The 141,096-nt window shown below is 46.7% G+C and overlaps 5 protein-coding genes across 6 annotated transcripts; 2 read left to right on the top strand and 3 right to left on the bottom strand.

The window, feature by feature from the left end:
* Positions 1–8,186: 8,186 nt before the first annotated feature.
* UCK2 (uridine-cytidine kinase 2) lies at positions 8,187–35,740 on the bottom strand. The gene is made up of 7 exons (XM_090046731.1): positions 35,382–35,740; positions 21,136–21,295; positions 19,849–19,945; positions 18,853–18,995; positions 12,654–12,751; positions 11,179–11,227; positions 8,187–10,827 (listed from the first exon to the last, which is right to left on the bottom strand). Exons 1-7 carry the CDS (start codon positions 35,478–35,480, stop codon positions 10,688–10,690), a joined length of 786 nt encoding a protein of 261 aa, XP_089902857.1. The 5' UTR covers positions 35,481–35,740; the 3' UTR covers positions 8,187–10,687.
* Positions 35,741–47,211: 11,471 nt separating this feature from the next.
* On the top strand, positions 47,212–74,274 carry TMCO1 (transmembrane and coiled-coil domains 1). The gene is made up of 7 exons (XM_090046732.1): positions 47,212–47,367; positions 50,995–51,072; positions 55,701–55,760; positions 58,303–58,349; positions 59,320–59,387; positions 63,818–63,962; positions 73,757–74,274. The coding sequence occupies exons 1-7, from the start codon at positions 47,298–47,300 to the stop codon at positions 73,853–73,855; spliced, it is 567 nt and encodes a 188-aa protein (XP_089902858.1). The 5' UTR covers positions 47,212–47,297; the 3' UTR covers positions 73,856–74,274.
* A 9,619-nt stretch (positions 74,275–83,893) lies between these two features.
* On the top strand, positions 83,894–102,951 carry ALDH9A1 (aldehyde dehydrogenase 9 family member A1). Its single transcript, XM_090046844.1, has 11 exons — positions 83,894–84,151; positions 85,334–85,479; positions 90,446–90,575; positions 93,814–93,948; positions 94,544–94,740; positions 96,132–96,272; positions 97,526–97,714; positions 99,273–99,360; positions 101,165–101,306; positions 102,165–102,277; positions 102,766–102,951. Exons 1-11 carry the CDS (start codon positions 83,977–83,979, stop codon positions 102,858–102,860), a joined length of 1,551 nt encoding a protein of 516 aa, XP_089902970.1. The 5' UTR covers positions 83,894–83,976; the 3' UTR covers positions 102,861–102,951.
* Positions 102,952–105,584: 2,633 nt separating this feature from the next.
* On the bottom strand, positions 105,585–123,555 carry MGST3 (microsomal glutathione S-transferase 3). 2 transcript variants are annotated; one of them, XM_090046846.1, is made up of 7 exons: positions 123,476–123,529; positions 121,686–121,763; positions 111,397–111,520; positions 108,167–108,240; positions 107,286–107,343; positions 106,699–106,771; positions 105,585–105,800 (listed from the first exon to the last, which is right to left on the bottom strand). In XM_090046846.1, exons 3-7 carry the CDS (start codon positions 111,511–111,513, stop codon positions 105,691–105,693), a joined length of 432 nt encoding a protein of 143 aa, XP_089902972.1. In that variant the 5' UTR covers positions 111,514–111,520; positions 121,686–121,763; positions 123,476–123,529; the 3' UTR covers positions 105,585–105,690. The 2 variants fall into 2 exon arrangements, with proteins under 2 accessions (XP_089902972.1, XP_089902971.1); XM_090046845.1 differs by lacking the exon at positions 121,686–121,763 and having other exon boundaries at positions 123,476–123,555.
* A 3,829-nt stretch (positions 123,556–127,384) lies between these two features.
* On the bottom strand, positions 127,385–134,582 carry LRRC52 (leucine rich repeat containing 52). The gene is made up of 2 exons (XM_090048931.1): positions 133,958–134,582; positions 127,385–127,653 (listed from the first exon to the last, which is right to left on the bottom strand). Exons 1-2 carry the CDS (start codon positions 134,580–134,582, stop codon positions 127,385–127,387), a joined length of 894 nt encoding a protein of 297 aa, XP_089905057.1.
* Between the last annotated feature and the right edge of the window lie 6,514 nt (positions 134,583–141,096).

Here is a 141,096-nt window from a genome sequence, read left to right as displayed (position 1 = left end):
TGAGCCTCTGGTTGCTTCCCAGCACAGTCTGGGACTGTGCCCTGCCCCACTTTTTTCCTCAGGGTTTTATTTTGGTACCTGGATATCCAGGTACCAGATTTTGCCCCTGCATTGCAAATATGTAGCATGAGGAGCGTTTTTTTGTTCCTGCACATGCATCTTGCAGCTTCTCAAAAGGGTTTGAGATGCTGCAAGAGGCACACTTGTGCTCATCTGGACACACCCACTATGGCTGTTTCTCTCCTCTCTCTCCCTCCTCACTCCAGGTCCATGTCTCAGGGGGATGTTCCCTACAGCCAGTTCTGACTGCTGTTCACTTAGTTGCCAGGAGTTCAACTGCCCTCACCCCCAAACAAAAGATGAGTTGCATTGTATTTCACTCCAGTCTTTCTGTTTCCAGGTGTCTTGTCCCAAGTGCAGCTGGTCCAGTCTGGCCCAGGAGTGGTGAACCTGGAGAGACCCTCACCCTGACCTGTGCTGTCTGGAGAACACATACTGGCACTGGATCTGGCAGTCTCAAGTGACAGGGCTGCAGTGAATGGGGCATATTTACTACAATGACAACACCAGGTACAACTCAGCTCTGCAAAACTGAGTATCAGACTCCCTGCAGCTACACTTCCTGATGCCCACAGGCATGGACATATGGAAGCCTGTTGCAGATAGACGCCATGTCCTCATGGTGTCCTGGAGAAGCTTCACGGAGCATATTTCAGGAAGCAAGGACCTGTTAACAAATAGGCATGAAGTGTTCATTGATGTCACAGCAGTGATACTCGGAGAACAGAGAGTCATTCTGCATCTAAAAGCCTTGAAGCTTCTGGAAAAGGCTGTACCTGTTGATTATACTAATCTCTGTTTGCGACATTGTGAAAGGCTATATTGGGATGTTAACGTTAAATTCTGGTAATCAGTAGCAACTTAAATCAGAAGAAGCAACAGAAAATAGAAATGAGACTATAGCACATGCCCAGGCAGCAATGAAGCTTATGAGCAGAGGTGATGAGTGGCTTGTAAAATCTTCTGCATCAGCATGACATTGATTCATGAACTTCCTCTAATGAGCACCAGTGCTTGAAGTGCTCCTTGAGAACAAGAGACCATAATCAAATTAGGTGAAACTCCAGCAAAACCATATCAGGTACCTACTGTGTGAATCTAAACCCAGAGTCACAGTTCTACCATCAGGCTGCAGCGTCCACTGAGAGTCATGCTCCAGAACGATGACTAAATCCAGCCTTGGGATTTTTGAGATACATTCTCCTTTGCTGCTCCTACTCAGTGCATGAGTGAAGATTCCCCAACTGCATGTGGGTGGAGGGAGCTATCTGAAAAACCCACATGTCAGACTATGCATGTTAGTGCCGTGCACAACTAAGCAGTGGGCTGTGGTTTGATTTCCAGTCACACTCACTAGGCCTCAGTGCTGCAGCAGGCTTTGGGGAACAGACAAATTAATTACAATAGCATTGTCCCAGAGGGAGAAGCTTAACAACTTGGATACTGGGATATTCTCAGTATTAACCTATTTATCTTAAATAGTGCAGTACATACAATACCTTGGACATATTCAGTCTAGTCATTATATGATTTTACATGAGAAAACTTATCTTTCTAGGTATAGCATCACTTGGGTTTCCATTGCTGTTGTGCTTATGGGTCAGTTTTAACACTTCTGTAGCACCATGAAACCAGTAGTCTCAAAACACTGATTTAAATCTTAACACTCCACAAACAGGTAAGTCTTATTCCAAGTTTACAAAGGGGATATGAAAATAAAGAAAAGTGGCCTGCCCCAGTTGCATAAAGTTTGTGGCAAAACCAGATACAGAAATCAGATATCCTAACCTATCTTCATAGGAAAAACCTGAATTCCAGTTTGGAAGTGTAGTATAAAAAGGTTGTCACCTGCTGACTTCTGTTGAGGCATCTCTCTGAGTTAGTTCTGATTTGCACGTGTTCTTCAACAGGCCATCTGCGGAGGCTGTGTTACAGTTGGCTCTAGTGGTAATAACAATCTTTATAAAGGTGGGCCAGAATGGAGAGAATGGCTCTAGGACTTTGGGGAGTTTTGCCACCTCTGGTGGCAAAAATCAGTGTTTCAGGTAGTTTCTAATGCTAACTTTATGACTTTCCCAGCAGAGACAGCAAGCAAAACATTGACTGTTGTCACAGCCCACATTATAACAGCTTATATGCCTGAGAGAAGCCTTTCAACGTGGTGTGACATCTAGGGTCCCTCTCCATTTTTTGACCCCGCGGGAAGAAAGAGACAGGCAGACAGACAGATGGTGTGTGAGAGAGAGAGCGTGTGAGCATGCTTTGCTCAGAAATGCCCTTCCATAAGAAAAAAGTAGTGTCCTGCCAGTTGGCTTGTAAATGCAGAAGTCTGACTCAGGCTTTGGATAAAGGGGAATGTAGGTTCAGTGCCTGATGAAAACCTGTATTGGTTATAAAAATAGAGCTGACTACATTCATGCTGATGTAATTCCTGCCTCATGAATGACTTACGCATTCACTGAAGGCAAACACACATGAAATTACACCCAATGGGGAATACTGGTCACAAGGTGCAGATCTAGAGAAGTTGAGTGTATGGTCTCCTGGTTTCAGTGTTGATGACTACTCAATTATGAGAAAAAAGATGACTTTGAACTCTGACAATAGTTTGTGGGTGATTCATGAGTTTCTGTCAATGAGAGAAACAAGCCACGTGCATTTTGCTTTGAGGGAATGATTCTTTTGTGTGAGGCCCACCAGAATATGGGCAGGGTTGTGACAGCTCTGGTGATGTTCAAATGGGGAAGTAACTTGTCATTCTTAGGGCACATTCAGACATGTGTGAATGTTTCATTTCCCTTGCACTGCTGCTACTTGTCCCCAGGGAATGCCTGTGCCACGCATGCTTTGGCACATGGCATGTTGCCCTAAGTGGGGTAGGGGAGGCTGAGGCCAACACTGTGCTGGCCCCAGCAGCCTTACCTGGGGCTGCAGCTGTGGTAATTCTGCTGCGTGAAGCCTGGCTGGCACTCAGTGTGGCTCTGGGTGGCCCACGTGTAACCACTAGAAATCTTTCAGTCTTATTTGTATGCTGGTCAAAAAATGGTGACCTTTGTTTCTTGTGGTGTCTGGCACAGGTGTGTATGGAGTAAAGTTCAAGAATGGCTGTGAAAACCAAGGTGCCTTCCATCTCTAAAATGACACTTAGCGTGCACTTCACAAACCCTTTGTAAATAGCAGCCTGCTTTTCCAGTCTAAGACCTCTGGTTCTGAGGTGCAGAAGTCTCTAAAAAACTGCTTCAGTGGTGGTTATTATTGTCTCATTCCATTTGCAAATTAATTTCTTATCCCCACACAAGGGATCTACCTTCTCACATAGGAAGTGCCCTTTCCCTTCCACTCCCTTTCTTCAGGGAGCAGCTCCAAACATAGCTTGCCTCCTACTTCAGGCAGCAGCGGGTGCTGTGCTCGGATATAGAGGTGCAGAGCTCTGTCTTTGTAGGTGATCCACCTACAGTCCTAACAAAACAGATGAAGATTTGATTTACATCTTTCCTACTACTTTGCTGTTCAGGGAAATGCTAACCTGGAGAGCAAGATGTACCGTTTGCCTCTATAAACTTATACCTTTCATCTCCATTACCGAGCCTCTGACACTATAGCCATGTCAGCAGAGCTCCCTAGGGAAGATATGGCATATGCTTCTCAAATGACAAACTAAATTAGCAGAACCTTTTTCTGTGAGCAGAGGTGCATCTACAAGGGGTTTTGCTAGTACACTACATTGACTAGGTGATCTTTTTTCTGGTAAAGCTAACAAAACTTTGCAACATAGGCTGGACCTCATCCCTAACTTAGACTTCATATATAATCTCTAACTGCTCTAACCTTTTGGCTCCATACAGTGGAGAAAAACTGGGTTGTTCACAAATGGTGTTCCCCAACAGATGTGAGGGTGCCATCGTGGCCAATACAAGGGTTGAACAAGAACTCTGCTTAATTAAACGTACAACCTGATACAGTTTGAGCTGCAGAGTCAGGCTGTCTCTAGCAGATGTGAATTACAGATTCATAGCCCTATAGAGGCTCTGGCATACACCTGGACACAAGGGCTATACAGGAACATGTTACAGGGGTATTTGTAGCCGTGTTGGTTTATAGACATAGGCAGGCAAGGTTCTTTGGTTAAATCTGATATGTACCTGAAAGCTTTCAAAGAAGAATTTTTTCAGCTAGTTGAGTTGGTCTAATAACATATATCAGATTTAACCAAAGTGCCTTGTTTGCCATACACGAACATGTGAATGCAAAGTCAATATCCTCTCCCACTGTTTGCAAGTATTGCCATTTGCTTCTGGACAGACTCTGACTTTGAATTTTGGGAAAGTCTTTTCCCCTGGTACTGCATGGATGGTGCTTAAAACCATTGCTGAAGGAAAGCAGATCAGGATAATCAGAGAAAACAAATCACAGCTTTTTTTTCTTTCTTTACTTAGCCCTTGGGGTCAGGGCCTGTCACCTTATTTGAATTTATGCAGTTGCTGAGAGTGGGGCCCTGGTTCTAGGTACTGTGCAGAATACACAGTACATAGCAGTCCAGCTCTCCTGCTTTTGGAGGCACCCCATGCAGTCTTGGGTCTCACAGGGCAAGGATGCCTTCCAAGGCACCCAAATCTATGCAGGGCCAGATCTCCAGTTGGTGTGATGCAGCTAAAGCTTCCTGAAGTCAAAGCTATGTGGACTTGCTTCCATTGATGATCTGGCCCACAATAAACCTTTATTTTAAAGGGATGAGACCCTGTTGTGAGCCATCTAAAGAAGCAGCTATGCTTTAGGAATGTGCCCATCAATCCAACAAAGGGCCTATGCTTAACTGTACAGTTAAACATGGCCTGTGCCCTTGTTCAACTACAAATACCAGAGCAGTCCCGCAGAAGTCAAAAGACCTAACTTCTGTGATTAATTAAGCATGTTTTAAGGGCTTTGCCACATCCGGGCTTTAGATTATAAGCTCTTTGGGTCAGGGATCATTTTTTTTGTTGTTTTGCTTGTACAAACGCTTAATACAATAGGGTCCTGCCTGGTGACAGGGGCTACTAGTAGACCACAATACAAATGATAAACAGTAACTGTCCTGGCTACAAGCTGGTGTGGATCACTCTCCTTTAACTCATAAGCTAGAGGCATGAAATAAATGCTTTAAAAATAGTCATTTAGAAGAAGGAAAACTTTGTTTAGTCTACATATAGTCATGGATAAAGAGGGTAATCCTAAAATAAAAGCCTTTCTGGCCATAACTAATGCTTACAATTACATAATTGATGCCTGCCTTTACAATGTGTGTAGTGAGTCTGATTTTGTTTTTCTCCTTCTCCCCTAAACAGGTTTCTATTCTGGTACACGTGTTAGGTTCATGGAGATCTCTCTAAAAGGCAAATATTGAATCTACAAAGGCAGAACCAAAGGTTTTCTGACCCTGAGCGTAGGGATCAAAAATAAATATTATCTAACTAGCAAACCAGAAGGAACTCAGAACTTAGGGCTGATCTTTTAGCAATGTAAAGGCCAAGCAGCAAACAAAGTAAAAGCCACAAGGAGCTATGTAAGAAAGGAGGGTCTCTGAAATAGCTCTCAACTAAGAAAAGGAATATTGTAGAAATGATGATTTAGGAATCAGCATATTAGCATACAAAAAATTTTCCAGAGCCTGAGAAAGGGACTTTGATCCCAAAAGCTTGCAGAAAAGGACAATTTTCTTGCCAGTTTCCAGTTGGTCTAACAAAAGGTATCATTTTGGAACCAAGTGTTCTAGCTTTTTGTATGTATTTTTGTTTCAGACCAACATGGCTACCAAGTACACCCCTGAATCAGTATATTTATTTTCTAGCTATAGATTAAGCAGCATCTGTGGTGCACAGACACCATCTACTGGATGCTTCAAGGAGCGCATATTAGAAACCTGCAGAAGTGTCATTCTGATAACCAGATATTACTGCCATCAATTGGAGAAGCCCCAGGGAAGATACTTGATGCTGTCTCTCCTGCCCAGTTCCATTGCTTTCGGATACTTCTGTGCTGGGAGGTAAGATACTTGGTTTAATTTCCACTGTGAGCTCGGTTCAGCTACCCACATTTAGGTCAGGAGTGGAGCAGAGGGCACATCCTTAGGCCTTTTTTTGCAGAATGAATTTTCCTTCATTCCTTCCCCCTGGATCTGGCAAAGAAAGGTCTCCAGTTGAACCAAAGGGAGCCAATCTCTCTAGTCCCCCCCATCATACCTGTATCAGCTCTGACTACAGGCACCCTGGAAGTATCACTGCTTCAAAAGCAGGACAGGGACCAACAGCAGGTCAGGGGCATGCATAGGGTAAGAGTCTGGTTGTGGTGGAGGAGGGCAGTGTGCACTGGCAGCACAAAATGGAATGCAAAGCTACTATAAGAGGAGGGCTGACAATATCCCTGCTGTGAGCGTCTCCGGGCTAACACAGCTGGCTCTTCATTTCCCAGCCTGAGCGTGCTAGTGGGGAGGGAGGTGGAGCAGGCCTGAACATGCTGGCCTTCAGCTATTGCTGTGGCTCAGCAGCTGTCAGGGTGCCATCAAGAAGGTGGAGCTTACAGCAGGCCTGGGCCAAGCACCTAGTTTTCAGGGGAAAAGAAATATGAGAGAGAGTTTACAAATAACAGATAGAGGCCTCAGACATTTCTCATAAGTGATTTTGACATCACTAGAGAAAATGCCTCTTTTATATAATATTTAATAAAAAGGTTTTCACCAGCTTGACTAACAGGGTTGTACAGTGAGAGAGCAAGCTAGAATTTCAAAAGCATCCCGTACCACACAGATCCTGGCTGAGAATTTCTGAGCTCAATATAAAGTGATTAAAATGCCATTCAACAATCTCTCACCAGCCCAATTTCTGGACAGGGCTGAATCTGTAGGCTGTAGACCCCAGACTCTCTAGAGCAGTGGTCAGCAATCTACAGCCCACATGCCTCTGAAGCCATTTGATCTCATCTGTGGGCATAGGGCTTTGCACCTTTTGGTGGTGGGGTACAACAGGTGCTTGCCCTATGCTGCATGCCTGCCTTTCATCTGTACTGGACCTTTTTGCCCTGCAGCCTGAAAAGGCTGCCAGCCACTAACCTAGAGAAAGTCTAGTGTAGTGGGTTTCAAACTTCCTAAGGTCACAAACCGCTTTCATATCACTTCTGCCACCGAACCTCCACCCCTATCCTACAGACTTATGCAGAGCCAGGCAACCTGGCCAGGTAATGGAAGCTCAGTTTCCCAGCCCACCCTGCCATTATTCCCAGTCTCTGTGTGTGGAACCCCTAATGACCTATTGCAGAACCCCAATTGGAAACCACTGAGTCTAGCAATATACTAGAGGAAGGGTCTTAAGCTTATCCACCTTGCTTTAGGCACCTGTGGGTAGACAAGGCTTTCCCCACAAGTATGTTGTCTGGAGATGAAAGACACTCAAGTCAAATTCACCATGGAAAATGCCAAAGTTCATTTAGGTTCAGGCTGGGGTGACAGACTTCGAGTCATGCCTTACTCACTATCCTTACAGCAAAGAGCTGGGGCAAACTGTGGCCTGACAGCTCAATAGCTAGGTAGTGAAGCCTCATGCAATGAGAAGTGTTATTGAAAAGGACACTTAGGATTGTTGCTCCCAAGCTGTAACTGAGTGCAAATCAGATCACAACTGCACCCTAGAAACGCTTGAGAAATCTACTTTTTAAAATCCCCACTAGGTAAAAAGGTAACATCCTAATAGGAAAAAAAGCTGAGTCCAGCCTCAGCTCCTTGACACTGCCTTGGGCTAGGACCAACAGCATTTGGTTCTTTTCATGAAATCTAGAGTTGCTTTAAATGAAAACTTTGGAATGGAAATTTTCTGCTGGTTCTGAAGAACCAGTCTAAACTAGGGTATCCAATACCCAGCCTGGAATATGCCAGGAGGGAAATGCTACCTACTTAGCCAGCTGGAAATCTAAAGCTGTGATTTCCAACAAGATTTGGCCAAAACAGCATGTGCACATGGGGCCTTTGGTCCAGCAATGCTGGGACAAAAACCTGTCCCCTGCAAAGCTGGAACTGCCTTCCTTATTCTAGACCTGTAAGTAGAAAGACTGTAATCCAGCCAGCATGCACCACACACAGAGGAGACAAAGCACCAGGATCCATTTGTTCCATCTTTATTTACAGGGGAGGGGAGAACAGTACTTAACCTTAAATCACCCCCACCCAGCAGTGTGCCTCTGGAAGCTGTCTCGCATCTTTGCAGGGCTGCAACCTGCTCTTACCCAAGGGAAAGTATCTGTCTTAACTGGAATGACCTAGTGATCACTACCTACCTCCCTGTAGTGGCCAAGATCATGTACTCCCAAACCATTTGCCAAGGGAAAAAGGTGTTGCTATGCCCCAAGCACAGGAAAGCAAGAGAATGTTTGTCCTTGACAGTGTTGACTTGGGCACCTGTTATCTTCACTGCCTTCTTAAGTAAAAGCAAGTCCTTGACCTCGGCCAATGGAGTTAGTCCTTACTGCTTTAACTCTTAAGTGCCAGAGCTGATGGGTAGGAGCCTTAAAGGATCCTACAACTCCTAGCCAACTGGTAGCTCTTGAAGACCAACTGCAAGCATTAGATTTGAAGCATAGGATGCCAAGCACAACTCCAAGCAGAGATAGCTCCCATGGAAACCACCATGTCCCATGCCAGGCACCTCATAAAGAGGGCAAAGCATCTTCTTGGTGATCACTGGGCAAAGCTCAAAGCCTCTAACCACTCCCGTCTTTGGAGCCTTTGAGGACCTCTGAGGCCAGTGTTGGGGTACTCACTCCTCCTGTACACCAAGGCCTCACAGCTAACTTAGCACAGGGCAGCAGCACTGTCACATCAGTCCTATGCTAAATCCTCTGGCGAACAAGGGCACTCGAACCCTGACCCTGTTCTACTGTGGATGGAGCCAACAGTTACTTTCAGCAAGCCCTGGGGAAGAAGCTGTAATCACACTGGTTTCGAGATCCAGCGTTGTGGGGACCCTGGCAGGTTACAAGCAACAGGTATGTACAAGTTCAGCATTTTTATGGGGCTAAGAAAAGAGAAAGCAGACAAGTCACTCCAATTCACACCTCAACCAAACCAGTTCTGAAGCTATCTATCAATGTCCCCAGCTCAGCGACTCCCTTAGGCTTAAATTGGGCCTTTTCTTGTCCCTTTACTCTCTTGTACTGGGTGAAAAGCAAACACAGCCAAACTGCTGGGCCGATGCCAATTCTGCCACCAAGTTTTGCCCACACTTAGCAGGGAGAACAGGTATTGGCTACTGAAGAAGGCAGGCAGTAGGGGAGAGCTTGGAAGAAGTCTGACCACCTGGCAAGAATCCCAGCCAAGATACTCAATGGTTTGCTCTAGCAGCCTTAGGTAGAAGCTGTACAGGATTTCAAGGGCTGGAATTACATCAACGTTCCCATCTTAGAAGCATGCTCCTGAGTCTCACCAAAAAACACTGGCACAGCTAATCATTTCAGACCCAGGAACTTTGGCACATAGCACCATGGACTGGCAGGGCCCAGGCATAGTGTTACTTGTACGGAACTTACTGGGAGGGGCTGCTCTGCAGCTTCTAATCCAACTGTTCTCCTCCCAGGCAGGCTGGGATCCTTCCTCACCTATGATATAAGTAGGCTTCACCTCAGCCATTGTAAGCCAAAAGGTAAGCCCCCTTCTATACAGTATGGCAAAACCTGCCGCTTCTTTAGTGGGGCTCTCTTGCCCTTTCTGCTCAGATGGCACAGATACCTCAGAGCTTGCTGATACTCTCATTACTCCAGCAGTGCTCACAGGTGTAGATGAGGTAGGTTCAATTCTTACTGGGACAAGTCATGTCAAACCCCAGAACTGCTGCCATGGGGGCGTGTCTGAGGCTGGGTAGCAACACCATGAAGAGATAAAGACAGGGACATCCTGAGGCTGTGGATCACTTGTAAGGAAGAGTTACAGGGAGGGGAAGCCCCTCAGGTTTCAGCCAAGGGTTCCCCCCCCGTCTTTGGCCCTGTCCCCAATTCTTTCTGTCAGTCACAACCCAGCCCTTCTCCTGGTCAGGAAGAGCATTTGGGGGCTGTCTGCAAACCACACACAGAACATCAAAAGCACAGCAGCACACTGCAGGACAAACCTTACTCCCACCCCCAAGCAGTAGAGTGGCTGCTCCTAGACTCTTAAACCCCTTGGTTGCTAGATTTGAAACCTTTGGCAATTCCCTCCATATCTGCACATAGTTAGTAAGCTGCAGTTCACCACCTCAGCACCTCCCCATTACCCATCCCCACCACCCTCAGCAATACTAAGTTTGGCAAATCCCTTATGGCAAGTAGTTTTACATTATTCTACATTTACACAAAAATAGAGCAATTCTATATGTATAGATATTTATAGCTGATTCCGTACTGGAGTGGTTATTGAGCAAAGCCAGCACGAGTCCCACTGCGTGCAGGCTCCTGGATGTTCTGATGCTCCTCTCGCGGCTTTTCCAAACATACAAAATTCAAGGCATTTGTCTCCGTTTGGTTTCTTAAATACATGGTAAGGGGGAATGAATAGGACACAGTATGTAGAAAAGCAGAGTACTGCGCAACTGCTGTCTACTCCAGCCTGGTCCCGAGGCAGCTGGCAGGGGTGTCAGTGAGGCCGGCTACTCGACTCCGAAGGCTGCCTCTGACGTGGAGGGGTGTAGCCATTCAGGCAGCCGTTGGTTTGACGTTTGCTGAGTCCTCCATTTAGAATATCCTGGATGTGCTGTACGATCAGGTTGATGGCCACTGTGAGGAAGAAGCAGAGGGAGATGTCAGCTGTTAGCCTGGTGGGAGGGAGTGACCCGAGTGCTTCCCATATGCATGCACCCCATCCTCTTCCCCAGAAAGCATGAGTCATTCAAGCCAGCAGGGTCATGCTGATTCACAGCAGTTGAGGACCTATTCCCCAAAGAGTATATGTTCTTCTTCAGTAAATTTCAATGTAGAAGCACTTCATTTTGCAGCACTACATGAGATAGGCCCCCTACTAGCTTTAGTGCCCATATAGTCCAGACCATGCCTCAAAAATCAGCAACTTTCCTAGTGACAGGACACATCTAGGATTAATCCAGAGGAGTCCCATCAGTAAGCACTCACCTTCATTATCTGCTCCCCTGGGAATGATCACATCAGCATACTTCTTGGTCTGCAAAGAAGATGACCATGTTACAGGAGGAAGCAGAGGCTAGAAGACCCCCAGCTCTGAGGCACTGTCATAACTTCTGCTCCTTGCCTAGGAGGCTCCAGGACTCTGCCTACTGGAGTTCAGAAAGCTGGGCAGGGCAGGGCAGGGCTAAAAGATACCCAGGGTTCTCATCAAATACCACATTTTGGAATCTTTGATAGCCTAAAGCCCTGCATTAGGAGGCAGAGACTCTGGTCATACTGGCAAGAGCTAGAAAAAGCCATACATAAACAAAATTAAAAATTAATTTGATCACATGACTCCTGGAGCTGGTGCTTTAAGGAACACTGCTGGTGTTTTAAGGGACCCGTCACTGAATACTCCTCAATGGCCTGCCTCAGGCCGGAAAAGAATTGAAGTTGAGATGCAATTTCAGTGCATCTGCACGGCCTGAAGCAGTCAAAGGAAAACTGCGTAGGACCCCAGTCTTTGCCTGGTTTCACCTTCCTTCTCTGGGAAGCCAATGGCAACTTCATGCCCAGACACTGGCCTTGCACCAACAACAATCAAACCTGAGCAGTTGGCCAAGTGTTTGACAGCATCACTGGCACTGCTGGGCCTACCCAGAAAACAGGCCTGGAAGCAGTAAAAACAAAGACGACCCTTTCACCCAGTGAAAATATTTCATGCTTTAAATGAAAAGGCTAGCAGTGAGCTCTATGACTGGCATGCTCCTATCATGCTCCCAGTACACCATAATAGCTTAGGTGATAAGGCAGAAATAAAATCAGGAGACTGACAGGCAAGGTGGGTTCCTTAAGTTGAGTGTTCCCCTAGGTCCATCAAATTTGCTAGTTTTGTGGCTGCAGAAAGGATTAGCGCCATTTCCATTACTAGTGCCCGAAATCACTCCATTTCCAATTACAGGAATTCAGAGCTGGCACCCAAGCTTTCCTTCTGCTCGGAAGCCTGGTGCCTTGCCAGCCAGGAAGGGGAAAATGCAGTTTCGCTGCACATGACAGAAAGAACTCACAGCCTCTCCTTCAGCCCTGGCCTTGGGGCTGCGCAAGCAGATGATACGAGCAGGCATCGATTATAGGTGGAGGTGGGAATAGCATTCCATACGTCCCAACACAGCATGCCTGAAAATCCAGGACAGGCTGTATGCCATTAGGATAGCACATACTTGCTGGCAGAGAGCTCCCTTACTGTTGCAGCATGTAGCTGGGACTGGAAATCCCAGTCAGAATGCACTGATCACTGCAACTGATATACTGCCTGCTCCAGCTGGCTCTGGCCCACCATGAAGCCAACTGAGTCGATGCCTGGAGTCCAGCCTGGCACATCAGGGTGTGTTGGGCTTCAGTGGGAATAGAGCTCCTCCAACAAAGAGTGGTGAAGGATGAGTTCTCATCATGCTAGTGGAATTATTATTTCTCTTACTTACTGGTAAGCAGAATTCCTCAAAGGCTGGTTTGACGAAGGTAATGTACTGAGACAAGATCTGCTCAAGGTCTCTGCCTCGCTCACTGATGTCCCGTAGCACTAAAGAAAAAGCAAACACAAAAACATGCAGTCAGGAGCCAGATTACATAGATCAACACATCCCTGCCCCCCACACCCCTTTCCCCAGAGGCCCACACAGGCCAATGAGCTGGGTGCTGGCTGCATTCACTTCCCCTGGCAGTGGCCTCTTAAGGCCACACCCCAGCCCAGTAAATTGCTGTTTAATGGGTTGTTCTTAAGCGTGCCTGAAAGCCAAGGGCTGTCTGATATTGCAGGCAGTTTGGGTGCAGCAGGGTGGGCCTGGTTACATCCCCCCCCCACAGCATCAGCCAGCATGTTTCAGCTATATCCATGCCATACACCCATGCTACTTCAGTCCTGCTCCCTGCCGCTTGGGGTTTCAGTGCATCTCTGGGCCAAGCTGCAGCCATCCCTGCACTACTCTACTCTGAGGATTCTCACATGCAACTGTTGATACCTCTCAGCCCTGGCCCTGGGCAGAGACTCCAGAAAGCAGGGGCTGGCACTTAAACACTGCCTTTTGCAAAGCAGGCAAGAGAGTCTGACCAAAGGTAGGTTGCATAAAGCAGATGCATCTTAATCCAGAAGTGATCTGCATGCATTCTAACCCAGGTCTTCACACTGAAGGGTTGTAAATTACACTACCCCCTCCCTAGTGGGATGGATTTTGTCACTGTTCTGAACCTATGCCTCTTTTGGGATGTGGCTGGTCAGCATTTCATTTGGGAACCACTTGCTCACTCCTCATGGTTTCCTGTTGGGTTTCAGCACAGCCTCCTTCTCACCCTCAACTTGCCCCTCCTAGTGCCGATAAAGTTTGCACCAGTCCCTGTCAGGGGACCAGTAGAGCCTGTCCCCTCCTCCCAAGCAGCAGTTAGACTCCAGCACGCAGATGGACAAAGCCATTATTTGGGAGCTGGCGTTGGTGCAGCCCCTGAGGCACAGTGCAGACAACACCCTACCCTTCCCAGCAGGGCTGAAGGAATTTCTGCCCTGGAGTTGTATGAAACAGAACTTGCATTGCCAGTGATTTAGCAACTTTCTCCAAATGCCAGAAGTCAAGCCGAGCCAGGTCACTGTGGGCTCCCCATGAGGCTGGCTAGTGGCCCAGCAAACATCCAGAGTCTTCTGTGCTAGCAGGAGACAGAGCCAGAACAGAACTGGTCTCCGACTGCTCCACTGGAGCTGACCCAGCAGCTCCAATGATCTCCTGCTTTTCCTGTTCGCCCTTGGCTATGGGCTCCAAAGCACGCCCTTATGCAGGACAATCCACAGGATTACAGGGAGGAGGGGCTGGCAAACTCAGCTGCAAATCCCTGCCTGGCCACGGAATGTCCCAGCCCCATCCCAGGCTGCTCTTACCACCTCTCCCCCATGCCTAGAAAAAGGGGTAAAGCCCCAGCGGGGATTTTCTAGCAGCAAACAAGTGGGCAAGAAAAGAGGGCAAGTTTGGCTCCCTGGTTCCACATGACACTTGCCAGCCACCCAATGGGAAGAAAGCACATACTGAATTTAGTCTACATCGCAGGGTTCCCTGGCTCCTTTCAAACACAGCACAGTTTAGGAACTACTGCAAGAGCCCAGGACAAGCAAATTCCCCAAGGATGCAAATCTTCATGTTTCATGGCACAAGCAAGCTTGGCCTATAAAGGAACAGAAGGAAAGTTTTTCAGGGGGACAATCACCATCCCAAACCCAATATAAACACTATGGGAGGCTTGTGCCTTTTCTCTCTAGCAGCTGGTGCTGGAGTGGCTGGAGAGCAGGATACTGACAATCCTGCAGCACTAAACAAGGGCACCAGCATGTAGACTAGGGTGGCAAGAAGTACAATGCCCTTGGGCCACCATGGTTTCAGTCCTACTGTTGTGCGGAGATGCACTGCCTCAGTAACAGGTAGGGAGATTCTGATCCCGCTTTCATGAAGTTAATCCACCCTACACAGGAATGGGGCTTTAAATAGTACTACACTGATGCTTACAGTGGCCTATATTATACTGAAGTACAATTCACAGGTATGCTGCAGGAAGTGGTAGGTGTGTAAAAGGAGCCCTGGCAAAGGTCAGATCCAGAAGCTGGAATAGGCCCCTGGAAATAGACAGAAAGCCTCCCAATTGACTCCAGTGGGAAGTAATCAGTCCCACAGAGAAGGAAATTTCCTAAAGGGGCTGGCCAGCAACCTGGCAGCAGACCCAGAATGTCAAACCCCAGATTTTACCTGAAGAAAAAGAAAACTCGTGGGTCTAACCAACAACAAACCAAGTCCCAAATCTAGTGATAGGTACAGCTGTTGGTGTTGCATTCTGGGAGCTGTGGCTTCCAATTCCCTTCCAAGACCACAACTCCTTTCTGCTTATAAAAATCACAGACAGCTGTTCTTGGGCCTCAAGTGCATGGTGCAATCCAGCATTCCAGCCTGACACCACCATCCACCTGGTTTCTGCAGTTCATCAATTTAGTGGTGCCTTATGACCTTATCATTTGGTTCTACACAGCCACGCTTCTCCTTTCCCTGTAGTGACAGAGGCAGGCCTAGATAGTGGACAGGGGAAAAGCTCTGCAAGGGCTGACTGTCAGTTTCCATAACGCCCACTAAAGATTGGTGGGGGAAGAAAATCAGTTCTTCTTTAGAAGGTACAAGCTGGTCAGGGATGGGGGAGAGAAGAATTTTGAGTGACCGATCTTATCTATGGTAAGGATGAAAAGCAATCATTTCACCCCATGGGCCTGACTGGTATTGCAGGGCTCCTTGCAGGCCACACTGGGACTGCCAGGCTCCTGCCCATAGTTACAAGTGTTAGTGTGCCGGCATTAGCAGCTAGGGAGTTAACACCATCACTGTTCAACTCCCAAAGCAGGGGTTACAGAATTACAGCATCAAGGTAGCCAACAGCCAGGGGATGAACGCTGCCAATTTTAGTCACCAGTGGCAACCTAAACCACCAAATTCTGGGGCTGCAGTCGCCCCACCCCCCCAGGGTGCTGGCCATGCTGCAGCTCCAGGAGGGGCAAGTGGGTAGAGCGGCAGCAACATTAACTCCTTGCCTGCTGGCATCCATGGCAAAAAGCTTTGTGGGCCATATGACCTGTCAATGTGGGTCACACCTGGCCTGTGGGCTATGTCTGATACCTCTGATCTATGAAAAAGCCAAGCCTGAGTAGAGAGAGCTTCAGTGGGCAGTGATAAGACACATGTACCTTGCTTTAAGTGCTCTGTCTGCAAAACCCCCTTTCAGATAGCAAGTGACAAGTCCTGTTCCAATCAGCTCATTCAGTTTCCTCACTGGGATGAGAGAATGTTATCTTTAGTTGTTACATCAGAAAGAAACTGTTGCTGGTTCTTAAAGTCATCCACTCCCTTCCAGGGCTGTTGATCTCACTGTTATGCAGTAATGGTAAGTAACTGACTTGCATGCTTCAGAGTACCAGATGTGTCTCAGAGCAGGCAGGCAAATAGTTAAAAACTCTACAAAGCTCTCTGTTGTTGGCCAAGTGCCTGTAACTTTCACTTTTTCTTGGACCTTCCAGTAGGGGCCTCGCTAAATTGGGCTACCCAGCTGGATGGACAAAAAATCCTGAATTCCTAATATCATGAACAAGGGAGACTTGTTCTTCCAGAGGATATTCATGCAGTGTTTGTGACCTGCTAATTCTTCCTCAGGCAGTGACTGTACTGTGACCTCCCTCAATGACTCATGCAGAAGTAGCAGGCTGGGCAGAGAAGAGAGGGGTGTGTTGAAAGCTGCTTTCATCAGCAATGATGACATTATAATAGCTGAAAAAGACTGTAACGTTTTCTTGAGGACAGCAGTGCTCCTGCAAATTTTTCAGTAGCAGTAAGAATTACGTGTCAGATGCAGAATGCTCCGTCTTGCACCTCTCTGGGATACGAGTCCTTAAAATGCCAACTCACATAGCAAGTGCCACTCGTGAACGTCATTAAGGGAGGTCTAATCTGGGATCTTATCACCTGTCCTCTCTATACCCAGGCACCTTAGCTGAGATTTTTGATATCCATCTGATTTAGATGCTTTCCCCCAGAAGTGGTCTCTAAGATTTTTTTCAAAGCAGCCTAAGAATTTAGACTGCAGTTACTAGCAAACTGGATCTTATGTCGTCTCAGTGATCCTGGAATGCCCAAGGTCCTTCCCACATAAGGTGAAGCGGTGTCTCCGCAAAGGGTCCAATACAGTGCCTACAGTGGTCAACTCAGGCATTTTTACTAGAGTTGGTTGCAATGGATGACATCAGCTCAGGTCCTGGCTGCAACACTAGTATAGACAGTGAAGTAATGGCTGCAGCAGTTTATTGTTACTTCCTGTTGCTGACACGAAATGCAACTTGCATTCTGTAATTAATGCTAAGCCAGGGTGCTCTGCCATCCTGCATTAGCCAGGTAGAAAGCTGAAACCAAGACAAGGATCTAGAGGCCCAATGCAAGACAAGAGGATGAACTGTATTTTTAGAGAAGTTAGAGTAGTTTGCCCTGCATCTCTACCCTGGCAAACAAGCCAGCCTGAGTCAGCCTAAATTGTTGATGATGGCTTGCCTGGCCAACTAGCCTAAGGACCAAGTGAAGGGTAGCTGGCCACAGGGGATGACAGCCTCTGCATGATGAGCTGCTCCTATCAAAAGTACTGAATTCATCTAATATGCTGTGCTGTACACGCCTGGAACCAGGATACTCAGAGATACTGTATAAGCCAAACTAGGGTGGAATCAGCAGCCCCAAAGACTGGCAAGTCTGACCTGCCCACTTATTTCCAACAACAAAAGTACATTAGACCAACTGCCTCAGTCTCAGCTCTTACCTTGCAACCAGCTGCTACCATTAGCATTACTGTCAGAGTGGACAGAAGGTTCTGTATGCCTTAGCAGAGGACAAGCAATGGGACAAAAGTAGCAACAGAACTCCAAGGAAACATGTTATCAAAAGGGAAATCTATTATTCTCTCAGTTTGATAGCAGTCAAGAAATACAACTCAATGTCATAAGCCCTTTTCCTTTCACATTCTCCATGTTACTATTCCCAGTAGCTTTGCAGTACTCCTGAACACTCTGTCTCTGGCAAGTTAGAGCCAGTGAACAGCAGCAAAGCCATCTGAACACGGGGAATCCACCAGCTTCTACAAGGCTCCTTAACCAAGTGAAGCAGTTTTGGATCTAACCCCAACCTGCTGATTTCTAGTGGTTTGAAGTACAATAGAGTAGGTGCTTGTGGAGTTCTGGGACATAGCTGGGGGCTCCCCAGTGCTTGGCAGCAGACCCAGAAGTGGACCAGTTGGGGATGGCAGCAGCAGCACCTGGGGTCCACTGAGCCAGGGGGGAACTGGGGGGGGCGGGGGTGCCCAAGCACATTCCTTGGCAGACCCAGAAGTGGACCAAACGCGATTCCAGTTTACTTCCGGATTCATTGCCAAGCATGCAGGGCCCCCCTCACCCTGTGCTACTGTGGGATGCTCCATCTGCTCCAGTATCGCAGTGTTCATGAGCTGCACCTGGTACCTTGAGGTATGTAGAAAGAACATTTACAGCTGTGTTTATAGCTGAATCACTGATTCTCTGAATCAATACTGAATCTTCAAATTTGGATTCAGCCAGATCGAATTGAGGACAGTGATCTGAATCAATGAATCGAATCACTGTCCCCAGTTTGGGCTGAATCCTAATCTGAATTGAATACAGCCCATTTCGCACACCCCTAGTTCTCAGTACAATCAGGCCTTGGAAAAAAGTAAACTCCCCTCTGTGAGGAAGCAGCACCTTTTGTAATGAGGAGCTGCCACAGCAGAACAGCACAGCTAGTCAGGCATCCTGTGACAGGATACTTGAGGCAGCACAAGTCCTGCACAGTCCAGTACTACTGAGGAGGTGGGGATTTTCCCCAGTTGTGCTAGCTGATCAGTTTGATGCCCCGAATCATAAAGGCTGAACGTCCTGGCTGTTTCTAATGAGGGGTCAGTCCAGATACCCTTTTGTTGACCCCAGGAAGTCCACTTCTTGTTCGGAACCTATTTGCTTTTCACATCTCCTAGTGATGAGTTTCCAGATCAGTTGCACGCTAAATTAAGCAGCACTTCCCCCACCAGCATGGTGATGTAGGCTCCCATGGGCCTTACCTCTGCGGGAGAGACGGGTGTCTGCATCCGTGTCCACAAACAGCTTCATCCGGAAGAGATCCCGGACCTCTTGGCAGTAGAAGGCCAGGATGCCCTCAAAGAGAACCACGTCAGCCGGGTACACGGTCACCGTCTCCTCCTTCCTGTTGTACAGGAGAGCCCCCAGTCAGAACAACAAGTGGACAGGAAGAGCTGTGCTGGTGGAGGATACAGAATGCAAAGACTTCTAGGCTCTGTTCCCCACCAGTAGAAACCCTGGGAGAAACATAACCTCCCTACCCCCCATCTTGACTAGGCAGGCTTTATCCCAGTATGGCAAGGCTTTTCTCAAGGAATTCTAAGAGAACATACTCTTTCCTAGAACATGGTGAAAGCAGGTAGCAAGAGACCTTCCCCTACCTGCTATCACTACACACACCCAGGCAGCTGTTGCTTTCAACTGCAACTGCCATAAAGCTAATCCAGGAGGCCTATGAAGTATATAACCTAGGATCCACCCATTCAGCATTTTACAAAGTTTGCCCTGCTCTGGAGAAGGCAGGGGTCCTCCTTGGACCAGCCCCATTCACAGTACAACCTTTTTATGATATGATCACTGGGCCTCTCACAGGACTGCCAGAAACTGAGGTCCTGTAAGAAACTGGCTAGCGATCATCCGTCTCACCACCATATCTCTCACACACACACACACACACACACGGTTGAAGATGAATGGGCAACATATATGCTGGAACTTCTTAGCTTTGGAGTGTCTGACTTTGCCAACTGAGCAAGATTTTCTAAAACCTTGCTCTTTTGGGGTAATAAAGCCTATGCCAGAGCTGGTAAAATAAAACTGCCTTTTGTAGAAATACAGCCTCTTCTGAAGACATATAAGTTTGGGATATTGTGGGGGATGAGAGTTGTAAATGCAGATCAGGACTGGCATGGCTGTATCCCATGCTCCAGATCTCAGGAAACACCATGCTGATAGTGAGGCAAGTTCAGCCACCTGACCTGGAATGGGAGACAAAGTCATAGACAGGAATCTGGACAGTCTTCCCCTGCGTGATCTCCTTGAGTGTTTTGATGATCAGCTCGTTGTCAAAGGCATCTGGGGGTTGGGGGGGGGGGAAGAAAGAGAGAGACAGACAGAGAGAGAAAATGGGGAGATGTTAGAAGCAGCTTCCCAAACCATATCCCCAATTAGCACTCTGTGCTTCTGTTTAGACAAAGCCCCTGCAAAGTCAGGTCAGAAAGCCCACCCCTGTGCAGTCATACTGCCCAAAGGAAGTATTACACCAGCTAGACAGATCTGGTTTAACAGAACTGTTGGAGTCAATGGGACTACGTTGTTTTACACCAGCTGCAGATCTGGCCCTAGAAGATCAATATGATCCTTGTACTAGTTGTTTTGAAAGCTAAGACTAAAAAAATTGAGTCTCCTCCCAACACCCAGCCCCTAGACTGGAGCTGTCTTTTATTCCTGGTTCTCCCTCCCTCAGCCTCACAGAAAGGGCTCTGTTTGCAAGGCGGCCTGCTGCCTCAGGCTATTGTTCTTTTGGGTGAAGCGGTTCTGGAATTTCCCCACCAGCCCATTAGGCTGTTCAAAGAGTCCCTACTGTAGGGACAGGGCACGGGCTCTCTTTGTGTTTAGTCAGAGTTTGGTCTGTAGAGAGAAGCTGCAACTCCTAGTGCATGATATGGTACCTTCCTAGAGAAGAAGAATTAAGCACTAGGTTGAGCTGCCCCAACTTCCTGCAACATTGTAGTGGTGCTGACTAAGCCCTCTGTCCTTTCCATGTGCATTCACCTACTTACATGTAGCGGTGCAGTGGAGGGGGCAGGTCTTTAATACCGAGTCTTTAAAAGAAAGAGGAGGTCTTAACACCAGTCTCCTTCAATGAACCTTTTTTTTCTGTTCTATAGCTGTGCACTTTGCCGAGCACCTGGATCCAGAGATGGCTCCTTTTGTGGGAAGCTGTCTGCACAGTGTGCAGGGCAATCTGGGACCTTTCAAAATGAAGCATTCTATTGAAATGTAAGTATTATAGGATAGAGGCAGCCAGAAAATTGGAACAAGATAACACAGGGACCAACCCCAAATATTTGGGCCTTGTGGTTGCATGCTAGAGCCCTGCATGACTGCATCATTCAGCCCAGGTCACGAGTCCCTGGCACTACCAACAGGTTCTCTGCTGGCAAAGTCTGAGGAGTGGTTCTGCTTAGCAGAGTGATCATTCCAGATCCACCAGTCCCAGCACTGCCTCCCAACACAGTTTTTTAGGGTCAGCTTCCATTCACCTGGGTGGTCAAAGTTGAACTGGCCCTTGAGTGCTTTAGCCTTCTGCTCCGAGGTGAGGACCCGATAGAAGCTGTCTTGGCTCAATATCACCACTTGCTTCTGGCGATGGTCCACCTCGTTCTGGCCCAGCAGTTGGACGATCCTGGAGCAGACTGAAGACTAAGAGAGAAGCGGCAAGAGGAAGGAAGTCAGGAGAGCATTCCCTTCCCTGTGCCCCAGGCCTGTTCTTCCAGCCAGGTCAGAACTTCCTTACTACTGAGGGTTTACACCACTCCACTGGCCTCTCTCACCCTCTGTCTCTGGCAAGTAGCTCTAACAGCTGCACCTGGCTACTGCTCAGTCCTCCCCCTACCTAAGCAGTAGCATAAGACAATACAACTTTTAGTCACTTTTGCCACTATCCTCTAGCGGAAGCAACTGACTAGGCTCTAGATCTGCCTCCTTTTGATGCAGCTTTGAAGCTTGTAAGCAGCAGCAGAGTTTTGCAGTTGCACTCAGACCATCTTCTAATGTATGCTTGTATCCCACAAACCAGATCCTCTCTTCACTCATGGAGATAACACCGCTGGCTTAAGCTACTGCAGCAAGGACTGACAAAAGCAGCAATCTGGCTCTCCTTGGAAAAGGTGGAGGGGGAAATCTGTGGGGAAGAGATTGATTAAAGTCTGATACAAAGCAACTGAATCTGCCATAAATGGGGCTTCATTAGCCAGACAGCACTAAGCCTCTCAGAGACCTCGGCCATAGTACAGAGCTGGGAAGGCATATCCTGGTGCCTGTTGACACAGACAAACTAAGGAGCTGTTGAATGAGCAACCTGGTTTCTACTGACAAAGGCTAGGTGGCTCTGGCTGATGCTGCATGACATTCTGCAAAGTTAGTTTAGCAGAGGCAGCCAGCCCCTTTGACTGGCCTAAGCAAAAAGCCACGCAACAAGTTGCAGCAAGGGAAGTTTAGGTTAGATATTAGGAAGAACTCTCATAGAAGGAGGGTAGTAAAGCACAGACCAGGTTACCCAGAGAGGTTGTGAAATTTCCATTCTTGGAGGTTAAGACCCGGCTAGAAAAAGCCTTGGCTGGGATGATCTAATTGAAGCTGGGCCTGCTTTGAGCAGGGGGCTGAACCAGATCAGCATTTCTCAACACACCCAGAAGTGGGTTGCAAGAATACATGAAAGGGTCACAAACAAATTTTAAAAATGGATCAACAAATTTTAAAAAGTGGATTCTCTTTTAAAATAGAGGAACATGGAAAACCATGGTTTCTCTCTTGCAAGCTGGCAGAGTTCCAGCTGCAAGAGGGTGTTTGCCTCTCTCCTCCCACCCCACACATTAGGAGGCTGGAGCCTGGGGGTGGGAAACAGCAGGTCAGGAGAGAGAGGCATTGGGTCAGGACTGGCTATCAATGTTTACAAATGGGTCCTGGTACAAAAAAGGTTGAGAACCACTGGACTAGATGACCTCCTGAGGTCCCTTTCACCCCTAATTTTCATAGACATTAGGGGCTGGAAGGGACCTTGTGAGACCAGCAGCCAGAGGCAGGAAGTCTCCAAGGATCAAATAATCCCAGCAAGATAAACATCCAAATGCCTTCTGAATGAGTTAAGAATAGGTGCTTGCACCACTGGGGGGGGGGGGGGGGGAAGAAAGAGTTTGTTCCAGACCTGGGACACTTGGACTGTAAAGATTTTCCTTATACAGAGTCTGAAAATCAGCCTTGTAGAAGTTTATGGCCATTAGACCTAGTTATTCCTTGGGGAGCCCTGGTGAACAAGTGCTCTCCCAGACCCTGATGCATGCCCCTTATGTACTTCTAGGCTGCCACCAAGTCCCCCCTGAGTCTTGTCTTTGCCAGGCTGAAGAGTTCCATGTTCCTCAGCCTCTCCTCATGAAGCTTACTCTTTTGGCCTTTGATCATACAGGTTGCTCTCCTCTGGACTTTCTCAAGCTCATCCATTTTCTATGATTCTATATGGGCACAAGCTGGGGATGAGTTTCAGGGTATAGGAAGACATTTAGAATAGCTGCCTGAGCTCAGGTGGGTCAGATGGTAGAGGAAGATAGTCTGGAGAGGGCCCCAACAGCAGGAAGAGCAGGTGCACAGCTGGGGAAACCCTCTCCAACCACATCTTTGTGACTGCTACCACCTCCCAGCCTACCATGCTAGGCAACAAGGAGGCGAGTTGTGCTGTGGACAAGTAGTACAGTTGAAATCTGCTCTGGGCCCTCCCATGCATGCCATGAAGCAATCCAATCATGGAGCAAGTGGTAGAAATGCCACTAGGAGCAGAAACAGTATCTACCTCTCAAAAGGCCTCTAAGCCACAAAGGAGAGGTTTCAGTAGAGCCTTCAGCCCCATAACTGTTTCCCATGGCTGTGTTGTGGTTCCTTGCATCCCCATTCCTGGGGAAGGCAGATGTTCACAGCCAGTGCCCCACAGCTGGATTGCTGGGTTAGGAGTGGAGTTGGAGCCAGGGGGTTATCAGGGGTTGATGGGAGGCACGGCCAGAGAGTTCAGGCCAACAGCCATAGGAGCCTCCAGCAGGAGAACTAGCTAGGAAGTTTGCCAAAGGAGTAATCTGTCTATGGAGTAGATCTGACAGCTCCCAGCCTTTTCCACTATTCAAGCCCTCTTCCGTAATTAAGGCACTATAAGCCAGTGCTGGGAGGGCTCTCCAGTCACATCAGCACCAGAACAGTTCAGGCTGAATTGCTCAAAGCTTCCCCAGAGGCAAGCTGTTTTCCCCACTTCTGTGGGCCTGTGAGCAGTTCAAAGCCTGGAAGAGCATCCTTCCTCACCAGCCCCTGATCCAAGCACCAGAGTATGGGTCACAGCTCCAAATTTACAGGCACAGCTTTTCTTTGAATGAGGTCTCACTTCTGGGTTTCCACAGAGCTCAGCCAGAATGGCAGCATCTGGTAAAACCTTGGAGTCTGGGGTCTAATGGAAGCTCAGTTCCAGGCAAACCCCCCTGAATGAGAGAGAAGCTAATGAATAGCAGTGGGTGACAGTGGTAGGTTCATACATGTGCAGCACCTGTAACTTGTGACACAGTAGAGGGGGCTGGGATCCTTTTTCGACCCCTGAAGTGATCGACCAACTCCCAAAAGCATATTTGATTTCTGCAAGTCTTATAGTTGCTTATTCACTTAGTGTGACCATTGCTCCTCCTCCCCCCAACTACAGTCTCTGAAACTGTGTGCCCCAAATGCAAGACAAAGCACTTTACTGATTCAGCTGCTTCCAAGTCTACTTTCAACTCTGTTTTTACCCACTCTTTGTGCCCTTACCCAGCACTCTACGTTGCACTCTTGCTTATCAAGCCATGTCCCACTGATTTCATAAACACTCACCACATATCACAGCACTCCTCCACCTTTTCTTCCTGTTCTCACTCTCTCCTACATAGATAGCTGCCTATCAATATTAACATTCCAGCTATGAGAAGAGGCCTCAGGGCTTGGCCACGTTCCTACAGACCTAAGCATCAGTCAGCCTCTCCATCTGGTTAGGACTATGAGATTCCCAATCTCATTTGCGAGTTAGTTATCCTCCATCACATGCACAGGGTTAGACACTCAGCTAGCCCAAATCAGTGAAACTCCACTGAAATCAGAGATTTCTTACACCAGCCGAGAAGGAATGCTGATCAGGAATGCAAACAGGAAAAAAGTGCCCTGCAGAGTTATAGTGAAGTTCCCTCTGCACCCCGATCTCAACTCCATGAAGTGAGAGACCATGAATGCTACAGCCAGACAGGCCCCACAGCTAGATAAAGTAATATCTGCCTCATTTCTACTCTACATACCCTATTCAGCAAACACCAAGCCCATTAGCTTTGGAAAAGAGAATAATGAACAAGAGAGGATGGGCAGGGAGTGAAGTCTTTGATGATCAGCCTCGATGATCATCAGGCTGGAGTCTTTGATGATCAGCCAGACCATGACCCTGGTCTAGGATCAGAGGAACTGTGGGACATGTTGCTAGAGAAAAAGATGGAGACCTTCTAGAATAAAAGGAAAAAAGACTCTCCACTGGCTCCTATAGCCACCTGGTAATTTAACAGGCCCAAACAAACCCTTGCGGTTAGGTCTTACCTGTAAACCTTAGGGAAACAGGTAGCCAAGACCGCCTCTCCATTACCATTAGGAAAGCTGGGAGTGGCATGGAAGGTCCCATTTCACTCAGACTCTATTATAGTTTGATCCTCCTCTCTAAATGATCAGAGCACATGCCCGATCCATCTTCTTTCTAGCAGGCTGCTTCTAAATCAGCTGCCAGAACAGCTGGCTGTTAATACCCACAGGAGAAGCTGCATTGTGGCTTGAGGAGTCAGTTTAAATATTGTTTAATACATTTTAAGAGTTGTCAAGACTGATGGAAGGAAGGAGATAGTCATAAGGACTCCCTGCTCCCCAGGAGATGGTCTCTCCAAAATCCTCAGCTGTGCAGTGATTTCATCCAATCCTAAAATCACAGGGTCTCATGGACCCTAGCATAACACATTGCCAAGGCAAAAAATGGTACTTGAAGGGGAAGGTGGTAGTAAGGGGTGGAACTGGAAGATAATCATTACATGCACAGTTGGATCTCTGAGTGAGTACCAGTGGGAAGGGTGGGCAGGAAACAGCCAAGCTTTACACAGCTTTGGGTTTACATTCCAGAAGTCAGTGCAAGTGGGACAGCAGTTTTGGGGAAAGGAGTCCTATGACTTCCCCCCCCCCGCCATGTAGCTCACTAAAAATCATTCACAATTGGCAACCAAGTAGAGCTTGATTTCTCCTCACTAATGAAAATGCTTTGAACTTTCACTCAACTTGAACAGTAAATGAAACCAGTCACTAACGTCTACACCAGAATAAGATTTTTTTACATTTGAGCTTACACAGCAGGAAGTTTTAAACCTTCCCAGTGCTACCTATTCCCTCCAATAGAGCTAGGTATTGTACCTTCCTGGAAGAAGATACAACATAGCCCCATAGATTTTACTAACCACCCCTATATTTGTTCACTCTTGTATATCACTACCCCACTTCTCTGAATCTGGAAGCAGGGAAAAGTCTGGCTGATATTCATTAAGGGACTTCTCTAGTTGTAGTCTGAATATCTGGTGCAGAGAGGAACAAACTTTTCTCCCTTTCTTCAGGCTAGCACTGTATGTTGAAGAGGGAAAACCCTCAGGAAGTGTCTGGTAGAAAGCTGAAATGGCTCTCTGTCATGCCTTCTCTGCAAAGCAATTTCTGCCAACCACAAACAGATGGTGGCCTAGTGGGAAAACTTCAGTTACTGGTTTGAAAGGAAGGCAGATCAGAAATACACAGGTCAAATTCCCCACCACAATGGGAACAGAAACTCCTAACTTTGGAATGCATCTCCTCCAAAACAGATGATGAAAATCCCCAGTACCACACACTGAGGGCTGAGTATTACTCTTAAGAACAAGAGACATGAAAAATCCATTAATGATATGGAACAGGTAGTCGAGTGGAAAAGCCTGTCATTAGCAATCACATTGGTCAGTCAAAAGCAGAAGAAACTAACAAACTTCAACGGATCTAACCAAAGTAGGTGAAGGGGCAGCACAACGGAGAAGGAAAATCAATGTTAATAGATGCACCATACTGCATATTAGAGCTACCCACATGGGCTACTTAGAGACATGCAGCTGGGTTCTGGATTAACTGTAATCACTACAAAAAGAAGACAGGTGTCATTTTAGACAAAGTGAAGCAACTGTCCAAAGTAGAATATTAGACTCAGTAAAGCCTGAGATACAGGACTGCCATTAAGGATGGAACGTGGGTCCAGAGCAGTGTTTCATATATTCTTGCGACCCATAGGTTGAGAAAGGGTAGCAAACAAACTTTTAAAATGAATCAAACTTTAAAGATCAATTCTCTTTTAAAGGAGTAAAACATGAGAAACTGCCTTGTTCCTTGCAGGCTAGCAGAGTTCCAGTCAGTGAGGGGTTGCTTGGGGCCCCCCATGCCTCACATACCCCTCCTGCCCCACACTCTGGAGGGCTGGCGCTTGGGGGCAGCAGGTTGGGAGTGACGGGCACTGGGTCGGGGAACTGGCCATTGATGTTTACAAATGGGTCCTAGTACGAAAGGGTTGAGAACCACTGGTTTAGAGTAATGGTTCTCAACTTTTTTCATACCAGGACTCATTTGCAAGATGAATGGCTTATCCCGACCCACACCTCCCTGGCCCTGCTGTGCCCAACCCATAGCCCCCTGCCCCCCCCCCGGGGCCCCTCACTCCCAACTCACAGCCCCCTGCCCCCAGCCCTGCCAAAGGGGACTCCCAGCTGCCCCCATCCTGCTTGGGTTGGAGAGCGGTGACTCTGGCTCATGCAGGTGGCAGTGAAGCAAGTCTGGCCAGGCATAGGCTGGGGCTCCTGCGCCCCACCAGACAGCCTGGCCACAGCCTGGCCCTCCCCACCAATCCCCAGCAGCAGCATCTGGCTACCCTGCCCCCACGAGCATGGGCACCAGCTCTAGTGTCACCAGCCTGGCCACACAGCTCCCCCCACCCCTTTGAAATATAATTGTGACCCACTTTTGGGTCATAACCCACATATTGAGAAACACTGGTCTAGAGGTCAGGACCTGGACTGAGATTCAGGAGACCTGGGTTGTATTCCTATCTCTGCCACTGATTTAATTGTACACAAGGGCATATCACTTTCCTTTCCTGTGCGTTTAGACTGCAGTTGCTTGGAGGTGGGGGCAGGGTAGAAAGAGGGTCCCTAGTCTCAGCTGGGGATTCTATACCTCAACACAGTAACTCCTCTGCATAAATTTAAGTCAGTGTTACACCCACGCCTGGTTCAGTTCTTGTCATCTCATCTCAAAAAGAAAACAGCAAAAAAGGAGGAATAGTTCAGGCAAGGCTCAGAAAAAAACCACCCACAAGATGAACTGAAGAGACTAAGCAAGAGCCTTCCCCTCCTCCACAGTCCAGTGTTCACTTAAGTGGCATATACAGGCATACCAGTCTATAGCCCTTCATGGGTACAAAGCAAGCCTCTCTGTAGTATGAACAGAGTGAAACCAATGCAATGGTTTCTTCCTAAGTCTACAAGCAGGCAGTGCCAGCATCTCTCCTACTGCTCAGTACTTCTTCACACTGAAGCAGGCTGAAAACCAACCAGGTTTTGTTGCACTAACCATAAGGTTAACTGGATCCTAGGAAGTTTCATTCTCTAGACTCTGGGAAAACAGCATTCTTAAGTGCTAGAGCTAGTCAGTGAGGAAGCCCTACCCCAATACACGTGCACGGTACACTTCCCTTTAATGGAACACTTCGCTTCCCGCAGGGAAGAGGTATTACTTCTGAGCAGTTCTCACTACATCACTCATACCATTTGATACCCAGTATGCACAAGACGGTACACAGGAGAGAAATGGCAAAAAGAAAGGGATACAAAGCTGAAAGGGAAAAGAGAATGCAGAAACAGGAGACAACTCAGGAAAACTTATCACGTTGTAACTAATCAAGAATGTGAAATAAAGGGCAGGTGGAAAAGTTCTCCTTCCATTAAATTAATCTCCCCCCATAAATTCATCAGACATTCAACTTGTACTTCTAGGATATTTGGTGAGCTCTATAGGTGGTAAGGCATTATTCAGAAGATATTACCAGTCATACTGGTGGAATTAGTCTTGGAAACAGATTTCACAGTTCTCCCCAAAACTAAATCAGCCTTCCTTATAAGCTGTATTTTAAGGCAGGTATTTATTGTCAGTTTTCTATTTAAATGAAATGCCAAGTACACAACTGCTTTGCTGCTTTAAATTGCAGGGACCCAAGGCATTTTCCATCCAGGCTAGTGTATAACAGTAAATTCCCCCAACACCCCCACCCCCGACCCTAAGCTCAGCAACTATTGTCAACTCTAGAATAAGATGCCTCTGGGTGAAATTTTTGTCTAGCCTTGGGAAGCAGGAGGCCATTTATCCTCTCTATTAGCTAGGGCTGAGTATTATCACTAGGTAATGCTGTGTCATAGTATGGGACTTGCAGAGCCAGAGGTAGAAGATGCATAATGTTTGAGACTGCAGGAGTTAAAGACCCATCTCCTCAGGCTCCAATAATCCCAGTTGAGGGAATTATGAAGGGGAAGCTATTAAGATGTCTACCCAATCCAGGTGCAGATAAAGGAGGGCCCTGCTGCATGAATTGATGGAGCAATACTACAGGGGAGATGTAATCTTCTTGGCCTTGAATGACTCAAGTATAGTTAGTGGGTGAAGGCCTCCACTGCTTGCACTACAGGCAGGCTGACCCCTGCAAGAGTCTACAAATGCCTCCAAATGAAGATCTTGGCTACACAATTTATGGGCTTTCCCCCTAGCTTGATCCTTTGGCTTTTTGGCTAGGGGCAAGTAAGACTAGAGGGTATCAACTCCAACACCTCCAGGTTTGTGGCTTGCATGTAGGATGCCTGCCATGGATCTGGGAAGTATCTGAAGTCCCAGACTGATGAGGCTGGGAGGTAGGCTACTTGCTGGTGGTAGTGCCACACAGATGTGAACAACTGAGCTCTGCTCAGCTGAAATTTGGAACTTAATTCAGAACTGATTTGGTCCTGGAAACAATATTTTATTAAAACTTAAAAGCAGAAGAATTAAAACTGCTTATATAGTAGGCAAGTATTCAATCCCAGCTCCTCTTCAAGGGATGTTTTCTGGGGGGTGGGGAGGGGATGGACAACTTTTGTTTGCTTAGGGGCTCTTGTCATTTAGGTCCTTGCTGGGGAAAGCAAAGGGGAGAAATGCATCCTTGCTTTAACTCTCAGAGAGCAGGACCTGCCCCTGTCCTTGCTGCTTCAGTCAGACTGAACAAAGGTGCTTTGTAGATGTGGTTTCATGTGATGGATAGGGACCGGCAGCTTCAGAATACAACATAAAACCCTAATGGGAGAAAGGCAATAGTGACTTCATATGCATTCCATCTCCTACCAACAAACATGAAGAGAGCTGCTGTGGTCACAGTGACAAGTCAACCCCTCCCTCCCTGTCAGTGCTCCTCAGAAAAAGATCCATCAGTCCCTGTTCTGCTGCAGCAAGGCAACAGGCCACACTGCAGACAGGATGGCATTACAGCTGGCCTAGGCCTCCTTCACCTTGTGGGCTTTTGCTGCTTGCTTTTCCAACATGTCCACTCAGAACCTCTCCAATGCACTCTCAGAGCTCCCTTTCTTCCCCATGAGCAATGGGGGCATGCAAGGAAGCCACTCTTCCCTAATTAGGCTAGTTCAGTGTCAGCAGCTAGAACTGTGCAGTTGTGCTTTACACAACAGTTGAGCAGGATTCTGCACTTCAGAAAACAAAAAAAAACTCTTGGGAGTCTTGCCCCAGCTCCCCAAACAGCTAACCACTCTATAGCCTGGGAGCCCACTGTAGCCAGCTGCCTAGCTCCCCAGGGAGCTACATGTACTGGGAACACTAGAACCACATCAGCCACCAGACAAGCTTCTGAAGAGCCTTGGAACCCACTAGGGCTTGTCTGCTGGGCTGCCAAGAAGCCTGGGGTGGGGGGTATGGAGGACCTGGGCCTGGAAGCTTGATGAGCTGAAAGGAAACCATGCAGACCAGGTTCCATTGGATGCCTGCTATGCTCTGTGAGAGTTAGATCAAAACTGATGCTCACAAAACATTTGGCAAATCAGTTGTTCCAATGGAGAGAGAGAGAGAAAAAACAAAAACAAAAATCACTGGTACCTGCCTGACTGCCTGCAGCTTATACATAGGTATTTGGGAATTGTCTGCCATCTCAGACCTCCTAGAACCAACTCCTCAGCCTCTACTAGTCAGGAAAGCAGTCCTGGAGATAGCATAGGGAGAGTCTAAGTGTAACCACTGTGGTTCCTTTTTGTGACTTAGCGCCGATAAGGAGATATCCCTGGTAAGTGAAAGCCCATAGTGAAAGCTTTCCTCATAACACTCAGCCAGCAAACTGTAGTCTAATGAGGGAAACTCCACACAGAATTCAGAAGCCACAAAGCCTCCCCTTGCTGACATTTAAGGAATACAGAAGCATAATATCATCCTGGATAAAAGTACATTGCTGTGCAACAGGGGCTGACATGACAGACCCTCACACAGTGTTTACAACCGTCTGGCCTTGGAGCCTACAGGCTCAGGTCTGTAGATCAGGTCACAGGTAACCTTCTTCTAACGGGGGGGGGCAGATTACAGCAGCTTGGCCCCAAGGCAAACCAATGTTTGTGACCCAGTTGCTGTGGGCCAAATAAAATCTCAGTGGACTTGATCCAGCCCGGGTGCCATAGGTTGCCTACCCCTGCCCTACTGAGCCACTTGACAGAGGTTGAAAACACCACCTATGCCCATGGGTGTTAAAGTCTATCCATATTAAAGTCTAGACACAGGCCACAGCACTAATTTAGGTGTTTGGCAGCTGAAGGTGATTATTTCTTGTTTTAAAGTAGCCCATTTTCTACATTTGAACACTGTAGTTTAAATTTGTGCCTCAGTTTATCCATACGATGGAGGAGATTCTAACCTACCCCTTGGGAATAAGGCATCTGTGACAAACTGTTATCTATAAAGGTATTGCACAAGGTATGCACAACCTGGGGGCAGCTACAGACCAAGATGCCCCTAGAACCACAGTTTATTAGGACAGCTGATATACTTGGCAACAGTGGCACCTTCCCAGTAGTGCTCAGAAAAGGCTGTCAAGATCCAGCTGGGCAAGTTGCAGGTAGAAGACCAAGATGAAGATAAATGACTCATCAGATTTTAGGGTTTCAAACTGAAGGTCTATCCTTAACAACTACTTTACTAACCTTCCCTGAAATCCTCATGCCACCCTATGCCTAGTAGGCTGGTAGAGAGGGAGGTGTGCAGAGGTATCTTTGATTTGGGGAAAAGAACAGGAATCAGCAGAGAGAGCTTTAGTTTGGGAAGGAAATGGAGCTTTTTTGCAAGCCTGGCAAGAACTTCTAGGACCTGTACTGGAAATCCCCTGCATGAGCAAAAAAGAAAAGACCATTCAGTCCTCATCAGCTCCAGTGAAACTGCCAGCAAGGAAGGCAGAGTCCTCATTTCAGGGAAGCCACAAGATGTGTTTTGGTCAGATCTGACAGAGGCTCCTCATGGCTCCATTTAGCAGATTGTGTTGCTTCTTCTGAAGGTACCCTGGAGGTTGGCAGGAGTGGGATCTGCCTGCTGCAGGCAGAAGCCCACACCACTCAGCAGAGGTGCTTTAGCTCTGCCAGTAGAAAAAGCGGGTTCTGCTACTATAGGGGAGCTTTGAACAGGAATGCACTCGAATGGAGTTCTGTTGGCAAAACCCTGAAGCATAGACTAGGCTATAGGTTGGATTCAGACAGACAATGGGAGAGGCTCTGTACCAGTGAGCTCCAACTGACAGGGGGATTTACGAAACACTGATCGACTTAATGAAGGGACTAGTAGGCCACAATACTGTTCACCATATTAGTACGGCTCCCTTGAATCCCTAATTATGGGGATCTGCCTGGGCCCTCCTCCTCACCAATTACCAGTTAGGCTGTGAACAGGTTCAGAATCAGTCCCAGAGGCTTGTAAGTTACTCAACAATCACATTTTCCACAGAATCAGTCCAAGCTATAATCTGCCTAAGATGTTAGCAAAGCACTTCTCCCCCTCAGGCCTGCAGGTGTAATGAGCTGCAAACAGTGCTCTTTGTCCACTATCTACCTCAGCAGGTTTGTCTACAGGAAGAAGGGAACCAACAAGTACATCTCTGCAGCTCAGACTCAACAAAAGGTTGTGGGAAGGATTTCTTATTTTTTATGGGACCTTGGAAGGTAAACATCCCCGTTATCTTCACACTGGTGCCTGGCCAAAGGGGTGTGTTGCAACAACAAATCACAATTAGCACTACAGAAAGTTACATGGATTGGCAGTTTTGGAATGGGGAAAATATCTTGTTTTCCCCTCTAAATTCTCTATCTAACCAGAGACCAGGGCCAGTACACACGTCCCAAGCCACCCAAGAACCAGAATTCTAGTGATCAGGCAGGAGTGAGAGTTTATTTGGACTACAGGGTCCATCTCTCCTTTCCTACCCACCCCATGCATGCAGAAAGTTAAGTGCAGTGCAAACCACTAATGACTTATCTGCATTGGAAAAGCAAAGAATGCAGAAATAGCACAGCAGCCTTCCCTTATAGTAGAGTACCACCAAGAACAGGGATCCTGCCAGGAACAAGGGGAAAATCCCCACTACTGCTCCTGACTACAAACCCTGCCTCAGCTCTGCAACCAACTGTGTTCTGACCACTGCACTGCAATCTAACAAATTATACACCAGCTTTAGATACTAGATGCACTGAGTGCAAAGAGCTTCTTTCTGCCACTTCTAGTGGAGCAAGCTAATTTGGCCAGGATCTTCTACAGTCCTTTCCTACAAAATTCTGCAATAAATCTGATGGGCTCCTCTAATGAGCAGCACTGTACAGTGCGTTTTAGCTGACAACAAATGACTGCAGAGGGAAAATAAGGAAAGCCAGCTACTCTCTCTCCCCATCCATAAAATGCTGTTCCCTATGTTTCCCAAGGCAGCCCACTGCTGCTCAGCATTTTCACTTGGAAGCTGGGATGCTGTGGCATACTGGAGTATAATAATCACTGCCTTCCCCTAGTGGGTCCTAAACAGAGCCTCCAAGACAACAGTTAGCAATGCCAGACGCAGTTTTATGGAAACAGCCATATGGAAAAAGATCCATACATGAAAGCTCAGACAAGCCCAGGATACCCGAGTCCCCTGCAAGCACACTGCAGAAACAGTTCCAGCGATTCCAACATACAGATTTCCACCTGCTCTACCTCCTATTTTTCCCTTGCAGAAAAAGAGAAGGCATCTAAAAGTGAACAGGACAGCTAGCAACCCCCACAAATACTGCAACAGAGGTCTGCAGTGCAAATTTAAGTAATCTTTAAAATGACTGTAAAGCCCCATTCTTCCACCCTTAGTGAGTTAGATATTGGGTGCTCTCTTACTCAAGCACACTTGGTATCCCCAACACACTGTAAATGGATGCCATGTGCTCGTAGGAACACCCCCAGCCTTGCTCTGACCAGAAATGGATGAATTATAGGTTTTTTCCATGGATAACGAAAAGCAGCATGCCCAGGTCTCCTCTCCCAAAGTAAAAACCACCAGCTACCCCAAAGGGAAAAGGCACAAGCCCTGAATGTGATTTGGCTTTACCCCTGCAGTCTGCTGGTAATTTGAACAAGACCCCCATAAACCTCAGCCTAAGGACTCTCTAAGGCTTGACAACCTTGGAGGAGGGAAACTGAGAACAGCCAAGGGCCATTTCTACCATTCCTTATATTCCGGGTGGAGTAAAGTCTGGCACCACCATGAGTCAGCAGCTCACTGCAGAGCTCATCACCTGCTGCTACCCCCTCCAGAGTGCTTCAGTGGAGACCCCTCTCCCAGACCCCAAGACTGGCTGAAACTGCACCTGGCTATGCTCCCGGGGGCCGAATTAGAGACCAGGAACCACGTGTGTGCCTCCCCCGCTCCTCCTCGTGCTTGGGGTTTGGCTCCTTCCCCTGTTAATCCAAGCCTGTCACACCACCGGGGAGAGAGAGCTGCCAGGGATGTGCATCTGGAAGGGACCGCAGCTGCCAAGCGTCTCCAGGGGTCCTGCAGGGCGCGGAGCCATCCCGTCAGCACTGCGTGCGAGGCGGCGGCGGCCCGGGCCCTGCATCAGTCACACACAGGCCGGGCGGCGCGGAGAGCGGCTGCCCACAAACCCGGCTGGCACCCCGCGCCTCGCTGGCGAAGGCCCACGGGAGGGATCCGCAGGCGGGCGGGAGAGCGCTCCCTGCCGCCCGCGCCACAAAGGGCCCCGCGCGGCCCGGCCACATGGCCGCGAGCACGCACTGCGCACGCCCGAGCCGCCCGCCCGGGCACAGGGGCGACAGCCGGGGTTGGGGCGGGCTGTGCCCGGGGCGCCTCAGGAGGGGAGCTGGGGATGCCCCGGCTGCGGGATGCTGAGGGAACGGCACCCGCCCGGCCGCGTCGGCACCTGCCCCGGCCCTTTTGTCTCCCAGCTGCACGCGGCGGGAAGCGGGGCCGGGGTCGGGGCCGCACATGGGCAGCGCGCGCGGACACGCCGCAGCGACATCATTTACCCCCCTCTTCCCTGGCGGCACCGGGACGGGGACGGGGCTCGCCGGCGCAGCCATGTGGCCGGGCACGGCCCGCCCCGCTCACCTTGCCGCTGGCCGTGCCGCCGCTGACGCCGATGAGGAAGGGCTCCCCGCCGCCGGGCTGCCCCTGCTCCTGCAGCCGCTGCTCGCTGTCCCCCGCCATCCCGCCCGCGCGCGCGGCTGCAGCTGCTGGCGCTCTTCGGCTCTCGTGGCGGGGCTGGATTTATCTGATGAGTCAAGGGCCTTCCTGCCCTGCCCTCCCCGCCCCGCCTGTCTCCTCCCCTCCCGGCTCACATCCCCGGCGCGCGGCTGCCTGCCAGGTGCCTGCTGCAGCTGCACATGCTCCGGCCCACCCCGCGCCGGCTTTGCGGAGCGGTTGCGAGCCACATGGGTCGAGCCGGGCCCACCCCGCCTCCAGCTGTCGGTGCGGACAAAGGAGAGGAGGGCGCCCAACGCCCCCCGCCGCACCTGTACCCGCCGGGTCTCCCCTGGGCCTGGACTCTCCCCTAGGAGCTGAGGCAGCTGCCAAGGAGGAACAGACCCTGGGCACCCTACAAGCCCTAAAACAGCTTCCAGTGGGAGCCAGCTTTTATTGAGCCATTAGGAATCAGGCCGCGCGGTTCCCCTCACATAGCACGGCCTGCCCTGGTCCCTTCCACCCTTAACAAAGCACTTGATGGATGAGCTTCCACTGCTGCCTGTGCCCCAAATGGCTTCCCAGGGATCCTGGTTTTCTCCGTTTGCAAATCGCAAGCCCTCTGATTAAACCTCCCAAAGCTCTATTTTTTCACAATTAAAACAAAATGCCACTATGCATGTGTGCAAAAATCTAGAACTCTTGGTTCAGAGATTATGCCTTTCATTGGACCAACTGAGAAATTGCAACAACAACAAAAAAATACATTTTCTGATATTTTTTTCTGCAAGCTTTTGGGCTTACACACCCTTCATCAGGCTTGGAAAAGAAACTATATATGTGTGTAATATATAGGCATCAGTGCTGTGCGTGTATCAGTTGAACACAATTTTTGTTGCTATATTTACAATTTTAAAGCAATTTGGAAGCCTACCAGTGCCTCAATTATAATAAAATAAATTCTAAATACCAATATATTTTGGCATTTGATTTTGTTTTTTTATCGTGGAAAAGAAGAAATCCCCCTACCTGCTTTGCTCACCAAGATGTGGGTCCAGCTGCAGCTGTCCCCGCCCACCCCCGCCTGATTTGTGGCACTGAGCAGCCTGATATGCAGGTGCCCTGCCCCTGTCATTGCCCTTTACTTTCAAGCCACAGCCCCCTCCAGCCCTGCCGGTACCCCGCACTCAAGACATGCTGCCCCCCTACCACAGCGTGTGAGGAAAGGAGATGTGAACACAGGTGATGTGGCAGGGGGAAACATGCCCCTTGAGATTTCTGCACCTACCGCAGGGTGCGCAGCTGCAGCTGGGCTGACCAGCCTCTGTGGCACAACAGGCAGGACCTGGTGCAGGAATGAGCACCGCATTGTCATGGCTGCCAAGATGAGGTGCTCCCTGCCCGCCCAGCAAGGGCACAATTGCACCACCTCCACCACGCCTTACCTTGGCAGTCATGGTGGCGCTACCTCCCATGCCTGGTCCTGCCCCCTGGGCCACAGAGGCAACTCTTGCCTGGAGCTGGTCCAGCTCCACTGCCCTGCTGTGGGTGCAGAAATCTCGGGAGGCAAATCCCCCTCTGTCACGTTGCCTGTAGCCCCCACAACGTGTCACTTGTGCCCCCTGCCCCAAATCCCCATAGACATACTTGGAGGGAGCTGCTCTCCACCGCTGTCTGGCTGTCATGTGCATGTATGTGTGCACACAATCAGAGAATCACAGAAAATTAGGGTTGGAAGGGACCTCAGGAGGTCATCTAGTCCAACCCCCTGCTCAAAGCAGGTCCATCCCCAACTAGATCATCCCAGCCAAAGCTTTGTTTAGCTGTGTCTTAAAAGCTTTCAAGGATAGAGATTCTACCACCTCTCTGGGTAACCTGTTCCAGTGGCTTACTACCTTCCTAGTGAGAAAACTTTTCCTAATATCTAACCTAAACTTCCCCTGCTACAACTTGAGACCATTGCTCTGTGTTCTATCATCTGCCACCACTGTGAACAGTTTGGCTCCATCCTCTTTTGAAACCCCCCTTCAGGTAGTTGAAGGCTGCTATTAAATCGCCCCAGGCTAAATAAGCACAGTTCCTTCAGCCTCCCCTCACAAGTCATGTCCCCTGGTCCCCCATCCTCCCAACAATGGACTCTCCTCAACTTGTCCACAACCTTTTTGTCGTGGGGGACCCAAAACTGAACACAGTACCCCAGACGTGGCCTCACTTCCCTTAATCTGCTTGCAATACTCCTACCAATGCAGCCCACTATTCTGCTAGCCTTCTTGGCAACAAGGGCACACTGTTGGCTCACATTCAGCTTATTGTCCACTGTAGCCCCCAGGTCCTTTTCTGCGGAGTTGCTGCCCAGCCGGTCAGCTCCCAGCCTGTACCAGTGCATAGGATTCTTCTGTCCTAAGTGAAGGATTTTGCACTTGTCCTTGTTGAACCTCATGAGATTTCTTTTGGCCCAATCCTCCAATTTATCTAGGTCACTCTGAAATCTGTCCAGGTCACTCATGCTCATGGTAGCCCCTGCGTCCTGCTCCTCCCAGTCCCAAGCAGCTTGGAACTGCCAGCCTGCAAGGAGAAACTCATGTTTTCCTGCATGTTTCTTTTTTAAAAGAGGAAATCTATGATTTTCTCCTTTAAAAGAGAAAACCTGCATTTTTCTCTGCTAACAGAGAAAATCCATGTTCTTCTGGAAGAAGCAGAAAACCTGGATCCTTGCTGATCAGCCAAGAGTTTGCTCTAGCTACTTGCAGATGGCTTCAGCCTCCAGTACAGGCTAGACTGTTACTTGGGCATCACCCATGAGGGAGGCCTGATTAAATATCACTCACTCCCCATGACTCAGCCCATCCTGCCAAAGCCCTTATGCTGCATGCACTTAGGCACAGGGGCTTTTTTGAGGCAGGCCAGTCAAGTTAAGTAGGTGAGTGAGTGTTTGCAGGACCACTTAGGCTATGAATTCTGAGAGAAGAGGATACCGGGAAGACCTGGACCCCATCTTTTCAGCAGCCTCATCTCTCCACAACTTCAAGTGTCACGCCAGCATACGGCTCAATGCTAGTTTAACTCCTGGTGGGAGCCAGGTAAGCCAGAGGTGTATGTAAAAGCACAAATGAAAGCTTCCCACAACAATAATTTCCAATGGGATTCTCACAGTGTCATGCCAACTTTCAAGCTGCAAACAGGGCCACAGTTTCTGATCACAGCACCAAGCACAAGGAACCATTAAAATGCATGTACAATGTACACACACATGCCAGACCATCCAGTGTACCAGCAGATAGGTGGGTCCATTTGTCTTACCATAGTCATGAACCATACCTAGTACCTTTCACATCATTTGGCTCTCAGTGTACCCCTGCTGACCTGTACCAGTCACCTCGCAGCACTGTTTGGAGAAAGAAGTCAAAAATCTCTGTCATGCCCAGATAAACAGATACCTCTAACCCAAAGCTGACAGTACCTAGTACAAAAATAGAACCTACAAAATATCAGAACGAGGGCTTTCTCCTGGCCTAAAACTGTCTGCCTTTCAGTGTCCTTGTCTGTTGCAGAAGAGTGTATGTGTGTGGGTGGATAAGTATGAAGGAAAGTTCCCTTTTTCCCAGATAACAGATTTATTTTGTTTTTTCCTTAAAGCACAACCCTTTATAATAGAGATGATGGGTAAGGCATTACATCATTTTCAAAAACAGTTCAGAATAGTTAAATTGGAAGCGAATCAAGCCCAAGTACCAGCTTTCATTATATCATGTCTCTAGTTTCAGCCAAACATATTAAGTATTCTTCCCCTGAGCTGCCCAGATCTATCATCTCAAGCTTAATTATTCAATCTTTTTTCAATTTAAAGTGATTATAAGGGACTTGTCTAAACAGGCCTTAGACCTGAGTAGTCTGGTTTAGAAGGTAACCTTAAAAAATATTATTACTATTATATAGCATGGGTTGGTAACTGATGGCCCCTGGAGCAGGTCTGATCTGCCAATTGACTTCATCCAGACTACAAAGTCTGATGGGACAGGTTGGTGGCATTTCATCAGTGAGGGGATTTCTTCAGCATATTGCACAGGCATTGGCAACAAGCAGCAGCAGTGGTTGGGTCAAAAGCACCAGACTGTCTCAGAAAGACCTCCGTTATTTTGACCCATTGTTCCAAAAAAGGCTGCAGACCCCTGAAGTAGGAGATAGCTAGTGTATTCTTTAATCAGATTGGCTTATAACTCCTACATTCAGATAGAGGCCCCTATTTGTCGCATCAATCCTTTCCCTTTCCTTTTATCTGAAATATGTTAGCTCAGATCAGACTGCATCTGAACTCTTCACGTATCCTACCCACCCTGATCAAAGCCCAGAATATTACTTCAAGTTTAAAAAGGAAACATCACCAAAGCCAACCTATACTGAATGAAAAAAAAACAACCAACCAAACAAAAAACCTGAATAGTCTGCTGCTGATAAACCTTTAAACAATCAGGATTAATTGTACAAAGAATCTTCTTCATTGCTAAGTAGCCAATTCAAGAAATAAGAATTAGAAATGAAAAAGGCTTGTGTCATTTAGTACCACCTCTCATTGTGGGTTTTGCTGCAGGATCATTCCTGCAGTATAAATTAGTGTCTTTTCTAGTCCAACTTTAAAGGTTTCAATCAATGTGACACTTTTCCACAGCCTACTTCATGTCATTGCCAGGAAGCTTTTTTTGATGCTCAGCCTACATTTTCCTATTCTTAAATTCATCCTAATACTCCCAATTATACAGTATCAGTCCTCTCCTTCCTCATTTACTCCATTCAGGCAATTCCCCGTTTAGGTCTTTATCTTGCAAGAAGCACCATTTGAATGAAATCAGTGTCTGTGCTGTGTCTGTCTGAAGCCTATGGCATTACCTGGGGGCACAGGGGTTTGGCTTGCAGAGAATTTTTGTGCAGCCTGAGTAGCCACTTAGGCAAATGCAAAAAAACATAGCTTCCAATGTTCTCATTTACAAGTCCTTCTATTTTTAGAACATGTTTGTTGCCAATTTATCTCTACCTTGTGTGCTTAAACCAGGGGTGTCAAATTATTCTGGCCCCATGGGCTGGATGATGGTCGCTGGGCCAGTCTGCAAGCTGGACCAGGACCAATACCCTGCACAGTGCCCATGATGCTGAGTCCTGCCTACATGCCACATGTGGCATTCTCCAGCACCAGGGCTTGCTGTGCACATGGTATGAGGGACTAGCACAGGGTGTGCAAGCAGCCTGAGCCCCAGACCCCTTGTGCCACATACAGTGCTGGGTCCAGCCTGTCTGTCACCAGCAATGCATAGCCCTTGTCAGTTCTGCATGCATAGCAAGCCCTGTGGCTGGCACATGCTGCAGGTTGCATGCAGGGCTGGACTGTCCAGGTGTCCTGTACAGGGGATCAGCAGGGGTGTGCGCACTGTGTGCAACACCCAGCTGGATTAGCTTTGCACACAGGCTTCAGCCCAGCCTGATCCAACCCAGCCCTGTAGCCACTACCTAGGGCTGGTCCAGGGGAGTGCTGCTTGCAACATGTGCCCTGGACTAACATTTTCGCTGTGTGCAAGATGCAGGCCTGTTTGATACGGTACGCAGGCTGTATGTTTGACATCCCTGGCTTATATGGTGCTTGTCACCCTAGTACTTAGGCCTCTGAACTCTTACCAATTTGTCAATATCTTTGGGCAGAGATGTCAGAGATGTTTGTACCAGGGTACTACAGAGAAAGGTCAATTACCTCCATTATCTTTGACATGACACCTCTGTGTACACAGACCCAAACTGCACTGGATTCTGCTGATGCTAAGACTTGTATTACAAACAGAGGCATACTTTGGTTTTTTTCAACTCCCTTATGTCTTTCTCCTTTTACTGTCCCCTAGGTCAGTGGTTCCCAACCTTTTTTATACTGCATGGGAACAGGACGGGGTGCAGGGAGCTGGCTGCTTCCTTCCGGGGTTGCCCCACTTTAACCCCGCATGTGTCTGCCAGCGGTGGAAACTGCTCGCCTGGGCAGACAGATAGGGGTCCAACCAGAGGGCTCGTGCCATGACCGGCAGCCAACCCTACATGGTCCGTACCGGGCCATGGCCCAGTGGCTGGGAACCCTCTGCCCTAGGTCTCTCCATCCCATTATTGTTGAGCTGCAATACTTTCCCCCCCAGGTGTACTGGCTTTCATTTTTCCAAGCTGATTCTCATTCTGTTGTTCAGTACTTACAAATCCAACCTCCCCTTCAGTGAAGTCCAAAGCTCACTGAAGTCAGTCAGTCAGTCTTTTCACTAACTTCAGTTGGCTTTGCATTAGGCCCTACCTTTTCCTTCACTTCTTTGTCCTTGCTGGTGTTCGTCATTCCTTTGAAATTACTCTGATTTGCAAATGTTTACACACACACACACACTTTTTGAGAACTTACAGAGGACAGGGCTCCCTAAGAACTGCACAAGCATTCTTTTAAAAAAGGAGTAGCTCAGATCAGTCAGTCCAACTTTGCTACCTAGAAAGATTCTGGAACAAATTATTGTAAAATGACTTTGTAAATAACTAGAATTCAAAACTGTCTTGGCCAAATGACTGGGTAGAGGGTCTGAAATCAACAAAATAAAATTCAGTAAAAAGAAGTTCAAAGTGCTACACTTGGGAAGAAGAAATCAAATACACAAATAGAAAATGGGGCATATCTGACTACGTGGCAGGATGGCAGAAAAGGGTCAAGGGTTTTAGTGAAGCACAAGCTAAACATCAGGAAACAAAGTGATGCTGATGCTGACACTGCAAGAAAGAAAATCTTATTTTAGTGTGTTTTAACAGCAGCGTTATAGGTAAGACACAGGAGTCCATCACTCCATGCTACATGGTCCTAGCAGGGCCTCAGCAGAAGAACTGCCCAGTTTGGAGCACCAAACTTTAAGAAAGACGTGGACAAAATGGAGAGAATCCAGAGAACAACAATAATAACAACAGGTTTCAAAACCACAACCTAGCAGGAAATGCTGAAATATTGGGTTTGTTTAGTCTAAAAAGAGAAGATGGAGGGAGGGGGAAGGAGGATGGAAACAGACATAATACCAGTGTTCAGTAGACAAAAGGTTGTTATAGCTAGAACGGTGATCATTTGTTCTCTCTGGCCACTGGGAGAAGGCCAAAAAGAAATCACTTCAGCTTGACCCAAAAATATTCAGGTTAGATATTAAGAAAAACTTTCCAACTCTTGAGTTCTACTAGAACAGCCAACTCAGGAAAGTTACAGAGTCCCTTTTATTAGACGTTAAGAACAAGTTAGACAAAGGCCTGTCAGGTTAGTCTATGTAACCTTGATCTTATCTCAGCGAATGGTCTTTTGAGGTCCCCTTCAGACCCTACATTTGTATAACTGTGTGTGGAGTTTATTGCATTATCTCTGATCTCTTGATTCAATAAATATGCTGCTTTTTAACAGTAGCTTAATTTTTGAAGCACAGTCCCTAAAACACTCACATGCAGAGCCATTCCGGGGGGGTGGGTAGTGAATTGGGGGGACTGTCCTGGGCCCCATGCTTTAGAGGGCCCCACAGACAGTGCCATATAGGCCCTGCCACAGCCAGCTCTGGCCGCTCCCTTGCACCCCACCTCCCCAGGCCCTGCACAGGCTGATATCCCGCACACCCCTAGGGACGTCTCTGCTCACATGTGTAGTACTAAGGAGAAGATCCAAGACGGCTGAAGATAAACAGCAGATAAAGGAATGTTTGTAAAGTTTGATCCTATAACACATGCGCATAACAAAAAGGTAAGTTGAGGTCATAAAGCATACACACTGCATGAGAAAAGGAGTCAGTTTTGAATCTACCATGAACCCTGCAGGACCAGGGGAAAGGAGAAATATATCTTGGCCCAGGCCTGCGCTGCTACATCCCCTAATGGGAGCAGAGTGGCACTGCCCATTGCCCTTCTCTTAGTACAGGGCTGGGCAATTAGTTGGGCTGGAGGACCATTTAGGGAGTTCTAGTGAGCTGCTGCAAACTGAAGGCCTGGGCCAGTCTCTATGGAGACCCACCCAATCACTCTGCCCTATGCCCCTGGCAATGGGTGTGGGACAGATGGGCCAGGGTGCAGGCAGTGGGGCTGGCAGCAGCGGTGACACAGACAGTGGCAGTTAGAAGGAGCTGCTGCCACCAGGGCTGCAAGAAAGCTAAGTCTGGCCACTGTGCCACTCCAGCCTTCATGGTCCCTCACCCAGGACTGGCCGCATGCACTACGGCCCAGGCTGCCCCCCAAGCCTGGGTTGGACAGGGCTGAGGGACCCACTGTGAGTGGATAAAATCCCTTGCTGGCTGGATTTGACCCACAGGCCACATTTTGCCCACCCCTGTCTTAATGCCCACATTTTCAGGAAGGAGAACAGATAGTTATGCTTAGGCTGGTCCACGGTCATAAAGGCAACTTATTTTTTGCTCCCTTACTCACCTCTGCAGGTTGCATGTCATCTGGCTTAAATATATGTCCTTGTTATGAGTACAGTATTATTTAGTATTATATTCTATTGCCATTCTTCATAGTGTCTAGCACCTTGTTTGGCAATAGTATACTAGACTTTATTAGGCCTCTTCCATAACAAGAATGAAGGTAGCAGAACCACTAGAATCTAGATCCAAAAAATAGATTATGTCTCCAGATATACCTCTGAGCAAGGACTGGTAGCAGAGTGTCTCAGAAGGCAATCCGATTCAAAGATACCCTCATAGGGTACTTTTCTTGGCTACCCACTTCCCCAGGAGTATTTGTTTGCTGGAAACCTATACCACCAGCATATTGTTTTAATTCCCAGATGGCTCAGCTGCACTGACCAGTGCCTGGAAAGGCAAGCTCAAAGCTCCTCCCGCACCCTGCCCTCGTCTCTCCAGCTGCTACAAGAAAGGAATAATTGGCCTCCAGTATTTGTTTACCTTTGTGTGCACAGACCCAATGTCCAGCTACCTCTTCTAGGATATAATGCAAGCACTTGTTCCCACCCATTGCACCAGCCTGCAAATGCATATTCCAAATCACAATCTAGCCCACAGTTAATGGATGAGGTAGCTATGTTGTATTTGATTTTCATTAAGGCATGTGATACTGCCTTATGAATCTTACTCTTGAAATTAGTTCAAGTTGGCTTGAACAGGAACTGTCATGAGGACTGGAAACTGGGTGAAGGACTGTAAACAACCAGTAATGACAGAGAGTACTGGACTGAGATGGGGGAGGATTTTCATAGGTTGTATTAGGTCTAGTTTTATTTAACTTCCTCATTAATCTGGAAACAGGATAAAGAGCATGCTGGTGAACCTATTATGCAACACTGAACTGGGAAGAACTGTACATACCAGGAAGCACAGAGAAATAATGAAAAAAGATCTGAGGTCTGAAAAAAAGCTCACTGAAGTTACAATGACATAAGCAGACTTTAGATTGGGACCTTAGAGAAATTAGATAAGGGATGTGAAACTCATCTGTGTCTCTAAATGAGTGTCATGGGGAAAGTTCAGAAGCTGGACTGGGCCCACAGACCCCCCTTCCCTCCCATATGCCAGATCCAGCACCTGTGGTGCCTGCTCTGGGACCTGCACTGCATGCATGTAGCACTTGCTTTGGCTGGTCCAGGATTTGCAACATGTGCAAGGCCCTCCCTCAGCCAGTCTAGGATGTGGACTGCATACAGTGCTTGCTCCGGCCAGTCTGGGATGCATGGTACACAAATCAAAATAGGTGTTGTGCAGTATGTGGGTCAACTCAGATCCAGAGGCATCACCAGGGGTCAAATGATGGGGCTCTGCATGATAGATATGTAGGAATAGGACAATAGCATCAGGTCCAGTTTAGAAAAATAAATGTTAGTATACTGAGAGAATAATAATTTATAGCAATATCCAAAGGGAAAGAGAAATCTAAAAAGCAAATAAGAAACTGAGAGCTGATAAGATATGAGTTTGCTTTGTGACTTGGTGTAAAGGCCAGGGAAATTTGGGTCAACATGCACAAAAGAAGCATTTCACAGTAGGGTAATTAACACACAGTTCTTGTGTGACCACACCTGAAGTATGGGGGGGGGAGGGGGCAGGGCACAAATTATCAGAAAGACATCAACAAACTTCAAAGAAATGCAACAAAATTGGAGTTGGCAGAATCAGTTTACGAGGGGAAGTGTAAAATACAAAGCATCTCTGATGCAGCTAACAGAGAACTAATGGCAATACATGTAGAGGTGAGAGGCTTAAACTAGGAAAGTGAAAATTTGAAACAGGAATGCATGCAGAAACAGGAATCATGACTTGTGTTACTTAAAATGAACCAGACAAAACGCTACAAAGTGTAACAGGCAAGGATTTCTTAGGATGATACCTTTTATTGGACCAACAGCATAACTGGGATAAAGTCAGACAAGCTTCTGAAGTCTGATCAATACAAGCCAAGCACAGTATAGTGAAAAAAAGATCGCTTGGCTTGTACTGGTCAGACCTAATGAAAAATGTTTCATTTGAAAGGCTGTCTAACTCTACTGCACAAGTATCAAACAGATTGGTGCACATCCTGGATCCACTGCATGTCCTGGAATGGCCAGAGTGGATGTAGTGTACCGTTGGATCTGGCTCTGGTTGCTCCAGGGCCATGCAGCACATTTCTGGAGCTGTCACCATTGCTACAGGGCTGCACAGCATGGCCTTGGAGCAGCCATCCAGCATGACCTGCATTGCTGCCTATGGGTGACTCCGGGATGCAAGAGCAGCCCCAGAGGCTGGATCTTGACAACCCTGCTCCAATAAAAAATACCACCCTAGGACACCCTTGCCTCTGGCATAGTTTCTGGACCATCATGGCTACATGGTCCCTCCGACATGACCAGAAAATGTAATGCACATAACAACCCCTTCTTGAAGAAATAAGAATATCATAATCAGCGTTGACCGCCTCTTACCTTGATACCGCTGCATCACGAGTGTGGGTAAAGACTCCTGATTTTCATGTTGTCTGAGGACGCAACAAATCGTTCAGCCTTTGAAGCAGCAGCACAGTCTGGTGGTCAGGGTACAGCTCAGGAGGCCCCATTTCTGCCACTGACTTCCTATGAGACCTGAGGCAAGGCTCTTCGCTTCTTAGCCTCAATTTTCTACCTGTAAAACAGGGATATGGCCCCTCTACACCTGAAGGGGACGCTGGACTAACTTCTTTATGCCACCCCAAGGGCGGATGTGCCAACACCCAGAGCCCCACCTCGGCTCGTACCCAAGGGTCGGGGTGGGGTGTGGGGAGCGGGTTTGGATTCGTTTTCATACATGCTTTGGGCCCTGGGGCCCCTAGCACTGCAAGGCAGCAGGGATGCGGCCCGGGAGGCATGTGACGAGCCAGGCCCACAGGCTGCGGTGTCCGGGGGCGCTCAGGGGCCTGGCACTGAGGGTGGACACTCATCATGCAGGGACCGGCCTTGGCTTGCGGCTCAGAAGCCTCCTCCTGCTCCTCTTGGCCACCAGGGCCAAGGCAGGAACAAGGGCCGGGGCCGGGGCCGGCACCGGGACTGACAAAGCGCTGGGGTCGGGCCCAGCCGCGGTGCGAACCCTGATCCGCACCCCCGCTCTGCCCGGGCCGGGGAAAGGGGGCGGAGCTTTAGCCGACAGCTCAGAACCCTCCACGCGTCATTCTGGGTGCGCACCTCGACCAACCAGCACCGCCTGTTCGGCCCTGCACCCTGGAGGGACGCGGGCGTCCGATTGGGCGGCCCTGTTTTGTTGCCGGAAGTGAGCGCCACTGACTTCCGGAGCGCGGAGCCGGCTACTGCACGGCATGTGAGTGCCTGCTTCCGGCCGGGGCGTCTTCCGGGTTTGGGGCACCATGAGCACCATGTTTGCTGACACGCTCCTCATCGTCTTCATCTCCGTGTGCACTGCGCTGCTGGCCGAGGGTGAGCGCGCCGCGCCGGTCCGGCTCCTGGCAGGGGCTGCGGCGCTCGCTGCAGCTCTGTGTCTGGCTCCGCGTTCCCCGACTCTGCCCCATTTCCGGTCCAGCAGGCCGGCGGGGCCGGGCGCCGAGCGAGAGTTAGGGCGCGTGATTAAGGCCTCTGCTACGTGTTACACTTACTGCGCTATTCGTGGGTCAGTTGTGCAGTAAATGCAGGCAGGTCACATATGCAGAGTACTTCTTGCACCACAAAAAGGTCTCAAGCTATCCAAAATGCCAACCAGCTGTAAAGTTAGTGCTTGCAAACGTGTAACAAGTCTAGAGCTGGCTTCTATCCTGGTTTCATTGGAGTATGTAGCAGGTCCCCAGGGTGGAAAGGGCGAGGTCCGAAATGTCACACCTTTTCAGGGACGCACAAGGCAGGAAGCGGGTGTTCCCTAGAGCAGTGGTCTCCAAAGTGGGGTGCACAAGATGATGCATTGGACTGCGGAAAGAAAATATTAGAACTTCTATTTATATTTATTTTTATCTAAATAAGAAAAATTAAGTATTACTAATACTTAATATACAGATTGATGCTGGCACTTCACTCAGTCGGTATGTTAGATGGTCACGTGTCACGTATGGTACCTGAGGTATCCTGAGGAAGGAGTGGGAGTTCCACAACGCAGAGGGGTTGACAGTTCACTCATTCATTTGCTTTCAGCGTATTGCGACACGTATTGGGGGGGTGTGCTCAAAAATTTTTTACTGATAGGGGTGCGCGATCAAAAAAGTTTGGAGACCACTGCTCTAGAGCAGCGTTTCTCAACCTGCAGGTCATGACACAAAAGTGCATCACAAGAATGTATGAAAGGGTGGCAGACAAACTTTTTAAAATGGAGTCTTCTTTAAAGGAGAAATTGCTGGGAAACTGGCTTTTTCCTTGCAGGCTGGCAGAGTTCCAGCCTGTGAGGGGTTGTATAGGGCCCCCTCATGTCCCACACATAGGGGGAGAGGGGCAGCAGGTCAGGAGTGAGGGGCATCAGCAGGGCTGGGGGGCTGTTTTCTACCTAATCTATTTACAGAGTTGGGACTGGTCATCAATGTTTGCAGATTGGTCTTGTTACAAAAAAGGTTGAGAAGTAGTGCCCAAGATGTTCTGAGAGCCAGGGAACCAAGGCAATGGATAGGTCCGTTACGAAATGGGGAAGAAGTGTTCATAATAGCAAAGGCAGAGAAAACTGGAATTCAGTGTTTTCCTTGCTTTGCTCTTCCCACAGAAAAATAAAATTGTGACCTTACAGAATAAAAGTTAGTAAGGAGAAAGCTTGCATCCCAAAACAGGGAAAGAACAACATGAACACATCTAAATTCACTTAAGGAGTGTTTAAGCCTGAAGAAATTCACTGCATTTTGTAAGGAACTATTTGCAGTAAGCTGTGAACAAGTTAGCAGCTGTTTTTGAAAACTCATTAAGGATAGGTGTGTCCCAGAGAACTGGGGAAGAATGAATATAGTATCTTCCTCTTTAAAAAAGAAGGTGGGAGATCTAGATCACTGAGTCCAGTTTAGATTCCTGGAGAGATTCTGGAACACATCATCAGTCAATACATTTACAAATAGAAGATAAGATGACAGTATGCCGTGTCAAGTAGAGGTTGTGTCAAACTAGTTCAGTTTTTTTGTGACTGGGTAACTGGTCTCATGGATAAGTGGGGTGCAGAAAATGTGATGCCTCTTATCTTCAGTAAGGCTTTTAAGACTTTCACGTAACATTCTCATAAGCAAACTAGGGGATTCTGGTATAGATGGAATTGCTGTAGTGTGAGTGCACAGCTGTTTGAAAAGAATCACTATCAGAGTAGTTATCACTGGTTCACTATCAAACTGGGAAGATGTTTGATGTGGGGTCTGACAAGGGTTTGTCCTGTGTCCAGTTTTCAGTATTTTCATGTATGATTTGGAGGATGAATAGGACTACTCCTGTGCAATTTGAAAATGATAGTATGCAGGTGGGGGAATTGCAAGTATCTGGGAGGACAGGATCAGAATTCAAAATAACCCTGGCAAATTGAAAAGATGGTTTAAAAATGGCAGGGTAGAATTAAATAAAAAGACTTTCAAGTGGAGAAAAAAAAATCAAATGTACAAATGCAGAATGAGAAATAACTATCTTGTCTGAAGTATGACAGTAAAAGCTCTGTAAAATAGATTTCAAGATGAAATGAGTCAATAATGTAATGCATTTGCAAAAAAGCGGAATCTCATTTTGGTTTGTATTAACAGGAGAATCATATGTCCACACTTTGTTTTCCTCTGAACTCATTTCCCTATGCTTTTCTTAGAACAATGTCAAGAGGTTTAGAAAGCATAACTTAAGAGGACAGTTTTAAGGAACTGGGTTTCTCTTAATTTGGAGAGAAGAAAGGGTAAAACATAAATCTTCCAAAATTTAAAAGGTCACTATAGAAGAGGACTATGAGCAATTGTTCTACATAGGCTCTAGAGGAAGGAGAAAAGGAAGTTAATTTCATGTTAATATTAAGAAAAAAACCCTTTATAATAGTTTTGGTGGTGAAGGACTGGAGCAGGCTGCCTGTAAGTTGTGGAATCTCCTTTCCAGGAGGTGTTAAGAGCACTTTATACCAGTAGCGCTCAACCCATCTGGCCCTGCATGTTGGATGAATAGTATGGGATCAGACCACAAGCTGGATCCTGTGAATAGAGTTGGTTTGCAGGCTGGATACAGTGCAGGGTTGGTCCGTAGGTGTGACTTGGTGTGCCAGACCAGCCCTATGCACCAGATCCAGCTTCAGAGCTATCCTGCATGCTGGCCCAGACCCTACACAGCAGATCCAGCTGTAAGACACCCCTGCATGCCGGTCATTTGGTCCATGGGGCTCCCCATGACTGTTGAGGATTGCTGGGAGGTCTAGAAATTTGGCATCAGGGGAATAGTGGCATCACCCAAAGCTGTGACAGTTAACACTGCCATCACTTCCCTGCCCCTCACAGACTTCTGGATCTGTAGGGACCTCCACAAGCTAGATCTAGCCCACAGGCTATGCCACCTACTTTAGACAAATACCTGCAAGGTATGGCATAAGTATGATTTATTGTGCCTCAGTGCAAGGGGTAGGCTGGATGATCTTAGATCTCTTCCCTACATATCTCTATTTCTGTGCCCTACAATTTATAATTATTTGTGTTGGTGTATTGTGAAGGAACTCTTAGCCTGTTCCATTGCTCCTTTTTGCAGTGAAAAGTGAAAAGAGGAAATAAAAAGATGCACACAACTCCCTGCTCCAAAAATGTAGAATTGAAAACAGGAAACGGGTGAATATGGAGAGTACAGGGAATATGGATAAATGGGGAGCAGAAAAAAAAGAGAGACTGTCTCAGTCAGCAGGATTGCTGGCAGTTTCAGTGCACCAGCTTAACTTAAGTTTTTGAAGGCATCATAGAAAAGGAAAGCTTAAAGGAGAACAGCTGAGTGGCTCCATGGTGTTTTACAGGGTTCTATTTTACTGTGTTGCAGTGTGCTTTGCATAGACTTCACCAAGTCATTGCAAAAGTAACAGTCATTTGTATTTGTCTTAAGAGCATTTAACCTACCTACTGATTTTGTGTGATTTTTTTTTTTTTTCAGGTATAACATGGGTGCTAGTTTACAGAACAGACAAATACAAAAGACTAAAAGCTGAAGTGGAAAAACAGAGCAAAAAATGTAAGTGCCTTTTAAATCAATAATGTGCTGCTACTTATTTGCTCATCCTGTCCTGCTTCAGGAGCTTTCACATTAGGGTCTTCTTTCTGCAAGATGTTCCTTGTGTCCTTTTTGCTTGTAGGATTCTTCGCTTCACCCTAGAGTTCTTGAGGACCTGACAGCATGGACAGTGTAGTTCTGTTCTGTGGGGAGGTAAACATCTTGATTCAGTTGAGACCAACATACAGAAGTTGCACCAGTGCAAATGAAAAACCTGTTTTTGAAATGGTTTGGAGAAGGCTGGCACCTTACAGATGCTTTGATTCATAGCCTCTGATGAAGTAAACTATTGGTAGTGAAAGCTTACGCCTGTCTGAATTACTTAGTCTAGAAGGTGCCATTCTACCCTGTCTTCTGCCTGTCTCTAGACTAATATTGCTAACTACCTCTGTCTGCAAATGGATTGTAGTTATTCTGGTGCATCTTCTTTATCTAGGGAGGACTCAAAGAGACTAGGAAATGAATGGAGAGGTGACTCCAGTGCAGTAAGAGGGGGAAAGGAAATGAGTGATGGAGATGGAGGGAAGAAGAGAGCAAGAAATCATAAGGCACAAAATAGAAGTTAATGGTGGGGAGCCAAAGCACCAAGTTAAGTGAGCTGAGCTTTCAAGCTTGCCCTATACATACTCTATGCTAGTTCCCTCAGTAAGGGCTTGCTTCCACAGTGGATCTACTGCAGAATTCACACTCTGCCTTGCTTTGCAGAACCTTTCCCATGTAGACAGAATCCTAGAGAAAGCAGAATAGCCATGGATGAAATATGGTTCATGTCTGCCCCATGAGTGTTTTACAGTCATGGAAAGGCAAAATGTGGACACAGATTAATCTAACACAACTGTGTATTTTGCTGGTATTGTTTATTCCAGGCCTCCCCTGTGTGAATCAAGCCTTACTAATAAATGGGCAGGCCTGTTGATGTAGCTGTCAATACCAGGAGCTTTTCTTGGATTTCCATGGGATTGCAGCTCTTTAGACCCCAGCTGATGGAGTTCTGGCAAAAGTCTAGAGGGAAGGAAGGCATAGGCCCAGGACTGTAAGTTAACAAAGTAACTAACATTCCAGCAGAAGATTAATAGTAATGTTTTAGGCAGTGGACAGATGTATAATTAAATTTTATTAAAGATGGGCCAGGGAACAGTGATTTGCTGCTCAGAAGCATGTCTGCTGAACTACTGTAGCCATTTTGTCTGGCTGGTCTTACACTGGTATAAATGGAGTCAAACTGCTGTAATTTATAGCTGTATAGGAACAGACAGATGAAAACATTACACTGAATCAGTGAGGACTTTAGGTAAACAGAATTATTTTGTTTCTCTGTACAGCTGCTGGCTTGGATGCTGTGAGATAGGCAAGAAACTGGTATGAACTAATCTCTGATTACTTGAGAGTCGTAGAAAGACTTGCAGTGTTTCAAGGTTATCTCAAAGCTGTGGTCAACTTGGGACATATATGCAGGTGGTAACTAGTTGCTAATTTTGTAGTTATGATATCTAGAGGGAAATGTGAGAACAAAATGCATGAGGTAAAATTTCAGAGTTGATTAGTGTTTGTTAAAGATTATCTATGCATCCTTTTAAAAAGGAGCACTTGTGTGGTCCTAGTCAGGCAGTAGCAACTCTTGAATAGAGAATCTGTGAAATAGACTGCCCCGCCACCATTAATCTCCATATCCATACCAGGAAAAACCACATTTGAGATTAGTAAGTGCTCCTGCCAGTCTTATCAATCTCTTGTGGCTTGAGAAAACAAATTAGACTTGCAGTATGTCTTAAAGGTAGAAAAGTTGGCTATTATAATGCCTTCCTGAATCTTTCTCCATAAACACACTTGTGCTAAATCACACAAGCCTGCCTCAGAACTGATCATGCAAAGGTTGCAAGGTGTAAGTCTGGTAATGTGGCAGTGGTAAAGTTGCATGATCTTGGAGTGTGGCTGCAATGACAATAACTTCTGAAGAAATTGTATTGTTCAGGGCTTTATATTCTTCCCATGGCCTTGCTGAGCAAACTTGCATAAGCTCCTGGTCTGTTCACCTGAGGAATAGTTGTTTTATTGACTAGTACACCTCACTTGTAACCCCTTCAGTACATTAGGAGCAGATGAATACGTGTGCCTGGGTTGGTACCAGGGGTGTACTAATAGAGATTTTGGGGGCGAATACCAATAGCCGATTTTTAAGGAGGCATATTGGCCGATTCCGATCCAATTTCCAGTACAGCTGCATGCAGCTGGTAAGTTCGTTGTGGTGGATGGGGAATGGGGAATGGGGAGGGAAGGGGTGAATGGGGGCAGATCAAGGTCCCCTGCAGTGAGGGAGGGAGGGGGCAGTGGCAGGTGCTGCTCCACCATGACAGGGCAGCGTGCGGGATGGAGCTTATTGGGGGTGGGGGAGGGCAGCTTCTGGTGCTGTGTACACCCCAGGAGGGCATGGGGGTGTTGCCATCTGGATCTGCTTGGGGTGGGTTGCTGCTGTGGGCTGGAGCCAGGGTTGCGCTGGGCTCTTCTTGGAGGGGGTGGGTCTCAGAACGGGGACCAGCAGCACTAGGAAGGGGGCTGCAGCCACCCTAAATTTTGCTGTCGCCCTGCTCCCAGCACTGCTGCTGCACACCTGACGCAGCCCCAGTTCTTCCTGGTGTGTGGGTGGGGATGGGGTGTTGAGCTGGGGCTGTGCTGGGCACACAGTGGTGGCAGCACTGGGAGCACAGCTATGGCAAAATTTGGGGTGACTGCAGCCCCCTCTGTAGCCCCCGCCCCAAGCCCTGGCCCAACCAAGAAGAGCCTGATGCCGCCCCGGCTGCAGCCCACAGCTGCAGCCCGCACACCTCTTTTCACCCTGTGCTGATCTGGGGGCACATACTGCATGCCCCACTCCCGGGACTCCTGAGGTGCGTGCAGCAGCAGGAGTGCCCCCCCTCCCTCTGATGAGCCACAGCTCCGTCCCCTGCCCTGTCTTGGCTGGGCAGCCCCTGCCAACTCTCTCCTTCACCATGGGGGTCCTTGATCTGCACCCCCCTACATCCCTTCCTTCCCCCCTCCTCTTCCACCACAATGGACTTACCAGCTGCACGCAGCTCTCCATGCTGCAGGACTCTGCTCATAGCTGCCTGGGTGCTGCGCCATGGCTGCATGCATGCACAGGCATTTATTGGCCAAATTATTGGTCCCATCAGGCCAATTTCCAATGCAGCCAATTTTCTTTATCTCAGTACTGATCCAATATCGGACCAATGTATCAGTGTACCTTTAGTTGGTACTTCTTTGCAATACTGTATGATTGGCTTATAGGTTGCAACATTGTTTTCTGTTGCATGCCAACCCACCCTTCCAGCATTACAGATTTTGCTTCGGCTATCACCTGGGTTAATGATTCTGATGCTAAAATGGAGTTGGTGTCTGAGGGGCTGGTGAGATGTAAGTGAAATGTAAGGAAGAAATCTTTGGTGCCTAAGCTTCTAAAGCTGATTCTGTAGAGCCAACCAGGGTCAATAATGGGGTTTATTGGTAAAGTAAAAATGCTAAGATATGCAAGGAACCAGTATGTGATTCAAAGTGGGCCCTTATTGCTCATTAGGCTGCACCCCATGCCTTCATCTACCTATCTTAATATCACAAAGTTGGCTAGATAAGCCTTAAACTAAAACTTGGCTTTTGCTTTCTGAGAATGTCGGGCAAGGGTGCCTTCGTTATAGAGTTTTTCACCAAAGCTTTGGGAAGTCTTTACATATGGATCAAGAGCAATACGTTCCCTAAAATTTGAATAAATACATGTCCAAAACCCATATGCTACAATTACAATTCCATTTGTAGTTTGAAAAGCACAGTTGCGGGTCACAGCATAAACTCATCAGGTCAGCTCTCAGCTTTGTGAACATCTGTTGACTTTGCCTGCAGTAATACTGCATGCTGCTTGCAGATGTCTTTGGAGTCTCCTGTCTAGGCTGGCTTTCTGGTGGCTGTTGTAACTAAATTTAGACTTGCCATTTATTTTGGAGTGGTTGTACTTTAAGATTTTGAAAACGTTTCGGTCCTAAATGGAAGATGAACAAGAATGGAACAGGTTGTGTCAGGCTGCTGGGGCAGCACTTCACCTGGGAATGCCTGCCTACAAAAAGGGGATATAAAAGAACACAGGCCACCTTGTGTTTTACTTCCCACTGTAGATGGCTGGGGTCAGAGCTTTCCTTGTAAAGCTCTTTTCATCACACTTGCTGAATCAAAAGTACAACTCATTATGACAAATCAGCCAAGGCTGTTGGAGCCAAAATGGTACTTGATCACTTGGTTAACAGTGTAATGAGCTTGTCTCTGGTCAGCTTTAAAGTTTGGTGTTTTGAAATTTCCCTGTCCCTCATCTAGGATCAGTGCTTACAATCGCTTCCTGGTCTTCATGGTCCTACTAACCACTTATGATAGTTATGTGATAGGTTAGATACTAACTACTACAGTGTCAGTATCGGATTACTTCCTTTCTCTTCCTGCCTCTATTTTGGAGGTTTTGGTTATATTTCCATCTGGGAAAGGAAAACGGTCAGTAACTTAATTAGGTTGGTTATGTGAAAGTGATTCAATATTTTCCTTGCGCTTTGCAGTGGAGAAGAAGAAGGAAACAATAACTGAATCAGCAGGCCGACAGCAAAAAAAGAAAATAGGTAAGAACTGTAGGAGATATGTGATACTCCAGAAATGAAGATGGAGTATCTTCACTCCCAACTTTTTCCTTTTTCCCTGGGACTATTAAGAGTATATCACAAGGAAACCTAGTTTCTGTGCTGCCTAGACTGAGTTTAGACAAACACAGTAGCACTGGTATTCCGACACATACTATTTGTTGCCCAGAACGTCTTACTTGATTCCCTGATCTGCCCCTATAGCCTCAACTGTTACCAGCCACTATTCCTCAGAGCTTGTGGCTGCAGTGTAGTCACCATGGAATAATGTTATATTGAAGTTTGGGTCCAAGCCTAGTATGAAACCTATTTTTTCGAAGTCAGATTTTAATATTCTTTTCTTTATGACATGGTTAAGGGTATTTGGACTGAATTTGTGCTTCTATGTTTAATTTTATTTTTGCCATTAGTTGGGCTAATAATACCTGTTTTTGGATACTTTTATTTTTTGTTGTTTCTTTTCTTTACCCTTAAGTTACTAATGTACACGTTGGACTTTAACTCCAGCTTCATATAATTTTGATACCTCAAAAAGGCAGCTGTGAAGCCTTCTATGTGCCTTCCTGCAGCCACTCTCAAGATCTGTTTGACATGTTTGAGTATACAAATTGGGGCACCCCAGAGGGGCTTCAGAGCTGCATTCCCAGGTCAGGCACATGCTGGGGGAGGGGGCGGCACGGGGGTGGGGGGCAGCGGCACAAGTAGGACTGGTTATGTTCAGTGGCACCAAGGCTGAGGTGTAGATGTGTACCCACAGTGTTTCTGGATTGGAGTATTGCAGAAACATGGTGTATCGTTAATGATAATGCCTTTCCAGGCCTAGTATGAAAATCTAAGTTCCAATAAGTCCCAAGGAACTAAAAGCAGGATGGGGGGTGGGGGGGGGTGGTTATTGGCAAGACTGTGGTTTTGTTGTTGCAGTTATGCACATCTCAGAAACTGCACTTGGAAAAAACTGAAATCTTGGAAAATTGTATCTAATTTAGTAAATCATTTTATGTAGTTTAATTTGCCCTACCACCCCATGGTACATTCAGATGGGAGACTGCATTGCCTAATAAGGAGTGTAGTTCATCCAGAGGTGTTCTTCTCTAAAAATGTGTCCGGTAACTCCCAAACTATAGCTTATGTGAGGCAACACACCTCTGTAGGAAAATGAACTTGTAGGTTTTGCTTGGTTCTGAGGTTTGGCAGCATACTTAAAACTACATGAATTAGTAACTATTCTGTAGATACTGTTTAGCCCACAGTTCTGCTGTGAAATTCATTAATAGTTATTGTACTAAAATTGTAGCATTATTCATAAGCATTCAATAAAGGTGTTGCTATTATTTCAGTTAACACTTTCCGTTACAGCTCCCTGTATTTAAGAACTTTTAACTTTAGCATTTAAAAGGCTCCCTTGGTGTAGCTACCCCACAAAAGAGCCATGCTATAGAAGTCTTTTGTTCTGATGCTTGAGGGGAAAAATACCCACTGTCCTTCTCCAGCGTCTTTTCTTTCTTGCCCCTTCAATTTTTCTTGGTCTTCCCATCCATATTAAAGCTCCATATTCCCTGCTTGCGTAGACTAGTCTTCTAGATCTATGTGGTATATCTGAGTGGAGCAAAGCTGGTAAGGGGATGTGGTATCAGAAGTAGATATGAAAAAACATCATTGTTCCATTGGGTAATCTTGGCGTAACTTAAGGCAGCTCTTCTGAACAAGGGTAGCAAATAACTCCCTCTAAAATTTTGATGTGGCCCATTTGATTCCAAAGTTTGGAGTTTGTGGTATCTTTTTTGGAAGGGTAAACAATGTTTCAAAAAAATGTTTTTTGTAACAGGTTAATAGTGTTTTACTTAAATATTCCAGAGAAAATTTAGGTGGAAGATAGAGCTGGTGGCACCTTACAGACTGACTAGATCAGAGAGGCATGAGCTTCTGTGGGCAACAAGCTGCTTTGTCACATGCTAGAAATGGGTGAGAGAGAATGTCGTTCTTCTGTGAAGAGTTCTTGAGATGTGCCCAATTCATTAAGCACAAACAGTAGGATTTTAATCATATGTAAGAGCAGCTCTCGGAGTAATTTAAAATTTTAAGTTGCCATTAACACCTTCATGATAAAATCCTTGTTAACTTAGTACATTTTACTGTGGTTGGGACTGTTCCCATAAAAATTCTAATCAGGTTGACACTCCGTCAGATATGCAATACAGAGGTAATATTTTTAGCTATGTTCTTATATTGTGGTACCTTTTGTCTGAATCGGCAGTCTTGAAATTCTGCACATTGCCTTCAGAAGGGCTCAAGGTTTGACTCTAGCCTTCCTATGGTATTTTTTAATGCCTGCTGTGCTGCATGTTGCTCTGATTGCCTGAAGCCAATTGTTCATCAGTCTGTAATGTCTGCGTACATAGGCAGACTGTCTTGGAACTACTGTTGCCTTAAAGAGCAGGAAACCTGAGCTTTCTTGGAAGTGAAACCTCTCTGGGTTTTGGATTGGCGTGGCCTACAATAACCTCTGTTCTTCATTACTTTTCAGAGAGGCAAGAAGAAAAACTGAAAAACAACAATAGGGACTTGTCTATGGTAAGAAAACTGTGAATTAAGGGCAGTTCCCAATTCCAAGAGCTGTAGGATGATCCTTAATTGCCATCCCGTGGAGTACAGATGACTACTGTTCATAATAGCATGTCTGTATGGGTTGTACCTCTAACAACTGTGGGCTTTTGCATGGCCCATAGAATTCTGCACTAATTACCCCACTAAACCTCATGCATTTACTGCTTCCAACCTCTACTTAGTTTCATAGTTTGTAGGGTCGGAAGGGACCTGAGCAGATAATCGAGTCTGGGCCCCTGCCATGGCAGGAAAGAGTACTGGGGTCAAACTATCCCAGCAAAGTGTACATCTAGCCTCCTCTTAAAGACCTCCAGGGTAGAAGCCAGCACCACTTCTCTTGGAAGTTGGTTCCAGATCCTAGCTGCCCTGACCGTGAAGTAGCACCTCCTGATATCTAGCTTAAATCTACCCTCTGCCAGCTTGTTACCATTATTCCTAGTCACTCCTGGTAATGCTTCTTCATGGTGACTCCAGAATAGAATTGGTATTCATGACTTCCATTTGTTTACCCAACTTTTCAGGTAAGCCCCAGGTTTTATTATTTTTATACCACAGTGCTGGCTATGCAGCCTCCTGCTTACCATAGGTTTGATCACCTCTTGGTTAACAGGATAATTCTTTGAGTTCTCCCTTCTTCCTGTAAGCCCTAATGGTGGCTTTTTGCAACCAGATGTCTCTAATGACTGCTCACAATCTTAGGAGATGCCTTTACTTCTCAGAGAAGTTCTGTCTGATCTCCTCACAGATAGACTGAAAGGCTGAGATGAAGGTTTGCTTTTTCTTCAGATCCTGAGGATGCTGCACTAAACCTTTTCTTAAGAAATTAAGCCCGTGTTCCCTAACTGTGGGAATTCTCCTTTTTTTGTTTTAATTTCTAGTCTCATTTTTCCCTCTGTAAACTGTTGATAATGGATAGCTTTAACCTTTCTGGTTGCAGGTTCGAATGAAGTCCATGTTTGCAATTGGCTTTTGCTTTACTGCACTGATGGGAATGTTCAATTCCATGTAAGTATCAACTCTTAGGGGCCTCTTAAAAAAAAGCCTTTAAAGTGAACATGTTATCCTTTTCTTTTTATTTCTGCCCAGCTCCAAGATGGAGCATTGCATGTAATGCTTCTCTCCAGGCCAAATTTGCCAGCAATTTTAGTATGCTTGTTGCTCTAGAAAACATGACCAGGATGAATTTCACTAGTTCAGAGTGGCTCAGTAGACATCAGATGGACTACTGTCACCTTGGGGCCATATTATCTTCTCTGCAGGGTGGATGAAGTGCCCAGGAAGTATTGTACCAGTTGCTGTATGGCTCTCTATGGGGATACAAGATAGGCTTTATTATTTCAAGATTTTTAAAGGAAATTAATTGAAGACCTGCAGAAGGGATGAAATGTTGCTTCATTTTGATTCTATCCTGCTGCAAGCTAAACTGGGTGAGACCTGTGTAGTACTTGATTGCAATAATTGCCCAACTCTCTTGTTTTCTTATTTCTGGGCATCAATGTGCTGTTCAATCCAAATGTCTTAGCACCCCTTAGATATGGGCAGTCTCCCTGGATCCAGGTATTCCCAGGTTGGAAAAGACCTGGAATCAGCATTTATTCAAGGAAAAAAATAGTTCCAGCCCTCATGGTTGCAGAAGAGCCTTGAATGTGAGCTCAGCCTTGAAATGAATAGTATTCCAGAGGCTGCAAACAGCCCGAAACACTAGCTTTGAGATGCAAATAGATCAGTTGACTGATGAATCTGGAGCTTAAAGAATAGAGGGTAATAGATAATTAAAGGAGTCATCAGTAAAAAAAAACAACAACAACAACCAGGGAATAAGTTTATGCTGCATCCCCAACCTGACTTTTGTTCCTTCTTGGGCACCCAAACATCCACCTTACTTATGGACAACCTCTTTGATGCAGAAGCCATTGTTCACATAGTTCTGTCTGAAGCAAAGTAATGAAAATGTGGGGCTAATTTAATAATGCCATTGCTATTGTGTTAATTCCCCGTTCATTCTCTTAGTTACTTTAGTAGAACCTCAGTTTCTAACTGGTCTGAAGCACTATTGGATTTCCACCAGAGTGGTACAGACACAAGGAACCTAATTTGGTTCCAGTTTGTGGGATGCACAGGGCCTTGAGTCATCCCCATTTTAAGTGAAGCTGTAGGAGAGAAGAGATGCATCTTAAATGACTTGTCCAAGGTTGCACAGCAACTTGGTGACAGAATCCTAAGGCCCTGACTTGAATTGTGCTTGAACCCATTACACACATCTTCCTGCTTCTCTATGGTGTTGCAGTACATGGCACTCCATTTTCTGTGACAGTGCTGACCCTAGGGCTCTCACAGTGAGGAGTGTAACTTCAGGGCAGTTCAAAGAACCTCATTGAAAAAAGGTAGGAATGTACATGGGGGATTGGTGCCTCCTGACTGTAGGGCTCCCCCAGTGGCTGATTGCTGACCAGAGGTGGGGGGCTCCCCCCAGTGGCCAATTGCCGACCCCAGAAGTGCTACCGGAGCTTTTCAGGGGGCCACTGGTCAGTGTTCCCCACTCTCCAGGCGGTGAGGGCCAATCTCAGGGGGGGCATGTGCCCCCTCTACACATTGCCTATGGGAATGTGAGTTAATTTAAAACTCTTAAAAAGGAGTTGATGTAGGCTGGTTAGTGTTCAGATAGGCACCTTTTTCATACGTCTAGATAGTGTCAGATTATTTGCTTTGCACATTCTTATTTTTAATAGCTCAATGCTAGAGCTAACTACATTTTTCTTGGTGGGACTACAAAACTACTGCTTCCCCCTTCCATCACCCCAGGGAAGACAGCACTGATTGATTCCATTCCATAATCCTGATGCTACCAGTCATGGGACTGGCTTGCAGTACATTAATTGATCATTAATCATTCTGTCCCTCTCTGCTTGGTTATATGGGGGAGGTGATAAGAGATGTTGCCAGCTACAACTCCTTATTGGTTGTAGTGGTTTTTGCCACTGTTTTCTTTTGTGGTTCTAATAATGCCCTTTGCTCAACAGTCTTTATGATGTGATCCATAAATCCACTTTCCTTACCTGACCATGGCACTTCCTAAGCTGCAAGTCAGCCCAGATGCCTATGCAAAGCTTTAGGAGACACTGTACTTTGGGGAGAGAGGGATGTAACTTCAGGGCAGGAACTCATCCCATAGTTGATAATGCCTGTTATGGTTACTGTGGTACAAATGAGAGGAATTCTTCAAGTTTTCCCTCTCCTAGTGTCCTGCTACAGGTGAAATGTAGCCCAGCTATATGTATGCGAAAGTCTAGGCATAAATTCCAGCATCTAGAAAAGTTCTGCCAAGGACAGTCCTTTGTTTTGAGCTGGTTATAGGGCAATTTCAGCCTTGTTGTGGAGTCAGGGACAGAATCAGGCCTATCATCCACTGACATAAAGGGGTGCATTCTGCCCCTGAAGATTCTGTTGGGTTTTTTTTCTGCTTTTACATCTGCAGGAAGATGACTTCAGATTTCTCTGCCATCAAATTTTAAAATAAGCACCTTTCCTTAAAATGACTGGTTTAAACACAAAGGTACAAACTGACATGGTGGTTTGGGGAGAGCATTGTTAAGTCATTTTATCTAGGAGGACTCTCAAGTCATGAGAGAGGTCACTGTTACTTAGCTTTCTTCACAGGTGTTCTGGATAAAGCAGCAGAAAGCAGAAAAAAAACAGTAATTTGCACTTGGAAATGTCACCCCTTCTTCACTATTCTACTTTTCTCCCCTTTGCTCAGCTTTACAGCTTTATCTATCTTACAGCTTTATGGATGATAGCGATGGGGGTTCACTTGAACAGAATATGGTATTTATACCTTCAGACATGTGCTTCGTAGGCTGGGCTGGGTTCCTATGTGATAATAAATGCATATAAGAAATTCCATGGCCAAGTATTTGACTCCTCCAGAAAGCTCAGCAGGCAGTGTATTCAGAGAGCTGTACTTACTATGGTAACTAGCTGGGCAGCCCCTGCTATTCTATGCTATTGAACATGGGATATGTAACAGTCCAGGGATGGGAGGGATGAGTATCAGGAAAGTTGGATTAAATGCTAAGAGTTGGATTAAATATCACATTGAAGAGCAGTAGCTGAGTGAACAGTCATACGGAATAATCTCTTTGCAGGTTGTTGACTAGGAGTAAGGAGACCTACAGTTGCATATAGACTGGGGATCCTGACAGATGGGATGTGTTGAAGAAATTTGCTGTGCTCCTTGATGCTCTCCTGCTACTAGCATCTCATTCTAGCCACTTCTGAATCCCCCCACCTTTGCACTTTTCACCACTAGCTGATAATGTTCTCATTATAGCCTTTAAAACTTAGGTTATCTGCTTGAAGAGAGAGTGAGTACCTCTGCATACCACCTCTGCGATGCACTTCATTCTCACAGTGGCAATAACACACACGTCTAAAACACTAGGGGCCATTACTGAGAGATAAACATCCTTTCCTAGTCCTTCTGCCAAACTGCTTGTAGGATGTAAGCAAAATTGGCATGTGTTAAGTCCATAGCTGTGTGAATGCATCTCCACAGGAAAGAGGGCTCATTTAGGAATTCTTGAAACCAAAAACACCTGTTAGAAAATCAGTGCACGAGGAGAAAATAACTTCAAATTTAGCACATGCTGATGAAGTATGATGCACACATTTCCTCCTGAGGTAGGCTGATTTGGGAGGGGTGTACAGCAACAGATTCTTGACAGTCTATCCACATTAAACTTTGCCTAGCTTTTTGGAATGTGGAATTGAAAACTTTCCAAAGAACGGAGTTTCAGAGGCATCTAGGAATATAACGTGTCCCCTGCTTCTGTAGGAGCTCTCCAAGACACTCTCACATATTTCTTTTGGTAACTGACACACATAACAACTCTGGTAAAAGTAGAAAGTTGTTTTTTGGTTTGCTTTTGGCTGTGCCTCCATTTTCAAGATGCAAAAGTTCATCAATTTACAGTAACTGCACTACAGTTGGATGGTAGTTGTCCAGCTCTTGAGTTAAATGCTAGCATCTTTCTGGAGACAAATCTGCTTGATTTGGGTTTTAATAGCAGAAGTTGATACTTGAGGATTGTGATTGCTAAATTAATCTATGATTTGCAAAGCTTGGCTGGTTGAGCTGCAATCCAGTCACTTATAAATCTGCCCTGAGGAGGCACTATTTCTTTGTCATTCTAAAGCAACATCTGACAGGCCCGCCTAGTCCATCAGATGGCTGCTGCTGTAATGCCAACCCTGTGGACATTGTGCACGCATTAGTCCTGTCTGTTAGTCTTTTTGGCTTGGTGTATATGGTGGTGGGTTTTGTCTTGGTAACCTTTTCCATTTAAGGTATTCATTCTGGTGTTCCAGTGTGAAGCCCATCCCTAGACTGGGATATGTGATTACCATCTCAAATCAAGTCCTCTGTTCTCTTTCAGATTTGATGGACGAGTGGTTGCAAAACTCCCCTTTATCCCTCTCTCCTACATTCAGGGTTTGTCCCACCGCAACCTGCTGGGGGAGGATTACACTGACTGCTCCTTTATCTTCCTTTATATACTCTGCACTATGTCTATCCGGCAGGTGAGTGTGCTGCATTGCTTCCTGTGAGTGAGGAATGGGTAAAGCTTTTTTCTATCACCTAGTAAGAAGTAGCAAGTGACTACTGATCAGTGTTTATTGTGTCTTTGACCTTGAGTTGTTTGAGAGTTTTCATATTAGCCTCCAATTGCTGTGAACTTAACCTAACAAGAAAATGTGGTTCAGGGAAGGGTAATATCGTATGTGCTCTTATCTCACCCCACGAGAAGCACTTTGGGATACTTGAACCGATTCAGAGAAAATTGCTTCAGCCATAGTATCGCTTCTGTCCTAGGACCTTTGCAGATAGACAGGATCTGCCTTCCGCAGCAGACAGGTTGCTGACTTGACTGACTTCCAGGCCTGGAAAGGAAAATGACTTATTAAAACATACATCTGCAGTAATGTCAGGAAGGAAAAATACTTCCATTTTACATTTACTGTAAGATTACAGGTTACAGGGTTGGGTGGATGAGAATAGGATGGGATTCAATACTGACAAGTGCAAGGTGATGCACCTGGGAAGGAAGAACTAGCACCATACCTACAGGCTGGGGAACTCTCTTCTTGTCAGTGCAGAGGCAGAAAAGGATCTTGGAGTCATCATTGATGCCAAGATGAACATGGGCCGGAAGTGTGGGGATGCAGTCAGGAAGGCCAACTGCACTGTGTCATGCATCCACAGATGCATCTCAGGCAGGTCCAAGGAGGTGATCCTCCCCCTCTATGCGGCACTGGTCAGGCCGGAGCTGGAGTACTGCGTCCAGTTCTGGGCGCCACACTTCAGGAGGGATGTGGCCAGCATGGAGAGGGTCCAGAGGAGGGCCACTCGCCTGATCAGAGGGCAGCAGGGCAGGCCCTACGAGGAGAGGCTGCGGGACCTGAAACTATTCAGCCTCCACAAGAGAAGGCTGAGGGGGGATCTAGTGGCCTGTTACAAACTAGTCAGAGGGGGCTAGCAGGCACTGGGGGAGTCCCTGTTCCCCCAAGCACTACCAGGAGTGACTAGAAATAATGGTCAAAAGCTGGCAAAGGGTAGATTCAGACTAGATATCAGGAGGCGCTACTTCACGGTCAGGGCGGCTAGGATCTGGAACCAACTTCCAAGAGAAGTGGTGCTGGCTGCTACCTTGGGGGTCTATAAGAGGAGGCTAGATGAACACCTTGCTGGGGTTGTTTGACCCCAGTACTCTTTCCTGCCATGGCAGGGGGTCAGACTTGATGATCTGTTCAGATCCCTTCCGACCCTGCTAACTATGAAACTATGTCTGAGTGCCCTAAAAGGCCAATCTGCATCCAGAATACAGCTGAAAATGAAGAGTCTTGGGTCAAAACTTTGATCTCCCGAGGTCCCTTCCAGCCCTAATGTCTATGAAATCTATGAAAACTTCATTTTGCTTGAAGTGTCTTATTCTGTCATTACCCTCTCTCTGGTGAGCTGAAAACATGCCTTTCCCATTAGAGTATAGTCTGTTCCCAGTTGGAGATGGATGGAGCCAATGCTCAAGGATGGTGGCTGATGGGAAAAGTCACGCTAGACAAAGTCAGTAGGACACCATTCTGGACTGCAAATCCTCCACAAGCCCTTGCAGCCCGTTCAGGCACAAGGAGAAACTTCAGTTTTGAAAATGGAAAGCATTTCTTTGTGGTTTGGAAAACCCTGTGCTGCCTAAGCTGTTGATGCCAGCATTTCAGCAGCTGTGAGGCACTGAGGCAGGACTATGGGTGAAAAAGCAGTTAAACTGACAAAGAGCTGCGAGGTGTGACTGTAAGTATGAAGTGTTGGCAAAGACTGGTGGGGCTCAAAATGCTTTTGGAAATATACTCTGCTTGTCAGATTTTCTCTTGGGAGTGAGGAGAGGTTAATAGATGATAGGGGTTGGGTTGATATTGATACACTTAGCTGCGAATAAATGGGCTGCTTCTCTATATTTATCTTTCCTCTTGCTTTGATTCACTTCCTGAATGCTTGCTGCTTATTTTTCCTTGACCTGCAGATCTCTTGCTTTTCCTGTGGAGGTGCCAAGGGACTTAGCCTTAAGCAGGTCAACAAAGGAAATGACTTGTGCCAGCTTCTGACAGAGGGGTCAGGATGGCCTTGGTGATGTGGCTTAATAATAGAAGGACAGTTCCTTTATCCTTGAAACTCCTGTTAATGAATCAGGTTCTTGCTATTCCTTCCATAGCAAGAACCTGCATTGGATCAGATGTGCATCCAGTCCTACCCAGAGAAGCGAGGCAAACAGGTTGGCTAAAGCCAGTACCTCCACAGACTTTTATTGCATGCTGTCAGCCATTGCAGTTCTCATCCAGTGTTTTTTCCCAGCCTGAAACTGGAGCAGCAAGCACTGTGCTGAAAAGATTGAGTGGCTTGTTTAGGTTCTTTTGTAGTTTTTCTTTCATCCCCTGGGAGGCTTTTAGGCTGTTTCTTGCGCTGATGGTCCAGCACCGGTGTTGGCAATATTTTGGGGCCTGGAGAAGTAGGAGTAGAAAATGCTTCAACCTCAACTTGTAAGATGTTGGCTTGCACCTGGGGAGCCGCAAGGAACCCAATCCTTGTTGTGGCAGTGCAGCCTCGGCCCCTTCCCCAAGTCTTGTATGCTAAGCCTTGGCATGCCATGAGCTGGCATGCATGCTGCGGGTTGCCACCCCCTGGTTTAGCAGATAGCACAGTATAGTGGGGGAACTCTCCTTGCCATCAAACTGTTACACTGTGGATCTGTGCCTTTCTGTTTTGAAAGCCATGTATTATTTGCTTTTAGGCCCTGGAGATTGTAAGCTGTCAAAGCAAAACTAAACTGCTCTGACTGTAAGGTTGCTCTGCAGTAATTGGGTAATTTGGGGATTTTAGCTGCTAAACATCCCAAGGCAGCTGGTTTTTGTTGTTTTTTTTTTTTTGTTCCCAAGAAAAATCTTGTGGTTAACTTCAGTCCTGTGCATTTCTGGCTTCTAGATTTGAAACAGTAGCAGAAGAATGAAATGAGTGGCCAAGAACAAAAAAGCTTTTATGAGAGGCGTTGAAGTGGTTGGGCCTGAACAAGCCTTCAGTATAAAATTACAGGAAGGGTCTTCCACACTGCCTTGGAGAGGGTGTTTCAACTCAGTATCTTCTTAGGTTGCAGACTCTGTTAAGCCTATTTCTACCTTTGTAGAGCTGACATGCATGCTGTTCCCAGCACTAAGAGGTACTTGTTCCATTTTATATTCTAACATACATTGCTGAGCTGTATATAACATTGTTGAGTGCATTTGCTTTGTACATCTCAAAATGGGTTGCAGGGCTGTGTAAGTGTTGTTAGCACAACCTTGTAGAGGGGGAAATGAAGCCTTGAAGGTGAAGGGGGTTGCTAGGGATTTGGCATTAGTTTGTGCTAGGAAAAGCAGTAGAATGTGTGAGACCCTGACAAAGCAGCTTGCCTCTTCTTTTAGGGGAGACTGTTAGCGGGGAGACTGTTAGCTTTGAACTAGGCCACCTTTTCAGTTAGTGATGTTTGGAGCTGGCTGCAAGGTGGGGCTGCCCTCATGCCTAAAAGTGGGCTTCTGGGAGCCGCCTACTTTAATCTGCTAGGGTTGCTTTTGGCTTTATCACTATTAAAATAAGCTTCAAATCACTGCAGTACTTGGGAGTACCTATGGGTGGGAGGTGAGAAGGGGCATGGGAATTGGAGGAAGTAGAGAGATGGTTACCAAAGGTACCATGCATATGTTTTTATGTTCAGGATCTTGGTGTTATAGATGAGTTTCATAACCCAAGACTCATTATGTACATTAAAGAATATACTGGCAGGGTCAGGTCTTGAAGATCCTTGCTATCCCAGAGGAACGGAGAAGGGGTGGGGTAGGGAGGGTTTCTGTTGCCACTTCTGTGCAGCAGGTGAGAAGAGCTGCACTGCTCACAGAGAGGACCAGGCAGCAAGTAGAGAATCTGGTGAGTGACTTCTCTGTTAAGGAGCTTCTCAGCTGAAGCTGTGACTACACCCTGAAAGGAAGAAAACTGGGGAGCCCAGGGTAGAAGGATCCTTGAATGTCCAGAATAGCAGTGGCCTTGATAGGGACCTTCCAAAGATGTGGGGTCCCTGGAATTGACTTATGGGAAGAAGTACAGTATCTCCCAGGTTCTTATGGGGGATATGTGGTGAAGAATGCTAGAGTTTGAACTCTGCTGGGTTTAACAGAAACACTGTTTTTGGGGAGTGGGTTGATAAATTGTTGCTAATTCAAACAGACATTACTTCGTGGTGGGGAGGGTGAGTAACAGCATAAGTATTCTTCACTGAAGCCTGTAGGATAATAGTCTTCAGGCACGTGGATGGTGATAAACACTTCAAGCACTGGCTGGAATCCATATTGTCTGTGACCTGGGGCCAACATCTCCTGAAGTATCCAACTTGCCATGAGTAACTTCCTTTGCGCTGTTCCCATCTCCCTTTGGCACGTAAATCCTGTCCGTAGTTCCTTCTGCCTTCCTGTTTGGAGAGAGGAGTCCTGCTGGGAGAGGCTTTTTAATGGTCCTTGAGCTGCTCAATCTGCTGGGAAAGTCTGCTGCTGAAATCAGTGTGATGAGGAATGTCAGGTTTACATCCTCTGCTTCCCTCATCCCTTACCCAAGCACTAAGAGCCTTCACCTGTACTGTTTGTGTGGAAACTAATAAACCTTTATTGCTCAGATGTTTGCCAGTTCTTAATTTCCTTTTCACACAAGCCTGAGCTGCAGATTAGGCCTTTTCACTCCGAGAGTGCTCTGTGTGTGAGAGGGTGCCAGCTATTATTACCGTTGCAGACAGGGAAAGGAGAGAGAGAGAGTGAACTTTCCCACACGTCCTGATGGTTGGGTAGGGAGCCCAGTTGTTGCCTCCTTCCTCTGAAGCCTCTTCAGGGTTTCAAGTAGAAGGCAGAAATGGCATCTTTTCTCTCAGTCGTGATTGTGAAGTGGAGAGAATTCAAAGAAACACAGATAGGCCAGAGGCTGTATTGCATGAACATGCAGTATTGTTCCTGGCTGCTGAGTGCTTCCCCATGGAGTCTTTCTTGCAGACCAAGCTTCTCTATTCTGTGTTGTGGACACCCATTTGATCAGGCTGTCTGTATCCCTGGCTCCAACATCAGTGTTCAGGGCCATCTTAGTTCTCAAAGTTGTTTGGTGAAAGCCATTTTGCATTTAGCATGCTGTGAGGTTCGTTCCAGTTATGGAAAGAAGATTGGAAACTGGAAGTGGAGAAACCTTGGCTAGAGTAAGCTAATTGTCAACTCAGTAAGCTTAGGTTTGTCTGCCTAAGTGCCTGTTAGCACTCATCATCCCCACTCCCAGCAGCCAAAGTGTCTGAGCAGCTAGAACAGTGGTTTTCAACCTTTTTGATGCAGAAACCCCTCAGAAAATGCCAACTCTTAGTTTTCACCCATGTTTTGACAGTGGGAAAATAATAGAGCAATTTTTCTGTTGCAAAGAATTTGGAAAGACGGCAACAGGTCAGAATGTTTCTGATGCTATGGATTCTGTTTGAAATCTCCCAGTTTGTCGTGTGAATCATGTTTGCACACCTAGCAGTGCTAACATTGCATGCCACCCTGCAGCATCCTCTAATTAGGAATCGCTGAGCTAGGACATGTGGGGTCAGTGCTGATGTTGACAAGAGTCAGGACAGTGTACTACTTGGCTCCTGACCTGTCATGGCTTTGATGCTTCAACCCCAGATCCCAGGTAACTGTCAATGTATTCTGATTGTGAATCTGTAGCACCCCCTACTGTTATCTCTCTTGATAAAGCAGAGGTTTGTCAATCTCTTGTGCAGGGAGCTTGATGAGAAGCAAACCACAAGAGGGAGCTTCTCTCAGCTAAATATCATTATTGTCTGTCTGTCCAGATACCTTGCTTCTAAGGTGACATAACACTTCTAAATGTGCCCTTTGCCCGGCTGTTGCCCCACCAAAGGATATGATTCAGGCAGGGGCTGTTGGTCTGCTTAAGGGGTCATCAGCAGTGTTGACTGTCAGTTAAACTACGGTGTATTTTACTTGTATTGCATCAAAAGTGCTTGTCATTAACAGGTGGTATAAAGCCAATGATGTTCCCTTTCACCCTTTCCCCTCTCCCTTCACCCACTTCCTTTTTTCATTGCTTATAACAAAAGATCCTGGTTTTCTCTGATTTAAAAAAAAATCCCCAATTTTCAGTTTAAAAAAAGTAACCCTAAATCTACATTGTTCTGTGATTAACATGAAACACCACTAATATATAGACATATGTAGTGGTGTTTCAGTTTAATTATGGAAAAATGTGGATTTGGGGTTACTTTTTTTAAAAAACTGAAATTGGGGATTTTTTTAAATTGGAGAAAACTAGGATCCCTGCTTATAACACATTCATTTGTGTGTGGGCTGAACTTTTCCTTGAAGAATCTATCTCAAAGCAACTCCTAATTTTGGTGTGCAGAGTTGAGTTAGTAGCTCTGGTGGTGTGGTGGGGGATTCCCCATGGGTTTTTCTCAGTAGAAAAAGTCAGGATCTATCAAGTTTCTACCTGACAGACTTCTGAAAAGGCTCATCCCTCCTCCCAGCAGTCAGAGTTTCCTGAGCAGCTGGAATACATGGGGCTGAGCCATGGTAGGGATGGGAGTGGGGCTGGTGGTGGTGGTGGTGGGGTTATGCAGTCCTTTTGTTCTCTCTTGTTCTGTGCATGTTCAGACATTCCTGTTTCTCCTCCACTGCACTGAGGCAGCCCTTTGCTTCAGTCCATGCTCCTACTACAATCTGGTGTTGTGACTAAAGAAATTAAGTAGCTTTTCTTTAACAGCGCTTTGCATAAAACCTTGAAACTTGGAGTTTTGCTGTAGGTCTTAAATGAATTTATGGATGTAGTTTCTTGATATATTTTTTCACCCTTCATGTTCCACAGACATGAGTGTGTTTGCATTGAATCAGGGTTTTCAAATACTTAAATGCAGCAGACAAGCAGAAATGCAGAAGAGGAAATTTCTTGTTACTAGGTTTCCATTTCTGCGCTGTTTTTTCTTGTTTATACTGCCCTGTTCCTGTCTGTGTTCTTGGTTCATACCCAGATTTCTGGTTTGAACCCAACAGCTTTTCCTGGTTGCTAAGTCACTGCCCCAGTTCTAATTGTGTTATGTCAGACCCTTTCTTTCTGGTTTGCAGATCCTCAGGTCCAAGGAGAGACCTTCTCTTGACACTGGTTTCAGGAATGTGAAACAGTAAAGCAGGTCTGCTGTTGTGTCTGTGAGCAGACGTCTACATGTGCCTTAAAGTGGAATTGGAAAGAGAATTTTAAAAGCTTACGCATAGAAAACAAAACATGCAATATCTACTGTCCGCAACGAGAATCCTGTCCCTGTCCACTGGTTTAATGGGTTATATAGCTGAAGGGGGAACTGAACCACAGTCCTAAATTGAAATGTTCCTTTAGCAATAAGATGTTTGGTAGGGAAACGCACTGCAGATATGAGTGTTGCATAAGTAGACTTGACTGGGTGGGTTATATTGTTTCCTGGCCTTTGTGCCTGAATACAGGTATATCACACACCTTAACCCAGGGGTGGGCAATCATTTTGGCTGGAGGGCCACTTAATGAGTTTTGTTAAGGGCTGCAGTGTTAGCCCCACCCTTTGACAGTTCCCTGTGGTGACAGAGGGGCTGGGGCAGGGGGAGGGGCAGATGCTGCACAGCTGGGGCGGGATGGAGCCGTGGCTTGTCGGGGAGGGTGGGGAGGGGATGTGTGGCTCTTGCTGTTGTGCACATCTCTGGGGGAGGCATGGGGGGCATGTGCCCTGTAGATCTGTACAGGACGTGAGGGCGGGTTGCCCACTGCACACTCAGTGTCAGAGGCTGCCAGCCTCTTCCTAGCAGTGGGGTGTGGGCCCAGGCTGCGCTCGGGTAGGGCAGGTGGTGGCAGCACTGGGAAGTGGGTTTACGGGGGGGGAGGGGATACAGCCACCCAAAACTTGTTGTAACCCCTACTCCTAGTGACACCATCATCTGCCCCAAGTGCAGCCTGGGCCCAGGCCCCCCTGCCAGAAAGACTGGCGCAGCCTCCGGCCCTGAGCACACAGTGGCAGTCTACCCTCGTCCTGCACATGAATCAGGGTATGCTCAGTGGCAGAAGTCGCCCCCCCCGATGCCCCCTAGATGAGCCGCAGCTATGTCCTGTGCCACCCCAGCTGTGCAGCTCCTGCCCCAGCCCCACTCCCTTCCTCACTGCAGGGGCCTCGATCTGCCTCCCCCTTCTCCCCCACAGACTTACTGGCCAGATGCTGCTGTCCACACTGCCAGGCTGCACTCCTGGCTGTTGCGGCTGCATGCATGCACATGACGCTCATCGGCAACTTTATCGGCCGCATCAACCAAAAAAGGCCGATTGCCAGTAAAGTCAGTTTTCCTTTTATTGGTGCCAATACGATATGGACCGATGTATCGGTGCACCTCTAACTAAAAGTCAAACACCTACTATAACTTATTTTAATTTTATTACAAAAAATATTTTTGTTGTGTTTGTGTATTATATATAGAGATGATCGCAGAATAACTCAAAAATAAAGTTTTACATTTGTATGTTGTGTGGGGGAGATGGATGTGTGTGTATGGTGGGGTGTGGTTGAGGTGGAGTTTGTGAGGGTGTGGCTGTGTGTGGGAGGTCGGATATGTTGAGGTAGGTGTATATGTGGGGGTAGAGTGTGGGTTTGTGGGGTGTGAGGGAGGGTGGGGGGGTATGGGGACCCCTCCCCTCCCCCCTGGTGCGCAGCCCCTACTGCCAACAGCAGCAGGCAGGGGCGCTCATGGCCTGTGCAGGCGCTGCCACCTGGTGACGCGTGACTCCAGCCCGTGCTGCACATGGTGGCAAGGAGTGCAGCCAGACTGGCTCCCCTTTATCACGTGGTGCTCCCTGCGGTGCAAGTGCAGCTCCCTGTGCCACCAAGGGAAGCCCTGTGCGATAGACCCAGCTGCCTTCCTTGCTTCCCCGCTATGCAGGTCCTAGGACTCTGGCGGAAGTGGAGGGGAGCCCTGCCCCCTGCTTCCCAATGGAGTCCCAACACCTACACGACGGGGGTGGGGAAGGCAGCTGGCTCCATCGTGCAGGGCTTCCCCCAGTGGTGCGCGAGTGCCAGGAGCTGCATGTGTACCATGGGGAGCCCTGCATGATAGAGGCGGGCTGGCCTGGCTAGAGTGGCAGCGCTTGCACGGACCCTGAGCACCTGCCACCTGCTGCTTCCACCGGCAGCAGGGGCTTTGTGCCACGGGGGGAGTCCCCATAATTCCCCACCCTCCCTCACACCCACACCCTGCCCACTCCACGGTCCTGCCAGCCTCATGCTCTGTGCTCCCGCCCAGCTACAGCTCCCCTTCCCTCTCCCCTTACCACCTCCCTACCTGCTACTTGGAGCGAATGCTGCAGCAGAGAGATGGAGCTGCTGGATGCCAGGGAAGCCGAGCAGGTTCCCTGGCAGCTGCAGCAGTGGCCGCAGCAGTCCTTCCCAGAAGCTGTGCGGGCTGGGCCTGGTCCTTCTGTGGACAAGGGTGGGAGCAAGGGCTAGGTGGGATACAGTCAGTGGGTGCCCACGGGCCAGATGAAATTGCCTGGTAGGACAGATCTGGCCCATGGGCCATATTTTGCCTGCCCCTGCCTTAAGTAAACGATGTGGGAAGATGGTGGGAGATCTTTGGTGTTGTTAATAAGTGTTGCCATTGTTCAGCCAGCTCTTTCAATCATATGACATTTTAGTAATATACGTCTCTCTCTCTCTCTCTCCCCCTCCCTCTCCCCCTTGTCTTTCTTTCTCCCATTTACACAGAACATTCAGAAGATGCTTGGCCTTGCTCCTTCTCGAGCTGCCACAAAGCAGGCGGGGGGCTTCCTTGGCCCCCCTCCTCAGGCTGGGAAATTCTCTTAAAGTGCAGTTATGCAACTCACTGCAGTTCCTGTTGATCTCAACATCTAAGCCAGACTGCCTTCGGTTTGTAACAAGATCAGACTCCACAGCTTGCTTTCTATGCAGCCACAGTAACTTTTGGGATAGTTACCAGAACCACAGAAGTATCTCGTACATCTGGAGTATTCTACAGACAGCTGTTTTTGCCTGTCAGCTTTGAATCAAGGGTCTGGGCAGATGTTTGTTTCTTGTGTCTGAAGAAATAAATGGTTAGGGGATGGTGCGTTTTAAAATAGTCACCTAGTCCTGTTACAGGAGCAGTGGACCTACTTTGCTTTAATAAAAAGCCTGCAAGAAGCATAAGACTTTTTTGAATCTATAAATATGGAAGCTAACTCGGGATGATCAGATATTAAAATAAACATCCTGGAAAGCTCTGGCCAGTTGTATTACAATAATGTCCCCATTCCATTATGAGCTCTAGCCAGTCTGTCTGTTTTGAGTCTTTATGTGGGATTAATAGGTATGTTTAGTTCACAGTAATGCAGGGAGAAAATGCAGAGTTTGGGCTGGAGTAGGTTTCCTCATTGGTCACAATTCCTGAAGGTACAGTAAGCCAAACCACAGTGTCATGCTGCAGTTGGAGGTTTCTGGTATTGTACCATTGAATATTCATTTGCTCCACAGTTCCTCTGATTTGTTCAGGCTGGCGCTGGTTCTCGTAGTGTTACAGTGCCTGCACTCTAGGTGCCTGCTGAGTTGGAATCTATTCAGTTTTAACCATATCTTAAAACAAACTTGACCTTTAGACTTATCTTGAGTTAAGCTATTATTACATAACCTGACTTGTATGCTAGTGCTACCAACTGTGAATGTATCTGTTAGTGCCTTGGGTTTATTGTTTGCACACATGGGGGAAGGCTGCTGTGCCATTTACTGCACTTCTGAACTAAGTGGTGATCAGTTTGTATGTCTTGAAGGCTTCTAACTTCAGTCACCTTTAGTCTTCAGATCTTGGTTCATTTCTTATGTTCCTTTTACATTGTTAAGTAGTTACCTGGTTTAGTTTTAAGAGCTAGAGCTCAGTTTGCTTGGGAGTGAGGCAGATAGCAGAGGGTAGACTTGAACATTAACCTGGAAGATACATTTTTTATCAGGTTGTAAAAAAAAATAGTTCCTGAATTGCTGAGCGGTAGAATGGCCTGAAGTAACATCATTTCTGCACTGCTGTGCCACACACACACTAAGAGAATGGAGAATCTTGCACATACTACAATGAAACACACAAGAGGAATGTTCAAGGTATCTGTATGTTAATTGACCTACACATGGTCACATAGTGTTGGTTCACGTGAGATTTAAGATGGACAATATATGGCAATACATGGTACCTCCATCTTTAATACTCGGAGAATTATGAATTAACCTCTGTGCTTGCCCCCCCCCATTGAAGTATGTATGTCTAGAAATTTTGTGTATGATTGTTTGGTGCCACATGCACCCAAGATGAACCCCTTAGAAAAAATATCATATTAAGGAATGTATTTGGACAGAGCACAGTCCATCAATAGTGTCAGTCTCTCCCAGAAACAACCCAAGCAGGGTGTGAGGCCTGGGGCAAATGAGCCCATATTTGGCCCCACTCCCACTCCAATCCCATGGGCCCCAGACCTGAAGAAGCTGCCACCACCATTAGCGGCAGTGGGGAGGGATAGCAAGCGGCTGGATGTGGAGCCGCCAGCCGCCCAGCTCTGCATCACTGTTCCTCTGCCCAGCTCCATGGGGTGGACCCCCCGATTCGCCCCCTCCTCCTCCCTAGGGATGGCCCTGGTCTCTGCACATCCACAAAGAACTTCTGTCTCCAGTAGGTAAGTAAGTTCATAGGTTCATAGATGTAGGGTTGGAAGGGACCTGAGCAGATCATCAAGTCCGACCCCCTGCCCTGGGCAGGAATGAATACTGGGCTTATATGACCCCTGGTAAGTTTAATCTCATATGACCCCAGCTAAGTAATTCTCAAGCCTCCTTATAAAGACCCCTAAGGTAGGAGCCAGCACCACTTCCCTTGGAAGCTGGTTCCAGATCCTGGCTGCCCTGACTGTGTAGTAGTGCCTCTTGATGTCTAGCCTGAACCTACTCTCAATCAACTTGTGGCAGTTATTCCTTGTTATTCTGGGAGGTGCTCAGGGGAACAAGGTCTCACCCATTCCCCTCTGGTCCCCCCTGGTAAGTTTACAGATGGCCACCAGGTGCCCTCTCAGCCTTCTCTTGTGGAGGCTGAACAGGTTCAGGTCCTGTAGCCTATCCTCGTAGGGCCTGCCCTGCTGTCCCCTGATCATGTGAGTGGCCCTCCTCTGGACCCTCTTGATGCTTTCCACATCCTTCCTGAAGTGTGGTGCCCAGAACTGGATGCAGTACTCCAAGTGGGGCCTGACCAGCATTGCAGGGAGGGGGAGGATCACCTCCTTGGACCCGCTCATGATGCATCTGTGGATGCATGACAAGGTGGAGTTAGCCTTACTGACCGTGTCCTCACATTGGCGGCCCATGTTCATTTTAGAATTGATAATGACTCCAAGATATCTTTCTGCCACTGTGCTATCAAGAAGGGAGTTCTCCAGCCTATAGGTATCCTGCTGGTTCTTACTGCCAAAGTGCAGTACCCTGCACTTGTCAGTTTTGAATCCCATCATATTCACATTCACCCACCCCTGTAATCTGTCCTGATCCAGTTGTATCCTGTCCCTCCCTTCTAGTGTGCCTACCTCGCCCCAAATCTTGTGGTCATCAGCGAATTTGAACAGGGTACTTTTCACCCCCTCATCCAAGTTGCTAATAAAGAAATTGAACAGTGCGGGCCCAAGGACTAAGCTCTGGGGGACTCCACTGCCCACATCCCTCCAGGTTGAATATGACCCATCCACCGCCACTGTCTGGGTGCAGCCCCCTAGCCAATTTGTGACCCATCTGACTGTGTAGGCATTAATGCCACAGTCGCCTAGCTGTTTAATGAGAATGGGGTGGGAGACGATGTCAAATCCCTTCCTGAAGTCCAGAAAGACTACATCCACCGCGACACCTGTGTGCAGTGATTTTGTGACCTGATGGTAGAAGGCAATCAGGTTGGTCTGAAAGGACCTGCCCCTAATAAACCCATACTGGTTGCCCTTGAGCATCATGCCCCCTGGTGGTCTCTCACAGATGTGCTCCTGGATAATTTTCTCAAAAGAGCTTCCCCAGGACTGAAGTAAGACTAACGGACCTATGGTTGCCTGCGTCCTTCCGCCTCCCTTTTTGGAAAATGGGGACCACATTGGCTTTCCAGTCTTCTGGCACCTGGCCAGAGCATCACGAGTGCTCATAAAGCTGTGCCAGGGGCCCTGTGATGACCCCTGCCAATTCCCTCAGCACCCTGGGGTGGAGAGTGTCTGGACCTGCTGATTTGAACATGTCCAGCCCCTCCCTAACTTGGTCCTCCCTGACCCTAGGCTTGGCGGAGTGTCTCCTGAGTCTGTCCTGAATCCCGGTGGGGGAGATGTCCCAGTCCCTGGGTACTTCTTGTATCTAAGTAGCATATATAAAACACAAAAATCTCCCTCACTCACTACCACAAAACTATATCCGTGCGCCTAGGAAAAATAATATGCAGTCAAATCTGACTACGTTTGTATGGGTCATGAATGTGGTGGGATGTGCTTAGAGGAAACATTAAATTATAGTTTGGGGTTTATATTATAAGTGTGAGGGAGTTTCATGTTGTGCAATTTCCCTTACCTGTTAGATGCAGAAGAGAGTTGGTTCCCTGTGCTGCAGAATATAGTACCCTAGAACAGTGTTTCTCAACCCATGGGTTGTAACCCAAAAGTGTGTTGCAAGAATATATGAAAGGGTTGCAGACAAACTTTAAAAATGGATTCTCCTTTAAAGAAGAAAAATGTGGGGAACAGTGGCTTTTCCCTTGCTGGCTGGCAGAGTTCCAGCTTGCGAGGGGCTGCTTGAGCCTCCTCCTGTGCCCCAAACATCCACACCCTGCCCCATATGTGTGTGTGGCCACTGATGTTTACAAATGGGTCCTGGTACAAAAAAAGTTTAGAGCCACTGCCCTAGAGGCTATATCCTGCAGTTAGACACATTTCCCATAGAGTTCAGGGCCTTGTTTTACTGATCTAGAAACTACAAAATAAAGCCTTATTGGGCTTGTGCTATATAATTACTTAAAATGGAGTGACCGCCATTTAGTTTTCATGTTTCCTTGGATTAAAATAAGTCATTTAAATATATTAAAGGAAACAGATCTGTCACATTTCATAGATTTCATAGATATTAGGGGCTGGAAGGGATCTCGCAAGATCATCGAGTCCAGCCATAGGCAGGAAGTCTGCTGGGGTCAAATGATCCCAGCAAGATATGCATCCAAACACCTTTTGAATGAGTCCAGAATGGGTGCTTGCACAACTTCTGGGAGAAGTCTGTTCCAGACCCTGGACACTCAGACTGTAAAGGGAGTTTTTCTTTATGTCCAGTCTAAATTGGCTTTCCAGAAGTTTGTGGTCATTAGACCTTATCCCTTGGGGAGTCCTGAATATGCAGAAGAGCTTCCACGGGGTTGGAGTTCTGGCTTTGTCCTGCCTGTTTACAAGTGCCACATTCTGTCTAAAATTTTCTACGGCAGGAGAGACAGGTAGTGGCTGAATAGTACACTGCAAACAGTTCAGCTGAATGGGGAGAGAAGGTGGAATGTCACAGTGGAACTTTTATCTTTATCCTTTTTTTGAAGGTTACCAGATCTGTTACAAAATTTTTAACCTTTTCAAGTGTCCTTTGCTGCTGCTATTTTGAAATTTGGTACATTTATTTATTGTAGACTAGTGGTACTCAAATGTTTGGTCCTGCAGGCCAGTTGAGCACCACGGTACCAGTTTGTGGGCCACTTCAGGCCCTGCACTGTTTCTGCCTAACCCCAGTCAAGCTCCACATGGCCTCTGTTGCCCCCATGCCCCAAGATCAGGTCTTGTGGTCCCATGCTGCCCCTGTGTGCCAGGATTGGGTCCTTGGGACCTGCATGCTGGCATTAAGCCCTGGTATTCCCCCCCCTCCCCCCTTCCAGCCCTGTGCACTGGGATTGGGCCCTAGTGCCCCATACTGCAAACTGTTGTATTATGAGAAAGGGGAATCAGCATTGCTTAACTACCTTCAGCATCTGGGTACTTCAGTTGCATTGGCAAGCCCACAGAAAGGCCAGTAGTCTTATTCTGGATCTGTTACTGAAAACCCTTTGAGATTCCAGATCTGTTCAGTTATTCTGGTATTATAAAAGCCTAAGTCTGTCTGTCTGTCTGGCCATAACGCTTTATTCATACTCCAATTGGCTGACAGAAACAGGCAGTCAGAGTGCTCCAAGCGTGCGGGAGCACTGCCATGATTCGGAAGCTGCGCCGAGGGCTGGACAGAGGGTGGGGGAGCTGAGGCCAGCCTTGGCTCTCCTACCTAACTCCTTGCAAAAGACAGAGTGGCGGCAGAATGGGTCGTTAGGTGGCGGCACTCCATCCCAGCCTCCTCGCCCCACTCTCATTCTTGACAGGCAATTAGTTCCTTATTTGCCCCACCAGTGGGAGCTGAAGCACTTGAACATCCGTGCACTGTTCAGAAAGTGCTGCCTTGCAGATTTGGTTTGGACCCTTGCTTACATATTTGTTTTTGTTCAGTACAATGTTTTACCATGGCTGTGTGACTTCACTGCTTAGTAATCATTTACTTTGTCACGGTTGCGGGTCTCTGTAATGCACAGTAATTCATAACTGACCTGGAGGATGGGGGCAGGGCAGGAATGGAGAATGTTATCCCTGGTGCTGGAATTTTTCTAATTTACATTTACTTGCATTTGTAAACAGGGGTGCCCCTGCAAACCCAATACTTGTTTACATGCAGCAGCAACAATTGCTTGAAACATCTGCACATCCCCAAGTCTGTAGGGACTTGGCGTATGAAGCAAGACTTTGTGGACAGATAACCTCACAAAGCTATGCATTCCTGAGAGATCTCTGACCTGGTGGTCACGGTCTCCCTGTCTCTTCTGGTTTGGTAATGTTAGGAATATGACCTTCCTACAGCAAGCAGCCAGTACTAACAGAAGCAGCTGTTCTGTGCCTTGCAACCCTTTGTGAATATGAGCAACAGCCCCAGTCTCTTCTGATCCTTTGCCTTGGGATACTTTCTCTTAAAATCCTGGAGTTGATTGCAGATGAATGTCTCTCTCCATCTCAAAGGAAAAAAAAAAAGTGGATTGCCTTTGGGCTGTAAACAGGAAGCTGGGCAACATGACCCAAGAAGGTCAAGAGAGCATTTCAGAGAAGGCAAATTAAAAGCATGCAATTTATTATTCAGTATATTATTTTTTTTAAAAAAGCTTAGGATGCATTTGAAGCCTGACTTGTGTTTTATGAATCCTTGCAGTTGACAATACTGTATGGCACCTACCAAGCCTGTCACGAAGTGACCAACTTTCAGGAAGCAAAAGCTGAAATACAATTCCAGACTCTCCAAAGCCTCCTAGAAACTTAAGTAGTCTCGATACTACTTCTGGTTCCAGTTAGTATAGCTGCCTGTGCTGTAGCACTGCAGATGAGTTCATTAACCCCATGACAAAGCAGAACTAAATTGCTTGGGTGCAGTTTTGTCTGAATCCAGCTTATTCTGGCCATAGAACAAATGCATCCTGGAACTGGGGGCAGGGAAGTCTCAGCCAAATCAGGACTGATTCTCCACCCCTTATTCCCTCTCTCTCCTTCCACCCCTATGATTCAGAACAAAAGGCCTGTTTCTTTGAGGATACTGGAGCACAGCTCTGAAACTTGGAACTGTCCTGGAAGGTTTGGGATGGTTGGTTGCTTCTCAAAGCTGCATTGATTGTAGATGCAGAAATCCCTGGGTGACTAGTGGCAACATTGTCACCAGATCTAGATAGCCCTTGGGGTGGAAAGTGCATTTGGTCTTTAATGGTGTAGGTTGTAGCTGTGTTGGTCTAAGGACACAGGCAGACAAGCTTCTTTGGGTGAATCTGATATCTTTTATTAGACCAACTTAAATAGTTGGAAAGAACATTTTTAGCAAGCTTTCAGGTTTAAAAACCCCTTGTGAGGCTGAGGAAGTTTCTGCAGCTGGTGTGTGCTTTTCCTGGTCTTTAATGACAGCAGTAAAGTAGCTGCTAGCAGGGTTGCCTGTAGTCCCTGCAAAATGATCAGTACAGTACCTGCCTATTGATGTAAAGCCCAAAGAAGAGTAAATCCCTAAAACTGCAGCTATGTGGGTTGGAGCACTGAACAATTTTCCTGAAAAGGCTGGGAGTTCAAATATCATTAAAGAATTAAGAAAAGAAAGCTTAAGCCATAAAGGTATCAAGTACTGTAAAAAGGTATGACTCCCTTTTCTTTGACTGCAAGGTAGTGGTGGGAACAGACAGGTTCCATGGTGAATTTTGGTGGACCTTAGATGGGTGCTATCAAACAGCCTGAGCCAGGCAGAAGCCAAGCTCTCCCATTTATTTCAAAGCTACCTGAAGGCAACTGTTTTCTAAGAACATGCAAATTGCATCTGTTGCACAAGCTGTAGGCCAGATCTTTAGTAGATGTAAAGAGTTTTCACTCCCCCAACTTAAGGATACTGCTCTTTAAATGCAGAGTAAGGTGAAAAAAATGAGCCAGGTTTGTGGGCTCTCCTTTACCACCCATGTACCCTGCTGCTGACCACCTATTTGTGTCTCCATGGATTTTGGAGAGGCTAGTTTTAAAATACTTTATCTACTAAAGTTATGAAATTTAAGGAAGTAAATCTCAGTGCAGAGCTTATAATTTGTCAGTAGGAAAGTACAGACGTGCATGCTTCCACCAGAGTTTTCCTAGCCACAAATGAGCCCTGCACCTTCCCAAGGTGCACGTCGTATACGTGCATTAATGTGCTTTTTCTAATGGAGGTACTAAAGTCCAATGTGAGGTGCTAAATTAATGCACATTACGCTGTGCTACTGCACAGTAGTACATTTGCACACTTTTAGTGAGTTAATGAGCAGTAGGCTGTCAGTTCATTTACGTGAAGTTTTAATGCACAGTAAAAGTCCACTGCATTAAAGCACAGGGGTAGGCATGCCCAAGTACCAATGCAATCTCCTTTCCCACACTGATCTACTGCTCTGCTTTCTGCTCCCTATCCCATGCTCTGCCTTGTGCTTCCCACCGTGTGTGTGATGTGCTGCCCGTCTGCTCCCTGATCTGCCACGTTTGTCACGCATGCTGCCCATGACACTTGCCCGGCAGGTTAGCCACCCCTGAGGGGTGAGGGGGGACAGAATAGAGCACATAGGGTAGATTGGGCAATGTCCACTGGCTCTCAGATGAGTCCAAGGAGCCAGTGGATGCTGCCCAGTGAAACTCTACACACAGATGTGAGCAGACCAGGGACAGACCCGTTAGTTACTTTCAAGGGATCATGGGCTTGAAAGATATAACCCCCCTCTTAGAAATGGAGGCCACTGAGAAAGTAACTAATTTCATGGAATAAAAGAAATGCAAAATGGGGATGAGAGTGAGTGTCAAAGGTTCAGAACAAGTGCACTGGGGGGAAGGGACATGGAGCAGAGCACACCAGCCAATGTCCATTAGCCCTGGGTTGAGTCCAGAGAGCTAGTGGACACTGTCTAGTGAAACTGTCCAGAGATATGAACAGACCAGAGACAGAAAAGCAGTCCTACAGTCCCTAAGGGTCTCCGTCTCGGAGACGGAGTCTCCGTCTCCCCACCCCCCGAGCTTTCTTCCTAAGTAGCTCACTAGGTTGGCCAGGACCACGAGAAGATTAGAAACCCATGCTATGGCACAAGCCCATGACTTTTCTGCGTACCAGACAGGCAAGTGTCAGGGGTGTCCTTGAAGTATGCCATGTGTAACATGGGCTTTTTCATATGCCATTCCAAAACATGGGCCAAAGCCTATCAAAGTAGAGCTATAAGCCCCTACTGCTAAGGGGAGCCACTAAGGACCCATCACTGATCACTTAAGGTAAACAAAAGACAAAAGAGGAATGGGAGTGAAGGTCAAAGGTTTAAAACAAGTGCTCCAAGGGGGGACATCAAAAAGATCACATAGGACAGTGCCCCTTGGCTCTTAAATGAGTCAAAGGAGCCAGTGGACACTGCCCAGTGAATGGACCAGGGACAGAAAAACAGCCCTGCAGTCCCTGAGAGTCCCCCAAACCAGAGCCTTCTTGCTGCTCGGATAGATTGCTAACTTGGATAGGGTCAAAAGGATGTTGACCAGGAGGTCTGCGGACTTGGTGGGGCTATGGATGGGAAGTGCATAAATGAAAAGTTGGAGGAAGTGATGCAGCCAGAACCTCAGCGGAAAGCTCCGGCAGAGGCAGTGAAAGGGCTGCAGGTCGGTGCCCTCCAAGTGAGTGTGCGCCCACATCTCCCACTGTGCACAGAAGGGGCAAATATCAAGGGTGTCCATGAAATGAACCATGTCCATGTGGAGAAGATGGTCCAATGGTCTGACCCAGTAAATGGCAGTTCTGGAGTTTCATGTGAGAATCAGGGAGCACTGTACAGGAAGAAACCTGCACCCTCCAGTGACAGCGCGCAGTCGGGCCAAACTGAGCTTGCCTTTGGGAGCGAGAGTGGGCCCAGCTGCCCTTTCACGTGGCAGTGGGCTAGAAACCTGCGCTTGAGTTGCTGCACGTCTGTCTTCCAGCACGCACTTGTTGGCCGTTTGTGAGGCCTCAAGTGGGGTCCTTTTTAAATCTGTTTGATATTGCCTGTTTTCTAACAAATGTTACCAAAAAAAAAACCAAAACAGCACTTGTTGGCCGGCTGGCTCTGGGTAGCCGGGCCGTCGTTCTGCGTTGCACATGGTAGCCTGTCTACATGCACTGCGTGATTGACTGGGGAGTGGGGCGAGATACACATGCAAGGCCTCCCAGGGAGGCCACGAGTCCGTAGGGCTCTGGGTCCCCCCTGCGGTTTCACCCGTCCCGGGGGCAGGCTGGTCTCTGCCACGCAGGCGCGGCCGCGGCCCGGGGCAAGGGGCCGAGGGAAGGGGCGGCCCGTGTGAGCTGCGTTGCGCCGCCGCCCTCCTGCGCCCGCCTCCGCTTCCCTTATGTTCCCGCGGGCCCTGCTGCCCGGCCTCCGTCCCGGCCTCCTGCCCGCCGCCGCCGCCATGAGCAGCGCCACGGGCACCTTCAGCCTGCAGCAGCCCCTCAACTACCGCGCGGGGGCCCGCGTGCAGCCCGCCGACGGCGGCCCCAGCGAGGAGGTGCACGAGCCGGCCACAGGTACCGCCCGGGCCCGCTCCCGCTCCCGCTCCCTGCCCGCGGCAGCGCCGCCCCGGGGCACAAGGCTCCGGCGCCGCCGGCGGGGCGCTCCGCAGCCGAGGGCGCGAGGGCGAAGAGCTGCAGCCTCCCCGGGGGGCTCTTCCCTCTCGTGAAGGGCGCCGTCCGCCGAAAGGCTTGAGAGCCGGTTATCACCCGTTTCCCTTTTGTAGACCCCTTTGAATTGTTGATGAATTTTGGAAATACAAATTTGTAGAAGGAAAAACTTCTTCAGTGTCCCCAGCGCCTGGAATAGACCCTCGTCTCTCAAAGGTAGCTCAGCTTGGGCACTTAACGTCACTAGCCATGTATGACCTTAGCAGATAACACTTTGCACTAATAGCAGAATGGATGCATGCAGAGGCAGCACCTCTGGCAATGTAAGATTGTTAATAGATAGCGCTTGAGATCACTATCAAGAATGGTAGGTACAATCCTTACTAGTACCAACCTCTCCAGCAACAGTCTTGTAAGCCGAAGGACCGCGAAAGCAAATCAGCGCAGAACTTTGTCAGGTCTGGGTTTGGGAACAGTAAAAGTCACTGCCAGTACCAGTCTCTGGTGTTGGTATGGGGCTGTTTCAAAAGGTTTATTAAAAGCTATAACTTTTTATAATCCCACCATTTAAATAAGTCCAGCATCTCCAAAACAGCAACCAAAAAAGTTACCTGCAGTCCTGCAGAATCAGTATGAGGAAGATCATTTGCAGATAAATATTTTTAATAAGATCCTGTGGCTGGTGCTTGAAACTTAACAAACTTAACTTCATAACAAGATGAACACTGCCAGAATAGACCAGATTCTTCATTGCTCAGAATCTCTGAATTGAGATTGGATGCCACTCTGAAAGGGAGGCTGTAGTTCAACCAGGGGTTGCTGCACCTGATGCCAGAATGTTTGGGTGGAGTTCTGTGGTCTTATTTTATTTAGGAGGTTACGCTATGGCATAATAGTCTCTGTTTCTCAAATCATAAAGGTATATGCAGAAGTAGTCAGAGACAAAATTAACTCTCAAAGGCTCTAAACTATGAAGCTTGTTTATACTTTTAAATACTTGCTGATAATGAAACTGTTTGGCAGATGTCCTGGTAAGTAATCTTGGAGAGAGAAACCCCCCTCCCCATGAATTTCTCCTTTTCCTCCTAGGTCGTGTGATAGGTAAGTTTCTCTGCTCTGGAGAGAAGGAGGTGGATTTGGCTGTGCAGAGCGCAAAAGCTGCCTTTAAAATATGGAGTCAGAAATCGGGCATGGAACGGAGCAGAGTATTGCTGGAGGCGGCCAGGATTATCCGGGTATGTAGTGGATCTAGCTTCTGGTCTGGTCTGGTCTTGTCCTTGAATATTTTTCTGAGCTACTCCTTGAATGCTGCACAGCATATTAGCAGAGTCTGATGGTGATCTTTCTTTAATACTCCATGCATTTTAAAGTCATCTTTGAACCTGGAATTGCTCAGGAAGGACATCCAGTCTTATCATATAAATGGCAGCAGCCTTGTTCCTTCCAGTGATATAGGTTCATGCTCCTGATTTGTTTAGAGTCCCTCCCCTCCCCTCCTTTATTTATTTATTTTTTTAAACGTGTCTATCCCGTGTAACTTATACTATTGTAGGTGCCTGGAGTCATCTTCTATTTGGAGAAGAGGTGTTTTAGCTGTTATTACTGCCTTTCCAGCCACATGGTGGGAAGGTTGCTCTTCTAGTACGTACTGGGGTGAGCTAGTTGTCTGTCTGCTCTGCACGTTAATGTAATTTACATTGGCTTACCAAAGTGGCATAAGTTAAATTAATGTTAACATGTTTTGTGTCCTGGCCCTGAGTTTAGGTTTTGGGGTCACGTTGGTTATCTCTGTACTGCTGCTTAAATGTATAACATGTTTAATTTTGCTTGCCAGTGTAACAATTCACATAAGCTTACTGGAGGTGAAACATCACAGGTCCCAAATTTCTAGTTCCCTCAGGTCAAGAAATGAGGCTGGTATCCGTGTTATTTTAAAACTTAAGTTGCATAACTACGCAACTTCGAATTTAAATGGCCCTATACTTGCTTCATAGCTGTGGAGTACAGTAACCTCTGATTGGAATGTAGTAAACTGTGACTCATACTGGGGGAAAACATGAGGTCTTTGGAACAGAAAAGTCTATTTGATTTGTTTTTTAGGCTCGTTTCTTTTCTTTTCCTCTTCATAGTCCAGTTACCTTACCCTTATACTAAAATCATAATTCTGTTTTCAGGACAGGCTGATAAGCTCCAGCTGAACCTAATTATTTATTTTTTCCATATTTCTAGTTACTTTAGGTCCCTTCTGTGTTTGTTATGTTCTTACTGTTTGCAATTTCTCCCAGTTTTCTGAACTTCATTAATACTTATTTACTCTCACTTATAACTAATTTTAATAATAGACAAATTTTAACAAAAGCAGAACTAGGGTCAGAAGGGATCTTGTAGATCTTTAAGTCGGACCCCCTCCCTGGGCAGGAGAAAAACTGGGCTCAAATGACTCCAGGCAGGTAGGCATCAAGCCTCTTCTTAAAGACCCCCAGGGTAGGAGCCAGCACCACTTCTCTTGGAAGTTGGTTCCAGATCCCAGCTTTCCTGACGGTGTAGTAGTTCTTACGGATGTCTAATCTAAACCTACTCTCCAACAACTTGTGGCTGTTATTCCTTGTTATGCCAGGGGGCGCTAGGGGAAACGAGGTCTCTCCCAAACCCTTCTGGTCCCCCCTAGTGAGTTTATAGATGGTCACCAGGTCCCCCCTCAGCCTTCTCTTGTGAAGGCTGAACAGGTTTAGGTCCCGCAGTCTTTCATTGTAGGGTCTGCCCTGTTGTCCCCAGATCATGCGGGTGGCCCTCCTCTGGACCCTCTCAGCGTTATCCACATCCCTCCTGAAGTGGGACGCACAGAACTGGACGCAGTACTCCAGCTGTGGCCTGACTGGTGTCGCATAGAGGGGGAGGATCACCTCCTTGGCCCTACTTGAGATGCACCTATGGATGCACGACAAGGTCCAGTTAGCCCTGCCAACCGTGACCTCACATTGTCGGCCCGTGTTCATCTCAGAGTCAGTAATGACTTCAAGATCCTTTTCTGCCTCCGTGCTCTCAAGAAGGGAGTTTCCTATCTTATAAGTGTGCTGCTGGTTACTGCTGCCTACTTCCCCCCAGGTCAAATATGACCCGTCCACCACCACCCTCTGAGTAGGACCCTTCAGCCAGTCTGCAGTCCATCTGACTGTGTAGGCATCGATGCCACAGCTGCATAGTTTTTTAATGAGGATGGGGTGGGAGACAGTGTCAAAGGCCTTGCTGAAGTCCAGGAAGACTACATCCACAGTGACACCTGCATCCAGTGCTTTTGTGACCTGATCATAAAGGCAGTCAGGTTGGTCTGACATGACCTGCCCCTAATGAAACTGTGCTGGTTGCCCTTGAGCATCCCTGAAGCCGGCCCATCGCCAATGTACTCCTTGATGGTCTTCTCAAAGAGTTTCCCTAGGATTGAGGTAAGACTGATGGGCCTATAGTTGCCCGGGTCCTCCCTCCTCCCTTTTTTAAAGATGGGGACCATGTTGACTATCTTCCAATCATCTGGCACCTGGCCCGAGCACCATGAGCGCTCGTAAAGCCATGCCAAAGGCCTTGCAATAACCCCTGCTAGCTCCCTCAACACCCTGGGGGTGGAGAGCATCTGGACCTGCTGATTTGAACACGTCCAGCCCCTCCAGAAGCTCTCTAACCTGGTCCTTCCCAACCTGAGGTCTGGAGGCGTTCCCCTTAAGTCCGTCTTGCATCACGGTGGGGAAGTCCTGGTCCCTGCACAAGAAAACGGAGGTGAAGAATTGGTTAAAGAGGTCTGCTTTCACCCCTGGCGCAACCACCAGATTGCTCAGAGAATCTTGCAGGGGCCCCACGTTTCCCGGTGCCTTCTTCATCCTCCCTATATATTTGAAAAAGGACTTTTTATTATCTTTGATCTTGGACGCTAGTCCTAGCTCTATGTCCGCCTTAGCTTTTCTTACAGGCCCGAGCAGAGGAGGTATACTCCTCTTTGGAGAGAGCACCCCCCTTCCACCGGTTGTACACCTCCTTTCCGGCAATCAGGCATTCCCAGACACCCTTGGTGAGCCAGGGGGGCTTTCGAGCACTCCTGCCCCCCTTGCTTCTTGTTGGGAAGGTCACCCCTTGGGCCCCGAGTATTGTCTCCTTAAGGAATGACCACTCACCTTGGGCACTGAGTTCCCCTGTTCTTGAACCCCAGTGCCTCTCCCACTAATCTCAACTCATTGAAGTTGGCCCTCCTTGAAGTCTAGGGCTACTGCCTTGCTGCAGGCCCTTAACACCCTGCGCTGGATGGTGAATTCCAGCAAGCGATGATCGCTGTCCCCCAGGTGGTCAAGGACCTGGAGGCCCCTTACCAGGTCGTCGCCTGTGGCGAGGACCAGGTCCAACAGGGCATTTCCTCTGGTGGGACTGTGCACCTTCTGAATTAAGTGGAGGTCCTGTATCTCGGCCAGAAACCTCCTGGAACGGTCCGACCTGGCTGACTGTTCCTCCCAGCAGATGTCCGGGTAATTTAAATCACCCATGATAACTACATCCTTTGCCTTAAGTGCCTCTGCGAGCTGACCTGAAAATTCCCTGTCCAGCCCCTCCCCTTGGTTGGGGGGTCTGTAGTAGACTCCCATCTCCCCACGGATCCCTTGTATCTTGACCCGGAGCACTTCAGCTTGCGCCTCCTCTGACCCCATTCTGCTGGCAGAGGATGTGTATTGCTCCTTGACATAAAGTACCACACCCGCCCACCTTTCCTTCCTTCTCTATCCTGCCTGTAAAGCCTATAGCCCCTAATGCTAACTGCCCAGTCATGGGATGAATCCCACCATGTTTCTGTAAGCCCTATTATGTCTGGGTCTGAACTGGCTATTCTGAGGGCGAGTTCTTCCTGTTTATTCCCCATACTATGAGCATTGGTATATAGACACTTAAGGCCTTGCCTAGCTGCGTGTGCCACCCCCAGATTTAGGAGACTGTCCGGACCCCTGTTTCTTATCTGGGCACTCCTTGCATTTGTCACCTATCTTGCTCGGGTGGTGTCTCCTTGTCTTCTTGCTGCCCCCTCCCCCTACGAGGCTAGTTTAAAGCTCGCTGTACAAGATCAGCCAACCTGGAAGAGAAGATACACTTGCCTTTAGGAGAGAGGTGAAGCCCATCCCACCCCAGCAAGACCCCCGCCCAAAAGCATGGGTCATTATTAAGGAACCCAAGGCCTGTCTGGCAGCAAACTGCATAAGCACCAGTTGACCTCACCAATGCAGGCCCCGTGTCGCCGTCCCCACCTACTCACTGGAAGAAGAGAGGAGAATACCACCTGCGCCCCCGTCTTCTTAAGCTTGTCCCCCAGAGCCTTGAAATCCTTCATAATGAGGTCAGGGTTGCCCCGGCCGCATCATTCATCCCCACGTGGATGACAGCTGTGGGGTACTGGTCTGTAGGTCGGATGTAGGCCGGGATCCTCTCCGTGATGCCCCTAACCCGAGCTCCTGCCCCCGGACCCCACTGAGCACCCCCCCACAGACGGGGGCAAGGGGCCACCAACCCCACCATGAGCTCTGTCTGGGTGGAGGTCTCAGAGCCCATGACAGGCGGCAGAGCCCCTGGCAGGTGCGCTCCACATCTGCACCATGTCTGCAGCGCTGTGCCTATTGCTTTTGCTTGCTGGAGGTGCCGCTCTGGGCAGCTACCTCACACCCGCCTTATGCGAATGCCGGCGCAAACACCAGCGCGCCCTTACAGAGCACGCCTGTTTGTATGCAGTGTTCGCGTGTGCTGCCCGCATGTGGCTCAGGAGCGCGGCTCCCTGTTGGGCGAGCTAAGAGGGCTCTGGAGGGCTTCCCCTCTGGATCCACCTCAGCTGCGCTGTACCCTCTGCCCTACTTAGCTTAGGAGAAAATCAGCTGTTGCTGCCCCTGCCACCATCTCCTCCACAGCTGCTGCCTTCACTACCGAGGTAAGATGGGTACATGTGTGGTATACGTGTGGCACACGTGCACCCTGCTCCCTCTGCTCCTGCAGAGTGTGAAGTGTGAAGCAAGAATAAAATGTTGGCAGACATCAGCAGTTTTCTGGTTAGAAAGCTCATGTTGTAGATGAGAATAGGCGTTATTGATGGCAAAGATTGTCTTCATCCATTTTGAAAAGCAGCTAGCATGCTAGGTGGCATCACTGTATCTCTGATATGTTATTTCTTTGCTCTACCTACAGGAACAGAGGGATGAAATTGCCAAGATGGAAACCATCAACAATGGGAAATCCATCTTTGAAGCCAGAGTGGACATTGATATATCTTGGCAGTCCCTGGAGTATTATGCAGGGCTGGCAGGGTCTCTAGCAGGTGAGAGCTGTACTAGTTGTTATTTAGTGGAGCCTTGTTCATTTTCCATAACTGGGAATTGTCACTGTAGTATACCAGGGACCTATTGAGTTACTTCCTAATAAATCTTTGGCCTGTTAGAAAGTCTTGGACTATTTGACTGGAATAGAATTTTGATTTCTTATCCAGGATATTGCAATGTCCTATGGTGGTTGTTAGACATGGTGGAGGAGCCACAGCTGTGTTCCACTTAAAATGTGTTTGACTACATGGATTCAATTAGGACTGCCTCTGATTTAGTTTGGAGCAGAATTTGACCCATGAAATAGTGACCAGATGGGCAAGATGCTGACTCAACATGTAGCAAGACCTTGTATGTGTGCTTCTCTGTTGCACTGTGGGAGAAACAATTGGCTATGCTGCTAGGGTTATGGGCTACTGCTGGGGCAGTTTCTTTCTTTTTCTTGTCTTTCTAAGTGCTGGAGATCTTTTAATTTCCACCCAGAAAGACTTTTGACAGCAAGGTCAAAGGCATCTCTTTTTTTTTTTTTTTTTTGCACTTGAAGCATTATCCATGTAATTTCCAGTGTTCTGGGCATAAAAGCCTGTTGTGCCTTGTATGTAGTCATGGCGCCCCATTGGAACAAGTATCTTGTGGTTGGCTCAGTGCTGGATTTAGCTGTCCTGGTCAGTGCTGAATGTTGTCTAACGAGATAGTCAATGTCAGGATTATGTTACTTCACTTGGGTGTTTCACAGTTTTTCAAAGACAGCAGCTCTGCATTACAGGGTTTTTATCTGGAACCTATCTGGTTTATACTGTTGGACAGAATTACTCAAGTCGACCCAGCCTTGAGATCTTATCAGGCAAGCCCATCTACAGAAACCACTACTCTGTTCCCTTTTGTTCCAACTCCTTAGATGCATGTAACTCCCAGAACTGGGGCTTTCTCCTGATTGATAACTAAGTGAGAGTCTGTTTGCCTGTAGCTGGATTTTTTCAGAATGATTAACAGAATGGATCTTCACCCTCCGTCTCGAGTTCTGGACTTGTGTTGAATACCCTGGGGCAGTGGCCTGCGTCCTTATAGAGTCTCACCTAGGACATTTGTGGTTTGAGATCAGATTGGCAGTACAGCAGAGATTTTTCTTAAGTGTCTCAAGGGTGTTGGGCAAGAATTGAACAGGGTTGTGAATCTGTACTAATCTAATCCGATGGCTCCATTACAGAGGCTTGAACTTGAACTAGGTTACCTTGTCCCAGAGATGCTGTAGTGTTATAGAAGAAATTGGTTTGAGCTAGTGGTGTTACTTGTTGAGCTCTACTGACCTAGGCTTTGCCACAGAGTCTTAAATACAGAGCTGGACAAAGAAGAAACTGGGGAAGAGCAGGTATCAGATGAAAGTGATCACTGTTCAAGTGTAGAGGTCCCAGCTGAGATCAGGGCACTATTATATGAAGAGCTACACATGCGTGCACATGCTCTTGCTCTCTTTCCTAGTCAGGTCCTGCTGTGAGGAGCTTAATCTAAATAAAGAAGAGTGGGAAAGGGAGTCTTCCCCTTCTCTACAGAGGGAGAATGAAAGCAGAGGAGAATGAGGGCTCCCTGCAGAAGAAGGACAGGGTTTTCTGGCAGAGGTGGAAATGAGATGGTCCCAGGAAATCTGGATTCACTGTCTTCATTAGAAGACCATACTGTCATTGCTGGCATGATAGAAGGGAGTGAGTTGTGAAAGGGGCTATATGATATAGGGCCTCTGACAGCAGGGGACTGGGTTTGATGACTAGGAGGGCACTGCCATTCCTGTGCTTCTATAACTAAGTCCAGTCAAATTCCTTGGAGTTCTAGGTACCTGGTGAAGTATGTCTTCAGTATTAGTCTTCTGTGTACGAATCCCTTGCTGTTTTTCATGGCACTGTGGAGCTTTCACCCTCTGAGTTCACTAAAAAATAGAGTTGCTCTTGACTCAGGTACTTGGACTGTTTTGAGAAATCCCTTTGTGAGGCTAGCGGTCTCTAGTAACTTGTGTGTACTAGGGGTGCACCAATAAAGATTTTCTTGACTGATACTGATGGCTGATCATTTACCAGCCATATTGGCCAATCCCAATTTAATAGCCGATCTACAGATATGCAGCCCAGCAGCTTGGAGAGCGGCATCCTGCTGGTAAGTCTACGGGGAGGAAGGGGCATGGGAGTGGGGCGGATAGAGGCCCCCACAGTGAGGGAGGGAGTGGGGTAGGGGCAGGTGCTGCTCAGCCAAGGCAGTGAATGCAACCTTAGGGCCAGAATGGAGCTGCGGGCAGCTGGTCACCCTGGGTGGGGCAGTTCCCTGCCTCTGCATGCACCCCTAAGTTGAGGCAAGGGGGGCATGTGCCACCCCTGATTTGTGCATGGGGCAAGGGTGGGCTGTGGGCTTGGGGACAGGGGCTGCACCAGTCTTTTCCTGCCTGGGGGGACTGGGCCAGGCCTGCACTCAGGTCACGCAGAGGTGGGGTGGGTTCAGCTGTGCAGGGTGGCTCTGGGGGGGTTACGGGTAATTTTGGGGTGGCCATAGGCTCCCAAGCTTCCTCACTGCTGCTGCTGCCACCACCGCTGCTCATCTTGTGCAGCTGAGCCTACCTGGCCCCTTCCTGCTCTGAGCAAAGCCCTGGCCCAGCCCCCTGCTGGGAAGAGGCTGGCTCAGCCCCTGGCCCTGAGCCAGCAGAGAGCAGCCTGCCTTTGCCCCACGCACAAATCTGGGGGGCACGTACCCCCCCCCATGTCTCCCCTGGGGCTGCACACAGCGGTGGGGAGCCACCCCCCTCCCTACACTGCAGCAGCTGTCCCACACCTTGCCCTGTGGTTGCATTCACTGCCCTGGTTAGGCAGTGCCTGCCCCTGGCCCACTCTCTCCCTCCCTCACCATGGGGGTCTCGACCTGCCTTCCCATGCCCCTTCCCTCCTACATATTTACCAGCAGGAGGCTGCTCTTCAGGCTACCAGGCTGCATTTGTGGTACAGCTGCACACATGCACACAGCATTTATCTGACATTTGGCCAAAAAAAGCCAATGGCTGGTAACTTTAATTTTCCTTTTATTGGTGATGGTCCAATCTGTGACTGAAAAAGGTGCATCTTCAGTGTGCACCTTCAGTAAGCAGGGGGTAGGAGATATATTAACAAGGATATAGGACATTGCACCAGGCGCTGCCTGATGGAGCTGCAAGGTGTTGTGCTTCATGCTGCTCTAATTTTCTGTTTTCATTCTCCTGCTCAGGTCAGCATGTCCAGCTTCCTGGAGGGTCCTTTGCTTACACTAGAAGAGAGCCACTTGGGGTGTGCGTTGGGATTGGAGCCTGGAACTACCCCTTTCAGATTGCTTGTTGGAAGTCTGCCCCAGCCTTGGCATGCGGTAATAGAGACCCCCACCCTGTGTGTTTAGGTTTTTGAGGAGTGAGGGATCATAAGGGGAAGGAAAGATTGGGGATAAGTGTTTATGGACTAGGAGTGCACTTGGTGGCTAGTAAAGAAACTGATGGGCTCCTAGGCAGGGATTGAAGACTGTGATTGTGGCATGGAGAGGAAGAAACCAAGAAAAGGACATGAAAGTCAGTAAATGGGAGCTGAGGCAGAACTGTGACAGGAAGAAATGCTGTTGCCTCAGACCAAGCAAGTAAGAGGTCATGCTAAACAGTAGTGTACAGAAAAGGAAGAAATCAATGCAAAATCTTTGCCCCAGTTCCTTCTTGGATTGTTTTCTAGTACCAGGTACCATACTGGTACAGGGTCACTGCTGAGAATGATGCAGTCGGCATTGGCCGCCATGTCAATTGGTTACTTCAAGTCTTTGATTTGGATCCTGCCCCTGCCCTTTCTAGATGCTTATTGAGATCAAGCTCTTTTCTTCTTCCATGTGGGTGATCTGTCTAAATAATTTTCCCTTCCTACCTTCCAAGCTTTTCAAGTTTTAATCTCCCCCCTCCTGTTTTTTTTTTGGATTCTTGTAGGTAATGCCATGATCTACAAGCCCTCTCCCCTCACCCCCATATCAGTGGTGATGTTGGCAGAGATCTTCAGCAAAGCTGGTGTGCCCAAAGGATTGTTCAATGTGGTGCAAGGTGGAGCTGCCACCGGCCAGTTTCTGTGCCATCACCCAGATGTGGCCAAGGTTTCTTTCACTGGGAGTGTGCCAACAGGCATCAAGGTAAAGACCCTTCAGCACTAGAGGAGGGTAAGAGGCTTATAATTGTGCCTCTAATGTCGGATGATGCTCTTCAGGTCAAATCTTCCTGCACGGTTTTGCATAAGCCCACTGCCAAAGACATGGAAGGGGCATGACATGAAGCTACTCTTAGGACACAAAACTGTTATGTAAAAGGCTGTGCTGAGTCTTCAGCATTTGGGGCTGGTTTTAGGCAATAACTCTTCAAGGGTGTGCTCACAGGTTGAAGAGGGTAAGTCTTCCTGTCCTTGCGTAGAGTGTAGCTAATGGATAAATCTGGATATTCCTGGAAATTTAATAAGGCTCCCTCAGTCAGCCCCAAACTTGAATTAAATCTCTCTTCTTCCCCCCACCTCCATGTAGCTGAGGAGGAGAAATTGATAGCTGTTCCTACTCTTCAACACATGTCCACCGCCCCTCCCCTAGCCCCCCCCTCCCCATGTGCACGTTAAAGCTGGTTAGGAAACTTTAAATGGTTTTTGTGGAAAATGCAAAAATCTCTGATCTCACAGATCAGCAAAGAAGGGCTATTTCAGTGAATTCATACAGCCATACTAATCACTCTGGGGCTTTTGGAAATCTTTACCTTGGGTATGTTAGTCTGGGACTTGAGGATTTTCTTTTCCCCCCATTAGTGTGGGATACCCAAGTAGTCCCATTTCCTCTGGTGGCAGATGGGGACCTCACTCATACCCTTGGTTTACAGTTACTGCCTGCCAGAACTAAACACATCTGCTTCTTACAACCCTCCCTTTTTTCCCTGCCCCCCTCATGTCTTGCTGGTTTCTCTAAAAAAATCCATTCTCTCATCAGGTGGTGACCCAAGAAGTTGAGGGTAGTTGGGGGGTACACTAGCTCAGTACAGATGTGGTTGCTGCTTTTGGTATTATGGATATTGCCACATTTATGTACTAGTGCATCACCGTAAACGCTGGGCTAGCGATGCCCCTGTATGTGCAGTTCTGGCTGCTGTTGTGTGCCTGGATCCTTCCTGACTAGTTCATTAGTTTTAAGTGTGTTTTAACTTACAGCATGGAAGATTTCCAGGAAGCCTGGTTCTTCAGGGATTTTTCTGCCATTTTAATCTACAGAAAGTATCCTGGAAATGTGCCCAGGCTGGAATGAACAGAAGTCCAGAAAAGCAATATCCAGCTTTCTGAATGACTTATTTCTGTTGGAAAGGGCTTGTGTGTGGGGCCAAGTCTTGTCCCTCACCCCTTCTCTAAAAAGGGGGGACAGGAGAGGAGTTCCTCCTTGCTCAACCTGTACCCTGTTCTCAGAGGTGGGTGTTTGTGGGTTTGCTTGGCCCCCCCTGTTGTAGCCCTTTGTCCATTCCTCATTATCTTGTCCTTTCCTTCTCTCCTTTGTGTCAGATCATGGAGATGTCAGCCAAAGGAATCAAACCAGTCACACTGGAGCTGGGGGGCAAATCGCCCCTCATCATCTTCTCTGATTGTGTCTTGGAGAATGCCGTGAAAGGAGCTCTCATGGCCAACTTCCTCACCCAGGGTGAGGTGCGTGCCTCTGTGGGGGTGGGAACAATCACCTGTTCATTTCCTACTCATGGGATAAGCTTTAGGGAGGGGAGTAGGCAGAAAAGATTGAGGAGTTAGATTTTTCCCATTCTTATCCCCATCCTACAGATAATGTCCCTGTGGACAATGCCATTACATTTTCAAGTTATTTTTACTCTCTTTTCCTGTAACAAGGAACCTGCCTTAGACAGCAGCACATGTGATGAAACATGCCTGTGAAGCTATTCACTGGGTCTCAAGAGAGCCACCCTGTTACTGGTGGCATATCACATGAGTCCTGCTAGTGGTGAAAATAATGCTAGAAGGCAAAATTTGGGGAGGAATGCTTGCTTCCATGACACCTTTCAGTTCCACAGTCAGTTGCCCACAGAAACTGTGCTTCTCAGTGGTGGAGCTGATATCACTGTAGGCTCATCTGCTGGCTGGTATCTTACATAGACCAGCCATTCCCACTCTTTGCCCCTTGGGGTCTGAGCCATAGTGGGGCAGTCAGGGCAGATTGCTCTGGCTCCCCCTTGCAGTCTTTTTAAATTCTGTTATCCTTCAAGTCTGCTGTAGCAAATCTGCAGTACTGCAAGGCTTTTCTTGCTGACCTCCTGCCAGATTCTGTAAGATTTACTTTACACCCTGTCTGACACAGGCTCCAGGAGCATGTTGGCTTTCTGTAGCTCCTGGCTGGATAATTACTAAATCGCTGTGGTGTCTCTTGATGGCAAGTCTGGGGTTTGAACAGCCAGCTTGGGTTATATCTCATGCTTTTGGCTGTATAGGCCTTCACCACTTGATGGTGCTAAGACTACTAAAAATCCTTGCTTGCAATATGCTTTGTGGTAAGAAAGTGAATGGAGACAATAGGGACAGCCCCAGAGTTGGGAGGGTTCCAGGGCTGTTACAACCTCTGTAATCAGTCACACTGACAGGAAACTGCAGTTTTACTTCTGGGCTGTACAAGGGTGAGCCAGCAGGGGAAGAAGCCCAAATCTTTCAGATTCCTCCCAGTATGGGTAGGGAAAGATAGTTGGGGTGTTTTTTAACTTAGTAGCCACATTAGTAATTTTAGCAACCAGTTACCATATTCCATTTCTAGAAGATACCAATCTAAATGACACAGATGGTGGCTTGTGCTTGTCAGGTGCATGGGATAACATGCTGTATAGGAGGGTTGTAGTATGTTTTACACCCCTCCGATTCCCCAGAGAACCTTATGCTGCATTGCACGTTCCCCCACTCAGGTTTGTTGCAATGGCACTCGAGTGTTTGTGCAGAGGGAGATCCTGGACGCCTTCACAAAGGAAGTGGTGAAACGCACACAGAAGATTAAAATTGGAGACCCACTTCTGGAAGACACAAGGATGGGGGCTCTCATTAGCCAGCCCCACCTGGAGCGAGTCCAGGGATTCATTAAGCAGGCGAAGGAGCAGGTGAGAGCACCAAATTGTCTTGGATTGAATGGCATTTGTTTTAGTGTCCTGACATTTTGGAGGAGGGACTTCCACCTTCCTCTGCCACTCTTGTAATAAACAAGTGATATGCTTCTTCCCCCTCCCTTCCCCCATGCCTTATGGGGTAAAGCTCTCTTCTGCTGTAGCTGCACTGGTGAGCCTAAGAGAGGGCTACATGCTTTAGGGATGACAAATGACATGATGACTAGACAGTGATTCTGAGATGCAGGATCTCAAAGTACTACCCAGGGCTAGGGGATCATAGGTTAATTTGCATTTTAACACACAAAGCTGAGATTCAAACTCCAGGCTTGTTTGATGTATTTATGGGACATATATAGATGCTGCAGAATCTGGGCATTTTATTTTAAAAAAATGTGCTCATGCTTGCAAAAAAAAATACCTCTTCAGATGTGAGAGGCTAACTGCTACAGTGACACATCGCAAAGTCAGCAGGTAGTACCTCTGGGAGTGGTGAAGTTCCCAGCCTCTTTGCTCTGAGTTAGTCATTGCTAGTGGTATTTAATGAATGATGTATTTAAACAAATAGAGTGAGGAATAGAATGAGTAAAATCTGGATGGGGAGAACAGGAGGTTGGTTAAGACAGGGAATTGTTACATACAGGCTAGATTCTACCCTTGATCTTTGTGCAGGCTTCCTGTGGGTCCCACTGGGAGTTTTTTACTGTGGGTTGACTGAAAAAGTTTATCTAAATATGTACTATGGACCGAAATTAGGTTAAATTTGGCCTTCTATACATAGGCGTCTGATAGGCCTTGGCTAAAGGTTAACTGTAGCTCTCTTTTTTTAATGTTAGGCCAGTAACAGATCATGTGAGCAGATTGAATTACAGCTCACTGAGCTCTCAAAACAAAGCAGTGAGAAACACATTCTTCCTGCCAAGTGCCAGGTTCAGGACTCTGCATTAGCCTTTCTGCCTATTTACAAGGGGCTGCAGCTCCTGGCTGTACCAGACATGTTAGCAATATCAGTGCTGTTCTCCTGTTGCATACAAAGCCCTGAACTTGGGCCTGAATATGAGCCCAAGCTCCTGAACAAGCTCTTAATGGGAAACAGCTAAACCACATTTATGCAGAATAAGGCCTCCTTATCCCTGGGAAGTTACTGATTCTGTAGCTAGAGTGACATGGTCTGGTCTCTAGCAGCTCTGAAAGGGTGTAGGGAGAGTAGTTTCTGGTGTGTTAGCCTCCTGAACAACCAGGAACTTCACTGTGCAGCTCTTACCAAAACAGATTTGACTTTTTTGCCATTCTGTCCCTCCAGTAGGCTCATGGGGATGTTGGATTCCAAGATTATAAGTCAGTCTGGCTTTTGCCTCACTCTTAAATGCCCCATCAGGAGGCCAGGTCCTGAGCAAGCATGAAGGCATGGCACAGGGATAATAATACAAGTGAGAGTGGTGAATGAAGTGACATGAATGTGTTGGCTGTGGCTGCTGCTGGCTGACGGGCACATCAAGGCTCTGTGCAGACTCTTGGACGTGCCTGTCTATCTTCTGGTTTGGCTTATTTCCAGGGGGCAAAAGTGCTATGCGGTGGCGATCTGTATGTTCCAGATGATCCCAAACTGAAGAACGGATACTATATGCAACCCTGTGTTCTAGGTATGGTTTCTCATCTCATTGTTGGTACTGTTTTATGAATAGGTTAATCCTAACAAATCTCTTGTGTATCTGGTGATAGCTGGAACAGTCTGATAGCTGATTTCCAGGTAGCAGTGTAGCTGTCAGCCCAGCCTAACCTCTGAGTATTTAAGCCACTTCCTGGATGGGTTCTGCAGCCCACACTGATGCAGCTTGTACTTGTGTAGACAACCCTGAGCTAACTTTAGCCTAGCACAAGTGGCATTACACTCCTTGAATACAATGCATATATATTCTGAAGAGGATAACCATTGGAACACTCAAGCTGCATAGGAACATGCCAGATTAAATTAGTGGTATATGTGCCTAACAATAGACAGTATTTGATGATTCAGAGGGAGATGAATAAACCCCCCAGAAAGGACAACTGCAAGACAATCCGTTCAGAAGGTGACATTTTCACCCTGATCTGGGCAATTAGTGGCTGCTTTACATTAGAAGCCTGAATGTTGATACCCACTTGAGAAGATGTAGCCAAGTAGTGTGGCTGTTCAAAAAAAAGGTCACTTCTTCTTTATTCTTGAGTTCTTTGAATATTTTTGAGCATCTTACTTTCCTGTCTAGTGAAAGTGAGTGCTTCAGGCAAATCACAGACAATATTTAAAAAAAAAATATTGCTTTCCTTTTTCTTTTTTAAATGGAGAAGCTCCCCTGGTGGTACTGAGTGCCCAGTCTTCTCTTCACTGTTTGTTTGGTACACCTTTTCATTGCTTCTCTTATTTGCCCCCTCTTTTAACTGAATAGCTCCCTCATCTCAGTTTCTTGCTTTCTAATGCAATTAGACTTTGTGTCTGCTGTTGGTTTTGTGTAGGGGTGGCCTGTTCTGACTACTCTAGTGGAGGGTACACTTTTCATATAATGTAGCAGTATTTTCATTATCTTATCCGATTCTTTATACTTCTTAGCATCTTGCTTCATTGTTGGCCACTGCATGCAGAGTAGATTCTCTGAGCTGTCCCTGGTGGTACCTTAAGGGAGGAGGGTAATTCAGACTATCCTTTTTAACTTGCCTTCACTATCCACTTGCCCAATTTTACTTGCAAAGAGCTTCAAGAATTTTTTAACACCCAATTAACTTACTGTTCCCTGGTAAATGTTAAAGTGAGGAACTGGAAATATGAACAGCTGCTGAGGGCTTTGAATAGTGGGGTATATACCTTTTCCTCCTCTTATGAGGACAGAACCAGAATCAGAGTGTAGTCTGGTGAGGATTGATCTTTACCCCTCAAACCTCCAAGAGTTAGGACATAATAAAGGTGAACAGCATTCAAGCTTGCAACCCTCAATTTGGTTAATATATCTTGTTACTGGTTGGCAGTGCCCTCCCACACCCCTTTAGCCCTTGGCCTCTCACACACTTAAACCAATACCTTTTCAATACCACCCTGCACATGCAGGGAGTATTGTCCTGGGTAATGGTTTTATGTTAAAGTTCAGTACAAGAGTGGACTTTCATAGGACACAATGGATGGTATGTGGTTTTCTAGACAGAAGGGATGCAGCCTTTCTGCTCATTTGGTGTTTAGCAGAATGACTGATCAGAGGATGGTACAAAAGCAAATGCTTGTACTGCACTGAAGACTGCACCTACCATGATCCCTTTCCACTCTGCATTGTGGTCCTCACCTTCTAGTTTGGCTAGTAGAATGTCACTTAACAGTTCTTCAGTCAACACAGCAGGTTATGGTGGTGCAGTATTTAAGTACAGAGAGTTCCCCTCTACAGATGCTTTCACTGAAATTTAATGAACTGTAATGTTTTGCAGGGAACTGCAGAGATGACATGACATGCGTGAAAGAGGAGATCTTTGGACCTGTAATGTCCATCCTACCATTTGACACTGAGGAGGAAGCTGTAGAGAGAGCCAATAACACCCCATTTGGGCTTGCGGGTGGTGTCTTCACCAGGTACAGATAGGGAGCAGTGTCAGTTGTAGAAATGGACTAATGGTAAAGGAAGCCATTTACTGAATCAATTGCCTTCAGGGCTTGGTGTTCCACTTAGAGTGCACAATCTGAGCCACAAGTGGCTTTCTGTAATAGCTACATGGAGCAGTATGGTAGTTCCATTCATGCTTTATCCTATTTTTTCTGGCACTATCATTTGTATTGTAATTGAATCTAAAAGGTTCAGCCAAGATTGGGGCCCTGCCATTATTAGTCATTTTGTAAACCTGCAGTAGGGAAGAGCTCCTGCTTCAGAAAATTTGCAGTGTAAAAAAACAAGTCTAACAAGAAATGTATCTTGGCAAAAGTGCAGGTCTTGTAAGTAATAAGGCAGTTTCTTCCAGTTTGCCCCTAACGTAACAACCCACCTCCCAGCTGTCACTTGAATGTCTTCAGTCCTTGCTCAGCCTGAGTATTCTCTTTCCTTGCCATGCAAAGATGGTTTGCTTCCTTTTGGGGGTGGGGCAGGGAGGAGCAGATGATGAGCCAGAACTGGCCCTTGGTGGTTTCTCTGATTGTGGTGGAAAGGATGGAGACAGGTGGCCCATGTAGCCCCAGCTTGCTGCCCTGCATCTAGTGGCTATAGGTCAAGTACAACCCATGAGCAAAGACTGGGTGCTGTGTGTAAAGAACCCCAAAACACTGCATGCTGGTTGGGGGTTAAATCTGCATTCTCTTCTCTATATGGTATGTGTGGACATGGGGAAGGAAATGGCTGCCTGTGGGACTCAAGCACCCAGTTCTTGAGCTGTGTGCAGAGGTGTGGGGAGTTGGCATAAGAAGGGATGGCTCTTGCTGAACTGCTGCTATCTCCTGCAGGGATATCCAGCGGGCTCACAGGGTGGTAGCTGCTCTCCAGGCTGGTATGTGCTTCATTAATAACTACAACATCAGCCCAGTGGAGCTGCCATTTGGAGGATACAAGATGTCAGGTGAGCTTTGTTTTGGCTTCTTCTCTAAACCTGCAGAGATAAGAAGGTTGGTGATAGGATGGAGTGGTATCCATCCTTATAGGCTGAGGTAGATAGGATATCTCTGCTCTGCCCTTGGGAAGCCAAAAGTGCCTGGTTACTACTGTTCTGAGGGCTCTGCACTAGACTTCCCAGTACCACAGTTACATGTGAATGGAGAGACTAGCAAGTGGGCTATAAATTTGCAAACAGAAGCAGCAAGGGAAATTTAAACTACATAGCTTGGCTCCCAGGTCAGAACTGCCTTCAGTTCATCTTTATTGTAGGGGTAATTTGAAATGCTATTAATGCAGGAATGCTGCTGTATTCCCTTCAGGGCTGGGGAGAGGCTTAGTGTTCTGATCCCTTGGCTGGTTACAAGAATTTGTTCCAGGGAGATGAGTAAACTCCATCCACTGCCAGCACACCTATTTATCTCACCCTTGGATCTGCTGTTTTGTCCTTCACAGGGTTTGGCAGAGAGAATGGCAAAGCAGCAATGGAGTATTACTCGCAGCTGAAAACCGTCTGTGTGGAGATGGGGGATGTGGAGTCTGCCTTCTAATGGCCTCAGGCCTTGCTGGGATGCAGCACACCGTTCTAGTCTGTCCTGTAATAGTTTTCACATGGTAGTAATAAAAGTGCCCTGAATATTAGGTAACAAGTGCCAAGGGGGGAAAAGTAGGGGAATATGTTGCAGTCCTACAAGCAGTGAGGACTTAGGCTTCTGGGTATGTCACTTTTTACTGTCTGCAGGGGAGACTGACTCACACAATGGCATATGATTCAATACCAGCTTCTGTTGAAACATTCACACTACACAAAAGGGCTATAACCATAAGAGTTCCTGACTGAATACTGGGATGGGCCTAGGCCCTTTCCTGTATGGTATGCCATACCCAGGAGCTGAGCTGAGAGAAAACAGTGTCAGCTACACCCCAAACTCATTCTCTTCCATTTGGGCTCACTTTAAAAAAGCGTTACTGCAATTAATGCACACAGACATTTAATGGTAGAAGAATTGTCCCAGGAGCAGTAGAAGTAGAACTTACAGCCCACTCTGTGTCTATTTTCTGTATTAAGCTCTCTCAGCTTGACAAGGCTAGAGGCTTCACACCAGGTTTTGAACCTAAGCTGGCTGTTGCTATGTGCATTGGTCACTTGAAGAGGCCTGACTGACACCATCCAGTACATGTGTAGTGAGGGTAGTGTTTAATGATGCCAAACAGCTGTGAGATGCTGCTGCATCACCTCTGTCAGAATGAATATTGATGAGTTGTTTGATACCGCCATGCTTCCCCCCCTTCCCCTTAAATAGCTTGCTTACTGCTGTTTGTATACTTTCAGAAATCACTCTAAAACAAGTGTCTAACTCCTTATTTAGGAAACAAGTAAAAGTCCAGACACAACTTTTGAGACCTGTTTTGTGCAAGTATGGGAGACACCTGAAGGCATTTTCTTTGTCCTCTAAGGCAAGGGAATGATCAATGTTAAAGGCATCCTGTGCAAGGCATGCTTTTAGTACTAGTTGAAACTGTCCAGAAAGTGTGGAGAAGGTCTGTGTTAGAATTACTGGCTGCCTTACCCATAATGAATGCAAGCAGCTTTCTGATCCATAGAGGCTAGCTTGTGAGCTGTACAGCACTGAAAGTCAGGTTTAGATTGGACTTTACTAGAGGTTGTGTTTCATCCTGTTATCAAAGTCAGGGTTTGCCTAGCTGGCATTTCAAGAGTTAACTCAAAAGCACATCTCACCCACACCAGAGCTGCTGTCCAGATTACAGAGTGTAAATAAAGTCTCAGTTACCAGTAGGATCTTTTAAAACAAAGCAATGATCGCAAATTTAAGAAGTAAAGCTGCAGAGTGCGGAATACAGTAAGTTTCTCACCATCACCAGAGCTGGCTGGCTCTCTTCTCCTATTTTAGACAATAGAAGGCAATTGCTGCAAGAATTCAGATCAAACTATAACCAGAGGAAGTGATGAGGAAAGGTTAAAAGGTAGCCAGAGTCTGTGCAGCTGGAGAGGTGAACCAGACAAAGGTAGTAACACAAATGAGTTATTTGGAGTGCTGCATACACTTAAGGAGGAAGAAAGGCATAAATGTAAATTCTCAATTTAAGATGACACAACTTCTGCATAAGGCCTCTGTTTTTAAATTTTGGCATAGGCTTCAGCTCGTGTATAAGATGCATAACTGGATGAACTGAAATGGTATAGGGCAGAGATGTCAAACATACAGTTTGTGGGCTGGATGTCATGCAGAGTTCCCAGAGGGGCCAGGAATTCAGGGGCAGGCCTGCTGCTGAAATCCAGGATGCAGAGCCCTGTTGAGGATGTATGTGGGCAGCAGGGGGCAAGCAATGGTTGTGTTAACTGCCACATCCAGATCTGGCCTATATGGAGCCCCACAGTCTGGATCTGGCCCTGAGGGCCAAGTGAGTTTGACACCCCTGGTACAGGGAAGATATCTAGGGAAACAAGTTCTAGGTTGTCATCTATTAAGGGCATAAGTAAGGCCTTTTCAGTAAAAGAGTAATGCTGAAGGTGCTTCTAAGACGTTAGTAATAATGTACTTAAGAAATACAGAATTTATGTTCTCCAAGGCACGTGTATTCTGGTCCTTGCTGCCTTCTCTGTACTCAGAATTGGGAAGCATTTGCTTTGAAGATGGCAGGGTAAGTCAGCACTTGGGAGCAAAGCCAGGCACCTCTTCCAATGGAGAATGAGTTCTCACTTGCAAACAGGGTAATGACACTACTAAAGTTGTGATCTCATCTTATGGGCAGGAGGGGAGCAGAGGACTCAAGTTCTCCTTTAGCTGTGTGCATCAGTTAAGTGAGACCCACTAGCTGGCACTCAGCTCCAACTGCCAGAAGCAAAGGCTTAAGCTTTATCTGGGAACCAAAACAAGGCATTGATGCAGTGCAAAGCAGCCAACTTATCTGCATTCTTAAGTGAAAGCATTTGGGTAATACTCTTCTGGGCATGAAAAGATGGTCCTGCTTGCTGGGGAAAGATTCATTTTTCTCCATGCCAGTCTAAAGAGTACCTAGTGCTTGTGGTAGCATGTTGTCTGCATTATCTTCCTAGCACACAGGAGGAAGTACGGAGGAAGTATGGTGTAATAAAGAGCCCTGAGTGCTAGCCATATATACAAGAGAAGCTCCTCCCCATGTAACTAGCCTGATATTCCTTTACAAGTGCCTTTTCAGTTTTACTCACCTTTTAGAAGAGTCTTGAATTGACCCCTCTATGTCTTATTTAAGAGAAGAAACAGCAGCCATGGTGGATATTAAGGATTGTATTATTGGAACTGCTCCCCACCCCACCAAAAAAAAAAGAAAAAGTAAACGTAAGATTTTCCAGGGAGAGCAGAGGTATCTGCAGGTCAGTTACTCGATGGCAACCCAGCCGAGGTGCTGAAGGGCTGAATACAGAGCGTTTCCCACCAATCCAATAAGTGCGATTGAACCAATACCTCCTCGTCTTCTCTTTTTGGGATCTATAGAGAAGACAGTATGTGCTTACTTAATGAAACAGCATCATCCTGCTTTCTAGTTCGGATTGTCTGCTCCCTAATCCCCAGCACTAACCTAAGCAGAGCAGTGAGGTTTATAATTAACATTTTAGGAAGAGGACAGTGTTTAGGTTGGGGCAGCTTACTAGAGTGAGTTTAGTCTAAGCTATGCAATTTATCCCCTCTCAGAAGAAGCCACAAAGTTTTGATGGCACATGATTAGAAGCAGGTGGCTGAGGTTTTTGTACCATAAGACCTCAGCCCTGCTGACAGGCAGTTTGGTTTCCCTTCCCATGATACCAGCCAAATCCTGAGTTCAGGGTTCTGTGTTTCCTCTGCTCCAGCAAACAGGGCTGACAGCTGAATTGCAGCTGCATACTTAATGCCACTACAAGTAGTAGCAGTTTTCCTTGGGGGAATCTGAACGGGGCAGGCAAATAGAGGATGGAATAATTTTAGGTAGCACTTGCCCTGTGGGCAGTACACAGAATGTCTCTACTTTGGGGTCTGGTGGCTTCTGCATTACTACAAAAGCTTTGTCATTCTGCAGCCACTCATGCCAGTTGTCTAAGGAACAATCAGGTGCAGAACCAGCTTGGCAGGCTAAATACTTCATATACAGCAGGGGAGAGGCTGGCATATCACAGTATTACCTGAATAGCTGCTTTGGAAAAAAAAACAATCTGCAAATAAGCTGTCACCCTGGGATAGGAATCCTTGTCCTCATCATCACCAATGCTGATCACTAAGGCCATCTCCCAGCAGAGAAAAAACTGGGACGTTAGCATTGAGGTTGTAGGGTGGAGAACCCAAGTTTCAAATGAAGTCAGTACTTTGCCCACTGGCCTGACAGTGCTTTCCATCATTCAGTCTAAAGACTCACCCCCTGTGTAATAGCCATAGGCATACAGTATTCTCCCAATGATCCAGGCCTGGCCAAGCCCAACAGCAACACGCTGGAGATAAACAAGAAAGATTTTAAGGACTTTGGAGCTTGGAAAACTGACTCACTGCTGTTTATCCACTTACACTTGCCTATGAAATCTATGAACATATACTCCCTTTCCCTTTTTTCAACTCTATTTCCATTCCTGGTGGCAGAAAACTCCACAATTTTTTTGGCCTTTTTTTAAAATGGAAAAGTTATGGAGATCTGTTTAGAGAAAAGGTCTCCTTTCCCTTCTGCCCCTCAGTTTTCCCTCAAAGCATGCAAGGGGGAAACTAAAGCTAAAACAAGGCAGCTTAGTCCTCTTTCATTTGTTTCTGCATGCTGTGCGGTAGCCCCATGCACACAGGCATTTAGCAGGACCACGTGACCGAGTAAAATCCTACCCCCTTTTACTCTATAAGCCTAGCGTATGACATACCACAAACGGTGTTAATCTCATAAAAAGATAAAGATCGGGTTCCCCATGTTGCATTCTACTTATAACCCCACCATTTCAGACCCAACCTATGGATAGGACTTACCGGGTGATAGGCTCCACCTGTAGCTAGAAAGAACAGGAAGGCGGGGTAAACTTCCAATCTGAAAATGAAACATGGAAGTTTACACTTGGACTCAAGTATCTACTGGTTTCTGAAGAGATCATTGTGAAAACTTAGCCTGGAAGCCTGCCTCATCTTGCCCCACATTAGCAAAATTGAAAAGATAGTCTAGATTATAGGAACCATGAGGAAGGTGGTGAACTACTCACAAGAGGATTTGAAGTCCAGCCTTTAGCTGTCCCTATGCTACCAGGAAAGTGGAGGCAAGGTCTGCCATGTGGAGCCAGAGGGAGGTACAATGGAGCCTCACTACACAGATTTGGGAAACCTGGAGATTGCAGAGGCACTGCCCAGGTTCACCACTCCATTCACTGCATGCCCTGAGGTTCCCTTTTAGAGGCACTGCCAAATGCTAATCACTATTAATAAGCTAGGGAAAGAGCTCCTTCTAACACACACCAATCATGCTGTGTTGGCAGTCTCATCACTCCTGGCTGGTAATCAACAAGCCATGCGTTCTCTGGGACATTCAGACACCCAGCACAGCAAGATTCACACCCAAGGCAATGACATACCTCTGGAAACACAGGTCTTTTGCCAGAGGCAAACTTGCAATGTCTATGACACACCACCACAGTCCCCTCCATAAGGATGGCCTTGGCTGCAAAAACAGGCCTCTGCAGTATCAGACAAAATGAAGGCCCTCCACTGACTTGCCTACTAATATTGTACTGTAACATAATGGCTAAGTCTTTTCAGGAGACAAACCCAGACATAAAATGTTTAGCAGCAGCAAATCCCAGCTTGTAGACATCAAGTGCTCACAAGCCAGCACTTGGCCTACATTAGCATGCAGTACTCACGTGTTCTGGTGTGCACGCTGGATGCAGTTGAAGATATGTCCATTATCAGGGTCTGTGCTATACATGATTGGATACTGTTAAAGACACCAGAGGTTAGCAAAGAGGCACTTACACATCTTTTTGCTCTAATGTCATTGTCCACTGCTCTGGGCGTGCTTGTGTATTCCCCAAGTTAACATTCCCAAAAAGACAATCTTATCCATTTTTTTCTTTTGACAAGACCATCCAGCTGTCTCAGGTTTTGAGGAGTCTAAGCCAAGGTGTACCACATTCATTTCCCTCAAGAATACTGCTAAAAAAATGTATTTCAAGCTCCTTGTTGCACTGACTTAACAGTGCACAGAAGCCAGGGTGCAAAATCAACACCTGCCTCATTTCTGCAATTGCTACCAGCTACAAAAAATAACAACATGCTCCCCCCACCATACTTTGTTAAACCCATCCTTTAGCTCTGCCCAGCCCAGTTGTGGCTGGTTCTCTCTTCAATTCCTCTGAACGGCAAATGCTTTCCTGAAACACCACAGGGGGTCCAGAGCTATGTGCACTCATGATGCTCTTTGCTTACTCACAAACATGGTGTTTGTGTGGGTATTTCACCCATGAGTGTCCACTCTGACTATAAGCCTGCTAAGCTCTGGTCTCAACTCATGCACTACACTGAATTCAATGCCTATTGCTTTTATTCATCTACAATAAAAACGTTCCCTTGCCCTTACAAGGCTAGTGCTAAGGTAGAGTACTGGGACTTGCTACTCCATGTCACAAGACCAGTTTAACACCTCAGAGACCCTAAACTGGGTGTGTAGGAACTGCCATCATAGGTTATCCATAGGGCCTGACCCAGGCCTCAACGCTAACAGCATGAGCCCTTATCATCTGAGCTAGAGAGGAGAGGTGAACTCAACTGAACTCTCATCCTCCATACACCAGTCACTACAAGAACATGCATCACTATTTAATACATGTTACCCATGCAAACCTAGCACCCCACAGCCATCCAGATATTGCTGCAGCCATGGTACACACCCACTGATCCACCCTCAATCCTCTATGGCTGAGAGCTTTGTAACACTAGTTCCCAAGTCTCTCAGATATACACTCGGGGGAAGGGCTTATATCGGGGTGGGCAAAATGGAGCCCGCCAGGCCATTCTCTCCAGCCCATAGGGCCCCTAAAAAATTAATATTAATCTGCCCTGGGCTGCCCTCAATGGCTTGCCAAAACTCAGTAAGCGGCCCTCTGCCCGAAATAATTGCCCGCCCCGGCTTATATAGTAAGTATTTGAGTGGTTACAGCTGCCTCCAAATAGGGAAGGCTTCACAAGCTAATGGCCTGACTCGCTCACAGGGCCAACCACCACCCATTCAATTAGCCCTATTCTCCTGTAAATAGATTCAAAGATGAACTGGGAGATGAAAGGCACTTTGAAAAAAGATTCTTTATGGGATTTACCTTTAAAAATCTCTCTACTTTAACTTATGCATTCCTTTCCCCTTTTTTCTAAAAGTTCCTGGAAGATCAGCTCACTTTCTCCTATCCCAAATCCATCTTTCCCACAGAAAACCTACATCTCCTGGTTGCTGGGAACAGCATGTACTGACAGGCAGGGCTGCTTGGTTTCTTGCTTGTCAGTATCTCCAAGTCCGGAGCTTCCTTGTTTAAAATGCATCCCCTTCATTCCCAAGCAGGTAATGTGTCAGTAACCCTACTACACAGAGATCCAGCTCAAAAAAGTAAAAGATAAAAAGAGCATAGTAATATGCCAACTCTGTTCCTGCCTACATGGTTGGGGTGGTATTGCCACGCTACCAGAAATACTGTATTTGGGAAGTCTCTGTTACAAGCTCCATTCTGGATTTTAGATTACTGGAAATCTGTGAATTTTTCATCTTGCTAGATTGGTGGGGCTTGGTTAGCACACAGCAGCAGACCCAACTCCATCCTACCACCCCAACCTAATCTTACAGTCACCTTACTGTCACCTCCCATGTCTTGCACAGGAAAGCAGCAAAGTAACTGGCACAGAGAACAGGATGCTTGTCACCTGCTCCAGGAAGGGAAACAGCATTCAAATGCATCCATGTGGGCACAGTAAAGGGTTGCATACCACTTTTCCCTCCCAGCTGCACTGTCTAGGGCCAAGTCATCAGGTTAGAACCCAAGCACCCCAGCATGGCAGGCTCATAGGAAGGACAAGAGCATAAACTAGTACTGCAATACCAAGCTAGTTAGGGCTCTGGCCAGTTCTGAATTCCTGCTGCATAGTTTTGAATTACTTTCCTGATTCTCTTCCCCCATTTAAGGTATGAATGGACATCTTCTTTGGAGCAGGATCAACCATACCAGAAGTTATGGCACAGCTGCTCTACTTCGCTGACATCTATAGATGTCACTAGGGTTGCTGTCCTGCAGGGTCAGGCTCCTGCTGCACACAGGGCTTCAGGGGTCCAATCCTGTGCGACAACAGCTTTGGGTACTATGCCCTGACTTGGAACACACATCTGTAAGCAAGGGAGGCTGCATGGTGGTTCTTCCACTTGTAGACACATGCCTGGGAATTCCCTGCAGGAGAATTCCCATGCCAAGCAATAAGCAAACAGATGTCTTCCCATTTAAGGCATCACAAACTGTGATCGTCTTTATTATGGCAACAATTTTTCAGCACCTGGAGCTGGACAAGGGGCTAGGACATCTGTTTGCTTGCAATCTGTGCCTCATAAAATTTGTTTATGGTGGTACAAGGGTGACATCTGTGTGTACTTTTAGAGTCATTGGATAAGACTGCTGTTGTCTTGGCTCATGCTAGGGCTCAAACAAGGGGCTTCCCAGGTACAATCATGAGTTTCTACAGCTTGGGTTAGAGCCAGGCTCTCTAGCTAAGAGCTGTAACAAACCGATATAGCACAGAACACTGCAAAAGCCTTTACCATGAGGCCACCGTTAAACAGGATGTGGTTCTGCAGAGAAAGCTTCTCAGGACCTGGTGAGGTACAAAGATCAGAGCTGAATACTGCAGCCACCTGATGCTACCCAACAACCTCTGATGTACAGTACATACTAGAATCCAGAGAAACAAACTCCCAACATGCGCGTGGTCTACAAAATTTGAGCTTTCCCCTAATTTCCACTGCTTCTACCGTTCCAAGCCAAACTGGCTGCTTTTCCTGAGAACAACTAGTAGAGAAGCTCTTAGTGCCTTGGGGGCAGGCCTACCCATGCCTCCCACTCACCTCTACATTGTACTTCTTGCGAGCCTTTGCCACATTCACTGCAAGGTGTGTGATCAAGACAAAACTAGCAGCACCAGTCAGGACCACGTAGCCATATTCCTTGGAAAGGACCACCATCTTGGCACTGCAAGAGAGGAAAATTGTTATAGTCCTGTGGCAGGACTGAGAAATCCACAAGAAAGAATGTACATCAGGTGTACAATTAACCCTCTACTAGTATGAAGAGTGGGAAGTGTAGCAAGAATGGATAAAAATCCTTCCAGGATGGGGGCTTGGGCAGCTGAAGGAAGGAACAGTGAATCACAGGGCTGTCACCCCTAGTTGTTTACTGAATTCCAGGCCAAGCTGTTCAGCACTAAATGAAATGAATTGGCTCTTGGTTCAGTTCCCATTAGGTGTGCATACTACATAATCACCGCTGTCAGAACAGGTCCACATTAGCACTCATAGGGATCAAGGATGGGCTCTGGAGACTGCAGATCCCTGGAAGTGATCCTTTTGATTACTTTACATGAGGTGCTCTTGGATGCATGCATCCCTAGCAGCAGTGAAATTTGCTTGACTAGCTCTAGTCAGATCTATTAGTTATATTGCTGATGCTGTCCCAAATATGAGATTAGGGCTGTGTGGTCTAACTCCCAATGAAGACGGTGGTAAGATTACAACCAACTTCAGTGGAGTTGGCTTACACCAGAAGCCATTGGTATTGCTGGAAAGTTGCAGGACATTTAACCCTAACAGACTCCCTTCAAAAAGGGCTTGTGTCCCATGTCTGGCCACAGCAGGATGTGACACCACATGCTGGCATACAGCACAAGAATTAGTGGAAGGCTCCTCTCACTTTGACAAATGTATCTATTTAGTAAAAAAGTGAAAACAAGAGACTTAGGACTAGAAAGCCAGCAAAATGTGTAATAATCTTATTGCCAGAAGCTGGTGAACACTAAAGAGAGCTGGCCTGGACCCACATGATTAAACAGAAACCCCTAGAAACAGAAAACTTTGGTTCTCTTCTCCAGTAGGTCTGGTAAATACCAAGCTCTTGCAGACACACTAAGAACCAACAATGCGTCCTCATGCATGCTACCCAAACCTACAAATTTCATAGATTTCATAGACATTTGGGCTGGAAGGGACCCCGGAGGATCATCGAGTCCAGCCCCCTGCCCTATGGGTAGGAAGTCAACAGGGATCATAGGATCTCAGCAAGATAAGCATCCAAATGCATCTTGAAGGCGTTCAAAGTGGGTGCTTGAACCGCCTCTGGTGGCAGTCTGTTCCAAACATTGAGAGGGCTCTCACAGTAAAGTTCTTCCTCATGTCCAGCCTGAAATTGGTCACGGTGGAGTGTGACCATTTGATCTTGTCATCCCTCCGGGTGCTCTAGTAAACAAACGTTCCCCAGATCCTGATAAGCACCCCTGATAAATTTATAGATGGCCACCAGATCTCCCCTGAGCCTCTGCTTTTCTAGTCTGAAGAGTCCCATAGCTCTCAGCCTCTCATCATAAGGTCTGTTTTCCTGACCTCTGATCATGTGTGTGGCTCTCCTCTGCACTGTCTCAAGCTTCTCCACATCCTTTTTGAATTGTGGAGCCCAAAACTGGATGCAGTACTCCAGCTGCAGCCTCACCAAGACCGAGTACAATGGGAGAATGACGTCCCAGGATTTGCTTGAGAAGGATCTATGGATGCAAGCCAGCGTTTTGCTCACTTTACTAGCTGCAGTATCACACTGAAGGCTCATGTTCATCTTGTGGTCAATCATGACGCCCAAGTCCCTTTCATCTGTAGTGCTAACCAGCGTAGCACTGCCGAGCCTATAAGGATGCTGCAGGTTTTTCCTTCCAAGGTGGAGAACCTTGCATTTTTCAGCGTGAACACCATCAGGTTCTCATCCACCCATTTCATGAGCCTGTAAAAATCTGCCTGGATCACCCTCCTTGTCCTCAGGTTTGAATGCTTTACCCCAGAGTTTGGTGCCATCGGCAAACTTGGCCCGCCCGCTTCTGACACCAATGTCTTCATCACTGATGAAGATGTTAAACAGTATAGGCCCTGGGACAGAGCCTTGAGGGACCCAACTGGTGACTGCACACCAAGACGGTTGGCTTCCATCAACCACCACCCTTTAGGTCCTACAAAGGAGCCAATTCGCCAGCCAGCAGATCGTGGTGAGGTCAAGGTTGCAGTTTTGCCAAGAGGTGATCATGGGATACCAGATCAAAGGCTTTTTTGAAGTCAAGATATATGACATCAATCTCTTCCCCCTTGTCCAAGTGATATGTCACCTGGTCATAAAAGGAAATGAGATTGGTCAAGCAACAAACCCATGCTGGGTATCCCTCAGGATATTGCTGTCAGCTAGTCTGTTAAGGATGGCCTCTTTGATGATCTTTTCCAAGACCTTCCCCAGGATAGAGGTCAGGCTGATGGGCCTGTAGTTTGCTGGATCTACTTTCCTCCCTTTCTTGAAGATTGGCACCACATTGGCCTTCTTCCAATCTTCAGGCACTTCACCAAAGCGCCAGGAGTTCTCAAAGATCCGTGCCAGGGGCTGGGCTATGATGCTCGCCAACTCCTTGAGTACCCTGAGGTGTAGATTGTCAGGACCAGCTGACTTGAAGGTGTCCAGCCTGTTCCTTTATGAAGTCAGCTTTGATGGAGGGCAAGGAATCTCCCTCCCCGACCCACAGTGGCCAGGGGAATCTCATGGGACTGGTGAAAAACTGACATAAAGTACCCATTAAGCAAGTTTGTTTTTTCAAGAGCATCAGTTGTCAGTTGTCCCATCTGGTTTAGCAAGGGTCCAATGTTGTCCTTGCTTTTCCTCCAGCTCCCCACATATCTAAAAAAGGACTCTTTATTGTCCTTGATATTTGTAGCTAGCTAGAGTTCCATTGCAGCCTTGGCTTTCCTGGTTTGCTCTCTGCCGGTCCGGACCAGAGCAAAGTATTCCTTCTTGGTGGTGGTTCCAGTCCTCCATCCTTTGTAGGTCTTCCTTTTAAGATGCAGGAGGTCCGCCAGTTCCCTGGAGAACCAAGGGGGCTGCTTTGCCCTTTTGCTGCCTTTCCCCCAAGACGGGATGGACTTTGCTTATGCATCCAGGATTGCGTCCTTGAGGAACAACCACTCGTCCTGAACTCCCCTCCCCTTTGGGTTGTGGCCCTTTAGGGCCTCACTGACAAGCCTCCTGAGCTTGTCAAAGTCAGCTTTCCTGAAGTCAAGGACTTCTGTATTACTGATTGACTTGCCAACTTTATGGCAGATGGTGAAGGTGATCAGCTTGTGGTCACTGTCACCCAGCTTCCCTTCAATCGTTAGGTCGCTGATTAGGTCATCCCCGGTTGCCAGTATGAGGTTGAGCAGTGTTTTACCTCTCGTCAGCCCGTAGACTTCCTGCATCAGATAGAGGTCATCCATGCGTGAGAGAAAGTTTTGCGACCGCTCAGATTTGGCAGAGCGCTCCTCCCATGAGATGTCTGGGTAATTAAAGTCTTCCATGACAATCATGCACTGGGAGCACACGGCCTCAGCTAATTCCCTGGCAAACTCCTGGTCAAGGTCTTGATCCTGGGTAGGGGGTCTGTAGTAGACTCCCACCATAGTACCCCTGTGCCGTGTTCCTCACGGATTTTAACCCAGAGGGTCTGAAGTCACCCACTGTGGATGCCAACATCAGCTTGCAGGGACAAGTAACTTTCCTTGACATAGAGAGCTACACCTCCGCCCCTTTTGTCCACTCAATAGCTGTCTGTACCTGCCGTCCAGTCATGGGTGGACAGGTCTCCGTTATCCCTATGACATCATAGTTATTTGCATTTAGGACGAGGACAAGTTCCTCCTGTTTATTTCCCAAGCTCCTGGCATTTGTGTATAGGCAGGCAAATGTCCCTTTGGGGGCCCTTGCCTTGCCTACAGATCGTTCCAGGCCTGGGGCAGAGGTGGGATTCCTTAAATGCCTTGACCTGCTGGCTTTGCAAGGGTTACTCACTGGGCCAGCAGTGGCAGTAGTCCTCCCATCCCCTGGCAGGCTTAGTTTAAAGCCCAGTGGAACAGGTCAGCCAGTCTGGCTGAGAAGAGCCTTCTCCCCAGCATAGAGAGGTGGAGGCCATCCCTTCCCAGCAACTATTAAATGAGTGTTAATAGTTCAGTTCTCCCTCCGCCCCACCACAGAGATAAAGCTCTCTCCATTTTATGGGACCAAGATTAACCCAACTGATCCTCACTTCCTCCTGGTGGCTTTACTGCTACATAATACTCTTGCATCCTACAATACCATGGTAACAAATCCTGTCCTGTGCTGGAGCAACACATTACCTTTTGGAACTTGCACATACTGCCTACCATGGCAATGATGCCTGCACACCTGAGCAGTGGAGAGGAAATCCATAAGGGAGCAGAGAGTTTTGTTTTACACTTACAAGGGATTATTACGAATAGCAAGGAAAAGAGCAAGGTGAGGTAACAGCTGCTTTTTGCCACAGGAAGCCTTGCAAGGAGTTGCTTTAAGCATTTACAACACTTTAGAAATTAAGAAACAAAGCTGTGAACACCAGCCATAACCATTCATTATAAAGGCTACTATACCGTATTACTTAGACTGTCTATAAATGATCAGCATTTTGCATTACAGCAAGATAGATCCCTGGCCCTAAGAACAAATTAAGGGTTATTTTTTAAAATAAGTTCAGGGCAGACTTCCCCAGGTCCTAACAGTGAGCACTGATCCTCCAGTTCACAGAAAAGACATTTCCTTCCATGTACAGGCCTCAGAGCCATCTGCCTTTGTAACCTGAAGACTGGGTCATGAGAAGATACAGCTTTATGCGAGTCTAACCTTGAGAATTTCTCACAGACTGCCATTACTGCAGCACATAACAGCTTTCTCAGATGAGGGCTGACAACTTGCTTCCTGCTGGCTGTTTATCCAGCAAGTAAGATTGAAGGCCTTCTGCTTAAAAAATCTGCACAGCAGAACACCAACCTATCTAGAGGAGTGTTTGTGACAGGAGTTGCAAAGTTGGAGTTGTAGAGCATCTCAAGTTGATGAGGCACAGCCATCACAGCAGTCCTGAAATGCCACCCCCTTTCACATGTACTAGAACTGCTTTGCACAGAGCCCAAAGCAAGACTGCAGGTTTCACTTCTCTGTTGAGCTTTTTTAGTGACTGTAGGGGGAGGAACTCTCCCTTCCTGTAAGTTCAAGAAAATGCACACAACTTGCCCATTAAGAGCAATTGTTTAAGATGGTGTCATCTCTACCCCATCACCATGAGACAGCATGTTTTATACAACCAAAATTACCATCTCAATTTCAGCTTGCCAGAAGGACTTCATACGTACTTGGCAAAAGCGGTGCCTGTTTTGAGTCCAACGTAACCAAAGACAGTGGTCAAAGGAAGGACCTTTTAAAGCTTACACCAGAAGATTAAAACCCACTCAGGTTTCCAAACAATTCCTACTGAAGTCAGTGGGACTATGCCTACATTAGGAAATTTAATAGAAGAATTCCCACCTGCCCCAAACCTGGATTAGCACCAGTCCAAGCACGTGCATAGATAAGACTGATGATTTTACTACATGGTTAAGCCTGCTGAACAAATTAAAGTGGGACTGAGACTACAGGGGCCTCTGACTACACAAGTGGTTCTCAACCAGGGTGCCACAAGGTCCCCTAAGGGATTCCATGGTGCCAGTGATCAGGTAAAGCTGCCCTGCGTGCTCCTCCTGTGTTAGGGCTCTCTAATCAGCCTAAAGCAGCAAAGCTACCTCCGTATGCTCCTCCCAGAAACAGGCTGACATAGAACTGTCCCATTCACTTCTGTTTTTGAGGAGGAGCTTGTTGGAGGTGGGGGGAGTGACCAGGAATGGCACAGTATGAGATAGCCTAAAGCAGGCAGCAAAGCTAACTAGAGAGCCAGGATGTGCAGGGGGAGCATGTGCATGTACCACAGCCCTTCCTGGGCTACCTGTGCATGGGGCAGTTGTACCTGGAGGCAGTAAAACCTGGTTGAGAAGCACTGAGATAACCTGAGGAAGTACCAACAGTAGTGCTCAGCCAGGGATGCTGCCACATTCAAAAAGCAGTAGTGGTACACTATCCCCACAGCAGCTGGTCTGGTGAGAGTCTTGCTCATTGAAAAATCCTAATTCTCTGTTGACTAACTGAAGTTGAATAGGGCTTCACATTACTTGTCCTTATATTCACATCTGCATGGTATATGGCTTAAATGAATGGTTCTTAACCCTTTTAAACTCAAGGTTTTTCTCAGAAAGTGCCAGTTCTTAGCTTTCACTTGCTCCTTGACTACATAAAAATAATATAATAATTTTTCTTCTGCAAAGACCTCAGAAAGCCCACAGCAGGTCAGAATGTTTTTCACATCAGAGATTTCCATCTGAAATCTCCGGATGTATCGCCTTAATTATATACATATTTGCACACTTAACAGCACTAGTATTGTGTGGCACCCTGGTTAAGAATCACTGGGCTATGTGCAAAAGTTGCCAGTGATTCTTTGCTTCAGGCATGATTTTAAAGTAAGAGTAATTTAAAAATCTTTTCCAGAAAATCAGGTTTGATTAGAAAATATGCAGCAGCATTCCATGCTAATTATCTCCAACCAGAGATCTGAAAAGCAGAGAACACAAGTACTAAAACATACAAGGAACAGAAGCTAGCAAATGGCTATTAAGACAGGTCACAGATAAAAAGCAGTCAGGAATGCCTAGTAAACTACTGCAATAAAACAACATGCATTTTAAGTAAACCAATGCAAGGTCAGACATTTAAGTTTTAAGCCGGCAGGCTTTAAACTAGGCTCGTCGGGGGAAGGGGTAGATGAGGGCGGAAGAAACATCAGACTGCCAGACCAAACAGCACCCAGAACTACAGCCCAGCCCAGACCAACGAGCGAAGTGAATAAACAGGCAAGAGATAGGGGCCAGGGTAATGCTGGGACTAGGGGGTCAGTACACACATCCACAGGAGGCCTCAAATGCCTCTACACAAATGCTCATAGTACGGGTAACAAGGAGGAGGAACTCACCCTCCTGCTGGCTGACACCAGCCCAGACATAGTAGGGATCACGGAAACGTGGTGGGACTCAACGCATGATTGGGCAGTGAATGTCAAGGGCGATAGGCTGTACAGGAGGGACAGGATAGGAAAGAGAGGTGGGGGCGTGGCACTCTACATTAAGGAGGAATACACATCCTCGTCAATTAGCAAGGAGTCAGGGGAGGGGCACTCTGAAGTGCTTTGGGTTAGAGTACAAGGCAGTCGAGGGGAAAGAGACTTAACAGTGGGAGTCTACTACAGACCTCCCAACCAGGGTGAAGAGCTTGACCAGGAATTCTTGGGTCAGCTCACAGAGGTAGCGAAGGCTAAGGATGTGGTAGTCATGGGGGACCTGAACTTCCCGGACACCTGCTGGGAAGAGCAGTCAGCCATGTCAGATCGTTCACGTAGGTTCTTAGACAGAGTGCAGGACCCCCATCTAACCCAGGAGGTGCACAGCCCCACCAGGGGGGACGCCTTGTTGGACCTAGTGCTGGCCATGGGTGATGACCTGGTGAGGGGGCTGCGGGTGCTCGACCACCTGGGCAACAGCGATCATCGCCTGCTGGAATTCACCATCCAGCACAAGGTGGCAAAGGCATGCAGTAATTGACTCCAAGATAAATATGGGCCGCCAGTGTGGGGAGGCAGTTAGGAAGGCCAACCACACCTTGTCATGCATCCACAGATGCATCTTGAGCAGGTCCAAAGAGGTGATCCTCCCCCTCTATGCGGCACTGGTCAGGCCGCAGTTGGAGTACTGCGTCTAGTTCTGGGCACCACACTTCAAGAGGGATGTCGACAGCATGGAGAGGGTCCAGAGGAGGGCCACTCGTATGATCAGGGGACAGCAGGGCAGGCCCTACGAGGAGAGGCTGCAGGACCTGAACCTGTTCAGCCTCCAAAAGAGAAGGCTGAGGGGGGATCTCGGGGCCTGTTATAAACTAGTCAGGGGGGATCAGCAGGCACTGGGGGAGTCCCTGTTCCCCCGAGCACCGCCAGGAGTGACCAGGAATAACGGTCACAAGCTGGCAGAGGGTAGGTTTAGGTTAGATATCAGGAGGCGCTACTTCATAATCAGGGCAGCTAGGGTCTGGAACCAGCTTCCAAGAGAAGTGGTGCTGGCTCCTACCCTGGGGGTTTTTAAGAGGAGATTAGATGAACACCTTGCTGGGGTTGTTTGACCCCAGCACTCTTTCCCGCCATGGCAGGGGTCGGACTAGATGATCTGCTCAGGTCCCTTCCGACCCTAGAAACTATAAGAATGAAGACAACAGGTAGCACAGAATGGAGACTGTACTCCAAAGAGCAACAGCTCTGAAAAGGAACATGGGATCATTGTAGAAATATGGTAGTAAAGAGCTAACATGATTCTCAGATCTAAGGGATATGGAATAAGACCAGACTGGCGCTGTTACTTTTCCACAGATTAGTTATGAACCAACTGTGGAATGCTGGGTTCAATTCTGGTGTCCTCACTTTAAAAAAAGAAGGAAATAAGAAAAGGGATGATGACAGGCTGCCAAGAGCTACAAACACAATTCAAGAGCTGGCAGGTAGAAGGTATGTCCACATAGTGCAAGACAGCCCTGTGCAAAGCTTCAAATAGTACAGCCGTATGAGCATAATACTTCACTTGGGCTAATTAACTGTTGAAAAGCCATAGCAACAAAAGCACTTTTTGCACATGAGTTACATTTACACTGGTAGGGTTTGCCAGTAAATCTATACCTTATGTTATCTATCACATAGGTAAGGCCTGAATATGTTTTGGGCCTTGTGTTCACTAAATAGGTGTTAACCAGTACAGGGATAAAGGAAATGACTAAGCAAGGGGGTGTACTTAAGTGCTCCAAAGTACTTAAGTAGACAGGTGTGTAAATACTGATTGCAACAGATAGAAAAGCCTCCACAAGTTTCTCTGCAGGCACAGCCCAACTTCTGTCCCAGTTACATAAATGTACAGAGTGCAAAACAACCTCCATACCTAGGCACTGTAATACTGCTATAGATTTTGGAAGTCTAGCTTCCCATCCCATCCTGACTGAGCAGTGCTGGGACACTTCTGCTAATTCTGCAAGGATTGATGATTTTTTTTCACAATGGCTGACTGCAGAGGTAACCTGTTAATTTATCAATAGGGACAAAAAAAAAAAAAAATCAGTTGCAGTGCACCAAGTCAAAGCTTAAATATTTACAAAAACCTTTATACCAAATAACATGACATTACTCATGCTTTTATATTAGCAGTAATGAAAGCACACTTCAGTTGAAGCAAAGGCTAGAAGTTGCATCAGGATGGTTGTTATAAGCAAGAATTATGTTTAATAATAAGTAGTAGGGAGAGTAATAGACAATTGTGAAACCAGACAAGTAATTCAAATTCAACAGGACTTCAACTTTCATCTTGTTCTGACTTGCAGACATCATTCAAGTCTCTTTTCTTGTAGCATTTCAACTACTTTTGACCACAATTACACCAACTCCAAGCCACACCAGTATTCATTGACAGAAAACCAGATTTATTTTACCCAGGTTGCACACTTTCAGAGCTTACCTTGCACAAAGATGTTATTCTGGAATACAGAAGGGTATAAACTGAAAGCGCTGTAGTTATTCTGGAATGAGAGGTATAGCAGAACAGCAATTCTGGGATACCTGTGTTAGTTTTCCTGGGAATATAGGCCCTTAGACTCTTAGAGATTGTTCAGGTTGGAACAACCTGAGCTCAAGGGACTAAAGAGGATGCAAGCAGTAATGCCTTCTGAAGCTGGAAAGTCTCCAAGCAGCTTGATTGGCAATAAATATCAAGAATAAAGAAAAAACCCTAGGTTGTAATTCTAGTATAGATAACATTCTGAAGTAAAGCACCAGCCTTGTTTCTGTGTTTGGCAGAAAAATGCCCAGTTCTGTGGTGGTATTTTATAGACATAAATATGAAACCTTATTCAGCCTTTCTGGAGGGCAAGCCAGGAATGCTTCCATAGTAGTTTACAAATATTAGTAAACCCACCCTCAACACCTTGTTAGCTATGAACATCATCACTAAAACCCAAAGGGGTCACATGTATTACCATCCAAGTATCATAAAGCCCTGTTCGACTCTTCCGCTTTAAAACAGCCTCTAGCTTCCACAATACCTACAGTGCCTCAGTCACACTCACATACATGGCCCCTGGTTCAGACAGAAAAAAGTATGATACATGACTATAACATTTTTTTTACCTATTAGTAAAAATACACGATATATTCTGGATTGAGGGGATCCCAAAGAACAGCAGACTCTGGAGGTGGCTGACAAGGCTGTAAGGCAAAAGGTGTGGAGAACAAGTGAACTTGTGAAATCACATGAGCTGCGAGAGAGTGGAAAGCTGATCAACTGAAAAGGAAATTCAGACTTTCAAAAGTCACTGGTTTGTTTGTTTTTGATAACACCTATTTAATGGGAATGACTAACATTGTGAATCAAGGCTGTCACATGGCTGTTAGCTTTGCCCCATCAGTTAAAGTATCAGAGGTCATAATCATGGCCTTGAGGCCAAGCAAACCATGGAGAGGAAAAAAAAAAAAAAAAAAAAAAAAAATCAGACTAGATATTTTTGATATTGCCATGGAAGAAAAAAAGGATCTTACAAATAAAAAGCTCTCCAGACCTTTTTATGCATCATATAATTTCCATCCCTACCCCTCCCAAACAACCCATTTTTCAGGTGGCCTTTTCAGATCACTTTTTAGGTCAAGCTCCTAAGGTATGCACTTTTGCTTCTCATTCAGATTTAACATGTGTTGAAGAGGACACTCCTAGAAGGGAATGCTAGATACAGGCTGAAAGAAATACCACCCCAGCTAAGAAGCCTGAGAAGTCAACTTTGTTTCACAATTCAGGACAGATTTTTAAATGTATATTTCAACATGCCAATGGCTTCAGGGAATGCAAGGCCAACATAAATCAATCCAGCTCCCAGAGGTTTCCTGCAAACAGTTCACCAAGCAGAGGCAGGGGCTGCATGCATCCATGGGCAGATCTAGGCTTTTGGAAAGTGGGGGGTGCACGTGGGGAGAGGTGCCTCATCACATGTAACACAACATGCATTTTTCTCCAAAAGAAACTAGAAGTGTTAGTCAAAGGCTAGGAGCCCAGGGCTGGGTTGTTCTGCTTAAGCAAAAGCAAATATAACTTCACTGGGATGAGTTGCAGTCTGCAGGGCTGTGGAATCACCGAAATTGAGGGTCAGAAGAGCCCTCGGGAAGTCATGTCTAGTCCAACGCCCTGGTCAAAGCAGGACCAGCCCCAACTAGATCATCCCAGCCAAAGCTTTGTCTAGCTGGTCTTAAAAACCTCCAAGGGTGGAGACTGCACCACCTCTCTGGGTAACCTGTTCAGGGCTTTACTACCCTCCTAGCCAGCAAGTTTTTTCCTAATATCAAACCTAAAACTCCCTTGCTGCAACTTGAGCCCGTTGCTCCTTGTTCCGACATCTGCCCACACTGAGAACAGGCCGGCTCCATCCTCTCTGCAACCCCCTGGACGGAGTTGAAGGCTGCTGTTAAACCCCGCTCGGGCTCCTCGTCCGCAGGCTGAGCAAGCCCAGTCCCCTCAGCCTGTCCTCACAAGCCATGTACCCCAGCCCTGCCCTCCGCACGTCGTCCTCACAGCCTGTCTGCGAGCCGGGGCGACTGGACAGGGCTGGCCCGGCCCGTGCGGCGCAGGGGCGCTAAGCCCCGCGGGGCGGCGAGCTCGGCTGCCCCCGGCCTTGCTGCTCAGGCAGCCAGGGCCGCGGGGCTACCTGCGGCCTAGGGTCCCACCGCCCGCCCCGGCTGGCAGCACGTGCGGCACCCCGCGCCAGACCGCCGCCGCCGCCGGACAGGACAGCGCACGGCGCCGCGCGGGAGGTGCGCGCGCAGCGCTCAGGGCAGCCGCCGCTCGGGCAGGGGCAGGGGCAGCCCCCCGCGGCCGGGCGCAGCCTTAACCCCCTCCGCGCCGGCCCGAGGGCGGCCCAAGGGCACCCACTCACCCGCCCAGGACGCGAAGCCGACACCAGGCGCCTCCACGGGGCCCGGCACGCACTGAGCGCCTGCACCGCCCCCGCCCCGCCCCGCCCGGCCGCCCCGCCCCGCCATCGCGGCGGCTCCTGCAATCCCGCGCTACACCCCGCACAGCGCCCCAAGGGCACTGACACCCCTCGCCGACCCCGCACGACAACCTCTGCGGGGTTCGTGACACCCCCGCACCCCTATAACCAACGTGGCACCCCACAATTCACTGCGACACCCCAAGCAGCACCCTTACGCACCACCCACCCACCGACTGCTCTAACCGGGGCAACACCTCCCAGACAGCATCCTGCTCAGTCACTGTCATACCCCACCTAACACCCTCCACGGCCAGTGTCACGCACACAGCTCCCTCCGTACTTGCTGTGATACGTCCATGCATACAGCGTCCCCTGCAATCACCCCCAGCCCTCTGTGCACAGGGCTCCTCCTTCGGATAACTGTCATTTCCTCACAAAGGTCCCTTTCCCTCAGGCCAGAGACACTAGCCTTTATACTGTCTCTTACAGGCACCAACATAAGCCCCCACCCCAAATGTTCATTTGGCTGCAGGTAATTGCCTGTGAATTTCAGTGACTTAGGGGAAGCTGGGCTCCTCCTGATGAGCATTGTACTGGACTATGGAGCCAAGAAAACGGGTCAGAACACCTACCCCAAAGGAAAGCAGATAAATAATGAGTGACAGGACAGTGATGAAGATTATGGATGTCATTTAAGGAATTTTTGGTAATAGGGGGTTTTCCTTTTTGGCAGAATTAAACGTCCTCTGTTCTGCCTGGGTTTCATGCTGCACATCTACAGCAGCCTCAGCCATTGTATTTCTGGGTCCCTGCTACAGCTCAACAATGGTTTTGATTTTAAAGGAGATGCAGAAGTTTCCCCTCACAGCCATGAAGCATGTGGCCAACATATCACAGTGTGTGACTTCTGTCTGTCTTGAAGACTTCCTGGGTGCCGGCCATTGAGTGCCTTATTATATCTCCCTCTGTAGGGAGGTTGGCCATGGAGAAGTTCTCAGTGAGCTCACTTGCCATCTAGGCTGGGAACTCTGAATAGTACCCATATTTCCCAGCCTGCTGCCAAGAGAAAATCCGTAACCTTTAGATATAGCATCTATTTCTATTCAATCTGTAAAAATTCTGCATGCATGAGATACCCAGACAGTCAAATTTAGTTGTGGAAGTTTTTAGAAAAGGTTGCCTACAGCTTTTATGTCTTGTGTTGTGAAACATCTTATAAAGAAGGGGATCATGTACTTCTAAATCCCATCTATTTTCTGTCAAGCTGAATGAGTTTGTCTGTGATAAGAATGCACCCAGCCTGATGACTCTATTCATCACTAGTAGATGAGTTTTTCTTCCTCTTCCTGACATGACCAAGAACACTTTTGGATACCATTTATAAGATGTCTTCAGAAGTCTTGATAAATGTTCATCAAAGGTATATGTGGATACATTCCTAGGGGGAAATAGCTGGGTGGAATGGAATTTGGAGTCCTCTGAATTTACATAGGACATCTTTCATCTCCATCCAGAAGAGTATGACTAGTCAAAACCACCATATGTGATTTCATAATTAGTCGCTAGTGATTTTGGAATCCTCTGTTTTGGGGCGCCCAATTTGAGACACTTCAAAGAGCCTTATTTCCAATTTTTTTTTTTAAATTGGGCCTGTTTAAGATGTCTTAAAATGGGTGCCCCAAAATGGAGGTCCTCAAAATCACTCTTGAAAACTAAGATCCAGACAGTTTTCCCAACATTCATCTGAAGTGTTGTTTGCATTCTTAGGACTGGTTTTATTCTGTTACAGTGTCTGCAGTTCATCATAGTCTCTTCTGTCCATGGAATTAAATTTAAGACCCTTTTGTATTAGTTTCAGGCAAAGGCTCAATAGCCAGTTTTACATTCTATCTAAACAAATGCCAGTGTCCAGTTCCTGTGAGATGATGTGCATTTGGACCAGGCTTGCTGAAGTATTCTCCTGTTTGTCTTTTTTCTCCAACAGATGCAGCTGACTTCAGATCAAGAAGCCAGTGTTTCACACATGGAATTGCTGCACTCATTCAGTGTAAGATGATTCTTCTCTTGGCAATTAGCTGTGCTAGTGATACAGAGGATCTTATTTCTATACATTTCACATCGATTATGCTCTGTATGCATAACTCTGGAGTATTTGGTATCACAACACCCATTATTTCCAAGAGTACTTTAGTTGCGTGTAACCAATATTTTTTAATATTAACAAATTCTAGCTGTACTATGGCATCTGAGTTAAGAGTTTGGGGACTGGATTTTCTGGTTCTCTAAGATCTCAACCAATGTGAAGTGGTCGTAAACCAGCCAAAAATGCCCAAGGGACTTCTGCTCTGACAGCCCCTCACCTTGTCTTAGGTAGAAGACGTGCTGTGGGGAGGGGAGCAAAACTCAAACTGAGGATTCAGAACCTCTTCTCTTTAAAGCTCTAATTCAGCAAACACTTCAATTTGGGCTTAACTTTACTATTAACTTTGTTATATGTTTTACATTAGGAGTTACAGAGGCTCTTCCAGGAGACTTCCAAGAAGTGGCTAGAAAGGCATCTCTCTGGGATAGTTTAGGAATAGCATCTGTGGAGATGGCTGAACCAAATGATCCTTGAGGTCCCTTCCGGCTGGGATTTTACTCAAGTGTTTGAGATTTAACTTTGAAGTGCTTTGCTGGATCAGAGCCTTCATCCCAAGTAGCTGAGAAAATGCCTGCAAAGGTCTTCACCGGGTCTGTGAGTCTACAGGTTTCTTCAAAATTTGGTAGACCACCTCTGATTTCTAGGAGCAGTTGTCTGTTGGTGATGGGTTTTGTTTGATAGTGAAAGCTCTCTTGGGCCTTCGCTGCATGAGAAAGCTGTACTGAGGGTATGTTCCTATGAACAATTTGCTACAGGCTAAAAGGGGGAGAGCTTTACCACGTCACCTGCTCTTTGGTAAATACCCATGTGTGTGAAGTGGGTACATCATAGTTTAGCTTTTATCCACTGTGGGATAAGTGTACATATAAGCAATTATCACAGAGCAGTTGACACACACAGGAAAGCTCTGTTCCCCTTTTTCCCTGCAGTAAATCATATGTCCATATCCTTAGAAGTGTGATTTCAAACCAATTTAATTATACCAGGAAAAATATTGTGTGGACATTTGATTCTGATTTGTCAGCTATAGAGGTCATTCTGTGTAAAACTGCATCAAACATTTGGCTGCTTCACCTATAGTATCATTTTGGGTATAATTTGTATATCTTTTACTGATGGTATTTATATGTAGGGCTCTATGGGGCAGAGGCCCTAGATAAAATTTTCAGAAACAGGAACATAAATGTTGGTGGCTAAATATATATTTAGGCTCCTAAGTATATGATGAGATTTTCCACAGTCCTAAGTGATGAGCAACTCCCACTGACTTCACCTGGAGCTGCTGGGTGCTTGGCATTTTTGAAAATCAAGAATTTAGTTTAGAAGCCTAAACATGAACTTAGAAGCCTGGCTTTAGGCTTCTATTCTGAATATCTTTGTTCATGATTTTTTTTTTACAGGTTCAGAAAGTGCCTCAGCACTCTGAGGCATGCAGTTAATAATGAATAGTATTAGCCTGGCTGATTAGGTTCAAATAATCTGCCAATATTCCAAGCCCAGGTGGTGAAAGGACTTTTGGAGAAAATAAAGGGAAAGGAAAACATTCCCCAAAAGACAGTGAAACTGGAGTACAAGGATTTTGTATTCTTGCAATTATATTTTGGTTTACAAAAATCACATCTGGAGAGGGAGGTGAGGTTAGGAAAGGGAGAGGGGGACCAAAGTAAATGTACAGCTAGCAGAGGCTTTCACAAGGACTTCAAAGGTCAGTGATAAGTGGATGCCTCTTCCTCTTCATCTTCATCTGCATCGTCTTCCCCTGTAGCTGTGTGGAATTCATATAACACTGCACAAATGCCAGCCAGCCAGGCTGCAAGAGTGCCAGCAGAGAATATGCAGAAGCCAACTAGACCCAGGAAGATATAGTCCCACTGGTATAAGTGGGTGAGACATATGTAGTGGAGTTGTGTCTCCACATCAGGCACTGGCCAGCCACGTAGCTCTGATGGGCTGTAGCAGGAGATGTTCTCAGCATCTGCAGAAGAAACACAGGAGCAACACTCTCTTGTCTGTGCCTTGAGTAATAGTAAATAAGAACCCAGAGGCAAATTAGAAAAATAAATGAGGTTTCTAAAGAGCTAGACTGAAAAAAATAGAAAACCTTCTCTAAACTGGCAGAGACATCTCCCCCTGAACTTGCCAATAGGGATGCCAGTGACAGTCAGATCACCAGAATAATTTCCCAGGCCTTGCCTACATAGGAAAGTTTAACCAGTTACACCAATATAATTATATAGATACATCATTATAGCTCTCCTGCTATAGCTTCCTGAGTGGGTGCTCTTAGGGTATAGGTAGACTAAATAATCACTGTGAGGTAAGGGACAAAGATTTGCTATACATCAGATGGTGTGAAATAATTGTTCTTAACCCCCAGGAAGTGGAAACTAAACTGTAGTAGCTTAAACCCCAATGCAGTAACTAGCATGTCCATCCATACCCACAGAAAGGTATGCTGATATTGGAACAAAAGAGTCAACCCTTAAGTTCAATGTATACTACAGATTTTTGCTGACACAACTATATTGGCTAGGGACTATGAGAGGATCACACCCACAAGTAAAACTAACTTTGCTGGCAAAATTCTCAGTGTGGATACAACTATGGCGCTTCAGCTAGCTTAGCTAATGTTGTTTGGAAAGATGGTGTTAACTGTGCTGGCAGAAAAGCTCTAGGTGCTGGTATATGCCTTATCTCTAGTTGGGAGCAGAGCTGACATAGCTATGCTGGCATACTTATAGTATTAACACATGGGCAGGCAATTATTTTGGGAAGAGGGCCGCTTACTGAGTTTTGGCAAGCCATTGAGGGCCACATGACAGGCAGCCCAGGGCAGATAAATATTAATTTTCTAAATTTTTTAGGGGCCCTGTGGGCTGGATAGAATGGCCTGGTGGGCTGCATCTGGCCCCCGGGTCACATTTTGCCCACCCCTGTATTAACAGCTCTTAGGTTATACCAGAATAAGTGACCTCTTAGCAGATACCAGAATATCTTCCCCTATAAATGCTTTACGGGTGATCATACCCACAAAACATGACTCAGTATTTAGCAGATTCCGAAGGCCTATTTTCTTAGACCAGCTCTTTCATAGCATAGGCATCCCATACAAGTTTGTAAAAGGCAATGGTTCTTAGGGCCAATGCAAGATAGGAGGGGAATACTGCTAAATGATGGAGAAGGAAAGGGAGACCACCTTAACTTCTGAGAGAGAGAATTTCAGAATGGAAAGCAAGCAGGTAAGGTTAGCTCATTATCATATTCAGCTTGATTAAAATAGTACTGCTTTAGCTGTACTATTAATATATGCCATAAAAAAGCCAACTCCCTCTCTTCATTCAAGGACTGTAAGTTTGGAAAGGAACTTTTTAAGTTTATCCATCATCCAGCACAATAGAGCTGCCATCCAAATGAGGGGTCTGACTTTATAGAAATAAAACATAACAGGAGTATTTACTGCTAACATCAAGTCAGGTTTGTTGGGCTTCAGGGTATCAGATACTTGGTACTCAGGAAATGAGACAACTGACTGATATACTTTTTAGTCTCTGTCTGTGGCTCCATGATTTAACTAATGAACACCAGGCAAACTCTGGTCAAGGGAATTACTACTTTCCTATTGCACTTTTTCTTTATTCATTATCACAGTAGCATCTGAGCCTTAAAAATAGGTACAAATGCTTATTTTTTTCCATAGTGGCTGGAAAGACTTGGGACCCATGTGTCTGAAGTACTGAACACATGAAACATCATTATCATCAGTTTTGAAAATGTTGGTATAAGCAAGCTGCCAGGCTTGAGACAAAAAGTCTGTAAACAGACAATTAGCCTGATTAGCAAAGGGTTTTTTGTATTCGTCTGTAATGGCCAGGGACAGACACCAGTTCTCTCACACGCCAAAGGAATGCAATAGCCTCACAATCCTACTTTTGCACCCAACCTTTTAAAATTATGGCCCAGATCATTGTTATTTCCCCTGTTTCTGCTGCATGTTCCACGCCTACAATCAGAATCCCTTCAGACGCCATGGGTCAAGAATGCTGAAACTTTGTTTGTATCAGGAAAAGGAAAAGCACCATTATGTAAATGTGTTAATAGAGTCAAGTGACACTTTGTTAAACCCAGTTATGCCTTTGCTGTAGAAAAGGGTAATTAACATTAGCTGTTGGTGGCTAATGGTAGGAAGACCTTGGGGGTAATTAGAGAAGTCAACACATTTTTAAACAAGACCATTCTATCTTATGTTACCGTCTGTAACAAGGAGCCAGAGGCTTCTGTTACTTTAAGGTGGAGACTATAACATATAAGGTCTACAGGCAGGAGCAGGCAGCAGCAGGCAGCTATGGAGCTAAAGGGCTGCAAATAACTGCCTGGTAGCAGGCTGCAGAGGAATAGGACAGAGATCCAGGTAGTTAGAAGGGAAACAACTCCAGCTGAGCCAGGAGACCAGCAGGAAGGTGCTCAGTAGGCCTGGGGAGCACACCTGTGGACAGTCAGGGGAACATGTGTGGCCAGTGAGAAGGAAGAGCTTAGGGAATATAGACCTGGGTCTCTGAGGCACAGGGTCTAGTACTGCTCTTTGAGTTCTATGATGTGAAGAGCTTCTTGTAGTCTAAGCTGCTAGGGAACAAACACTGGAGGTACCTTGTGGGTTAGGAGAGATGGAAATAATGTGAGGGGAGGGGGTTTCTGCAGCTGTTTGATGACTTAAAGGGCCCTTGCAAGTTTCATTTGAAGCAGATTGCTGGTATTTTGGTTTCAGTTTATAGAAACAACTGGGTTGTGGTTCTAGGGGTGGATTGGAAGCCACCTAACAGAGTGCCTAGAACATTAGGTGCCTAGCCTTGCTAAAGGGTAGGGGGAGTGAACTGTGTTAGGGCCAAGGCTTGGCTACAAGCAAGATGCTGGCAGGCTGAGACCTCTGAAGCTGGGCTAGAGCAAGTAGGCCTAGGTTAGAAGTTTGTAGCCCATTGGCTGCTCTGGCTAAGGCCAAGAGGACTAGAGCCTATACAGGCTGGTGAAGCATAAGACCTGCAAAATATGAGCATAGGCATGGTGGAAGTTGGAAGCCATAATCAATGCCCCTAAAGCAATTCAGTGTTTGAGGGCTGGTGTCAGCTGGGCATAAAGTGGTAGAGTGAACTGAGGCTTATTTCGGGGCCCTAGGGGCAGCCTTCCTAAGGACTATAACTTCCATCAGTGTGTGACAAATCAGGCAGAAAAGGGTGGGTACCCTGAGGTCCCTGAAATAGTGGCCTAGCTCTTCCTGTCCTAGGGGGTATCACAATCATCTTCTGAGGGCCAGATCCTGCTACATAAACACTCATGAACTGATCCTGTTGCCTAACATGATGCATTTGCAACATGGGCAAGGATATGGTGAATTAAGTAACAATGACTCTGACTTCTGGAGGTGTAGACAGTAGCTGCTATTTTCATGCATACTCCCTACCCTGAACCTGCAGAATTGGCACTAGGAGGGTTGTGTCCCAGTTGTACCCTGTAACTATGCTATAGTGGTCTTCATGCAACTGTCCCTAATAACAAAAAGCTAGGCCTGTACTTTTATTTTTGGATCTGGATTAAATTCTGGATGAGCTCAAGCATCTCCAAACTTGGGATATTTCAGTTCTTCAACTAGAACTTGGTCCCAGCTCTGCATACTTGCTGATGCTTCTTTATGATGATAAAAGGCATCAGTATGTTGTTTGTTTGGTTTTTGTTTTAAAACCTAGGGATGGGTGGGTGTGAAACTGGGCACTCTGCTTTGCCCCTAGACTGCAGATACACTTCATTCCCCTTTATTCAGTGAATGGCTTCATACCATGAAATATCCATCTCATCTTTGCCATCTTGTCTGTCTGTGGCAGTGGCTAACATAAACAGGGAGCTTCTTATTTCCTTGCATACTAGAAAACAGGTGATCTTTGTCAAAGGCACTCAGCCCAGATACATTTACATGCAGCATTAAAATGTAACTGCAGTTCTCCCACAAGGCCTGGGGAATCACAAAGTCTCCTGTTTGTTTTACACACGATGTGTTGCTAGAAGGTAGCAAAGCCTGACAGAAGCAAATTAGAGCTGCCTTGGCTGGTTTGTAACCCTTCGGCCCTTTCTTTAAATGGCTCATTCACCCCATCTACCACTTAGGAGCAGCATTCGTGATGCTAAAAGGGAAACTCCTTCCTCCATACTTTTACCAGAAGCTGCTGCTTCTCTTTCCCAGAATGTCTCCAATACACACATCCAATCTAGTTGGAGAGAGGGATTGACTGCAAGTTCTCAGAGCAGTAGCACAGGGATCTGAGCACTCAGTCAGTCATCATCTACAATCTTGTACAGTAACGCCCATGCTTTCTTTTACTCCTCCTCTGCCATCCATGATATTTTGTATACAAGTATTATTCTTTACACAGTTCCATAGTTGTCTATAGCCCTATGTTCAAATAAAAAGTAGTTTCTTTCTCCAAAAAAATTTACAGAAGACATAGCAGGGGTACTCAAATAACTTGTGTTTTGCCATATGGGAATACCTGCCTCTGACTTCCTTCCTTTCCTTCTCCTCCTCTTCCTTTGTTCACTGCAGGTTTTAGCCTAACTTTTTTTGCGTGAGTCATTTCTTGTTTGGTAGTGTCCTAAACACTGTGGATTATTTAGGATCAACCCTTTTATCTTTAGGCTCAGGGATGACTTTCACGTATAGAAAATCCAGTGTACCTTTCAATCAATTCTGAAATATACTATTCTAAGAAATTAATTGGTGTCTGTTCTGCCCTGTTAATAATCAGCAGCTTCAACCCAACTATAGAATCTTCTGATGCAGAAAGAAAACAGCCAGACTTTGATATTCCTGCTGACATAAGAAAGAAGTAATCTTCTGAAAGGCGCAGTGATCCAGAACAGCTCTTAAGCAAGTGGTTTTGCATTTTTTTAGGTTAGTGGGACTTAAACACATGCTCATGTTTTTCTTGTTTGGGGGTTCTTTTGTAAATTATGTCAGTTTGTGCTAGAATCCTTCCAAAAGAGAGAGGACCATACAGAACCTTACAGTGTTAACTGCATGGTACGTTTCTCTTCTCACTTAGGGCCTGATCCAAAGTCCACTGAAGTCAGTAAAAGAAAGCTCATTTAATCCTGTGAGCTTTTGATCAGGGCATTAATATTGTATATTATATAAAATGTATCTGCTTTTAGTAATATAAGTATTAAGAGAGAAGGGCTGTGATAATGGTGGGTGTGCGTGAATGCAGGAATAGTGTGTGCCTATTCCAGCAGAACAGCTCCTTGATGTTAAGGAAAATATTGCATTACCTATACTTCCCATGTAACAGAAATGAGACTAGGTGGAATCATAGCCCCACTGAAATTGGTAGCAAAACACTCATTGACTTCAATAAGGGCAAAATTTCATCTGTAGCATCCTGTCCCAATGAGGGTTCAAAAGGAAAATGAACTGATTTGGTTTCAGCCATTCTGTTTGTGCATAGAGCAAATTTGTTATACAATGGCCTAAGTGAGTCTCTTTATTCAAAGACAGACACCCAGATATGGAATAACACTGGCTCCTACAGGTTATGGTACAGCTATACTGGTAATACAGTGGGGAGCTTAGGTTTGGAGTGTGGCAGGGTCAAGGCTGAGCTGTGTTGGAAAAGGTGTGAGAGGCACTAAGGCTACAATAATGGTCTATCATGCATTTTCATTGGGAGTTCTTAAAGATAAAACAATGTAATGCCATAAGTCAAGAAACTAGACTATAGGAGGTGGCCTAGAAAAGTCAGGACATTCAGAGTAGTAGCTTTGCTTATGCAGAAAGTACTGCCTGTGGCTAAGTGCAGCAGGATAGACATATGACACTGAACTTGATCACAGACCTCTACAAGTTTCAGTCACAAGGGCCTCAACTGAAGCTAAAGGCAGAATTTTACCCAAGTCACCATCTGCTTGTTTCTTATAATTTAAAAATAGTTGTTGATGGTGTGTGTGTGTGTATGCGTGCACATGTGTGTATACAGCAGTGTGTTTGCAGCATATGTACTCTTGTATGTGTTTGTGGGTTGTATATTGTGACACTCAAAAGGCCAGATCCATAGCTGATGTCCATTCAGATAGTTCCATTAACTTCTGTGGACTTATGCTAATTTACACCAACTAACTGTCTGGCCCAGAATGCACAAGAATAATAGTGACACAATAGAGAAAACAGAAAGCTCTACTCACTTCTACCCAAACCTTAGGATGCGTGGGCTGAAGGATGTCTAAGCTCACAAAATCCTCACCTGGGAAATTAAGGCCGCTCTCTTTTATCCAGATACTGAATTCCAAGAAAGAGCAGCTACAGTTCCAAGGGTTTCCACTTAGACCCAGGGACTTCAGATTGGGCAGATCACTGACCGTGCTGGTATCCAAGAAAGTTAAGCCTGTTCTGCTCACATCCAGGTGCCTCAGCCAGCTGTTATTGGCAAAGGAATCCTTCTCAATCTCCACCAAATTTGGGTTGTCTGAGAGTTTCAGCACCACCAGGTTGGTGAGTTGAGAGAAACTGGTAAAAGTGACACGTGTGAGGTTGTTGGCGCTCAGGTCCAAGTAAACAAGCTTGACGACACTGATGAAGGTGAAACCCAGGTCTTCCCCAATGTGGTTCTCCCTGCAGTCCAGGTAGACCAAGTCAGTTAGGAAGTTCAGCTCCACGGAGGGCAGATAGGAGATGTTGTTGGCAGCCAGAATTAGCTGTCTTGTGTCCAGTGGAATGGTCAGGGGGTACTCCTGCAGCTGCTTTCCTGTGCAGTTCACTTCCAGGTACTGACAAGTGCAGTTTGGTGGACAGCTCAGGACCTTGGATGCCAATACTATTCCAAAAAGAAACACCAGCCTCAGGGACCTGGGGCCATTAGAAGAGGACATGATATGATACTTCCACTGCTGTGCTTCCTCTATGCTTTTTCAGCTCTTCAGAGAATGCTGCAATGAGAGGCTCTGAAGAGCTGCAAAGCAGAAGTCCTGTGCAAGCAATTTTTTCATCACAATAAAAACAGAGGAAGAGTTGAGCTGCAGGGCTGCTTGGAAGCTCTTTGTATCCCTCGCTCACGCAGCTCCCTGGCAGATTGCCTACTTGCAAGCTTAGACTGAACTCAGCCCCTTTCTACACTTGAAAGTAAAGAGGAGCTGCTTGAACATCTGCATGTCACACTAGTTGCCAGTTGACACCTTTGTGACGTCAGCAATTTGCAAAGGCACCCTGGCTTGAGAGCGAGCTATTCTAACCTATCCAGCCCTGCAGATGCCTGTGCGTGTGTGTGTGTGTGTGTACAAGCATGCACATCTTGTGTGCACAAAACTCTGTGCATCTGTTTTAGAAAGGTATATTGCTCAATGGGAAGAGGTGCACATATATGCTGTGCCATGTGTAAAAGTATGTGTTCACATACTGATGGTACACAGTATACAGTGCTTATAGGCATTCATTTGCATTGATAGAACAAACAGATATAAGATGCTTTTGTGTTAGTATGTGGGTTAGTTTGGGTTCCTTTCATTAGCTAAACATACAATATGAAGGAGGCTTTCACATGCATTTTCATTTAGGGTGAAATTTTGAGAAATGGCTAGACTTTCTAACCTGACTTGTACTATAAATCCTTTATATGATGAGCCTTTAAGTATCAGTTTTTTTCTTTAGGCAACCTACATTGTCATGTAGGCTATAAACACTTTGTGGAATTTGAACAGTGCCTACCATAATGGGGCTGTGACCTTTAGATTGCAGTAGCTCTTTTGTATGCATTCAATGCACGAAGTAGACAGTGTTCACTTAATAAGCAGATATTCAGGATTTTGTTTTCTTTTCCTTGTTTAATATGTGGTCTTAAGCCTTATTTGCTGAACACTCTTAATGGATTATTAACTTCCTTGGATTTTTTTTCTACAGTGCTCGTCATTACATAATATCTCGGTGCTTCACAGAAAATTAAATTTAGCTTCATAATACTGCTCTGAGGTGAGAACCTGCTATTATCCCAGTTTAATAGTTAAGAAACTGAGGCACTAAGATTTAGGTCAAAATTATGAGTTCTGAGAGCCAGGTTTGAGACACCAAGGCCCTGACTGTTTAGAACACGTAGCCTGACTTACCATTTTATCTGGTCAAATCTGTTTGCAGCTGTGAATGTTTAGCCTGTCTGGTCTGTAAATTGGACTGCAGGATCTCAAACCAGGTATCCAGAAAACAAGGATTAGTGAGCAACAGATTTACTTGACTAGTTTAAGAGACTTGACTAGCACCACACAAAAAACTCTGTTGCAGAAACAGGGGTAGAACCCTCTTTTCCAGGACAGCTTTGAACTTGCTTTAACCGTGATGAGACCGTTATTTTTCTTGCTGCAACAACCCTCCTTATTCACTGCACACCTTCTAATTTCTGTAACAAACAAAGCAGGGGTCCTCCAGACTGTTGTTTCATGTTATTTTGTGAGTTACTGACATGCAGCAGGATTGGGCCAGCTGTAACCATTCTGTGAATGTCTTTGGGAAGTGGACACCAATGTGCATGGGACATTTTGTCCCTAATGACATGCAGAGGCTGTTGTAGGTAGATAAAATGTTGCTTTATCTGATGAATTATGTATCCATGTAGGTGTGCCTTTCCAGGCTAGCTACTGTGGGCTAATGGACTGTCAATGTAGTGGACTGTGTAGATTGCTTCCTCTGTTGTTCTACTTCATTAAAATATTTTTACAAATGGATTTAGCAGGCAGAAGTCATGGTTTCAAACAAGAGGGAGCATTATTAAACGCAAAAATATGAATCACCTAACAAGTCTATGATCAGACCAGTTGACTGCAAACAACATATTAAGTATTTTTGAAACACCAAAACATACAAACCAAACTGAAGATAATAATAAACCTAACCAAATCAAGGCAGACCAAAGCACAAAGCAAGCAATATAAACAAACTAATGTCACTTGAGGAAATCCCACAGGATAAGTGAAGAATGTGTATAGCATCAATGATCATATCTGCTTCCTACCCTCTTGTTTTCTTTTCCTCTCCTGCCTGTTCCTGCTTACAGTGTACAGGGCAGATAAAAGCATGGAGTGAGTGTAGGTTGCTTCTTCCTTCCAGGGCTGTTCCTTCACTTTCTGAAACTTGTAAGTAAGGATTTTGAGTGGAGAGTTTGGGTGTGCCCAAGGACAAGACCCAGCACTATTCAGGGGCGTGGAGAGACTCTTCAGTCTGTGGGGGTTTACATCTATTCAGCACCCCTGTGCATGGGTTCTGCAGCAGGTCAAGATCTTTCTCCTCCCAAATGCACATTCCTACCTCTCATTGCTCTATTTGGTTGTATTTCCAATGCAGCTCTGTAAGGAGGAGGTGCTTATCTCCTTTCTGCCCTCTGGTTCAATGACTTGTGCTCAGGATGGGAGCACGGTGGCTGGATCTCAGACCTGGAAGTGCCTGCAGTGGCAGAAACAGGCCACCCACTTTGGGATCTTTTGAAAATATCAAAATAATGGAATCTCACCATGTGTCATCCACTGTGCAGCCTTTTGTGTGTGTTGTCCTTACTCATTTCTGAGGCCCACAGGCCAAGCGGAAATAGGGTTGATACAGCTGATGACATAGATGAGAGTGTAGCAGCCAGGCTTCCTGAGGAGCTGAGGCAGGTATAGAAGACAACACAATGGATGCAAAGTCAGAGGCTGCTGGTGTTCAGTTATATCCAGTTTTGGAGAGATGCTGAGAAGCTGTGTAAGGCAGAGAGCTTGATGAAACATTCCTGTCCATCCCAGTCCTAAGTGCGCCTGAAGCTAGCTAGGGTACAGCAGAGGATTCTAGCTGGGTATATTTACAGCTACTCCAGCACCCTCAGCTAGGTAGATGAGGGTGTTAAAACAGACACCAAAAAAGCAATGACCAAAGCAATAAGCCAGAAGCAGATGTGAGCAACAACACAGTAGATGGTGGTGCAGCAATACAGCATAGAAAAGTGTGCTCCAGCTACCTGCCTGGTGTCTGTGAGCATTGGTGTGACTCAGCATTTCTTGCATTTTAAATTCTTGTTTTTTATTGCTGATGCCATATATATTTTGCAGCAAGGGTAAATTAATTACTTCAGCTGCCTTAAATCTATGTTAAAGATATTTTTGTGGGAATGTGAAATATGAACAGATTTTTAAAAAGAAAAACCTTTCTGGATGGTTATGTGTTCCTGTATCTGTAGAGGTGTGTCCTATATTCTACCTCACACTCCCAAGCTGCCCTCTAGCACTCCTTTGCTGGTGGGATAGGTTTGTGGAACCTGTGTCTTATCTGTGCAATCTTGTCCGTGTCTTATGTCAGTGGGTATGATGAATAAGAGCTTCCTATTTCCTTCCCAGATGGAAGAGAGGTTATCTTGGTCCAGGACACTAAGCTTGGGTATGTTTACACATAACATTAAAATTTAAATACAGTTCTCACTCCAGACCCAGAGAAACACAAAACCTCCTGTCTGCTTCACACATGTTGCTGGACTAACAAAGTCTAACAAAGAAGAGAGTGTGACCTTAGCTGTTCTATAAACCCTTTTGACTCATTTTGCTGTGAGCAGCAGCCGTCTGGATAGGCAGGCTCCCCTTCCTAGTTCTAACAGGGTACATCTGCATGAGACATAGTGGACTAATTAGCTGCACAGTAAATCTTTTGGGATCTACCTGTGTGCCCCTATTTGGCTGGAGTAAATTAATTTACTCTGCAGCAGGATAGTACTTGTAAAAAACCCTCTACAGTAGCTCCTGTATAGATGCTGGAAGGGCTGGCTGGGACATGAGGGTGCTTTGCTGTGGGGGCTGCCTGCTGGCTAGCCCTGCACTGAAGCACCCTTTTGCCCCAGCCAGTCCCTCTGTAGCATGCTGAGCTGGGGGAAAACAGCCCCAGGCTGGCAGGCTGACCACTAGGGCCCCCTGCCAGTCAGGGTTCCTCCACCCTGGCTCAACATGCTGCAATCTCAGGTGAATGTGCAGATATGTGCCTGGCAGCAAGAAGCTCCAGAGCGTATTACTGTGCATTAATAGGCACATGTAGATGCACCCACAGAGGCTGCTGCTTCTCCCTTGCCTCCAACTGAAAGTGCCTCCAAAAAACAATAATATCTGTGATTTGAGTATGGGCATTGACTTCTTTCCTCAACCAAAAATACAGGTTGTTTTTTTTATTAAGTACAAATAACCAAAGCATCCAGGTTCTACAGCTGTAGGGAGGAATACAAGCCCTATTGACTCAGTAATCTGTTGTAACCTTATCTTTTTTGGTTCCTGTACTAATACTTATGGTTTCTTCCACACCCAGGCTTTGCTTCCTAATTTCCATGTTATAACAACTAGACACAGCTTCATAGTTGTGCCTAGCTCTTACATGTAAATAAAGCAACTGCCCCGTGCGTGCATGTGTGTGTGTGAGAGCGAGAAAGATTTGTATGTTGTCTGTGTGCATGTGTTGGTTTTGTTTCTTTTTCTTTGGTAAATAAGACTAGACAAAGGAGGGTCTTATAATTTCATTCAGGATACATTTGTTATAAGCATCAAAATGACTTAAGAGCCCCAGTTCTATCTTGTAAAGCACAAAAAAATGAGGGTGAAAAACAATTTGAACCAACATTCAATGGAAATGGTGGATACTCCATCTTTTGGAGTCTATAAATCTAGGCAAGATGCCTTGCTGGGAGACATTCAGTGGACCTAGGGAAGAGGGAAACTGGATGAGGAGTGAGATTGGATGAAAAGGCCAGAAACTGAAATTATAACTAGAAGCTAGCATGGGGAGGGGAGAAACAGATCACACAAGGAGCTGAAAGGGGTGTTTAGGAGTGTTTAGTCAGGGAAATTTGGCTTGCGATGAGAAGCCTGAGGAGTGAAGACAGGGACAAGGAGTCAGGGCTGGGGAAGAAACAAAACTTAGGAGCAGGTTGGTTCTGGTAGAAGGTATCAAGATGGAAGAAAATGGGCAGAAGAATCTGTGCCTCCCTTCCTCCTAAATCTGGGATGGTACCCCAGACTCCTGGGTCTCAGTATTCCCCCATAGTCCATAAACATCCATGAAGCCCCCTGGCAAAGTGGCCTACTCCTGTGTAGTCCTATTCATACTCTGAGTAACTCCATAAACTCAAGTGACAGAGATCTGCACTGTGGATCCAACATTTCAGAGTCTGCCAGTGCAGCATGTGAACATAAATATGATGCAACTTGTTAGAATGTCTGTGTTTGTTCCTTTTCTTTTTAAAAGAAATCTTGGAAAGTGCATAGAAAATACTGTACTACAAGGTATCCAGGTTGTAGTCATATTGGTCTAGAGGCAAAAGCAATCAGGACGTGTGGTAGAAGTGATCTCTTTTATTAGGCCAACTAGATTTTTGTAAATCAAATTAAAATTTTAAATTAAAGAAAGGTGCAAAAATCTAGTTGGTCTAATAAAAGAGATCACCTATGCCACTGTACACTATTCAGATTTCTGAGTCAAATACTGTATTTTCTTGCATACACATGCCCTGGAATAAGATGCACACCGTGTTTTGGAAGGCAGAATGGAGAAATAACAGATCTTTCCTTGTAGTAAGTAACTGAGCAGTAGCAGCTAGGGAACTGAGCTTACTCATTGTTTTGCTCTCTGTGGATCACTTGCAGGCTTTACTTTCACTTTTGTCTGTATAGGTGATGCGTTGGGGCAGCACGTGGGGGGGGTGGTATATGCTCCCCTGATAGTTGGCTGCTGTCAACGCTGCTGCTGGCATCTACAGGTGGTCGCTGCTTGCTACTTCCCTCCGCCCCATGGGCACCTGCGAGTGGTCGCTGCTTGGCCCACCCTTGCCACCGACATCACCGCGGCTACCTGTGGGCGATCCCTGATAGTTACCACCATGCCCCCGCTGCTGCCACCTGCAAGTGGTCACTGTGCCCCCCCACCCTCAGGAGGCATGAGTCATTTCTGTTTGTGTGGTACAAACTTTAAGCAGCAGAAACTGTTGTTACCATTTTTCCTCACTTATAATGTTTTTTGGAGGAAAAGGTGCATGTGGTATGCAAAAAAAAATGGTACTTAAAAGATAGGAAATAAAGGAATGAAGGTTTTCCCCTGTGCATATACATTATTACACTGTCTTTAATACATGATCCCATACAATAGAGAAACAGCTTCCAAGTAGCTAGGGACCACACCTTGTGCAGGCCATGTAAGCAAGAGCCCCACGTGACGTGGGCCACAGTAGTGCAACCCAAGGGTCCTCTGGGCTGTCACTGTGTGAGTGCTCTTCCCCCAGCCCCAGCTGCACTGCATGTGAACGGGGCCCTCTATAACGCTTCAACATGTGGAGGCCATTCCCACTGTTCCTGTGTGTGTGTGTGTGTGTGTGTGTGTGTGTGTGTGTGTAATCCCTGCTCAGCT

This window comes from Crocodylus siamensis, chromosome 5 (assembly GCF_052110815.1).
Source record: "Crocodylus siamensis isolate JL-2025a chromosome 5, ASM5211081v1, whole genome shotgun sequence".
NCBI classification, from domain to species: Eukaryota; Metazoa; Chordata; order Crocodylia; family Crocodylidae; genus Crocodylus; species Crocodylus siamensis.
Note: the sequence above shows the minus strand (reverse complement) of the source record. Positions and strands in the feature narration are given on the sequence as shown.

Bases quoted from the DNA above. Each gene is read 5' to 3' on its own strand.
- UCK2 (XM_090046731.1), bottom strand. From the start codon at position 35,480: ATGGCGGGGGACAGCGAGCAGCGGCTGCAGGAGCAGGGGCAGCCCGGC. The intron at 18,996-19,848 runs GTCAGGTGGCTG...CCTGTACAACAG, and splicing joins GACTTTGTCTCCCATTCCAG to GAAGGAGGAGACGGTGACCG. The intron at 11,228-12,653 runs GTAAGTAAGAGA...TCTTCTTTGCAG, and splicing joins TTGAGGAATTCTGCTTACCA to ACCAAGAAGTATGCTGATGT.
- TMCO1 (XM_090046732.1), top strand. From the start codon at position 47,298: ATGAGCACCATGTTTGCTGACACGCTCCTCATCGTCTTCATCTCCGTG. The intron at 47,368-50,994 runs GTGAGCGCGCCG...TTTTTTTTTCAG, and splicing joins CACTGCGCTGCTGGCCGAGG to GTATAACATGGGTGCTAGTT. The intron at 59,388-63,817 runs GTAAGTATCAAC...GTTCTCTTTCAG, and splicing joins ATGGGAATGTTCAATTCCAT to ATTTGATGGACGAGTGGTTG.
- ALDH9A1 (XM_090046844.1), top strand. From the start codon at position 83,977: ATGTTCCCGCGGGCCCTGCTGCCCGGCCTCCGTCCCGGCCTCCTGCCC. The intron at 85,480-90,445 runs GTATGTAGTGGA...CTCTACCTACAG, and splicing joins AGGCGGCCAGGATTATCCGG to GAACAGAGGGATGAAATTGC. The intron at 102,278-102,765 runs GTGAGCTTTGTT...TGTCCTTCACAG, and splicing joins TGGAGGATACAAGATGTCAG to GGTTTGGCAGAGAGAATGGC.
- MGST3 (XM_090046845.1), bottom strand. From the start codon at position 111,513: ATGGTGGTCCTTTCCAAGGAATATGGCTACGTGGTCCTGACTGGTGCT. The intron at 108,241-111,396 runs GTGAGTGGGAGG...TGTCTTTAACAG, and splicing joins GCAAGAAGTACAATGTAGAG to TATCCAATCATGTATAGCAC. The intron at 105,801-106,698 runs GTGAGTCTTTAG...TCTTCTCTATAG, and splicing joins CTATGGCTATTACACAGGGG to ATCCCAAAAAGAGAAGACGA.
- LRRC52 (XM_090048931.1), bottom strand. From the start codon at position 134,582: ATGTCCTCTTCTAATGGCCCCAGGTCCCTGAGGCTGGTGTTTCTTTTT. The intron at 127,654-133,957 runs GTGAGGATTTTG...TTTCTTCTGCAG, and splicing joins GAGCGGCCTTAATTTCCCAG to ATGCTGAGAACATCTCCTGC.